General features: G+C 41.1%; 3 protein-coding genes across 4 annotated transcripts; 1 reads left to right on the top strand and 2 right to left on the bottom strand.

Moving 5' to 3' along the window:
• Window positions 1–1,857: 1,857 nt before the first annotated feature.
• ARL2BP (ARF like GTPase 2 binding protein) lies at window positions 1,858–8,543 on the bottom strand. 2 transcript variants are annotated; one of them, XM_082862158.1, is made up of 6 exons: window positions 8,188–8,543; window positions 7,389–7,450; window positions 5,556–5,662; window positions 4,463–4,548; window positions 4,155–4,251; window positions 1,858–3,531 (listed from the first exon to the last, which is right to left on the bottom strand). In XM_082862158.1, the coding sequence occupies exons 1-6, from the start codon at window positions 8,241–8,243 to the stop codon at window positions 3,430–3,432; spliced, it is 510 nt and encodes a 169-aa protein (XP_082718284.1). In that variant the 5' UTR covers window positions 8,244–8,543; the 3' UTR covers window positions 1,858–3,429. The 2 variants fall into 2 exon arrangements, with proteins under 2 accessions (XP_082718284.1, XP_082718285.1); XM_082862159.1 differs by lacking the exon at window positions 8,188–8,543 and adding an exon at window positions 7,765–8,172.
• Window positions 8,544–12,257: 3,714 nt separating this feature from the next.
• On the bottom strand, window positions 12,258–58,807 carry RSPRY1 (ring finger and SPRY domain containing 1). The gene is made up of 15 exons (XM_082862758.1): window positions 58,707–58,807; window positions 44,278–44,779; window positions 39,859–39,911; window positions 39,060–39,172; window positions 37,643–37,769; window positions 36,787–36,845; window positions 34,824–34,890; window positions 33,754–33,885; window positions 32,734–32,849; window positions 31,415–31,558; window positions 26,617–26,728; window positions 21,875–21,977; window positions 21,374–21,526; window positions 17,773–17,877; window positions 12,258–13,682 (listed from the first exon to the last, which is right to left on the bottom strand). Exons 2-15 carry the CDS (start codon window positions 44,622–44,624, stop codon window positions 13,586–13,588), a joined length of 1,728 nt encoding a protein of 575 aa, XP_082718884.1. The 5' UTR covers window positions 44,625–44,779; window positions 58,707–58,807; the 3' UTR covers window positions 12,258–13,585.
• Window positions 58,808–59,112: 305 nt separating this feature from the next.
• PSME3IP1 (proteasome activator subunit 3 interacting protein 1) lies at window positions 59,113–101,938 on the top strand. The gene is made up of 7 exons (XM_082861986.1): window positions 59,113–59,130; window positions 69,268–69,409; window positions 69,908–70,006; window positions 70,422–70,545; window positions 75,333–75,464; window positions 83,791–83,855; window positions 100,985–101,938. The coding sequence occupies exons 2-7, from the start codon at window positions 69,283–69,285 to the stop codon at window positions 101,200–101,202; spliced, it is 765 nt and encodes a 254-aa protein (XP_082718112.1). The 5' UTR covers window positions 59,113–59,130; window positions 69,268–69,282; the 3' UTR covers window positions 101,203–101,938.
• Window positions 101,939–106,498: the final 4,560 nt, after the last annotated feature.

Genomic DNA, 106,498 nt, shown 5'->3' on the forward strand with positions numbered 1-106,498 from the left:
GAAAAGCTAACATCAATGCCAACTGCCTCCTTGACACTGTTAATCAGGCACCTGGGACATGAGGGAGGGAGGGAGGGAGGTAAAGCAAGGCCTTGCTAGTGAGTTGTCCTGTACTTGGTGGCGACTTTGTTGTTTTTGTTTTTTTACAAAAATAAAGATGAAAGAACTTATTTGGAAAAGATGTTGGGGAATCACGGTTATAGATGCTTATAAACTCCAGGTAGCTGCAGCATAAGTCAGTACAGTCAGCCCTCCATATCCGTGGGTTTCACATCTGAGGATTCAACCAATCAGTTGATATGCAGGGTCAGCTGTATTCAAAATACTCGCCATTTTACATAAGGGACTTGAGCACAGATGCTCAAGTCCCTTAAGCATCTGTGGGTTTTGGTATCCCCAGCGGTCCTGGAACCAGTGCCCCACGGATACCGAGGGACAACCGTACAAAGGTTCCAAATGCCTATTTAAAGGCAGTTCCAGTCCTGGAGTCACTCAGCACCACCAGCCACTTCTTTGACCTGAGGTAGGATGACCAACTTCCTGCCTGCTTTGCTGGGACGGCCCCGTTTATGCCGCTTGTCATGGCATAAATTTAATAGCACCCCTTTTTATTCTGAAAAGGGTCTCAGTTTAACAGTAAATCATTTAGTCATCTTGATGAACTTAAGACTGCCATAATGTCACCTACCTTGACAGTTTGTGAAGTTCAGAGATCAGATAATCCAAGTGCCTGATGCGCAGAGCTGCTACAGACAGTAGAGAGGGGAGAGCAGCAAAGAGGGGGAGTCCTTCTGAACTTATTTTCCCACCACAGCGCAACATGCTCTGAATAATGAGCCACAGGCATTTCTGGGCACCCCTTGGTCCTGTCTTAAAAAACTGGGAACAATTAAAATGTAACTAGATTCAAACAGTTGCAGATGAGCTGCTCCATTGCGAAGGGTGGGGGGGGGGGGAGACTAAGTCTGATACCCATGTCCCATTTGGGTCCCAGGCCTAGTTTGTGCCTGTTGTCCTGGTGTGAGTTAATAGCATCCCTTTTTACTCTCCAGTGTCTCAGAGTTTGAATAACAAATTATAGTCATTCTAGAATTAAGCCATAAAAGGATAGTTTTAAGGAAGACCAACCGATTTTCTTTTGAGGCTTAAGAGAAAACCAAATCCTTGGCAAGTCTTACCAGGTTTCTGACACCCTAAAACACAGCCTATTTTGGTGGAGATGTTAACACTCTCTGTCAAACAACTACCTGTTGGTTCAGGCCAATGCATCCCCCAGTCCTTAGCCCCTGGCCCTGCAGTTTGGGTGAACAGTGCTTCCCATGGCTGAGGAGGCCTAAGCAATAGGAGGAGGCAAATGTCTCCTGAGGCTAGGTCTGCACGTGGGGCCTTCTCATCCCAACCATCCCTGAGCCCCTCTGAAGGTGGGACATGATGAGCTAAGTTCCTGAGCAGACCGGAGAGAGTTCTAGTTTGTTTTAAAAAAATCAGAAAGCCTGTTTTCTAATGTGAAGCTACAACAGACGTGCCTGCTTTTTTTCTGAGTGGAAAAGGATGAAAAAGAACCATATGCCTTTTTTGTTCACTTTTCATAATTTCATCTTTGTCCACCTGCCTTTTCTCAGCCAGACTGAATAGAGGGATTCTTCATCAAGTGCTTCCAACATGCCTGGCCTGCGATGGGCAGTCCCGTTTATAAAAAGAGCAAGAAGGGTAGGCAAGGCCAGGAGACGAAGTGTTTTAAAAAGACTTCGTCTTGAAAGACCAAAGTACTGATAACCTGATGGCAGCAGCAATAGTAAAGAAGGGATGACTCATTTAGAAAGATGGTTTTTGTTTTTTTCAAAACACCTGAAATTTTACTCATGGTACAAAAGTATTTAATAAGCGCCACGTTGGTACAGAAAAACGCACAGCCTACAGCTAGCTCATCCTTTAAAACCAGAACAGCCAAGTGAAAAGTCAGTAGAGAGTCTTATTTTTACTTTAAAAATAAAAAAAGCAACAAAAAAACAACTAAGGTATACATTGGGAATTGAACTACTATAGTTTTTCTTTCTAGAGAGGTGACATCCATGTTTTCTGGTCAGTAATGTTCTATCAAACATTGTACTAAACCAGTGTACTAAATCCAAGCAGATGACCAGTAAAGCTGTTTGCTGTCTCCTACTGAGCTAGACCAGTGGAACACTATCTTGGTAGGATTATTTTGACAGCAAGAAGGAAGTGCAGAGCCCCTACCCCAACAGAAAACCTAAGGAGCTGTTCTACATAGAAAGGGTTTTAAGCAAACCTGCACAAATACTAACATGCTCTAAGAAAAGGAAACCTTTTAGACCACTTCCAGCATACATTCATTGGTGCCCAGTAAAATAGGAACACCAACATGGAAAGCATTTTTGCTTTCATAGCACTAACAGCTAAAAAGCACACAGCAATATAATACTTTGATCTTGAAGTGGGTAATCATGGAAGTTCCAAGATTATATCCACTAGGTTAGCCTGAGTATTCATTTATAAAAATGTTTTCAAAAACACATAAATGAGAGTTATAGAAACAATGGGACTACATCAGGACCAGTAGAAGACAGTAAAGTGATACAAGGACTGTACGTGTAAGACTAGGAACTGATTTTCACAAGTACCTTTTGAGGTAAAGGACAACTCTCTAAGTCGATTCCTACCGCCAAGACTAGCTGTGATAGTAGGAGTTTCAGAAATCTTGAGATGGGTACCTAGCTTGAGTTAAACCCTAGATAAATACTCCCAGTCAAAAACCCCACTGAGGCTGCAGGACTGAAACTCTGACCCATATAAAAAGCTGTGAGTGCACAAAAAGCCTGGTGGGAGGGCTTCCCTGGTGGCGCAGTGGTTGAGAGTCCGCCTGCCGATGCAGGGGACACGGGTTCGTGCCCTGGTCCGGGAAGATCCCACATGCTGCGGAGCGGCTGGGCCCATGACCCATGGCCGCTGAGCCTGTGCGTCCGGAGCCTGGGCTCCGCAACGCGAGAGGCCACAGCAGTGAGAGGCCCACATACCGCAAAAAAAAAATGCCTGGTGGGACATGCAAGGCCTGCTGGGCCAAGAGAGTTGGTGATGGTGGGTTCTTCCAACAAGGACACACCAACACATATGCTGGGGAAGTGCCCCCCAGGTGGAATGCTGGACTTGGGCTTGGTGCAGGAGCCAGACTCAGAAGCTCCTGAAAGAGGTGTCTACTCAGGGAGGAGTACTAGGGTTACTGAAGACAAGCACGTGTCCCAGGAAGGTCGGGTCATTTTCTTCTGACCCATCAATACTTAACATTAACAAAGAGTTGCAGAACAGAGTCAGTGATTCCAAGATGTATTCTTCAGACAACATCAGCCAAAGCCTCTCCCAGTCTATTGGGCTGGTGATGTCTAGAAAGATCCCATTACCTGGAGGTGGGACCTAGGGCCGCAGATTGTTCTGGGAAGCTGTCATAGAAGATGATTTGCACAATGAAGTCACCACTAAACCGCTGCTTAAGTCCAGTCCCCGGCCTTCTTTTTCCTACATGAGAAGAGAGCAACTTTAAGAGGCAAGAGACAAAAAAAAGTCCTTTCTAGCTCATAACAGGGAAGGAAGTGTTCAGGGTGGGCCACCAGGGAGCACACAGGAAGAGCGAGTGATTTTGCATTTTTATTCAGAGCTGGTCACTCTTTAAAAATGCACCTCTTGGGGACTTCTCTGGCAGTCCAGTGGTTAAGACTCCACGCTTCCACTGCAGGGGGCACGGGTTCGATCCCTGGTCCCTTGGTTGGGGAACTAAGATCCCACATGCCACGAGGCGCAGCCAAAAAAACAAAAAAATGACCTCTCTTCACTGAAAAACATTTCTTTTTCCTATTAAGAACCTGTACTCCAAGAAAAGCAAGGCAATCAGACCTGTTTTTTGGCTTTGTCCTTTTGATTATTTAGGAACCCTATAAGGTGCCTGGGACCTGTTTCACCAAAACCATGAGAATGTAATTCCTTGTTAAGGGTCCCAGGCCCCGGCCAGCAGAGGACAGCAGCTTGCTCTGCTGATACTGGCCAGTCTTACAGAGAGGAGCACAGGGGGTGGTTTGTGCTCGACAGGTCTACTTGGAACTTTCTAAGCAGTTCACTGTGACTAAACAGACAGAGGAACTTACTGCTCTATAGTCCAGAAACATTTCTTTAAAAGCCAGAAAATCCGTAAACGTGAGCAGCATGTCGAAAATGTCACCGGCCACTTCATCTTTATGGTGCCTGCAAAAGAAAAGGGGCTGCTTCATGAATGAATGATGATACAGAGTGTCTCTTCGAGATTTCCCTCAAAGGTCTGGAGGGGCCTCCCACCCAGGACCTAACCAAGTGCTCTAAAGCTTGATATTTAAGCACTGAGGAAAACAAGGGGGAGGGTGTTCTTTCAGAGTTGAGGGTAAAAAGACGTAAGAAAGCAGAGTCAAGCTCAACTCACTGTAAAGTTGTAGTGAAAGCCGCCATGTTAAATCCAGGAATCCGCTCCAACAGCTGTTCTTCTATATACTTTTCTACCAAAGAAATCTAACAGTGGAAAGGATCTTGGTCAGACTGTGCTTTAAGAAAACAAAGCTTCTCTTCAGAAAGCCTGTCCTTCAGCCCTTTGAAAACATTTCCTAAGAGCCTATTCTGTGTGCCTGGCTCCCCGCGAGTGCTGGGAGAACCCAGAGAACCCAAACCCAAACCCAGCTCCTGTCCTCAGTGAGCACACCCCCTGTGCCCTGGCCCACCCGTGGGAGAGGCATTTGCAGGTAATTACGATGTAACGAGGAATGCTCCAAGGTGGGTAGGGATAGGGAGCAGAAGGGCTCCCACTCCCCACGGCGGGAAGGGAGGAGTGAAGTAAGTGGGGGCTTTTCTGCCTGGGTAGACCGAATCTGTGCGGAAAGAACATATAAAAAAGCACACAGTTGGAGGTAATCGCAGGTTCCTTAAAAGCTGAGGCTTGGCTTAAGAAACCTTCTTCGACTCTGCCACACTTCTATGTTAAGGGAAGAAAGTCCTGGAGGCTCAAACCTCTTCTCGGACCGATGAGATCATAACAGGAGGCTGCACGAGGCCTTGGCATAGGGCAAAGACCCAAGGGGTCAAGAGTCGAGGTTCCTGGGTTCTAGTCTTGGTTTTGCCACCAACTACTTAGTGATCTTGGTCTTGGTTTTCACTTTTATCAAACAGTCTTGCATACCTGACTGGATTATGTAGTAGGAAAAAATAGTGTGTGAAAGCCCAAAAGGTCAAAAGTATGTAAGTGCAAGGTATGGTGAATCCATATACTGTAACTGAAAGCAGGATTATGATAAAGCCAAACATGTTTTAAAACAGAAGACGAAGTCATTAAATATTTGGAAAACAGCCCCAAGAACTGTGCAGAGGAAAACAACAGGAGGTGAAGACTAAATCAGATTCTAATTAGGCTTCCCGGCAGGGTGCTGATGGCAGATTAAGTTGAGCAGATTTCAACATCATTTGATCCTAAATTCATAATTTAAAGAAATCCTAATCTCCAGTAAGAGAAACAGGAATCCACTTACATATTCATTAAAAATAGGTGTATAGGTGAGCTTATTCTCTTCTGTGTCTTCAAACTCCTGGTAGTACTTGTCCATGAAATTCCTCTGTAATAACTGGAACTCATCATCTGAACCGCAATAGGAAAAATGTACTCTTTTTAGTGGAGACTAAAAACCATTCTGATTTCTAAACAGGCAGGAAGAAATGTCAGCAGAACTGCTTTATGGATGGCCAGTCTCTAGGAGGGGAAAGCTGAAGGTGTTAACCGTACAGTTTCGCGGCATGAAGAGCCTTCACGCTGCTGTGCAACCACCACTATCCTCTAGTCCACTTTAACCAGGGTGGCTTGGGAACTCCACAAAGGGTTGTCTTAATATAATTTCAGCAGCAGTGGTGTAAACAGTGTAGTGATTAAATGCATGGGCTCTGATAGAGGCTAGACTACCTGGGTTCAAATCCCACCTCGGCCACTTACAACTGTGTGACCTTCGGCCTGTTACTTAATTTCTCTAAGCCCCAGTTTCTTCATTGGAAAAATGAGGATGATCAGAGTACCTATCCTGTAAGACTTGCTATGTGGAATTTAGATGAGAATTCATGTATAGAGATTGGTTCATAGCAAACATTAAGGTTTATGGTATTTAGGGTATTTTAACAACCAAACAGAATATAACTTCTAAAAATAAAAGGAAAGCTTCATAAATGACCTAGACTTTGGAATAAATACCCTGGGCTTTCCCACAGCACACAGGTTACTCATAGAGGCCAAAAGAAAGTATTCCTCAGCATTCCCCAGAAATCCTCAGATCCACATGGGATCTTAACAGTGAAACATTTGCATTTAGGAGTTAAGGGTATGAACCTTTACAGGACCCGAAGGTATAAAAACTTGGTCAATGATTTTTCACTAAACAAGGCTAAGAAATACAGCTAGTAACACCAAACAACAGTGTTCTTTTCCTAATTCTCAGAAAACTTAAAGTCAACAGACAAGATTTTCTCAAATTTTTCTCTCCCACATATTTGTCTTAAATGGTTGGTGCCTATTACTGCTTATTACTTAGCAGGACTTATGGATGCCAAAATGAATCCACAAATTCGAACTCAGAACCCAGCTGAAGTATGACATCTTGTTCCTCACGAACATGTGTGCTATGGCTATGGTATTTTTAAATTAATTAATTAATTTTTGGCTGCGCTGGGTCTTCGCTGCTGTGTGCAGGCTTTCTCTGGTTGTGGCGAGCTGGGGGCTACTCTTCCTTGAGGTGCGCAGGCTTCTCATCGCGGTGGCTTCTCTTGTTGCAGAGCACAGGCTCTAGGGCGCAGGCTTCAGTAGTTGTGGCTCGCGGGCTCAGCAGTTGTGACACACGGGCTTAGCTGCTCTGCGGCATGTGGGATCTTCTTGGACCAGGGCTCGAACCCGTGTTCCATGCACTGGTAGACAAACTTAACCACTGCGCCACCAGGTAAGTCCCAATGGCTATGGTATTACACTGTGATTTATATCACAAAATATTAAAACACAAGACTAAAAATTGATTTTACTCTCTGAAATAAACTAGGTTAATATTTTCTGAAGTTTTGCCAAGAGCCCCATAACTTCAAGGTGCCCCATTACCTGAGTAAGTCCCTTCAGGGGACTGAATCTATGGTTACTAGTTACTTAAAGGAGTAGGGGCTGTAGCCTGTAAAGCAAAGCACAATAAGGCTTACTTTGTATTACAGTACGTTACATTAAACATTACATGCAGCTTCATGTTTTCTCTCTTTTTGAAAATTAACTCTCCAAATGGATTTCAACGTCCTTAAAAGCAAGGGCCTAAAACCTAAAAAGCACAGGCAAGGAAGCTTACCCATGATAATGTCTTCTAAATATCCAACCACAGCATCAAATTCTGCATCAGAGGCGGAAGAGCTGAAAAATACGCCTGGATTAGGAGCTGTTTCAGATTAATTCCTCTTTTTTTCAAAATGTATTATGGACATTTTCAAATAAACTTCCCATCAACTAGCTTTAAAAATTAATAATGATTACTGTCTAATTCAGCAATGCCACACAGAAGAAAACACATTTGACACATCTGTGACATCAAAGTTGAATGCAATGGCTCCACTTTCATAAAACATGATACGACCCAAGGACTTACAACAGGGACAAATAAAAGGGGCAAAGGCTCACAGCGGACATCTTAAGGCTCCTCGCATTTATTTCGTTGGGGTCCTACTCACCGCATTTTCGCTATCCCCCCACACCAATCTGCTTGTGGGCGGGCGTAAACTTGGTGCGGTTAAGACACTGGCCGGGAAGGGGGGCAATTAGAGCCCCTGGGGGTAGTGGTGGTGGTCTTCTGACCCGTGGTCGGGCCTCTGCAGCTCAAACTCGCCAGGTTTTGCTGACGACCAAGGATTGGAGGCGGGGGGCATTGTGACAGAGGCGTGTATCATCGCATGACACCGCACTGCACTCCTGTCCTCCAGGGCTGAACCCCGCGGTCGCCGCGGCGGCAGAGTCGGCCGCGGGAACTGGGGCGGAGTCTTGTTGCTCTCCCACCCACACCGGGGATACTGGTTTCGCAGGGCGGAGGCAGAGGCCGAGGCCAAGCGGCGGCAGCCCCGACCTTCAGCCTCCCGGGCTCGTGCGGCGTCACTCACAAGGACAGCGCGAAGCTCTCTTCCTCTAGAGCGTCCATCGCCGCCGCCGCGTCCATCGCCAACGCCGCATCCACCGCGCGCGGGGCAGCGGGCCCGCCGGGCTTCTACCCCGCCCGAGGCCCGGGAGCAGCCTCCGCTCTGCTCCGCAGAGCCCCAACCGGCATCGGGAAGGCCTCGCAGCCGAGGCCTCGGCCGGTTCACGGCCCAACCGAGTAGCGCCTGCGCACGACACCCCGGCCTCAGGCTCCCTGGCTGCTGCCACGCGCTAGCCGGGCCGCACTTAACTCGCCGCTGCCGCCTAGGGGGTCCCGGCGTCCGTTACCGCGCCCACCCCGCCTTCACCAAGGCCTCCGCGACCCTTCCGCCGCCTCGCGGCTCTCAGCAGCCAATCACAGGCGTGCGTTGCCAAACGCCAGGGGCGGGGCAAAGATAGGGAGAGGAAGTGAGGGAAAGGGATGGAGGGTCGCGAACGGAAGTCGGACCTCTTTGAGCAGGTCAGGGGCTCTCTCACGTATACTCACTTTGTGGGGTGATTAAATCTGACGTCGTCCCCATTTTGAAGAGGAAGGAATCCAAGCCCAGAGAGAGCCTTCATTTCCTCACTTGCAACTTGGAATGAATTACAAGATTTAAGATGAAGCTTCAGGTCGTTTAAAGCGGGTTTTAAGAGCACTGTAAATCGAAAATCTCTTGAGAGCCAATCCCTTAGCTTTTGAGCCAGATAATGAAGACCTCTGATTTGCGAGACAGTTACTCCCTCTCGTGGAAGGATCGCCCCACCGCAAGAAGTGGAGGTATTGTAATTTACATCATAAGTATAATATTCACATCAAAAAGATTATTCGGCACTAACTGGTTTCTTGGGTAATTAGGCAAGATAAAAGTTGACAGAACCACTTTGAGCAACTACATCAGGTGACTTTGCTCCAGGAAAAGTACCCCTCCAAAACTGACGAATTTTGCAAAAGGATACCCTAGATCTGTTTTCTCCTGATTGGATCACTAGACATTGTGTCTCTTCGGTTGCATTTTATTTTTTGGCCAAATGTCTGGTACATGTCTAGAGGAATTTTAGGTATGGCTTAAGTTTGATCTGTGGGTCAGATGGCCAGTCTGAATAAATTGACATTTTTGAATGGACATAAAATAGATATCAGTGGGATGTGGAACTAAAAATGGTTACCATGACACAGTTGTATCCAGGGTGAGATCAGTTCTCAGAGGTACTACTTCTGCTTACCACCAAGTAGAAGGCAGGCATCCAGAAAGATTTGCTGAATAACTGGACGGAGTTCTGTAAGTCAAACACTGGTCACACAGCTCAAGGCAAACTCAGCAATTTCCTCATGACCTAATTTCTCTATAAACCACACTTACTTCTGCTGGACTAAATGAACTTGCCCACACGTTCTACTGCTAATACATATATGGGATCAGAGCAGAGGAGGAAACTTGATTTCATCTTTTCTGGTTATCTAATGCTGTTACAAGCCACCAGAAAACTTATTGGCTAAAAAAAACTCAATTATTTTGCTCTCTAGTCTGCAATTTGGACAGGACTTGGTAGGGACAGCTAGTCTCTGTTCCACTTGGCATCAGTTAGGGTAGCTGGAATGGGGCTAGAGAAGCCTCTTCCAAGAAGCTTACTCATGTGGCTGGCAAATCAGTATTGGCTAGGTAGCTCAGTTGTGGATGTTGAACAGAGGACCTGGGAGGTGGGAGGTGATCACCGTTCCTCTCCACATAGGTCTTCCCATGGATGCTTGGGTTTTCTCACACCATGGCAGCTAGGTCCAAGAGCAAATATTTCAAGAGACGGGACGTGGAAGCTGCCAGTCACTCAATGGCCTGGGACCAGAAACTGGCTCAGTATCCCTTCCACTGCATTCAGTTGTTCAAGCAAACATAGAGCCCACCCAGATTTAAGGGGAGGGGGCAGAAATTTCATTTATAGATGGGAGGAATGTCAAAGAATTTGTGGCCCTCTTTAGTCCACTTCACCATCTCTGGCTCTAAGAACAAGTGGGAATAAAGAATAATAGGTATACACCTATTCAGGCATGTGCCAGATACTGTGATACACATTTAAAAACACATTGTTTCCTTTTAAAATACTTGAAACCCTATGAGAAAACCCCCCAAAACTCTAAAAAGTATTATCTCCATTTTACATATTAGGAAACTAAGGCCTAGAAATTAAGTACTTGCATACAGGTAATAGGCGGCATAGCGGGGTTGGAACCTGGGTCTGCCCCACTCCTAAGAGCCTAACCATCAAGTTATGTATGGTCCCAATCCCCGAGTTGTCAAATAATATTCCTGGAAATCAGAACATGATGTTTTTCTGCTGAAAACAGAATGGCGGACTTTTTGTAGAAAAATAGAAAATTCACTTGTATATATGAAATATTTTCCATTAATAATACTTTCTTCATTCATTTTGGGTTGGCATTAAGAATTGTTTTATGTGACTAAATAGCAAGAAAATGGACAATCTTGGAAACTGCTGACCTTAGTTTTCTTGGTTACATAATCAAGATGGTTGAAATTCATGCAAAAGGCATTTTCTGCTAATGAAATTGTTTTGGTTTCTGTGATTGAATCATCATTCCCTGGCATTCTGCAAATGGCACCATGACTTTATCCTGCTCTATCAATATCATTCAAAAAACAAAGCAATTATTAAAATCTTTTTGGCTGGAACCCCGGGGTCATTTCCCCAATGACTCATTGCAGAAATTACTACAAATTACCTATTTTTCCATCTACTTTTTTCTCTCTCCACTGAATTTACAGACCACTTTTACCTCTCTGCTGGACTACTTAAAAGTCTCCCTACTGGTCATATTACTTCCATTTTTTGCTTGTTCTCTATACTGCCCCCCTTCCAACCCCACTCCAATTCCATTCTCCAAATAGAAGCCAGAGCCACCTTTAAAACTTATTTATCAAAGCATACTTACATGCTTAAACTCCTTTGTTTTCTATTGCACTTAGGATAAAATACAAAATCCTGAACATGGCCTTCACGAGCAGTTCCCTGACCTCTCCAACCCTGGAGCATGCTTTTCTACCCACTCAGTTCCTACCTTACTAGTTCAAGGGACTTCCATCTGATCCTGGGGCCTACTGAGCTCCTTTCCTCCTTAGTTAAGGCCTTTGCCTATAATGTGTTCACCTAGCTACCCAGTCCTAGAAGCCTGTCCTCAGTCTCTCTGCCTGGCTATATCCCTAGGTCCTACTTCCTCCTTTAAGTTTTTTTTTTTTGTAATGGATTTATGATTTCTTTTTATTTATTTATTTTTAATTAATTTATTTTTGGCTGCGTTGGGTCTTCCTTGCTGCGCACAGGCTTTCTCTAGTTGCAGCAAGCGGGGGCTACTCTTTGTTGCGGTGCGCGGGCTTCTCATTGCGGTGGCCTCTCTTGTTGTGGCGCAGGGGCTTAGTTGCTCCGTGGTATGTGGAATCTTCCCGGACCAGGGCTCGAACCCGTGTCCCCTGCACTGGCAGGCGGATTCTTAACCACTGTGACACCAGGGAAGTCCCTCCTCTAAGTTTTTACCAATATTACTCCTTCAGTGAGTTTTCTCCCTTTCCCCTCATCTAAATTAGGTTCCCCTTGTTCTTTCCCAAAGGCACCCTATTTTCTTTCAGGGCACCAAAAATTTATTACAATAAGGAAAAATATAGTTTTCTCCCCACTACCAGATGTCAGCTCCACGAACAGATCTGTTTTGTATACCGTATAGGTGCAGTGCCCAGAACATATTAGGTGTCCAATAAAGGTTTGCTGGATGAATAAGTGATTAACCTTATTTCTTAATTCTAATACTTGATTCTGTCCTACCCTGGAAAGTATAAACCTGAGAGTATAATATCTTGGAACCTTAGCAGCAGGCACCAATGAAAGTTGTGAAATCTTAGTCAAAAAAGGCAACAAATGTTTTATTTCTTCAATGCAAATTACTGTATTCACCACAAGCTAAAGAAGAGAATATATATATATATATATATATATATATATATATATATATATATATATATATTTATATATATTTTTGAATTTACGGAAGACTAAAGACATGGAAAAAATCCAGCACCCCAACAAGTACGGCCAGGAAGGAAATCAGGTCTGTAATAGGACAATTTAATGAACTACAAACAAGAAAGGGTGGCAAAGGAAGAAAAAAATGTGCATTGAATTTAAGACACTGTAAAACTCAGAAGACATATTTACTATTCAAGTATAAACTCAGTAAGGACTTGGCATAAATTGAAAGGCAGCTGCTGAGGTACACCATTATAAAATAAGTTCTATGAATTTACAATTCTACCTTCCAATTTTCTGGGAGAAAAAACCAAACTCTTGAAGGTCTTCACCAGAGACCCTGAGAGGGAATAACACTTTGGATGAAGACATAGTCAACAATCCATGATTGAATTTCCTATTCAAAAACATGTATTTATTTTAAACAATAGGAATACGTGCTCTCAGACTGACCTCTAAGAGTTTTTGAGACTACTGGTTCAAGAGTTGCAAAGTATATTACTTCCCAAAACAATACTGATTAAAAAAAATTTTTTTAAACAAAAAACAGAGAGACCTCATTTGATGGTAGCTTAAAAATACCCTAAATACCAAATTTTCTCCAGTCTAACATTGCGATTAATTTAAGAATTCCTCCTGCGTTGTTAAAACATTTTTTCCTCACAAAATGTGGGTACTGAAATTGGATAAAAACACCATGAATGTGAAAATACCACCAATTTTCTGCAGTTAAAAAAAACTAGAATGTTCTTTGGAATCACTGAAATATCAAAAATTTGGGTTTTTTCCTACAGTCTGTGCACCTTCTTTCAGGCCCTCCATGTTGCTTGTAGTATTGACCTGTGTGATTCTAGTTTCATAGCTTCAAGTCTTGCAATATCCATGCTTAACACACCGGTGGCTCTCTGACCAATGGGAAGTTATGCTTAACCCAGAAACGCTGTCATTTACTTCTCCATAATGACTTTTGCCCAAAATAAAAACTTTAGAATATGAGACAAAACATCCTGTGTTAAACAATCAAATGAACCTAACCTGGAGAAATCCGGTGTGGTTTCAACACTCAGGAGGGCATTGTCTCCTATTGTTTCTCATGGAAGTACTGCAGGCCTAGCTGTTAGCATTCAGCTCTCCTTGGTCTTAAAAGGAATTTCTCAGGGCTGGCAAGTTGGGTTAGATTCTAGGAGAATTTTGTCTTTGACAAACTATCGTTTTTTAGCATAAAATCTGGCCATGGCTATAAGTTTCAATGTGCGTACAACTGATTTGAGAAATTTTTTTTCTTTGTTTTTCTTTTCAACATTGGCTGGAATTGAGTAGAAGTAAGTCCATGATGCCTCTTCACGTGTGTCATGAAATATGAGAAATCTGTCTGACTCTAGACACTATTTCTTTACGACACAATGGGCAGGTCTCCAGTTGCAAGGCACAATCCATGCACAGGTCACTGAGGAGAAAGACATAAATGCCAGTTAGGTCAGTGCTTCAAAAGGTCAGACTGACAATCTGCTGACTCCACCTAAAATGTTAACAAGCATGTTAACTGAAAGGGTAATAATCGCACATGGCTAAAACAAAAAGTAAATATATAAACAGCAAGTCTCTCTTCCATTTCTGATCCTCAATCTTCCTCTTCTGAGGAATAAGTTAAAAGTTCATGTGCATTCTTCCAGAAAGTCTATATGTACATAGCCTATACATACAGATGTGTATATGTAGGTAGAGATACAATGCTATTTTTTCCCAGACAGCTAGCCATCTATCCCAATATCATTTGCTGAATAGTCCTTCTCTCACCACAGATTTGACATGATGCCTTTATCATACGTTAAATTTTTCTTTGTAGTCAGTTCTATTTCTGGGCTTCTGTTCCATTGTTGTGTCATTCTTTTCATATACTGGGGCAAAACTATTAACCTTTCTTTAAGTATAGTTGATTTACATTATTGTATTAGTTTCAGGCGTACAACATAGTGATTAAAATTTTTTATAAATTATACTCCAATTAAAGCTAGGGACTTCCCTGGTGGTCCAGCAGTTAAGAATCTGCCTTCCAGTGCAAGGGACGCAGGTTTGATCCCTGGTCGGGGAACTAAGATCCCACATGCCACGGGGCAACTAAGCCCTAGCGCCGCAACTACTGATCCTGCTCCCCACAACTAGAAAGCCCCTGTACACTGCAACCACAGAGCCCTCACACTCTGGAGTCCGCACGCCACAACTAGAGAGAAGCCTGTGCACCAAAACGAAAGATCCTGCGTGCCTCAATTAAGACCAGACGCAGCCAAAAATAAATAAATAAATACATAAAAAAAAAAGATATTGGCTATCGTCCCTGTGCTGGACAATATATCCTCATAGCTTATTTATTTTATACATAGTAGTTCGGACCTCTTAATCCCCTGCCCCTATCTAGCTCCCGCCCTCTTCCCACTGGTAACTGCTAGTTTGTTCTCTGTATCTGTAAGTCTGTTTCTGTTTTGTTATATTCACTCGTTTGTTTTATTTTAGATTCCACATATAAGTGATAATATACAGTATTTGTCTTTCTTTGTCTGACTTATTTCACTAAGCCTAATACCTTCCAGGTCCATCCATGTTGTTGCAAATTTAACATTTCTTTTAATATATTTTAAGATGTGGTAGGTAGGGTTGGTCCTCTCCATAACTCTTCTTTTTCAGAATTTTCTTGTCTTAGTATCATAAACTTTTAAGTTAGCATTTCTATTTCCAGAAAAATAAAAACCAACCCCGAAAACCCATGTTGTCCTTTTTTTTTTTTTTCTTCGGTACGCGGGCCTCTCACTGTTGTGGCCTCTCCCATTGCGGAGCATAGGCTCCGGACGTGCAGGCTCAGCGGCCATGGCTCACGGGCCCAGCCGCTCCGCGGCATGTGGGATCTTCCCAGATCGAGGCACGAACCCATGTCCCCTGCATTGGCAGGCGGACTCTCAACCAATGCGCCACCAGGGAAGCCCCATGTTGTCCTTTTTATATGGACCAAATTAAACTTAGAGTTTAGGGAAAACTGTCACGTTTACGACACTAAGAGGTCTTCCTATCCAAGACCAGATCCAGTTATTCAAGTCTTCTTTACATTCCTTGGTAGTTTAAAAGTTTTCTTCAGATAGGCACCATATATTTCTTGGAATGTATTCTTAAGCCTTTTTTTTGTCTATTGTAAAAGGGACCTTCAAATATTTGTTCTAATTAGTTGTTATTTATATATAGAAAGCTATTGTTTTAAGTTATTTTTTGTAACCAGCTAGCTTATTCAATTGTCACAATGATTCTAATAGGCTTTTAGTCAATTCTCCTGATATCTACCTATGTAATCTATTATCTCCAAATGATGATTTTGCTCCTTTTTCCAGTTTTAATCCCTTTTCTCTTTCTTGTCTAACTGTTTTAGCTTATACAGTGCAAGTCACAGTGGTGATAGCAGGCATCCTTGTCTTGTCTCCAGCATCTCTTGCAATGCTTCCAGTGTGACACCATTAAAAAGATGCTAGTGTTTGGCTGAGATATATACATCTTTTATATTGCTAAGGAAGTATCCATCCATTCTTATTTTATATGATTTTATTCCCTACATCCATTTCTGTTTTGCAGTATTCCATCCATTTGGGATGGATACTGAATTTTAACAAATACCTTTTCAGCATTTTTGGAGCAAGTGTTAATTCTTTGCTCCACTGTCCCTTGGCCTATTTGGGAAATTATATGAATTGATTTCCTATATTGTACTAACCTTGCATTCCTGAAATAAGCCCCCTTGGTTGTGTTGCTGGGTCCTATTTGGTAATAATTTATTTAGGATTTTTAGGTTTATATTCATAAGTTTTCTTTCCTTTTTTTTTAAGATTTTTTTTTTATGTGGACCATTTTTAAAGTCTTTATTGGATCTGTTACAATATTGCTTCTGTCTTACGTTTTGGTTTTTTGGCCGTGAGGCATGTGGGATCTTAGCTTCCAGACCAGGGATCGAACCCGCACCCCCTACATTGGAAGGCAAAGTCTTAACCACTGGACCACGAGGGAAGTCCCACATAAGTTTTCTTTTTTTGTGTGTTTTGTCAGCTTTTCATATGATTACGATGCAGGCTTTGTAAAAAGAATATCGTAGTTTTCCTATTATCTCTGTGGTCTGGAGAAGTTTAAATAGAATCTATCTATTCCCTGAAAGTTTGAAAGAATTCACCTGTGAAACCATCTGGGCTTAGTGCTTTTAGTGGCAGAGGCAAAGGTAGCTTTGATAATCATCTCAATTTCTTCTACGGTAACAGGAAGGCTTAGATTTTCAGTCTCTTCTAGGGGTTGGCTCATGTCATTCCATTTAGCCAGATTTCTCTTCTTAACCTCTACCCTTCTAAAATTGTTGTTGTTGCTGAAAGTGGAGCTAAATTTTCTTATAATTCTTTTATTTCCTCTTCCAACTCTGTTTTGGATATATCTAGTAAGGAGACTGGTCATACTTAAGATACCTGGTTCTAAGTTTTTAGATTTCAGCCCTCTTTCATGAGCCCTTATTGTGCACAAAACCACCAAGAAGGGCCAGAAAGCTCAGAGATGAATAAGCCCAGATCCTCAGGCACTCTGGGCTAGAGAGTTGATACAGAGGAATAATCACAGCTGGAGTCACGGTGCCTTTCTTTCAGAAGAGAGACTGGTATAGCTAGTGGTGAAATGAGATAAACTCACTGCATGTATGTCCCTTACCAGACGATTAGATAACAACCCATTTCATAAGATGGCAAATGCACAGAGGCAGAGTCAGGGGCTCAGGCTGAGTCAGACCTGGGGGAGACAAACTGGGGTCCATCACTCCAGGCTCTGGCCCCGTAGGCGACCTGCTAGCTAAAGCTATGTCAAGAATAAGAGCAAGGCAGGGTATGGGATGTGATGAATTACAGGGAGCTGGCCTGGAACACCAGCATAGGTATTGCTCATATACAATCAGCACACAAGCCCGGGCTAGGCCAAGGCCAGCACACTGCCCAACTCCTCTTCCCCTTTCTAACCTTAGTTGGGATGGCCTTTTTAGGGACTGTCTTACTTGCTGCTCTTGCTGATGTCTTAGACACTCTGTTCTATAGGATCCAGGCTGCCCTTGTCTCATACAACTGAAATTTGGTTAGATGGCAGGGAGGTGCTGCCATCTCAATGCTTAGGAGGGTGAATAATAAGTAAATGAGAAGGCTCTAAAACTAAAAGGGATTTCCCAAGAGGCTCATAATTAGCATTAAACCTTTTACATTTTGTGAATAAAAACTGTTTAAACTATAGTGTTGAGTAAATTAAGTAAAACAAAAACAGGCCTTCCATATCAAGCAGCTTCTTCTATTTCAGGTACTTTCTGGAAGACAGCCATGTACTACTTGGCAAACTCTAATTCCTCATTCAGCCCACTTTGGATATTATAAACCTTGATGAACAGCTATGGAACTGGTAACACTGTAAAAAGCAATTCAGGAACAGGATGAAACTTGGTCTAATATAATGTACAAAAGAGGAAATGACCAAACAAACCCTCTTACCTGTGTCCACATGGCTTCAATTGTGTGTCTGCTACCTCATCGCAACACAGGGAGCAGCAGTTTTCCCGGATACTAACTTGCTTCAACAGAGCAAGACGCCTGTGCCTGAGTAGAAAACACAGTTTGAAACTCATTTTGTCAACAAATAAATGGGGCCTGTTAGCAGTGATGCATACGAAGTGCCTTGAAAATGCTCTGCACATGTGAGTCTACCATGTATTCCCTAAGCTTTGTTCAGTAAAGTTTTCACACAAGACATCTCATTTCAATCTTTCAATGATTTTCTAAAATAGAGAATGAAGGAGGCATGGTCATTCCCATTTTACAAAGAAAAGGGCAGGAAATGATTTGCATAAGGTCACAGACAAGGAAATGATTTGTATGGGTCAGACACAGTAAACAGATTCAGGAATCAAATTTAAGTCTTTTGGTTCTAAGTCCAGTGCTTTTTTTATTTTACCAGCAAATTAAAAAAATTTTTTGTTTACCTATCTATCTATCATCTATCTATCTATCTTGTCTATCTCGGCTGTGCCGGGTCTTAGTTTCGGCACTCGGAATTCTTGGTTACACCATGCATGCAGGATCTAGTTCCCTGACCAGGGATCGAACCCTGCATTGGAAGTGCGGAATCTTACCCACTGGACCACCAGGGAAGTCCCTACCAGCAAATTTTAACATTTTAAGTCACACATTCTAAGAGTTTGAGGAAACGCATAGAGCGTTTCCCAAGAAAAATGCGCACACACAATTTTCAACGTGTTTATGACAGCTCATCATAGCCACCCTGGAAGTCCAGACACCTTGGGTTAGAAGCCTCGCATTATACTTTCACTCAGCTTGGAATGGAAAAGCAGACATGCAGAACTGCTCTGCTGAAGGTACAGCCTGATGGATGGCCAAGAGAAACAGGAAACATTCGTTCAATTCACATAAGGCCTTATTATGTGCCAGGCACTGTTCCAAGCTTTGGAGATTCAGCAGTGAAGAGAGGACTAAAAAAATATCCCTGCCTTCAGAGAGTTTACACTCCAGTGGGGGGAAACAGACAATAAATCAGATTAAAAAGTAAGATAGGCAGATTTTTAAATGCTAATGAGTAGTGTGAAGAAAAATAAAGCAGGGAGAAGAATAAGGAGTGTGTATGTGAGAGGCAGGGAGTTATAATTTTAAATACGGCAGCTAGGGAAAATCTCACTAAGATGACGTTTAAGTGAAGACATGAAGGGAGTGAGAGAGTGAGCTTGCGGGCATCTTGGAGAGAAATTGTGATTTATGATAAAAAATATATTTTGTTTACATCTGCATTCCTGGCACAGATTCCTAAAACCCTCGATGATTCATAAGTTAAGAGAGCTAGAAAGGTCTTTTGTTCTGTTAATGAGGCGGCTTTTAAAAAGCCCGCTAGGTACCTAAGGATGGGACTGGGAACCAACCAGGTGATTAGAAGGTTGGAACTTTTCAGTTCCCTCCTCTCTCCTCTGCCCCACCTCCTGGGATGGGAAGTGGGCTGGAGACTGAGTTCCATCATCAAAGGCCAATGATTTAATGAACCAGCCCTGTGTAATGAAGCCTCCCTACCAACCGAAAAGGACAAGGTTCAAAGAGTTTCAGGGCTGGTGAACAAGTGAGAGGCAGGGAGATTGGCATGCACAGATAGCCTGTTCCTGAGTTATATACTATTCTAATAAACCGGTAACCTAGTAAGAAGTAAACTGCTTTCCTGAGTTCTGTGGTGGCAGCTCTAGCAAATTAATCAAACCCAAGGAGGAGGTCATGGGAGCCTCCAATTTACAGCCACTTGGTCATAACCTGGACTTGTGACTGGCATCTAAAGTGGGAGAAAAGGGCAGTCTTTGCAGGACTGAGTCCTTCACCAGTGGGATCTGATGCTATCTCCAGTTAGACAGTGTCAGAATTGAGTTAACTGCTCAGTGGTCCTGGAAAACACACATCAGAACATTCTAGTGCAAAGGCCCTGGGGCTACAATAGTAGACCTGGTATGTTTCAGGAGCAGCAAGGAGGCCAGGATGGCTGAAAGAGCAGGAGCATATGGGAGAGGGTCGGAGGTCAGAGAAGTAATGGAGGAGAGGAGGGGACAAATCGTATAGAGGATTTAAGCTTTTACCTTAAGTGAGAGGAAGCCACTAGAGTCTTTTCAGCACAGAAGTGCATGATCTGATTTATGTTGTAACAAAAACATTCTGGAGGCTGTGCTGAATAGACCGAAGGGAGTTAAGGCAGGAACAGGGAGACTACAGTTTAAGGGCAGGGCAAGAACAATCCAGGTGGAAAATGATGGAGGCTTCAACCATGGTGGTAGCAGGGAGAGGGATAAGAAGTAGTTGGATTTGGGATATATTCTGAAGGCACAGCCCACAGGATTTGCTGAGGGATCTGTCGTGGAAATGGCAGAAAATCATTCCCTGCCTTGTCAAGGATACTCTAGGATTACGGCCAGGGAAACTGGAATGACAATGGAGCTATTAACAGAGATGAGGGAAAACTGTAAGAGAAGCAGGTGGTCATGAGTGGATGACTTCTGTAGCTGAGAGGTGGGTACATGGTGCTTTATTGTACTATTCTTTTTTTTCTTTTGTGTGTATCTGAAGTTTTCCATAATAAAAAGTTTAAGAAGAAAAAAAAAGAATGAATAGAAGAAGAGATAGAGACAGAGAGGATTTACAATATAGAACAATTTACAAAATGCCAGATAGAAACAGGACCATGATCTCCTACCCTGAAGTCAGAAAAGAATACTATTTCTATGAGTAAAAAAGGACCCCTTCGCATTAAGGAGGCCACTCAGTCTCCAACAACTCCTGTCTTGGTGTCACTGTCACAAAAGCAAAGTCTAGTGTATTATAGGACTGCCCGAGCTTGTAACTGCTGTTCTTATTCAAGGCAGGCTGCACTTTGGGCGCGAAAGTGATGTGGTACCAAGAGAAGCTGCCCATAAAAGACGACTTTCCGACAGTTGGCGCCTACTGCCATCTGACTTTTGGAAAGTTTAATTCTGCAGAGGTGGTTAACTAAATGCTGAAGCACTTTTAACCAAGGCCAGCCTCCAGGGGAACTCTTAGATGGATCGATTGTACCTTTCAGGGCGTGTGTGAGAAGGCAGACTTGTTTATGGGCCGCATCCAAGAAGACAGGCTACATAAAAAAAATGATGGGGCATGACAGATGAGAAAGGTGTTACTTCACACTTCCACTAAGAGGAATCTGAAGTTCAGAATCCCTGTCAGGCACCAAGACAAGGTGAAAGGAAGTTCTAAGAATGAACTTCAGATCTCTGAGCTGGGATACAAGTGGCCCTTCTGTTCCTGAGATATTATGGAGGCTCTGCCACTGCAGGGCTGTCATCACTGTGTGACATTTTCTAGTTCATCTGGAAACTGCTGACTGAGCCACTCTCAAGCCTTGGGACACTGAGTCCAAGGTGAAGTACACTGCAGAAGGGCTCGTTACAAACCTGCGTTTTGAGCCAGAACAGGAGCTAGGATTACAACATTATGTTACAGATACCTTTAAGACCATAAAGGCCCAACACTGGCTATGCCATGGCCAGTGTGGTCTCTTTGACTGCAGATTCCTTACCTAGGCAAAATGATTTTCTCTTCAGCTGTTAGGAAGGCGTAGTCATTAAAAGTGCTAAATTTCACAGATGGTGGATATTTGAATGGTTTTGCTCCAAAATTGAACTCACATTGTTGATATGACATGAAACTAGCTGCAGCAAAAAATCCAGATCTACAAATAAAAATAAACAGAGGTCAAGAGAATTCATAAAAACAAAGTAAAGCTCTTACACAAAGTGGTGTTCAGAAAATGGGAATAAGTCATACCCGAGCAGAAAGAAGGGTGACATTCTGTTTATTAACCTAGACAGGACTGTGAACCAGAGAACATCCTGCTCTTACTTTCCTATATCAAACTCTGGGAGGGTTTTAGGTAAGATCAAATGGGTCTCCAATTACTTGAAATACAGTGATTTCTCATCACAACTGACTACATAAATGGACAAAGTTTTTTTTGTTTTCTGGAGAAAAGTACATTCCATGCATCTGCTCAAATTTTTGACTGAGAGAAGGTACTTACACAGTAGATGAAAAGACTTGCTTCTCAGGAGGCAGCTGGTTGCCATTTAAAAAGAAAATCATTTGCTTTTCATTCAAATCTAACAGAAATCCTACTGTGTCTCCTAGAGGATAAAGTGAAACACTGTTTGTTAGGATATGGAGATTCTGCTGTCTCAGGGTTTTAATGTCACTGTATTAAGTCTGTTTTTATAGCCCTGTACTCAACATATTCATCATTTTTGCTTCTTCTGCAACTGATCTGACCCATTTACATCAATATTTGGATGTACCATTAACAGGAAAATGCTGCCAATTAATCTATGAAAAGTCATCAATTGTAAGATGCATCCCAATTTCAAAGATGTGAAAATGTGGGGAAAATATGCATTTGGGGATCAGTAAAATATGGTAAGATCAAAATCATGAACTTTTTTGCCTCTCTGGTGAGAGTTAAAACTCTCTGAGAGGGAATTCCCCAGCAGTCCAGTGGTTAGGACTCTGTGCTTTCACTGCCGAGGGCAAGGGTTCAATCCCTGGTCTGGGAACTAAGATCCTGCAAGCTGTGAGGCACAGCCAAAAAAACAAAACAAAACAAAACTGTCTGACATAACAACTGCCCCCAAACATGTTTTTTTTTTAAAGCTTCATATTCACTCATAAAGTTTTTGCTTTTTTTTTTTTTTTGCGGTACATGGGCCTCTCACTGTTGTGGCCTCTCCCGCCGCGGAGCACAGGCTCCGGACGCGCAGTCCCAGCGGCCATGGCTCACGGGCCCAGCCGCTCCGCGGCATGTAGGATCCTCCCGGACCACGGCACGAACCCATGTGCCCTGCATCGTCAGGCGGACTCTCAACCACTGCGCCACCAGGGAAGCCCAAGTTTTTGCTTTTTAAAATGTCAAAGGGACTTCCCTGGTGGCACAGTGGTTAAGAATCTGTCTGCCAACACAGGGGATATGGGTTTGATCCCTGGTTTGGGAACAGCCCACGTGCCACAACTACTGAAGCCTGTACGCCTAGAGCCTTTGCTCTGCAACAGGGAAGCCATCGCAATGAGAAGTGCACGCACCACAATGAAGAGTAGCTCCCGCTCACTGCAACTAGAGAAAGCCCGAACGCAACAAAAAAGACCCAATGCAGCCAAAAATAAATAAATAAAAAATAAATTTATAAAAATAAATAAATGGTCAAAGATAAATACATGAAATTATAAAGTAATGACAAGAAAAATTGACCCTCAGTGGTACTGGAGGAAAATCTGGCAATATATGGCAAAAGCCTTGAAATTCTATATACCCTTTGCCAGAGAAGATTCATTTCTAAGGATTTATCCTGAGAAAATCCAGAATGGTTTATAATTTTTTTATAATAATAATTTTAAAAGGCAAAAATGTAACTTCCAACCTTGAGGCATTGATTAATATAGTACTATTATATAATGGAATATTGAAAAGCCATTAAAAACAATGTTATTTAATAACCTGGAAAGCTGTTCAAGGCATAGTAAGTGTAACAACAAAAAATATACACCATACACAAAAATAAACTCAAAATGGATTAAAGACCTAAATGTAATGCCGGATACTATAAAACTCTTAGGGGAAAACATGGGCAGAACACTTTTTCACATAAATCGCAGCAAGATCTTTTTTGATCCACCTCCTAGAGTAATGAAAATAAAAACAAACAAATGGGACCTAATTAAACTTAAAAGCTCTTGCACAGCAAAGGAAACCATAAACAAAATGAAAAGACAACCCTCAGAATGGGAGAAAATATTTGCAAACAAAGCAACCAACAAGGGATTAATCTCCGAAATATACAAACAGCTCATGCAGCTCAATATCAAAAAAACAAAACAACCCAATTAAAAAATGGGTGGAAGATCTAAATCGACATTTCTCCAAAGAAGACATACACATGGCTAAAAAGCACATGAAAAGATGCTTTGGGCTTCCCTGGTGGCACAGTGGTTGAGAGTCCGCCTGCCGATACAGGGGACACGGGTTTCTGTCCCGGTCCAGGATGATCCCACATACCGCGGAGCGGCTGGGCCCGTTAGCCATGGCTGCTGAGCCTGCGCATCCGGAGCCTGTGCTCCGCAACGGGAGAGGCCACAACAGTGAGAGGCCCGCGTACCGCAAAAAAAAAAGCTCAACATCACTAATTATTAGAGAAATGCAAATCAAAACTACAATGAAGTAAGAACTCACACCAGTTAGAACGGCCATCATCAAAAAATATACAAACAATAAATGTTGGAGAGGGTGGGGAGAAAAGGGAATCTTCCTACACTTTTGGTGGGAATGTAAATTGGTACAGGCACTATGAAGAACGGTATGGAGGTTCCATAAAAAACTAAAAATAGAGCTACCATATGATCCAGCAATCCCACTCCTGGGCATATATCAGGAGAAAACCATAATTTGAGAAGATACATGCATCCCAATGTTCACTGCAGCTCTATTTACAGTAGTCAGGACATGGAAACAACCTAAATGTCCATCAACAGAGGAATGGATAAAAAGGATGTGGTGCATATATACAATGTAATATTATTCAGCCATAAAAAAGAATGAAATAATGCCATTTGCAGCAACATGGATGGACCTAGAGATTGTCATACTGAGTGATGTAAGTCAGACAGAGAAAGACAAATATCACACGATATCGCTTATATGTGGAGTCTAAAGTAAGGGTACAAATGAACTTATCTACAAAACAGAAATAGAGTTATAGATGTAGAAAACAAACTTATGGTTACCAGGGGGTAAGGGCAGGGGAGGGACAAATTGGGAGATTGGGATTGACACATACACACTACTATATATAAAATAGATAACTAATAAGGACCTACTGTATAGCACAGGGAACTCTACTCAGTACTCTCTAATGGCCTATATGGGAAAAGAATCTAAAAAAGAGTGGATATATGTATATGTATAACTGATTTGCTTTGCTGTACATCTGAAACTAACACAACATTGTAAATCAACTATACTCCAATAAAAATTTTAAAAAAATGTTAAAGGTAAATTAATAAAAAAAATACATATCTATATATACACACCAGATTGTGTTTTAAAGAAATCTCTGGATGGAGGAATTACATGAGATTTTGGTTTCATTTGCTTTTTACCCCTATTTTCCAAATTTTATAATAAACTTAAGAAATCTTTTAAAAAATCATTTAAAAAACAAACAAGACAGTCTTTGCAGACAGTACCTCTATCTTAATGCTTTGTTAAATGAAGAAGTGTTGGGACTTCCCTGGTGGCGCAGTGGTTAAGAATCCGCCTGCCAATGCAGGGGACATGGGTTCGATCTCTGGTCAGGGAAGATCCCACATGCTGCAGAGCAACTAAACCAGTGTGCCACAAACTACTGAGTCTGCGGTCTAGAGCCCGCAAGCCACAACTACTGAGCCCACGTGCCACAACTACTGAAGCCCATGTGCTTAGAGCCCGTGCTCCGCAACAAGAGGAGCCACCACAATGAGAAGGCTGCGCGCACTGCAATGAAGAGTAGCCCCCGCTCACCGCAACTAGAGAAAGCCTGTGCGCAGCAACGAAGACCCAACACAGACAAAAATAAATAAATTTATAACGATAACAAAAAAATATCAGAAAAGTATTTTTTAAAAAAATGAAGAAGTGTTATGTTCCTTTAACCTGCAAACCCTTAAAATGAGGGCTTATGTGGGCTTTGCAGGTTTTTTCCTTTCCACACTATTAGTTAATTGAGAAGCTGTCCCCTCACAGCAAGGGTCAAATTCCTGCTCTCTTAGCATGCCTGAAAATTCAGTTTACATCTATAATGCTGATTGTGGCAGGAAACAGAGAGAGGGCAGCTTGGAGAAGAAGCTGGGCTATATCCCCCATCTAGCTCCAATGCTGGGAATAAAATTTTTCCGGAGGTTCCATCCCCTACCATATGACTCTATATCTTCAGAACAAGGCAGTGCACCAGGAGGCCCCTTGAGAATACTACCCTCTGGTGCAGTGGTGCTGAAGCAGGGAAGCCCTGTTTTCACTGTATTTAGTTGGGGGTAAACACTCACCTTAAATTTTTTGGTATAAGTGTTTAACAAATCAACTGTGGCTCTAACTATGCTGTTTGAATCTTTCATTAATAAATGTTTTCATGGGTCTAGGGCATTTAATATTGCAAAGCAGTTGGGAAAAAAAACTGAATTGGGCAAAAATGATCATGCTGTTGATAAGATATATTCTTGCTAAAATCCTAGAGCCTTGATTGAGAGTCCTGGCCCTGCAGCATCCTGAGCCTGATGTCTGGAGAAATGAGGCTGGGCAGAAGTGTTTGAGGCTAACAGTACTCAAGTCATCTTTAAAAGCTGCCCTAGAGAGCCCCGGAATGTGTCCACTGAATAGTGCCAATTCTCTGAAAATAACCTTATTTTATTGGCATTACAATTTCAGTGTCCTCAATATCTCCATGGCTGCTTTGATTTAAGACATATACCCAGAGAGGAAACTAGAATTCATATTAATCTTAAAATGATCATTTCCCCACTAAATTAAGAATTTTATAGTCTGAAATGTGTTGCTAAAGGAAGGGCTCCATCAGAGGTGAATATCAGGAGTACGGTTCACATCTATGGTAGGGGATACAAAAGCTAATATCCCTTTTCACATTTACTCTTTTTCCATTAAAAGATTTTAAAGCCTAACATAATAAATGCCTCATCATAACCAGATGTCTTAACCTAATTAATAAATTCATGATGAAGAGGAATGAATACCTTCTTTCCAGCAGGGGTGTTGGTGAGGCTTACTTCTGGCGTTGTACCAAATCAGCTGCCTGCAGCCATCGTATGCACAGGAGTATTCGTCGTCCCCAATGCCGTAGCCTTCCTGGAGGGAGAGAGGGCCCAGAAGATTAGCAAGGTTCTGCCTGCTGTGTTCCATTAACCTGGTGGCTAGAATTCTAAGCTTTTTGGATGAAAGGAGAGAGGCTACAGTTCTTGGAAGATACCAAAATTCTGACATAGAGTCAGAATAGAGTGTGACTTCACCAACAAATTTTTCCCAAGTTTCACATCTGTTAGTTCATTTAATTCTCATGAACCACCTTAAGGCTGGTGGTATTATATTCCATCTTAAGAGGAAATAAGGCTCAGAGAAGTCAACCAGCTTGCCCAAGGACATGTTACTAAAAAAGTCAAGTTTGGACCCTGCAATTTTCTGATTCCAAGGCTGGTGTGGGCAAACACCTTTCTTTCATGTAGTACACTTCAAAACACCCACATGCTCAGAGATTTCAAAACTGGAGACAACAGAAGGTTATAGTGGGTAATCAGCTAACAGGTATTCTGAGATATCTGAACATCACACAGGTCCTTGGCAGCTTCTTTTATTAGTCCCTGCCTTTTAATTATTTCACAATTATTTTATTGTTAACATAAAAGGGGAGGTGGGATCTTAAGAAATTATTTTGAGCACTTATAAGAAGAAAATAGAAAATACAGAGGAAACATGCAGATCAGACAACTGCTATCTTTAAGGCTCAATGGTGAAAGATTATAGTGGAGAAAGGCATTGAAAATGTGGGCTGAATCCAAGTAAGATCTCAGATCCTGGTGATGGTCTGCTTATTCTATGCGACAATGCAGTGAGGAGATAGATTGGAAAAAGGGCTCCAAGATGCTTCTTGACTACTCGGACCACAACATACTGAATTCGGATGAGTGTTCTCCAAAGTGAGGCTTCTGAATTAGCTTCTGAATGCACTATTCAGACTACTCAAGAGTTAAATGAGCTTGCATAAGTTCTCAGCCTAAGGCCGAGAAGATATTCACCAGTCTATTAGAAAAAACACCTTGCTATTCCTTTCAAAGCCTGAACAAATAAGTAAAAACTTACTTTTTATTTGTGGAGTGTTGGGGCATAGGCAAAAGGCAAGCAATTCTTTTCTATCTTTCCTTTCTAATGTCCTAGGAAGTCCTCCACTGAACACTTGAAAGAAATTCCTAGAAGATTCCCAGCCACCAAGAATTGGTTAAGAGCAGACTTTACCATGCAATGTCTTCTATGCCTGGATGAATTTCACAGTAATGTGGCATTTGGAGACAGAGGGGGAACTCTAATCGTTTTAACCACAGATCAACTTCTACAGGCTAAGAAGTAGGTGCCTCTGCTAAGCAGAGATACACTTTAAAAAGCCCTTTGAGCTCACATACCAAAGAACAGTCCAGATGTACTACACCCTCTTTCAACGTGAAAACATTCCCAGTGGAACTATAACTATGGTCTCCATCAGCTGAGGCAGACAAATGAGAGAACAGTGTAGCTAGCTTGGTACTTGGGGTGATTATTTTGATCTGTATGTTCTGGTTACGTATACTTTAGTAATGGCAACATTAATAAAAACAAACAACAAAAAAGCATTTATCCACAGTTTGTTGTTTACAGAATATATTGACTCCTTCCCTATGTGGTGGACACCATCCTTTCTTCTGCTGTCCAGTATCCCTACTACTTCCTGCTATGGGAAATGTAATGAAGATACAATGTCCTGCCTCCTGCTCTGGAGATGGAGGGGTAAGATGTGACCTTGGCCAACCGGACCCTCCCATCAGACACCTAGTGTCTGTGACCCCACATGGAGGAATGGTTAGGACCTTTGTGGCAGCAGTGTTGGCATCCTAGTCCCTAAAACACTGGCTGTCGTACTTCCTGTGTCTTGGCCTCTGATGCTGCCTTGGAGCCTGTCTGGTTCTCAAACCCCTCAATAGTCTGGGAGCTCCCAATAGGCTTCCAAGTCATTCTTTTTCTGTTTAAGATAGCAGAGTCATTTTCTCCATGGCAAGAGGCTTCAACAGGGAAAGAAGCACGGGCTGCCTTGACCAGGGTTTGAATTCTTCGCCAGCAGTTGGAAGCTAGGTGACTTTGGGCAAGTTTCTAAATTAATTTCTTTGAACTTCATTCTCATCTCTAAATGGGAGAATAATACCTTCCCAAACTCTCAAAAAGATTAGAGATGAGTATGTGAAAGACCTGTCACATGGCAGATGCTCATGAAAAGGCAAAAGATATTTTAGATAAGTCAAAATGCACCCTTGGAGACTTGCTCCTCCCAAACCCCCATAAATATATACAAGATAACGATTCTCTAAGTGACCCGAACAAGAACTATCCTTTAGCTTCTCACATTAATGATCTATGTCCAAGCCCAACACTTTGACCATCTTTTCAAAACCGAAGCCCAAGCAGTAGGAGTTAAAATAAGTCTATGAACAGACTTCAAAGTTTTAGAAACTGCATGTATTCTAGGAATGACTTATTCCATAAAACCACACCCTATCTGTACAGGCAAAAGGATTCAGAATCACCAGAACAATGTCCATGTGAAGCAAAGTTGTAAGTATGGCAACATCATTAAAATCCTACATTTGGGGAAAGATACATCAGACTTCACCAACCAGTACTTGAATCAGGGAAAAATGTTTCATTTTTGTTTTTTAAAGAAAGAAATTAAGTCTATCAAGCAATCTGGAGGGTAGGAAGATAGTATGTTAAGCCTCTTAACTTGAGAAGCCAAAGTTTTTGCAACTATATGGCAGAAATTAGTTTCACCCATCAGATAAAATGATCCAGCTTCATTGGCCACTAAAAAAAAACAATCTGCAACATTCAGTCTCAAATATACTACACTCAGACCTGTAGTGTGCTGCCAAATTAGGAGAGGCACATTTTATATCGAAGCTTTCTCCCGAGAGGATTCCACATTTCTTCTAGTTCCCAAACAAATCTTTACTTCCAAATGAGACTAGCGACTTCTCTGAGACTCTCTCAATTTTCAAATGCAAAGAACACAACTATTGTAGAATAGGAAGGGGACTGAATTCTAGTCCTAGTTTCTTTTTGTCCCAGTCTTAGTCTCAGTTTTCTCATCTGTGAAATGGAAACTGTGACAGTAAAAACTGTTGTGGGAATCGGATGATAGGCTCTAAAATGAAGGTGCTCTGGAAATTAAGATTTTTTTTTAACTCCTAAAAAATCCTCTTGAGGACATCATTTGGGGCAGGCTGTCAGTGTAACTGATACTGTCTTCTTTAAATTAGTGCCCAAGTTGGGCACTAAAAGACTAACTGGCATCGTTCTCCAGACCCACTTACTTCTGACTACATGGTGTCACAAAAAAGCCCCATTCTTCCAGGTTTTAATTAAGGCCTAGAGGACTAGGAGGCGCCGCATCAGGGAAGGTTCCCAACAAAGCAATGGCAGACTGGGGTCCAGTTTTCCATCCTGGACAAAAATCCAGACCTGACCTCTCCCTGGGCCCTCTTCCTCCAATTTGTCTCTTTCCAGCAAGGAGTTTAGTAAAATGCCATGAACAATTCCAGGATGCTGTACAGCCTTGTTGAAAGGGCACTTTAGAAACTAGCTGTATGGGATGGGAGGCTATTATTTAGATTAACATAAAAAAAAAAATCTAAGGGACTTTTCCCAGCTCAAAGGGTAAAAATCATATGTCCACAAAATATTCCTGATCAAAACTGGATTAATTCCAAACAGCTTATAATATGACTATGAGAGGAAAGCCGATTGGGTTGGGCATTAGAAGGGTATAAAGTGACAAGAAATTAACATTCGTAGGAAAGCGAAGAACCCCAACCTCTCACACCCAGGTAGAGGCAGCCCAATTCTGCTTCCTCTAGTGGACTTAATTTTCCCTTATAAATTACAGCTTTGTCTAGCAAAAGATAAATACTGAATACTGAAAACAAATGTGCCTACTAATTATAAGGTAAAAGTAAGAGGAGTCAAGACAACATTTAGTATTTTATGAAAGGAACAGAAGTCCTACGAAGTTCCTAAAGCTTAAACGCAAGGTAAAAACCATCACTGGACCCAATATAAAAACTGAGCCAAACATGTGGCTGGGGCTGGAGCAGAGCCTAAAAAGAAAAAGAGGGGCTTCCCTGGTGGCACAGTGGTTAAGAATCCGCCTGCCAGTGCAGGGGACATGGGTTCAAGCCCTGGTCTGGGAAGATCCCACATGCCATGGAGCAACTAAGCCTGTGCACCACAGCTACTGAGCCTGCGCTCTACAGCCTGCGAGCCACAACTATTGAAGCCTGTGCGCCACAACTACTGAAGCCCGTGTGCCACAACTACTGAAGCCCACACACCTAGAGCCTGTGCTCCACAGCAAGAGGAGCCACCCCAACGAAGAGTAGCGCCCCCCCGCTGCAACTAGAGAAAAGCCCACGCGCAGCAACAAAGACCCAATGCAGCCAAAAACAAAATAAATTAATTAATTAAAAAAAAAAAGAGGAAAAAGAGCACATCTAAACTCTGGGTGGAAGATTAACATGAACTTAAAACTTGAGGGGAAAAAAACAGCTGACGGGCAATTTCACCTGTGTTTTCCTATTTCTAAATCAGTTTAGAAAACCACTGTTAGGGATTTGGCACCATGTGATTCAGCCCAAGGAACGATTATTGTGCAAAACTATCTGAAAAATGAGTATCCGCCACCCACTCGCCAAAAAAACTGCTGCTGCTCTCATCCACACAGGTCTCCAAGGTACTCACATGATTGAGAAACTTGCTGTCTCGTGTGGCCCAGCCGATCTGCATGACACCAGAAGTGACCACTGTTACTTCGTAGTACCACACCCCAGCATCCACACAAAAGGTGCAGCGCACACTTTCAAAAGAAGAGGCATCACAGCGAGCCTGGCAAAATCAAAGAGCATGGAAGTCCACCATCAATGCCTGAAGACCACCAGAGATAACCAACGGCTCAGAAGGTAGAATCTATTCTTCCTCATTAAAGCTCCTGGTGGACTACTGTCTTCTTCCCTGTGCATTCTCAGTGACAAAAAGTACAAAACCGAAGGAAGGACACTCTATTTTATAGTTTAATTTCCAGGGAGTTCCAGATTGAAAGGATTGGAAGATCTCAAAGTAAGAATTAGTGAAGGCTACTGGCTTCATTTTTAAGTACTTACAGAGCTTTGCTCTGATAGTAGAATCTTTTCCAAATGCATAAACATTGTACTTGTTAGGGAGGGAGATGAGGGAGAGAAGGATATTGAAGTGTATTAGATGGAGTACCTAAAAATAATCTGAAGCAGAAAACTACATAAAGCATTTGGCAAAAAGATGTAAGATCAAAGAACCTATTTGCAGCCATTCTTCAACGGCTCTTTAATCTTGACATGTCTAGTGCCTAACGGTACCTTCCTGTATATAAGCGGCTCTTTCATTAACCTTCACCCCCAAATCAGCAACATTTTCAACATAAAGGGAGAAGGTGAAGCTCTAGACTGAATACAATTGGTTATGCAGGGATTTAAAAAAAGGAAGGGCCGGGCTTCCCTGGTGGCACAGTGGTTGAGAGTTCGCCTGCCGATGCAGGGGACACGGGTTCGTGCCCCGGTCCGGGAAGATCCCACGTGCCACGGAGCGGCTGGGCCCGTGGGCCGTGGCCGCTGGGCCTGCGCGTCCGGAGCCTGTACTCCGCAACGGGAGAGGCCACAACAGTAAGAGGCCCGCATACTGCAAAAAAAAACAACAAAAAAAAACCAACAAAAAAAAAAGGAAGGGCCTCTTTTAGAAACACTAGTCTTTGTACCTTTAACTGCCTAAAATGGCAGAGATGAAAATCAGACATATTTAAACCAGTCAATAAACATTATAGCATGTACTATATGTATAGGACCATGTTAGATATGAAAGAGTAAATAATATCCCAAACACGCTCTCTCCCACCACTTCTACCTCTAAACACTCTTTGCGTATGTAGAAAATTTCCATCTATTTTGCAAGGATTGCTTTTGTTCAGAACCAGGGCAGGAAAATGAGGACAAGATTTTCTCCCCAGAATGGTCCATCTATGGAAGCTTTACCTCCAAGCCATGAGGCGAGATCTTCAGGTACTCACTGACATCGTTGCTATTTAGCATGGCCTTAATGCTATTCAAGTCCACTTTCTCATAGGTCAGCTGCCTACCTTCTTTTAAAACTGCAAAAGAAAAAGTGGGCACATTTCTAAGGCAGGCTGTTGTGGAGAAAAAAGCTACTGTCATCGCTAGTTGCCATTCTAGTTAAGAAGTGGAGGTGCTCATAAATGGCAGAATTGATAGACTTATAACCTTAACTTTGCTGCTACACTGCCATATGAAGATTAATTAAGCAAATGCTAGTAAAAGCAGCACTGCTAGGTTTATATTTCTGTTCCCTATAGTCATTATTTTGCATGCAGCAAAATCCAAATGGTACTTTTTCAGAATTATTCTTTAACTGGCACTACACAGGCTGGGCACTGAGCTACTCCCCATAATGCTGCAGTAGGAGCAGAGGGGTCACATGTCCAACTGTGCTTTCGCACAGTGCTACCTGTGGGAGGGGGAGTGAGGATAGAGCAGTAATATAGTTTTAGTTCTTGCAGCTCTTGGAGGAGAAAAAGAAAAGTTGGGAGCAACTCTCACGGTATAGGTAAGACATGACTTGAGTTTTGAAGAGCAAAGTTGGGACAAAGAGAAGAGTAAAGAGGGAATTCCAAGTGAGGGGAACATGCCCAGGGGTAGGAATGATTGGGAACTGCTTGTAGGACAGTGAGAAGAGTTTGTGTTGGAAAGAGTTGATTAGACAGTAGCATCTGATTAATGGCCTGGATGCAGGAGGAAACAGGGGACCAGTAAAAGTTTTCGAACAGGAGAGTGCTGCAATTAGAAGCATTCCATCTAATAGTCTGAAGAGTCCCTAGACTCTTTACTTTACTGCTAGAATATAGCCAACCCACCAGTAGAGGACCTTATATGGAAAAACTCACACTCACTGTCACAAAATAAAGACCTGTGATCCTATTTAAGAAGTGGATTTGGAAATGAAAACAGGCATTTTAATACAGGACAACTCCTACTTACAGAGATTGTCTAAGCTCCACTGGGCACAGAAACCAACTTGACGTTTCAGATAATCAGGATCATCAGCCCAGGACTCTAACGTGACAAGCCGGTCACTAATACTGGATTCAGATATAGTCAATTTATTTTCACCTGTTGGGAAGACATAAACCTTAAATTAACCATGAAAGAGTAGGATGATTTACTGGGTAGATTAATGGAGGGAAAGAGTGAGGAGAGACAATTAGAGAATCTGGAAACTATAATAATGACAAAGCCCAAGAGCTCTATTTTCTAGAAAGTAGCAATATGATCACTAAATTTTTAGCTATAAAAAGTGGGTAATCACGGTCACCAAGTTTTGATTCTTTATATATATATATATATATATATTTCTTTTTTAACATCTTTATTGGAGTATAATTGCTTTACAATGGTGTGTCAGTTTCTGCTGTATAACAAAGTGAATCAGCTATACGTATACATATATCCCCATATCCCCTCCCTCTTGCGTCTCCCTCCCACCCTCCCTATCCCACCCCTCTAGGTGGTCACAAAGCATCAAGCTGATCTCCCTGTGTTATGTGGCTGCTTCCCACTAGCTATCTGTTTTACATTTGGTAGTGTATATATGTCCATGCCACTCTCTCACTTCGTCCCAGCTTACCCTTCCCCCTCCCCGTGTCCTCAAGTCCATTCTCTACATCTGCGTCTTTATTCCTGTCCTGCCCCTAGGTTCTTCAGAACCATTAAGATTTGATTCTTTAGGTGAGAAAACTCTTGCCTTTGTCACTGTTACATCTTACTGGCTTTGAGATGTTTACCCAGACAAATCAGAATGTATGCATGCTTCTTATCTATTTATTTGGCTGTGCCACACGGCTTGAGGGATCTTAGTTCCCCAACCGGGGACTGAACCTGGGGCCACGGCAGTGAACGCCCAGAATCCTAACCACCAGGCCACCAGGGAATTCCCCAGAATGTATGCATGTTTGATGGGGTTCAAAAGCATCAGCTCATCCAGTAACTATGAAAAATAAGATTTTTAACAAGCGATATAGATCATTAATGTAAGAAGTCACTATACCTACTTGTCTGTGCAAACTTTTCCAGTGCGATAAGTGCAAAAAGCATGACTGTGGGGTGGGACTGTAATTTCTGAAAGACAACAAAAGGTAAAAAAAAAAAAAAAAAAATCATTGCCCTGCAGAGGTGGCAAGTTATCAATTTCCTCTTCTTACCCAATGTGTGCTAGATTTTTTTTTGGAGCAGTAGGAGAAGTTTTACTCATTCAAGTCCATGATTATCCATTTGCTAATATTGTTAGTAATAAACCAAGATAGAGTCTCTTAAAACTTATATTATTTTCTTGAAGTTACTGTGTTCATTTATAGATATGGAAATTTCAAAAGTATCTTATTAAATGTACTATGTTATTTTACTTAGTATCATTTATATATTAAAGCTTTGTTAAATAAAATCATGCTGATTCTTATATTCCTTTAAGCAAGCCAAACAGAAGCCCAGAAATATAGCTTAAAAATGGCTTTTTATTCAGAACCCTAAAAGGAGCCATTCATCACTACCAAGTTCCAAATTTATAAATAATGAAATTAACAACTTATGGCTTCATTTTCAACCTGTTCTCTGAAAGGAATTCTACAAATGCTGATGATAGGTGGGATAGAGCAACAAGTGAGCTCTTTCTGTTACATTTAAGTTCATGTCACATGTGTTCACATTTGAAGGAAGGTCTAACTGCTTAACATCATATCTTCTCACAGCCATCCTTCCCCACAGCTATGCTAGGTGCCTGCAAAACAGCTCTAGAACAACAGATGATTTCCACTCACTTTTCTGGTGCCCAACTGGGTTCTGCAGAGCTCATGTAACCATTGCCCTTCCCTGCTGCAAAGCCTGTTTAGCACCCTGCTTCTTGCCACATCCATCCTCATTCCCTCTGTCTGGTTTTTCAGGCCCTGAGCCCTCCCCACCTGGCTACTAAGTCTATGTCCTCCTGTCTCTGAACACTGTCTTCTGATCAGATAATTCTCTGTAATATGCTGGGAACATGGCCATTTCTGGCTCTGGGCTTCTGCCGGTGATGTGCCCTTAGCTAAGAAACCCATTTCTTCCTCCTGTGTGCACAAACAAATCCTAGCCCTGTGGTGTGACCCAGCTGAGGTCCCACCTTCATCAGGAAGTCTGCCTCCCATGACTCCCAGCCCCCTCCACCCGTTTCTCCCACCTCCCAACCACCTTCTCAGAACCCTTGGCACTTGGTCCGAAGGAAGCTATTTTGCCCTTGATCGTATCCTGTCATAAAATGGAGGCTAATTATCTTGTCTGAGTAGTTTTGTTCCCCTAACCAGGAAACTGCTTGAGGGCAAAGGACTGTTAGAGTACTTCTGTATCCCTACAGTGCTTACTTAGCATAGTGTTAAGTGTTTTAAGTACATATCATATAGGTCCTGAAAAAAAGGGTCTTTCAGATTTTGAAATAAGGCCAACGCACAGTAGGCCTGAAAAATAACTTTAAAAAACATAGACCAGTCAAGACTGCAGTCAAGCAGTGTGAGAGATCCGATAGCACAGCCTTGGCAAACCACAAGCTTCACAGACGATATATCAAATACTCAACAATAGTTTTAAGAGCAGTAATGGTGGGAGGGATGGAGGAACAGAGATTTATATACACTGGGAATCTGACCTCACAGTTTTCTGTTGGAATGCTGTGTAATTTTGTTTCCACTGCGGAGGTTCCTACTACCATTTGGCAGACTCTAAGGACGCACACAAAAAAAGCCAATCATAGCACCTATCTTATGACTAAATTTAAAACCAGACCAACTCAGCTGTTTTTGCTTGCAATAAATTCCTATCCTGCCCTTACTTTTTTTTAAACACAGGAAGGAATAGATAAACACTCAGGAAACACCTGCAAATAAAATTTATAGCTGATTCCATTCTCTGTGCCAGTGGCTAAGTGGGCAATTTTAGAAAAATGCACAATTCTAGATGACTAAGAATAACTAGCTTTGATGTCTCACTTACCAGACACTGTAGCAAATATTCCAGTATTCCTGGGCTAAGTAAACCTATACTTGCAGGACCTAGATGAATACAACAAACACTGGATATAATTAAATGTGTTACATTATTTTGAATTTGTAAGTAATACCAATAAAATTGTAGAGCTCTTTTACAAAGTACTCTCATGTGCATTATCTTATTCAAGCCTCCTGCTTAAGGCAGGGAATAGTACTATCCCCATTTCACAGTTGAGCAACTGAGCCCACTCCTGAGACACACTCCTGAAGTGACTTACTCCAGGGCACTTGGGGAGCACATGGTAGAGGTTGAACCAATACCCATGTTTTGATTTCTAATCCATTGTTTCTTCCACCATAAATGATGCAACTAGCTGGGTTATTCACCTATACTTTGATGTTAACTTTCGTAAAATGGGTAACATTCACAGACAAGTAAAAAATCTGCTTGTCTTCTCAGGAATTGCTCCAATTTAAAGTTCCTTTTCTTCTTCCCCTACCAAATATGTCTCTATTGCCTAGCTAAACTTTATAAAGTGTGTGTATATGTATATTACATATTACATATAATCTTTATCATATGAGCTTAGCCTTTTCTCTTATTTTTAATTTTAAAGCAAATAAGGAAAACTTTTTCTTTTAAATTTCCCTCTGAAAGTCCTCAAAGCTACATTAGTTTGCATTTACCTCTGTGGCCTTGAGTAATTTTTTTCCAGTTAGACCCTGTTGCTCAATTTTATTTTATTTTTTTAGAGACACGTCTTTGTGGTAAAGCAGGTTTGATCAAAGACCTGCAGTGCCATCTTCCCCTTGATGTTAAACAACTTAAGATCTTCCTTGATGGAGCTTCCCAGAGTTACCTGCTAGTTTCTCAGCCAAGCAGCCTAGGACTGCAGATGTGTTCCTGTGTTTGGCAGGATGACCTGAGTCCTGGCAAGCTACTTCTCCATTTAAGTTGAGAATTTCAGTCAATTTCTGGAGTGCATCCTAAAAACAAAAATGTACAAACGGATTTGATAAATGTATTACTTAAGTTTTTTTTCCTCAAGGTAATTCTTTGACACAAAAGCAATAACCACGTGTTAAATCAACTCAGAATGACCATACAAAAATGATATAAAATAGTCACAGGATACCATTATTTTTTTAATTTTTATTTTATTTAATTAATTAATTAATTTATTTTTGTTTTTTGCGGTACACGGGCCTCTCACTGTGTGGCCTCTCCTGTTGCGGAGCACAGGCTCCAGACACACAGGCTCCGCGGCCAAGGCTCACAGGCCCAGCCGCTCCGCGGTATGTGGGATCCTCCCAGACCGGGGCACGAACCTGTGTCCCCTGCATCGGCAGACGGACTCTCAACCACTGCGCCACCAGGGAAGCCCAGGATACCATTATTGATGAGAAATATTATTTGATCAACCTGAAAGTTTTCTTAAATGAATTGCTAGATTCCATTTCATTCAAAATGTACCAGTTGTATCAAATATATGCTATATACTCGAGTCGTTAAACAGACTAAGTCCACCCAAATGCCAGTATGATTGATAACAATAGGGCCTAGTGATACTAAAGTAAAAAGTTTCTTACAAAACTTTTTTTTTATCAATCAAGAACAAATATCACCAGAATTTTAAAGGCAAAGACTTTAAAAGACTAGGCAAAGGTCAATTCACCAGTGACAAGGCCAAAGACTTTTCCCTCTGTCCATGTTTTCCATGTTAGGCCCAAATGTCTGAGGCTTTAAACAAATGAAAGATGCCAGAATCCAAAATTTTAAAAAAAGGATTCCATAGACCATATGGAATAAGGCAATGAAAGTTAGATACTTTCAGTCTACATAAGGGATAATCAAAGTTATGCCGATATTTAATATGTTTAAGACTCAAAAGTACTTTTGGTATAACAGTGTTTTCTCTTAATAGAAAATGTTTAAAAAACTTTTGTTATGAGGAAATTGTTTGGAGAGAGATAAGAAAATCAGCTTAGCAACTGAACATTCTTTTCTAGTTTCAAAGATTGCCATTTCAGATATAAATGCTTCCAATTTTAACACTTTTAAAATTTTAAACTAAAGTTTTAGAGTAAGCTATTGACAGAAAGAGGATGTAGCAATTTATTAGTAATAAAAAACAAGTTTACATAATGAAATTAACATTAAATAAAACAGACCCAAAATATATAAAAAGAAATGCATTATATCAAATGTTCTTTGTGGTCATTCATCCTGTGTTTAAGCGGAGATGTCAGTTTCATAAAAGATAAGTATTAACTTACTTTAGTGGGCAATGGACATTCATCTAGTAATAATGTTATAACAGCTGGTCCCAGTGGATCTTCCAATGGAATAACTCTAATTAAAGACTGTACAACGTCCAGCCATCCTTCATCTAGGAGCAAATCAAGAAGATTATACGATGGAGCCATATTTTAAAAATGTGAATATATAACTTACAACACAAGATGACTTCACATTAAAATAGAAACACTCTTGGAAAACGGAAACATCCTATAGCTTTTAAGCAGCTAGTATTTGGCATGGACATGGTCATCAACTGCTAGTCATCACAGTAGAGACAAAGAATTCTAACTTACAGGAGTCTGGTGATTTGGGGGTATCTTTATTTGAACAACATTTAAGCTATGGTTCTGGGTTCTCAAATTATGATTAAATAGTTTCCAGCATCTTATTTATGACATAGGAGTTAACTGAGAAGATTAAGTATCTGAAACAGTTGGCTCTATTTTCAGAATGACATTTAGGAAATTGAGGGACAAAAAAATTATCCTCCCCATTCTAGAAGAGTTATAGTCGAAGATCTGTCAATGCCAAAAATAATTTTATTGTAATAATTTTAGTGAGATAAAACCATTACTGAAATATGCAGCATATACTCAGGATATAATACAGTGCTTATTAATTATTGTCCTTATACAAGAAAATTTCCATAGACTAGGGGTTTTTTTCTTCATCATATGTGTTAAGTATTTTTGAAGTCTTTTATTAAAAAAAAAAAGTGGCTACACTTCTTCATGATCATTAATTAGGAAGTATTTTAAAAAACTTTAAAAATACCTGTTTCTGCCATTTCGTGCAATGTAATCATTGAATAGGGAGGTTCCTGATCACTGAAAAACAAACATTCAAAACATTAAACTTGAAGAAATGAGAAATGACAATTTCAAATAAAAGTTCAAACTGGAAGTGTGGGGGTAGGAAGAGAAAGAAATGTACATTAGTGAGCGTAGAGAAAGAGATGGAGGAGACAACCAGAGCTATAATCTATAAGGACAAACGCACACCACGTGTGCTCATTTCCAAGGTTACTGTCTATGATGGCCCACAAATAAAATGGGCAAAAGGGCACATGAAAGGACCACCATGTAGCCTGAAGTCAAAGCATGGGACTAATACTGGAGCCCAGAGCCCACTTTCAGCTTTACCTCTAGTGGCCCAATGCCAATAGAGACAAGCCAGGGAGGACAACATCATCTTCCTCACATGTACCTCAAACAATCACCAGGAATGGAGATGACAATCCCAAATGAGGACTTACAGAAGCAAGGGCTTATGTAACATCTTCATTTTTAAGTGTTCTTCTGGTAAATATCACTATGTGCTTAAACTTCATAAAATGGTGTTAGAAGAAAAAGAAACCAAACTTAAGCTACTTAATCTTCTAGTCACTGCTCTAAAATGGCATTTTCCCCTTAAATCAGTGGACTTTCAAACTGTGATCTCAGGAATCCAAGGAGGTGCTTTAGGGGAACTTTTTTTTTTTTTGCTGTATGTGGGCCTCTCACTGTTGTGGCCTCTCCTATTGCAGAACACAGGCTCCGGACACGCAGGCTCAGCGGCCATGGCTAACGGGCCCAGCCGCTCCGCGGCATGTGGGATCTTCCCGGACCAGGGCACGAACCCGTGTCCCCTACATTGTCAGGCGGACTCTCATCCACTGCGCCACCAGGGACCCTAGGGGAACTTTTAATAATGAATGAAATATTTCCCATCAAACAATGATAATCTAATTATTTAAGGAGTATATTCACCGCTTATTTGTTTACATATTGTGGCTCTCTGTTTCACTGTGAAAAAACCCAAAAACTATTGTCTTCAATCTTTTAATCCTCAGAATAACCTTTCAATATGCGAATTACTAAATTCATTTCAGGTACTCATTAGGTGCCTGTGTTTGACACATCCTGTGCCTTTTCATAATAAGGGAAAATTCTTATTTAAAAGAATTGTCTTAAATGATATAACTAACGGATACAAACGTTGCTCTGGGGCAATCTGGCAATAATGAAATTAAGTATGCATATACTCAACAATGCTAGAGAAGTTATTACACAGGTGCATATGAGGTTATTTGCTGCAATGCTATTTGTAGGAACAAAAAATTTAGAAGTAGTGACCTAAGTGACTGTCACCAGATTATATGATAACAAAATATAGTACTTTTGAGCATACAAAGGAATACTCTGTAGCAGTCAGAAGCAGTTGTAGCTTTATATACAGCAACATAGGTCTCAAATATAATGTTGAGAGAAGTTAAAACCAAACAGACTTCTCTGTTATGTAAAATTTTAAAATCATACACAAAACAATATTTATAAACTTCCTATACAGACATAAACAAACATATGCCAGGCATATTGGAAGAACACACCTTAAATTCAGTAGAATGATTACCTACTGATATTTGGAGGTGGGTGGTAAAAAGGACAATGGGATTAGGGAAGAAGGGCAAACTAATAAAAATATGACAAGATCAGTGACCAACAACGAATATGAGCACCTGAATTCTATACAGACATACTTAAAGGACATACACATCCCTACACTCAAAAAAACAAGATAAAATTCTTTGTGGAACAGAAATAGAGCAGAAACTTCCGGTGGAAGACAAAAGCTAAAGTCATAAGACTACTGGGCTCTGGGTCAAGAACTAGACAGAGGTCACCAGGAGCTTTATGCCTGCAAGGCAGGTAATGGGGACCAAAACCCCACCTGTGCAAGTGATGGAGCAGACTCACCAAATAAAGTGGGAACAGGGTACTGCTCTCAGTGAAAGGAGTTGCAGAGCTCTGAATGATAATCTGAGCTGCAACCGGTATAAATCTGCAAGTCTCTGGTGACAGAAAAAGGCAGAGAAAGCCATGCAGCAGGACCTGGGCTTCTTACAGTAGGATAGGAACTCAGAACCACCACTTTTAGGTTCAGCTGTGGACTGAAGGTCCCTGAGACCCAGATGGAGACAACAAAGGTGACAGAGAGAAAGGGAGAAAAAGACAGGGAACACACACACACACACACACACACACACACACACACACAGAGTGAGGAAAAAAACTTCCATCAGGAGGAGCCTGCAAATTAAAATTCCAAAGTCATGTGAATAACATTAATACCATTAGCAATCTGAGGGTAAAGTTACTACCAAAAAAAAAAAAAGCAAATAATCAAACTTCAAAATGATTTTAAAATAAGTGTATTTCAAATAGCAGGTCTCTCACTATGCCATTAAGAACTGTACTGTCCTCTCAAATCAAGGTCATCCTCTCCTAAGTAACAACGAGAGAGGAGAACAATAAATATAGGTCATTTTATAATTGTGATATCTGCATACACCCTTTTACATATATTCTTACTAAGCCCATCTGTCCTGTCTTTTATGTTTAATTTTAATAGCCTTATAAACTTCGCAGGTTAAGAAATTCTTTTCTTTAGCAGTTTTAAAAAAATAAGCTATGTAACTATGTTTACAAACTGTCTGAACCCCGTTTTGCCATTATATTTTCCAACATGTCCCTTCATACTTGCTCTGCATCTGCCTAATTTTTCCATTCTCAGAAGAGTTTTAACTATAATTCAGTACAAACAGGTTTAAGGTTAAAGTTATTCAAGTGTACACTACTTGCCTCACATAAGTGGATTATGTGCTTTAGCAACAAGTTTTCTTATAATTTGTAATATTTTCCTGAAGCTTGGAATTAAAGCTCCTCCTGCTTTGCCCCCACACTCTCTTAATCACCCTTTTAAAAAATACAGCAAAGTCTATTCTGTACCTGTTTTTCCAATGGGCTTAAATAACACTGCTGTGGTTTACTTCCTTATTTGGGAAGGACAACTTTTCATTACAATTTCACAGCACGTTTTAAATGTCACTGTGAAGAAACTTTACATAACAGCTTCTAGACCCTTGCTTGAATTTAGAGGATGTAAATGGCATAGATGTATATTCAACAGATATTTCCCACAAACATATAAAGATTACATTAAATTAATTCAGGTACCAGAACTACTTCAAAGGCAGGTTTTAGTAAACTTAGGAAGGCCTTTCTGAATTGGTTATGGTGAATATTTGTGAGAACTACCTTCCCCCAGCATGCTCTATGGCAGATAGAAAAATATGCAAAATAAATTTATTTCTATGAGGAAAAAAAAATACCTCAGAATAATATGCACAGGTATACCTTCCTTTATGCTATACTTTCTCAGGAATAAACAAAACTGTGTTTTTATAAATGTGATTATCAAATATTTAGATACTTAAATATATACTAGCTGACCCTGAAGCAAAAAGAACCCAGATAGAACTTTTAAAAAAATACTGTCTTCTATTGAGCAATTGTTACATGCAAGGCACCGTACTAGATGCTTTATATATATTTTATCATGATAATCCTTGTAAGAAAGGTATTATTCTCCTTTTATAGACGAGGAATCTGAGGCTTAAAAGAAGTAATTTACTCAATGTCATGTAGCTAGTTAAGGGGCTGGCCTAGAATTTGAACCTTTGTCCACCATGGTTCTAAAACTTACTCCTAACTACTGTGCTATAGGGTTAAGTTAAAATATTTTTTTCAACTTGAACAATGCCCTTTAATTTCACTGTTATTCAATCTGGGATTTCGTACTTAGACAAAGCAGAGGGGAAAACAAAACAGGTACAGGTGTGTCCTGCAGTTTCTTTTAATTTACAAGCTTCCCAAATGGATCTAAGAGGGCCAACTAAGGGATAAAAAAGAGGGAGAAGGATGAAAACTCTCCTTGACTTAAGTCCTTCCATTGCCAACGGAAGTTGCATGCAGCTATGCTCTTGGTAAAACAACTCATCTTGAATCCCTGGTCAGTGGAGTAGATAGTCAAGCAAGATAAGAGTGAGTCTTCGTGAAACCATTACCTCTTGTAACTTCAACACAAACTCACTCCATACTGACTACGTTCCCTAATAAAGATCATAGCTTTAAATAGTGTTTTCTGCTACAGAAATGTTTACACATTTCCCGACAGGTGTACATGTTGGCAAGTAAAAACATCAAACCTTATAATTTACTCTGCCATCAGAGGAGAAATAAAATATTCTCCCCTTGCCCTATGAGCAACAAGGCTTGGTGAATATATCCTAATGAACGGAAGAAGTCCAAAAGTTATGGCTCCTGGCAGAAGGCTTTTCATTAGATAGGAGGTGACCGTGAGCCAGATACTTACTTATCTACAAGAGTCCGTATGACTGCCAGTGTGTCCAGCACTAGTCCGTCTACATTTTGTTTCTTTCTCCTTGGCTCGTGAGGTCCTCGGCCCCTCCTTGGTGGCCGAACAGGGTCCCGGGGTTGGCTCCTCATGTCAGCAGTGGGTACTGCACTGTCGGCCTGCTGCTGCTGGGTGTCAACGCTGTCTTCTGCTCCACTGTCGTCTCGGCAGATACAGGAATTACCCATGGTAGCAGTGGCACCTCTAGTCCCCAGGAAGCGGGCTATGTGCTCCTCAAGAGTCAACAGCAGACCCTGGCCAAGGCTTCTGCTCGCTAAGAACACAGCCCAACCAAAGATAATCATTTAGATAGTTTTCAGTTTTCCAAGTACTGTTGTCATAATCTGGATTTGAGGAACCTGCATCCTATTTGTTTTTAACAACTGAATGCTGAAGAAAGTTGCAGAGTTGATCTCCAACATTATCAATTACAAGGAATCCTGGTCATCCAGTGGCAGTTCTAAAAGAAAAAATGAAAAGGAAAATGAATAAAAGATTCTCGCCTACTCAATTACTCAAACTTTCCTAGTTTGATATTATAGATATTAGGATTACAGTGAAGAATCATCTTTGGTTTTTTTATAGGTTTCTGACGCAAAGAGGTGTCTTTATATAAGAATTAACAACCAGTGGTTCCTTTCTATCATTATAGTATAAAGATGATTGCTAAACTATATCCTTGTAAACCACAGGAGTTACCATAGATTAAAAAAAAAAAAATCTCTATCAATACAGAAATACAAGAGAAGAATGTGTTCAACTGTTTTAAGGGCTCCTTTTGTGGATTAAAAAAAATGTCTCCTTTCTTAATTTAAGCGTATGAGAAATTTTAATATGTTTCAAATAAAAATATCTAATTACAGATGTTTGTCTGTATGGGGAAGGATGGCTACATGTATATGTATGGCTGAGTCGCTTTGCTGTACACCTGAAACTGTAACAATGTTGTTGATCTGCTATACTCCAATATAAAATAAAGTTTAAAAAAAGGACAGAAAAAAAAAGTTATGATACCAACGTGATAGCACCCACTTTATAACAAGAATAATAAAAGGATAGAGTGTTCTGTTTTTTTTTTTTTTTGCGGTACACGGGCCTCTCACTGTTGTGGCCTCTCCCGTTGCGGAGCACAGGCTCCGGACACGCAGGCTCAGCGGCCATGGCTCACGGGCCCAGCCGCTCCGTGGCACGTGGGATCTTCCCGGACCGGGGCACAAACCCGTGTCCCCTGCATCGGCAGGCGGACTCTCAACCACTGTGCCACCAGGGAAGCCCAGAGTGTTCTGTTTAAATTGCCCAAACTGCATAGATTTCCCATTTGGAGACACTCTTGAGAATTTACAGAAATCATACAAGTAGTTACAAAGTTTTTCTGTTATGTAAGCAAGACTCTGTTTTGGGGAAGGTAAATATATATCACAAGGTTACATTTTCACAATGATAAGTTTGTTGCACACAACTGCTACAAAGTTAAGAACAGGGATGCACCAATGATCTTTGTCTGAGCACCTCATATCAGGCACCAGGCTGGCACTGGGAGAATAAAGATGAACAAGATACAGTCCCCACCCTCCAGGAATTTGTGGATGGCCATTCTCATCCCACACAGCATGTTTATCATAAAAAAAAAAAAAAGCCTAATGATAGAGCCAGCTCTTCATTAAGCTGAGGAAATCTGGTTACATGTAAAAAGAAGTAAAGATTTGGAAGCAGGAGACTAACGTGGGGCTGGTAGCAAAAAGTAAAAAATCATGCTGAGACCTGAAGACTAGGACCCATAAGGACACAAACAGACACATAAGGATTAGAGACTGGTAGTCTCTACTCAACATTTGGCTATTTATAATTACATCCTCATATCTTGAGCACTGGCTCAGAAATAGACATAAATAAAATAATTTAGTGGGATCAGAAGCAAGAGAAAACTTATTTCTGTTATTTTGGACAGATCTGCAGTAAATTCTTTTAAATATTTGCCCAGTCTAATTACTGCTCATAGGGGAAAAATGGAAGGGAAAAAATATATATATAATATTTAATCTAATCTAATATGTAGAGAGGGGGAGGGACAGGGTAAGGGAGGGAGGGAAGAAGAGGAGAGAGGAGAGGCAATGGATAGACATTATCTCCCTCCAGACTACCAAGACAGCAATGGCTGAGCCAAGCAATATGACAGATGTTCCTGGTTCTCCCAACATAGTCAGGCTGTGTTCAAAATTTGGAGGTTGTACTTTAAAGGATGTGACTGAAGTATAGGTAGGAATATGATGCAGGGATTCAGCTGAAAATAACCTTTTAAAAGAGAACACAGTGGAAATTCCCTGGTGGTCTAGTGGTTAGGATTCGGCGCTTTCACTGCTGTGGCCCAGGTTCAATCCCTGGTCCGGGTTCAATCCCTGGTTGGGGGACTGAGATCCTGCAAGCCGTGTGGCACAGCCAAAAATAAATTAAAAATAAATAAATAAATGAAAGAGAACACATTCTAAAACAGCAAAGAGTGGAAGTAATACCATACCATTCCCATCACTGCAGGGGCCAGGGTATATAATTCCCTCCAGAGGGTAGATAACCAAGAGATTTCAATGCTTAAAAGGAGACAGAAATCAGAAATAACTCTTTTAAAGGGTCCTTGGTATAAATTTCTGTTGATCTTATAAATTATGCTGGTTTCTGAGAAAGACCAAAAAGCAACATTTAAGAAGTGATGCTTTGGAACTTCCCTGGTGGTACAGTGGATAAGACTCCGTGCTCCCAATGCAAGGGGCTCGGGTTCAATCTCTGGTCAGGGAACTAGATCCCACATGCATGCTGCAACTAAGAGTTCGCATGCCACAACTAAGGAGCCTGAGAGCTGCAACTAAGACCCAGCACAACCAAATAAAATTAAAAAAAAAAAAAGTGGTAAAATCTCAGACAGCAAACATTAGGTTAAAAAAAAAAAGTGATGCGTTGGCCCTTCTCACAAGAAAGTTCACAGAGGAGGCACTGCTAGAACAATTTGGATGACAGGAGGTAAGAATCCAAGGTTTCTGGCAGGCCTGCCACTGGGCAGTAGCTTAGCTAATGTCACTTCCTTGAAATCTTAAATTATTAGATTAAAATTTTTCATCCATTGATTTTTTAAAATTAATTTTTATTGGAGTAGAGTTGCTTTACAACATCCATTGATTTTTTTTTAACATCTTTATTGGAGTATAATTGCTTTACAATGGTGTTAGTTTCTGCTTTATAACAAAGTGAATCAGCTATACATATACATATATATCCCCCTATCTCCTCCCTCTTGCGTCTCCCTCCCACCCTCCCTATCCCACCTCTAGGTGGTTACAAAGCACTTAGCTGATCTCCCTGTGCTATGTGGCTGCTTCCCACTAGCTATTTTACATTTGGTGATTTTTAAAAAATAAAAAGTGAGAGGGAATTCGCTGGTGGTCCAGTGGCTAAGACTCTGTGCTTCCACTGCAGGGGGCACAGGTTCAATCTCTGGTCAGCGAACTAAGACCCCACATGCCGAAATGCGGCCCAAACAAGTAAACAAAACCAAAAAACATAAAAAGTGAATACATGTTCGTTTTAAGACCTAAATGCTGCAAAGGTCTTTTGCTCTTTTCTGAAAGGCTTTCTTCATAGCCCATTCCCTTCCTGGAGGTAACCCCTGCTAAAAGCTTCATGAATCTGTTTCCACACCTATTATTGTGTACTTACGAATTGGCTTTAAAAAAATTAATTAGAACATCACCATATTTTCTATGATTTGCTTTTCCTCCCTTAACATCTTTCTATACCAGTATATATAAAACGACCTCATTCCGTTTAAGGCTGTACAGAAATCCATACTCTGGATTAACATAGTTTCTTAACCAATAGTCTATAAACGTCTGTGGCTAAGCCAGCTAATACTTTGCAGATGGCAGAATGTAGTAGTCCAAGATTTGATACAAGGGAACTCTACTTGGGAATGAACGCTCTATCTTCTGGGGAGGTGCTCTCAATGTTATCAGAGCAGGAGGGAATTCCACTGGCTTCTCTAAAGCTCCAGAACCTTTCCATGCAATCAGTATGGAAGTTGGGATGGACATGACATGCAAACAGTAGATTCAATCCAACATGACACATTAAATTGGAGAAGGCATACCTGAGGAAGGGAGACAAATCAGGTAGTAAAAATATCGGCAATGATTTGAGGATGTCAAGGTGAGATCAAGTCTCAGAAAACAAAGCCCTGAAGGGGAGAGAACAGGGGATCCTAAAAAGTTACAGTTTAATGCTAACACTTGTAGAGCTATTTAGAATAACTAACAAGAAACAATGTTGGGAGTGATTGTGAGGAAAACAGTGGGTTAAAAATAAGTTTACAGACATTGAAAAACCAGTGGAAAAGTGTGAGTCATGATATATACATGATCTGTTAGGATACAACTAACTATCCATGTAAGGGGAATGAGATTCCTATCATAAGCCATATTTGAAAATTCCAAATGGATGAAATTTTTTAATTAAAAAATAAATACATAAGAAAGAAAGAAAGGAAGGAAGGAAGGAAGTTTGTTGGATCTCAAATTCTTTTTTTTTAAACATCTTTATTGGAGTATAATTGCTTTACAATGGTATGTTAGTTTCTGCTGTATAACAAAGTAAATCAGCTATATGTGTACATATATCCCCGTATCTCCTCCCTCTTGCATCTCCCTCCCACCCATCCCTATCCCACCCCTCTAGGTGGTCACAAGGCACCGAGCTGATCTCCCTGTGCTATGCAGCTGCTTCCCACTAGCTATCTATTTTACACTTGGTAGTGTATATATGTCCATGCCACTCTCTCACTTCGTCCCAGCTTACCCTTCCCCCCTCCCCGTGTCCTCATCAAATTCTTAAACTTTATTCTATCCAAATATTTTTGCTAAGGCTTATTTAAACTGAATGTAGAATAATTAAATCCATGCAGATTTCCATTTAGTATATTTCAAAGCAAATGGAAGATATCCAATAATACAGGTATTTCTAAAAATCTGACTAATTTGGAGGTGAGGAGAATTAAATGTAGTGGGGGTTTGTTTTGTTTTGTTTTTGTTTTTTTTCTATTTCCAAACTGAACTCAAGTATAGTTCAGGTCAATTTTTTCCAAAAGAGTCATTTTCCTTAAATGACCTAGAAAATGATGTCAACTACAAAATTTGTCAGAGAAGGAAATGGAGTAAAAAAATACAAGTATTTTCAATATTTTAAAACCAAAGACTCTTTTGTAAGGACTATCGGTAAAGACCAGGTATAAATAAGTTAATTAGGGGGGAGAAGCCAGGAGGCATTTCAAAGCAAAGACTATGAAACATACAAGGAAAAAATAAGAGCTGTTATCTTTAATTTTTTTCTGAAATGAGCATACAGAGTACTCTTGAGGGTTACAGCCAAAAGCAGGACAAATAAGTGAACAAAGTGTATGATCTTTCAGATTTATTCAGCACTAAAAAATGTATAGCTTTTCATCTGGAAATGGCTGTCACTTATGACACTTCTCAGAGACTAAATTGTGAATACCTTAGGCAAAAGACTGGGCAGTGAAGCTAAACAATTACACTTTAGACAGCTTCATCTTATCTCATTCCAAAAAGCATTATGTGGCCCACTTTCCAAAGACCATTGTTTTAAGACAGGAACATTCAATGTACAGATCTTGTACAGGATGCCAGAGGCCACATACAGTACAAGGGCACTGGCTTTGCAGTCACACAGTTTGGGCACAGGTCTCAGCCCTGCATATTTCCAAATATGCATTCTAATTATCCTGACTACTGACACACTTTAAAACATGGAGGGCTTCCCTGGTGACGCAGTGGTTAAGAATCCGCCTGCCAACGCAGGGGACATGGGTTCGAGCCCTGGTCCACGAAGATCCCACATGCCGCGGAGCAACTAAGCCTATGCACCACAACTACTAAAGCCTGTGCACCTAGAGCCTGAGCTCTGCAACAAGCACTGCAATGCGAAGCCCACGCACCACAATGAAGAGCAGCCCCCGCTCACCACAACTAGAGAAAGCCCGCACACAGTAACGAAGACCCAACACATGCAAAAATAAATAAATTAATTAATTAAAAAAACAAAACAAAAAACATGGAGATAGTAATAGTTCTTACACCTCATAGTAGTTCTATGAGGATTAAATGAAATAGTATGTGTAAAATACATGGCACAGTGCCCAACATGTAAAATGGATCCCAAAATGCAATATATTATAAAATGAGCAGGTAGCTAATCAGAAGTAACCAGATAACCTGGGAGGTGGGGGCTCTGGAATCAGATCTGTCTTAATTAAGAGCACTAAGATAACTAACAAACTCATCTTTTATAGAACTCATCTACCCTGTATTGAAATAATTATTACTTATCTATACTTTTAGACAAAGAACCTTGGAAAAGATTGTAGCTTAATAATCCCAAAGGTGATGGGCATTAGAGTCACTTAGGTACTTCTTAAAATCCAAATTCCTCGTTCTACTCCAAATAGCCAGCATCTGAATTTCTAGGATGTGGCCCAAGCAAGTGTTTCCTTAAAAGCTCCCCAGGTGATTCTGATGGTGGCCAGGTCTGGAAATCACTGTGCTATAGAACCCAACACAGAAACTGGCACCGTAGGCAGGACTTCCTGACTGAACGAAGGGACAAATTGAAACACTAAAGGGTGATTCTTCTGGGGTCTAAAAAGTTAATCTCCTTTTCCAGAAAAATGAACTGAGACTATCTTTGAACATAGTCTTTTGGTGAGGTTAGCCAAAATAACCATTAGGAAACAGTTACATCCATTAGTGATCATGTACAGTACATACTAACACAATGAAACAGCTCCCTGTATTTCCCACCACATCCATCCTATGAAGCATCATACTGGACCTAGACAGTACCCTGCTTATGGGTAATGTTATCCAAGGGTTGACAGACTGATGGAATGGAAAATGAGTACGACTAGAGATTATGTAAAGGCAACACATTTGTAATACCTATATACTTCACCTTAAGTTTGAAGACTACTTAGCATTAGATGGTCAAGTCAGTTTTGAAACCAAAAAAAAAAGCTAGTCGCATAATTTAAATATATACAATTATCAGATTTGCAGCTGTGGCAATCATCAACTGATTTCATGATAGTGATACCACTGGATGCCATTGCTTAGTAGAAATATTTTTCTTGGGCTTCCCAGGTGGCACAGTGGTTAAGAATCCACCTGCCAATGCAGGGGACAAGGGTTCGAGCCCTGGTCCACGAAGATACCACATGCTACAGAGTAACTAAGCTCGTGCGCCACAACTACTGAGCCTGCGTTCTAGAGCCCGCGAGCCACAACTACTGAAGCCTGGGCGCCTAGAGCCTGTGCTCCTCAACAAGAAGCCGCGCCCCGCAACGAAGAGTAGCCCCTGCTTGCCGCAACTAGAGAAAGCCTGCAGGCAGCAACGAAGACCCAACACAGCCAAAAATAATAAATAAATAAAAATAAATAAATTTATTTTAAAAAAAGAAATACTTTTCTTACCATCTAAATGGTAATGCTTTTTAAATCATTACACTGTTCATGACTATTTTGCTAAAAGGGCATAATTACAAACATTTCCTTTGCAAATCTACTTCTCTGAAGTGCAGTAATATTTATTTTTATACTCCCCCTTTGAAAAAAGAAAGTAAAGACTATTCTTTCCATTTCTATATCATTTATGATTTATTAATTTTACATTTTATATGTTTTAAAGCCGCTCTGAGAGGGGGAAAAAACAAACTTGGGCTCTCAGTAAATTTAGTGTTAAAGGAGTGAGGTCTGGTTCAAAAAACACAGACCTCTACCATCATAAACAGCTCACCACAGAGACATCTGCCAAATGGCCTAACCCTCTCTAACAAATGGTCCAGGAATCAATGATTCATCTCTTCAAGTATTTGCTTGCATTCAACCATAATACAGCTCAGTGACTTTAAGAATACTTTCTTTTCTCTGAAAATAAGACTTCAGGATTGTGCTGCCAAGACAGGAGAGGCTGGTTAAATGAATGACCACAGGAAGAAAAACCAAACTTTGGGCATAAAATTACTATTGCTGTCATCTTTACCTCATTGTTCCAAAACAGTGGATGCAGGACTTTTTTCCAATCCACCACCCAAAGGCTAAACTGTATAGCATGAACAATAACAATATATAATACACTGGAAATATTAATGATTTTCTCTCCTTAGAAAATGTTTTGGATTTTTCCCCTAAGACAGTGAATGCATTACAAGTGATAGCTTCTAGTGTTCACTATGCCCCTCGGACATTTTATTATGAAAAATTTCAAACATATAGCAAAGGTAAATTTTACAGTGAACACCTATATACCCAGCACCTAGATTCTACCATTTACATTTTACTATACTTGCTTTATCACATCTCTACACATCTCTATCCATCATCAATCCACCTATTTTTTTTGATGCATTTCAAAGGTATCAGTATACTTCCCCCTAAAAAATTCAGTACGCATATCACTAACTGGACTTCAATATGTTTTGAGGTTACATTTATATGTAATGAAATGTACAGGTCTTAAGCATGTATGTGCTGAACTTTGTCTAGTGCATATACCTGTATAACTCAAACCCTATCAAGATAGGGAAACTTACCCAGAAATATATTTGCTTTTAAAATATCCTGCAGGATGCCCCAATGACCACAATTTTCTTGTATTTAAATGGGGAAAACTTGGAGGGCAACAAGATTCTTTGGTAGCAAAGTAGATAAGAAAGGTGTATTGTATATCAAGAGTACACTTGCCAGTTGAAACAGAAACCACCTAAAGACATTTTAACAAGAGTATTTTTTGTCTCTAGACTCTAAGGTATCTGATATTCAGGGGAAAGGGAAGTGAAAGATTGTGAAATATTTGGTTGGAACTTCACTTTTCCCCCAAAAGGAAAGGCAGCTCTGATAAGATATTTTTACATGTCATCCAGGTGTCCAAAACTGTCTGCAGTGGCACTGGGCACTTGAGGTTTAAGTCACATAGAGTATTCTTATCCCCTGCATTGTAACCTTCAAGTTGTCTGGGAAAAGCACTGAATGATTCTGATATTTCTCTTATGCACTGAGGTTGGTTTAAGAAAGTACATCTTTGAGGTAAAAGTAGATAATTTTTCTGGTTGAACTGTTAGAGGAGTATTTATGGCTAGGACAGAATAAGGGATTTCCAGAAGCAAATAACAGTAAAAAAGAGAGGGAAAAAAAAAAAAAAGAGAGAAATGAATAATCCCTGTCTGGTCTCAAAGTTTGAAAAATTTGCCTTGGACCCAAAAAGGAAATGCTAAGAAAGAACTGAGGTAAGTGCTAATGATGGCTACCACACAGAGGAGAAAAACAAATGTAATACTCCATGCTGTTTGGGATTTTCACCTCCAGGAGACCAAACAACAGGAAATAATATAGATGTGTCATTCAAACACATACATGATTAACAAATCTGAAGGAAAAGGACTTTTCTGTTATAGGAAACTCTTTGCTATTAAGAAAAGCAAACAAAATGTGTAAACAGTATGAATAGCAACACTTTCCTTAATGAGATCCACTTAAAGTGGTGTCTGAAAACACTCAATTGCACTCTCAACTGTATACCTACCAGAACCTAACAGGTATTCAATAAGCATTTTAAGTGAGTTTATTCTAAAATCTGTAAAGGGGATATATGTATATGTATAACTGATTCAGTCTGTTATAAAGCAGAAACTAACACACTGTTGTAAAGCAATTATACTCCAATAAAAATGTTAAAAAAAATCTGTAAAAAAATATTTATCTCTTTGAGAAGCTGAGACAACATCACTCAATAAATATGAATCTAATGCTTATATGCCAGGCACAGAGCAAAGATGAAAAAAGGTCCCTCGTGCTCTTCTTAAAGGGATGAAGGACAGACAACACAGAGTGCCCAACCCATAATATAGCACCTGCCACAGAAGCCCATGCATATAGTGTCAGGTTCACTAGCAGGAGGCCTCTCGCTCCCCCATTCTTCCAGTGGAAAAGGAACTTAGTAACATTCAAGTATCTCCACAGGAGCAAGTTTTTAGGTGACTGTATAAATCAGCATTAGCAAAAGAGGAATGAAGGATTTATATTTGCACTGCAACACATTCATGTCTTAAATAAGCCAAAATATTGTTGGTACAAATATCCCTGACCACACAGTGAAAAGTTAACCGACAGTCCATAAATTAAATTGATAAAGATGAAGCTAACAGTAACTCTAATGAAAAATAAAGAGGAAACACGATGAAAAACCGAGATCAATTTGAGACAATACTGATGATGCATCCCAAATAAGCATCATCCCTTCCTGAATATTGTAGGAATCCCCATTCTGCATATGACATGTAAGAAGCTTTGCATTGGTGCCAAGTTTCCCATGACAGTACTTCCTGGGAGAAAAAGGTATTAGAGATAACAGTAAACTCTAATGTTGTGCTAGTTTTAGTTTATGAATATTATGTTTTAGTAATCCTTAATAATTTACTTGGCAGGTTATTAATAAGTAGCCTTTAGGCATAGGTAGGTATGAACAACTATGAAGCAATAAGAATTGAAAAAAAGGAGAGGGGCCAGGTAGGAGCCATACTTTGAGAATCATTGCATTAAAGGAGCACAGATGAGGAAACTTAATTCTTCAGGAGGTAGAAGGGGTAAGAAAAAAAAACTAACACTGAAACATTAAGCTGAGGTAATAATAAACCTGCCAAGTAAGGTATTTCAAAACCTTCTACTTGATGTATATATACATACATGAAATTATGCTTGGAAAGTATAATTTCAAGCAATAAGAAAGCTACATACAGGGTTCATTCCTTAACAAACTTAAGGAGTGCATCAATCCTTTGCTGTCTCAAATGCATTCTTAGTTTATAAAAGCTTAGAGAGGGAGAAAGGGGAATATTCTCTAAGAGCTTATCACTATTTATTAGATAACTTTATCTCATTTAGCCTTGTATATATCATAGTTATCTACAGTTAAACATGCTTTTACATACTGAACCAGCAAGCATTCCCTTTTGGAATGGACACTGAGAGTAAAATATAACAAATATGTACTTTTTTTCTAATCATAAAGGTTGGCAAGAAAACTATATCAAAAGCCAACTTATTGAACAGATAAACCAAAGGGCACATATTCACTTTTTTGCATTCCTAAAAGTTGTGAAAGTCTCCTCTTAAGCTGGTGGCCCAAGTTATGGCATTTACTACTTCATAACTGTTCTGTTCTTTAATTTTCTAACTTGCATACCAGGAAAAAACTATCCAAATTCAATGGTAAATGCCTTGAAAAATGCCCAAACATTTGAAGAGAAGCTAAATAGATACTTTACTACCCACCCTTCCCCGGCCATAACTCTTTTGAAATAGATTACCGTTGTTCTACCGTGGTTCCTGTCTGTGATGCCTAATGACTTTTCACTTACTTTTGCAACCCTGTGACGGTCACATCCTACTTTACAAGAATCCCACCACAAACCAGAAAATTTCCAATTTAAAGTAGCGTAATAGTGAGACTTCCCTGGTGGTGCAGTGGTTAAGAATCCACCTGCGGATGCAGGGGACACAGGTTTGATCCCTGGTCCGGGAAGATCCCACATGCCGCGGAGCAACTAAGCCTGCGTGCCACAACTACTGAGCCTGTGCTCTAGAGCCCGCGTGCCACAACTACTGAAGCCCGCGTGCCTAGAGCCTGTGCTCCACAGCAAGAGAAGCCACCTCAATGAGAAGCCCACACCCTGCAACAAAGAGTAGCCCCCGCTTGCCGCAATTAAGAGAGAAAAGACTGCACGCAGCAACGAAAACCCAACACAGCCAAAGAAAACATATTAATTTAAAAAAACAGTAGCGTGATAGTGATTACCATCTCAAGAATTCCTAATAATTTTCAAACTATATGGGTACTAGATTGTCCAAGAGAGTTGTATTTTAAAGAATGCAAAATGACTTCTCATTTCATTATAACAAATTACTTCATTATTAGGAAAAGCATAGGCAATTCCTGATAGACTGAATTAAGCTCATGAGTTGAAACAGACTGTAATAAATTCACTTTAGGAACACACAATGATTTTTTTTTTATTATACTCTTGCCAAAACATACTTCAAAGTTGTTGTTTTCCCCTATTCACTACAGAATAACATACTACTACATAAAATGCTAAGTTTTTATTTTCTCTTGATTCTTGGCCAATTTACTAACTGGAAAGTTATTTTGCTGACAAAGCAGAAAAAGTCCACATAGAGTATGCTGGAACACTTCCTACAGTCAGTAACGTAAAAATAATCATGGAGCACAGAAATAATGAAAACAGCAAAAGCAGGACACAGACCTTAAGCAGTAGGTCTGGACGACATGTACCCTGGGAACCAGAAAGCTCACAAAATCACCACAGTGATTTTTTCAAAAAAGACTTATGGAACATAAGATTAGAAAAACAGGAAGTTCAAGTCGGCTTTTTGTTTTTAAAAAAAAAAAACTTCAAAAATCACAAATTACTAAATATTTGTTAAACCAGCTCTAACAAATGCAACTAAACAAAAATTAGGAAAATGTCAGACATGGCCACAGTACGTATACCCTCACAGAGGGAGCTATAAGGCAAGATGTTACCCCAGGAAATGCAAACTATATATGGTGAAAAGTAGAAAAAACCACTGTGGAAGAGAAATATAAAAGCAATAGCTAATGCGCCTCATAATCTATAGTTTGGGGCTACTACAGGAAGGCATAGTATTCATGGAAAAAAGAGGAGGTCTCATTTATAAAATCACAACTGAGGGAGGAAACATGATATTCACTACCTGTAGACATCCAAAGGCCACAAATACATATATATGGGGAAAGGGGAGGTAGTTTACAATATTGAGATCAAATTACCTACAAGAAAATTTCAGCTGTCAGAAAAAAAAATTCCCGAAGGAAAAGATTATATCATAGGGCTATCTTCTGCCAGTACCATCAGAAGTTCAAAGTAAATTAAAACTCTGGGAGCAAAACTGGAAATCCCTCTACCCCCATCTAAGCAGGGGTTGAAATCATGGGTTTAAAATTATATGACCTACAAAGCTGTAAACCTTGAAGCTTTCGGTACAATATGACTTCCAGCACTCCATAGGTGATCAACAAGTGTATTAAATGCTAATCCCTTACATCTACATACTGCTTTACAGTTTAGAAAGTGCCTTCACTTTCATTTCTCAACAGCAACCCCTTCGATGGTAGAATCACAATACTTTACTTCCACACAGCTTGTAGTCTGTAAAGTACTTTCACACACTGTGTTATTTTACAGAAGAGACCCAAGGAGGTTAAGGAGGAGGAGATGGTAGGTAAGGGGCCTGGACAACCAAGGGACTCTATTCAGTCAGTTAAATAGACACTTCTAACCTTTAGAAGTTCAAAGTACAACACTCCAGGGGGAGCAACCTCATTCAGACAGCTATACAGGATAGAACGCCAGAGTCTCAGTGGACCATTTCTGCCTCTACCTCCGCCCCCAAAGACAGGGAAACTGAGGTAGCAGGTAGAACAAAAGCCTGATCTAGAGTCACGCAGGGCGTGTTGGTGGGACGGACTTCCCCCACTCCACCTGCACTATACCCAGAAGCGACTGAATCCTGTGTTTGAGAGGAAAACGCTTGCCATTCCCGCTTCCCTCTCACTATTCCCCACCCAGGCTTTCCTATGGATGGTATTCTCTTCCCGGAATCGCGCAGCAAATCCCCTCTCTCCAGGCCCTTACCCATTTGTCACCTGGGGCCTCCGAGGTAGAACCCGCTAGCTCTGGCTCCCAACTCCTAGCCTCTCTCTCTGAGGCGTCTCTTGACCCTAAGGCACGTCTAAGCTTCCCCGGCTATGGTCTACCTCCCACTCGTGCCACCTAAACCTCAAACTCCACAAAAGGAAACCCTCCCCAAGCGTCCTCCCACCTACCTCCTCCACCCTGGGCACCCCTGAGGAGCACTCCTAAATATCAGCAGCCTCCCAGGAGCTACCTGCTTCTCACCTGGGCCCCTTTAGCCGCGGCCTCCTCAGAAAGGCGATCCCCAACAACCTCCTCGGTCAAGAACCCCCTAAAGGGGGAACACCCTCTTCCAGAAACCTCTCCGAGCGTCTTCAGCACGGGCCTCGCTGGAGGACCTCTGGGCTGTTTCCTGGGCTCTGCCCAACGCCACCCCCTCCCAGGCCCCTTCTCGGAACCTCCCCCAGCCCCAGTCCGGTCTCTCCGCCGCAGACTCGGGCGGCTGTTCCCCTCCCTCACGGACGTCTCCAGCCCTGGGATTCCCCCCGCTCCGCGTCCCCAGGGGCTTCCCGGAGCAGCGTGACTGGGCTGCGGCACTGACTTTCTCCAGCTCCCGGGCCCACCCGAGGGAGGAGGCGGCGGCGGCGACGGCGCAACTCCTTTGTGACAGGTCCGAGAGATCGGTAAAGATGGACGCGAGGCCAAGGCGCTGCCATTACGTGCTGGGCCCACCCCCGCTTCGTACCGCCCAGGCCCTCCCTCAGTCCCCTAGGAAACGCCCCTTCCTCGGTGGCAATCCCTCTTCCTGAAAGCCAATCAGCTTTCAGGTAATACGTCACGTGACATCACCGCTCGGCCCGCCCCCCTGGAGGGAGCTGGCCAATCCCCTTGCTGACGTGTGAATGGCCCAATCAAGTCTCTCCCGCTAGCTTTCTAAGGACCGGATTTCCATCTGTCTCCTGCGGAGGAGGAGAGGTGCGGATTGGGTTACGCTGCCGGAAGGGGGGCGGAGCTCTGTTGTGGCGGTGAGGAAAAGGAAGCTCGGCGGGGTCGAAAGAAATATAAAAGCAAAGACTGTTTTCGTTCTTTCTTTCTGTTTTTACTTTCTTTCTGTTTCTTTTTCCTGAAGAGCGAGCGGCCCTTGCGGTGGCGTTTTGGGGTGGGCGCCGCCGAGGTGAGGGGGTCTCGCCTCCCGCACGCTGGTAGGTGAGTGCGGCCTGGGCCCTGGCCAGGCAGCGAGACCTGGGCTCCGGCTTCCTCGCTCCGGAGGTGAGGGGCTGCGTTTGATGGGAGGTTTAGGGCCAGGTCTGCCCTCAGTCCGCTCTCTCGCCCAGTGTTCTGAGTAACCGGGGACTGGGGCTTGCGGGGCCCAGCCTGAGGGAAGCCGAGGGAGCCCGCGGGAATGCCTTCAGGTCCTGTGGAGGAGGATGCCGTCCCTTTCAAGGGGTCCTGGGACTTTGGGCCTCTAGTCGGCTCCCCTCTACCTTTTCTGTCAGGTGGGGCCACCCAGGCTCGAGGTGAGGAGCGGGCTCTATCCCAAACGTCTTGGAACGGCTCCAGGCTACTCGGGAGATGTGGGGGGTGCCTGGTTGGAAATGATTGAGTCACAGAATTAGTGCAGGAGGAGAAACATTTATTATGTACCATGTACCAGTAGATGTGCTCAGTGCGTTTTCTTCTAATGGAAAACAAACCGGTGTGCTCGTTTTGCAGAAAACTTAGGAAACTAAGACCGCGCGGGTTGAAGCGTCTTGTTTGAGAGTTGCTGGCCCAGGTGAATGTCAGTGCGCATGGCGGGAAAGGGGGAGTGCGCGTTCAGAGCACCGGTTCTTTAGTAGAAAACAAGAGCTTCTGCGGCCCTTTTAAAATGCATATTCTCGGACCCCACCCTAGACAGTCGGACTGCGGTGTTGGGTGGGACCCAGGAAGCCAAGTGCGGGTCTGGTGGTCAGAATTCCCAATGACCTATTGTGTACCAGCTGTTGGGTAAGATTTGTTGATAATTCATTCAGCTGTGCGCCTTATTGCTTTGTTAACAAGGACCGCGTTAAATGGTTTGGAAGGCACTGCTTTTGAAACACTTGAGAGGAATTAGTGTGTAGGCCCCTTTTTGATAACAAGCAATTGAGCTGAGGTAAAGGCAGCTTGTACAGTCTTTCAAATAGAGCTCGAGGTTAACAATTTGTAAGGGTCTGAAAGCAGAGGCTACCCAATTATCTTTCTCACCTGAGGTCTTGGTGCCTCAGGTGAGAAATTCTTCGTGGTTGTAAGAAAGGAAGAATTATGTCAATACCATTTACTTGGTTAACAGTGTTTAGCTTCTAAGAATCTTGCTGTTTTGGTTAGAATCAAGCTGCTGCTTCAGAAATTGAAAACCACGTATCTGGTAAATGAAGTAATTTAAGTGCATGGTTTAGCCATAGACTCAGTTGTGTGTAATTGTGTCTTCGTGGCAGCTAAATTAAACAATTTCAGTGTGCTCTGTTGATCACCTTTTGTACATGCTTTGTCTTAATTCTCAAATATGATCTGTGTCACTTTTTACTATAGGATGTGTTTTACAGATTATTTTGTCCTTGTCTTTGGTTTTCTGCATTTTCATTATGATGTATGCAACTATGGATTTGTTTTTGTTCAGTTTGGTGTTTATTACACTTACTAATTTGTGGATTGGTGTCTTTCATTAGTTCTGTAAAATTCTCAGCCATTTTATATTCATGTATTGCTTCTGCCCCGTTGTTTATCTTCCTTCTTTATTGATTTAACATAGACCTTTTCACTCTCTTCTTTATGCCTCTTACTCTTTTTATTTTTCTATACTATATTCTGGATAATTTCTTCTTTATTAATTCTTTCATAGGTTACTTCTAACCTGTTACTAAACTCATCTGTTGCAATCTTAAATTCAGTTATTGCATGTTTTAGTTACTGAAGTTTTATTTTTTTTTTTCCTTTTCAAATGTGCCATGCCACTGTCTTACAGTTTCTTATTCTCTGCTATTAATTTTGAGGCTTGGTTTTTATTTCTTTAAACATGGTAAGCATAGTTGTTTTGTAATCTATATGTGTTAATTCCTTTGGGAATGTGAATTTCCTTTGAGTCTGTTTCTGTTACCCATTATTCTTGCTTTTTTTCTTACCAGTTCACCTTTACCTTCATGGGGTACCAGATTAAGATGGAGAAAGAGGTGTTGGTTATCAGACTCCGCACACCCTGGTGGGCTCCCTGCTTTTGAGTTTTGCTTCGCAAGGGCACCAAAACAGTAACTTTCAATTTTCAAGATCAGAGAAATCCTTGGGATGAAAACCAGTTTGAATATTGGACTTAATCTGGTTTTTACCTTGTCTTGGGTTTTTGGCCAAGTTCTTTACCATCTTGTTAGCTTTTCTATTTGTTTAAAAATTATTTTAAAAAATTCTTCCAGTTTTACTAATCATAGAGGTAGGGGATTGGTCTCAATTACCTAGCCCACTATTTCTGGAAATGAAGGCCCCCTTTGATTTTGATTTTAGAGTGTGAAATATGTCATTTCAGGCAAACTTGAGTTAAAGATTATTTTTCTTAATATATGTAAAACTTCCACCACTTTTCACTGTGCAGTGTCATAGCTGCAAAATTAAGCTTCCCCTGTGCTTTTTTCCTAGTCTTCCTTATCTAACTTCCATTCTCTGAGAGCATTTAACCTCATTCTGTACTTCCTTAAATTGCTCATGTACCAACCTTCTTTTATTGAGTGCAAGTTCCTCACTTGCTAAAAAGTAGTGCCAGTTTACTACCTAGCACTGTGCCTTGCACATAATAGGTTCCCTGTAAAGATTTACTTCAAAAATACAGTTGAAGGAGTTAGTGGGCCTTGTATGATTGGTGTAATGTAAAACCTTTTTTTTTCTTTTTTAAATTTGGCCTTAGGAGATACATAAAGCCTGGAGGGTGGGGGTGGGAAGGAGTATGATTTAGTGTGGGTTAGGTTCCAGAGTTAGCCCAGATTGTAAAATAGTGTGTAATCAAAGCTATCCTCGAAAAACTTTTAGGGAGGCACCATGTTGGATGTAGGTATACCAGTGCAGCAAAATTCCAGCATGGCCAGATTTTCCTCCGGCTTTGAAACAGATGCTGTTTTTCTTCCTTTGAGTCCCAGATGAAGTAGTTGGTTTGCATTTAGGAATCACAATGTGTAAAAAAAATATAACTAATACTAGAATCACACATAGTGAGGGAAGTGTTTACACTCTGAGAGGCACACATGAATTGCGGAGCTGAGAATCAGCTAAGGGAACCAATATTTAAGTTCTCTCTTTTTTTCTTCCAGTGGATATAGATGAATTCAGGGTAAATGCACATATGATATTTTGTTCTTGTGCTGTGGAAAGATAAATGTATATTTAGGTTTTTTTTAAACTTTTAACTTCATGTGTTTTTTAGATGCCTAGACAACCAGAAGTTTACTTCAAATTGCTCTTTATAGTAAACATTCTAAATATGAATTACACTGCTTATGGTGTACCCTCATTTTGAGATTCTTTTGTCTCCTTTGCTAGTGGAGTAGGTTAAATAAGCCTCAGTGTTAGAAGAGTGACTAAGGATTACTTTGTCTAATAATAAGTGCTGACAAAGTGTTCTCTGTTAGTAGTTGTCATTCTCTGAAGTTTTATTTATTTATTTATTTATTTTTGGCTGAGTTGGGTCTTCGTTGCTGCCTGTGGGCTTTCTCTAGTTGCGGTGAGTGGGGGCTACTCTTGGTTGCGGTGCGCGGGCTTCTCATTGCTGTGGCTTCTCTGGTTGCAGAGCACGGGCTTTAGGCACGCAGGCTTCAGTAGTTGTGGCACGTGGGCTTAGTTGCTCCGTGGCATGTGGGATCTTCCCAGACCAGGGATAGAACCGTGTCCCCTGCCTTGGCAGGCGGATTCTTAACCACTGCGCCACCAGGGAAGTCCCTGAAGTTTTATAATACAGGGAAAGTTGGCTTGATCTAAACTGCTGTAGCTTGGTAGAAGTGTCTCCTGGCCAGAAAGCAGTCTTTATTTGGAATATTTTTGAGTTTGCCAGATGGCAAATTCCTCTTAGTTGCTGTCCTGCATTTTGAAATCCCGTGTGACTTGAACATCAGGATAAAAATTTTGGAAGAGCAGTACTTAAATATATTTACTGACAGAAAGAAAGTGGATAGGCCTATCGTTTTTGCTCCCCAAAGGGAAGCCTTAGAACACTGTAACACAGAGATCTGATCCTCCCTGGTGTATTTTTACACGTACAGTGTATCTAATGTTAGAAATTAGGAGGGTATGGTGGCTAGTGATGTAAACACTTAGGTAGTCTGCCATCACAAAATTCAGTTCCATAGGAAACCAGATCTCATTAATTTGTATCATGGCACGAGCTAAATGGAATAATTTTCAGGTCAGCAATGGCAATTATTTTGGGAGCAGCAATGTAAGTTTTGTTTTTTAAAACTTGTATAGCATGGTATGTATGAGTCCATTCTGTCCCACCAACCTGGAAATTAAATACTACAGTCTCCAGTACAAATACAGTAGTGCAGTGTTTAACATTTACTTCAGCTTGAAATATAAGAACTTTGTTTCTTTGGCTGTCAAGCAAATTTGAAAACTCTTTGCATCAGTTTGAAACTTTTAAGTTGGGACAAAGTGATTTTGGCATGGTTTTGGTTTTCCATGAATTCCCTATTTGAAGAACTTAAATAATCCTTTTAAAAATAATGTAATGTTTAATTTGATAATTAAACTTGAGTCACCATGCAGAAAAGCTATGTGAGTAAAGGAAAGTTGGCAGCATTTATTCTTTCTAAAATTAAACACAGTAAGGACAAAATAAGCATTCTCAATGTAAATCCTCTTCATCCCTAAATGAATTTTTATAATTAGATCCCCGGACCCCTGGGCTTTTGTTTGTTTGTGTTTTGTTTTAAATTATTTTAGCAAACAAAAGAGGAAAATAAGAGACTTGTGAAAATTTAGATAGGCTGTAGGAATTTGAAATAGACACTTTAATTTCTGGTTTCTCTGTCTACTTCCAGAAGAAGGTAAGTTGTGGGTACTCATCACCTTTCTAATGCAGAATAAACAGTCAGTGAATGTTGGACTCTTCAGAGAAAAATGCTTTGTGTGGGAAATATTTATTGCTTAGTGTGAGAGCATTTTTTTAGTCAGTTGTAATTAAAGGAAAGTAGCAAGAGTTGTTTTTTTTTTAAAAATAAATTATTTATTTTTGGCTGCGTTGGTTCGTCATCGCTGCGCACGGGCTTTCTGTAGTTGCAACGAGCAGGGGCTACTCTTCCTTGCGGTGCACGGGCTTCTCATTGTGGTGGCTTCTCTTGTTGAGGAGCACGGGCTCTAGGCACACGGGCTTCAGTAGTTGTGGCACGTGGGCTCAGTAGTTGTGGCTCGTGGGCTCTAGAATGCAGGCTGAGTAGTTGTGGTGTATGGACTTAGTTGCTTCGTGGCATGTGGGATCTTCCCAGATAAGGGCCCAAACCCATGTCCCCTGCATCGGCAGGCAGATTCTTAACCACTGCACCACCAGGGAAGTCCCACAAGAGTTATTCTTAAAGAAGACGTCAGTTATCTAATATAGTAACGTGATGTAATCTTTGGTCTTGTGTTTCCTATTGCACAAGTTGTATAGTGTTTGAATAGAATTCCCTATGGGACAAAGACGCTTTGGTGAATATTTGTTTAATGACTACCATTTTCTATAATTTACATTGGACAGTATCTAAGAATATTCATGTGAGAGCATTCCTCCCTGCTCAAATTCTTCAAATCCTCTCCATGGTTGGTTTATTCAATAAGTATGTCTTTATATTTCATGTATGGCAGACACTGTGCTAATAAGCACTGTGAGTAAAAAGAGCTGTTGGAATAGTCATAAATGGTAAAACACAATGGGTAAGTGCTATAGTAGAGTAGTAAATAGCTGGAATAGGGGCCAGAGGAGAAACAGGGAGACTAATGGAATGCTCTTGCAGTAGTTTATGCAAGATGAGGCCCTGAAAAGAAGAGATTAGAAAGGAAAGGACTCTTAAAGGAGAGGATGAATTAGAAAGAGATCATTATGAGGTAGAAATAACAGAACTTAGAGACTGGTGGCATGTAAGGGAAAAAGGAAAAAGGAGTCTAGATATATGCCCAGGTTTTCAGCCTGGGAAACTTGATTGATCCATATTTGTGCCCTTCATTACTGCCTCCTACCTGTACTGTTCACTTTGGTAATTCATTACATACACTATTGGTATTAACTAGTGCAAGAGTACTAACTCTTAAAAGTTTATTTTCTTTATCACCCCATAGAATTTGGCACAGTGCTGGACACAGTTCAGCATTCAGCACAATGTTGAGTTTATTTAAATTGAATTAATAATAAAACAGTAAAAGAGAGAACCACAGTAAAGGGGAAATATAGAATTACCAAATATGTATACATGTACATTTTCCCTAATTTCTGTTGTGGTCCCTTTCCCACTTCACATATCATGGTTGTTTATGTCACTGATTTATTTCTCCTGCACTCCTTGAGTGCAGACAGTATTTCTCTCACTCCCATAACCAGAGCTTAGCATAACACTTTGTAGTAATGGCAAACCTTTCAAAGCATTTTTAAGCAGGTGCCAAACACTGTGCTAAGTGCTTTACATGAATTCTCTTGTTATCCTCACAAAAGCTTTATAAGTTGTGCAGTACTATTTTAATCCCCATTGGTGAGTGCAATCTGTGGATTGGGAAACTAAGGCTCAGAGGAATTAAGTGACTTGTCCAGGATCATACAACTTGTAAGTGGCAGAACCGAGGTCTCTTGATCTCAGAGTCTATAGTCTTCATCATTACCTGTATCATTACCTCTTGTAAGGAGACTGCAACAGAAGGTATTTGTTATATATTGGTTGAATTAGATTAGGTTGTAGTGAAAGGTGTCTTGAAGTTAAGCTGACTTCTTGGCAATATTTATTGACAGTGAAGTTTTGAATTCTGAAAAGACAATATTTCTGGAGAAGAAATATTCTGAATATTATCCAGAATACTCAGGAGTATGACCACTTATTCATGAATATTTTCTGTACTTTAACCTCTCCTAATATAAAAATTAATTAGCCAGAGGGCCACTGGTGACATTGAAGGCAAGAAGGGAACAACAGTAGTTGAAGTGCCAGGAAATGAGGACCTACAGAAGATGTGCAAATTGAAGAAAGAGACGGATAAAGCAGTCTATGGTTTAGTCTTGGCCCTTTTAAACTCACAGAAATTTATTATAATTAGGTGTGTCCATCTAGTTTTATTTTGGGAATGAGGGAATGTCAGGATTATATTAGCTTTAAAGAATAGAGTTTTGGACTTCCCTGGTGGCGCAGTGGTTAAGAACCCGCCTGCCAATGCAGGGGACACCGGTTTGAGCCCTGGTCTGGGAAGATCCCACATGCCACGGAGCAGCTAAGCCTGTGCGCCACAACTATTGAGCCTGTGCTCTGGAGCCCACAAGCTACTAACTAACTAAATAAATTTATTTAAAAAACGAAATAAAGAACAGATTTTTTACAAGTGTTCATTAGTTTTTACTGTGTGAGTGTTTTCTCAGGAAGTCAACCCTTTGAGAGAAGTAGAGTTTCTCTGTCAAATTCTAAATCCATTGTCTTTAAATTTCCTTTTTTTGATGTGTTTCTGCCTTGTTTTCATTTTCATTAGCCAACGGTGATCCTTGATTTTGTCCTTATTTATGAAAGATGGGGAAATAGCACAGGCTAAACTCTTTGGGTAGAAATTGAATTCTAACACTTTTAAAAAAAATCTCTTTATTTATTTATTTATTGGTTGCGTTGGGTCTTTGTTGCTGTGCGCAGGCTTTCTTTAGTTGCGGTGAGCAGGGGCTACTCTTTGTTGAGGTGCGCGGGCTTCTCATTGCAGTGGCTTCTCTTGTTGTAGAGCACGGGCTCTAGGCGTGAGGACTTCAGTAGTTGTGGCATTTGGGCTCAGTAGTTATGGCACACGGACTTAGTTGCTCCATGGCAGGTGGGATCTTCCCGAACCAGGGATCGGACCCTTCTTTTTCCAAAAAGTTCTTCTTTTTCCAAAAAGTTCTTCTTTTTCCAAAAAGTCAACAGGCTATGAAAATTAAATGGTTTTACTTCCTTAATTTTACATTATAAGAATAATCTTAAGAGTCTCTGAATTCTTATTTAGATTGAAGCATGTAAGATTCTAGGTTTTTATTTTGGCCTTTTAGAAGAGTTCTTTCAGTATTAATATTTTCATTTTTTAAGTGTAACGAGAGTGAAGAGATGCATTTAGTGGCATACCAGTTGCGTTACCATATCCTAAAATTTATTTACCAGGTTTAAATCATATGCAATTCGTTAAGTTCACTGCTTTGAGACACTTTTTTCTCTATTTTATAAGATTAAAGGAACTAGAAATGTTTGACTTAGAAAAGCGACAAATTAGGAGGAAAATGGGAGTTGTCTTCAAACAACTGCAGCATTGTCATGTTGAGAAAGGGATTTGGCTCCTTTTGTGTAGTCCCAGTGGATTGAACCTGTGTGTGGAATTTATAGGGAGACAGATTTCAGTTCAGTTTAAGGAAGAACTATCCTACCAGTCAGATCTGCTCAGAGAGAGTCAGCTGCCTGGAAGGGAGTACAGTTTTAAAGTATGGGTTGGATGAAAATCTCCTGGGTATGGATGGTGGGTTCTGCTGTCAGATGGAGAATTGTTTGAGGTGGACTATAAGGACCCGTTGCACTCTGAATTATTTACCAGGAAATAAGGGTGAGAGGACAGCCAATTTAGGGTGAGAAAGGAGAGCTACAGCTAAGAAAGGGGACATTGAGGGCCCAATATGTCTCTCCCATCCATTAGAGTTCTACATAGTTGATGTTTTCTCTGCCAGAGAGATTTAAGAAAATGTTGGCTCTTGTTCCGTAAGAGGTCATTATGCAGAACTTGAGGAATTTTTGTCATGGTCACAGAGACAGAACAATTCTGTCTGTAATGCTAAATCAAATGCTAAGTAATGCTAAATCAAAAGTGTCCAGGTTGTGGGCTTTAGGTGGGAACAACAGCTTCTGTCAATTGATTTGGTTTTCTTTCTAGTAAATTTAAAAATTTTCTCATTGTTGTTTCGTTGAACTAAACTTCAACAGTAGGATTTAGGCAGAGACTATTCTTTTGTTCTGCATGTTTGGATTTATTTTCTCAGTTTCCATTTTCGTCTTTACTAGAGAAAAATGTTTCATGAACATTCTCAGCACTGGAATTTGATGTAGGAAGAAAGCTGAAATTGACATGTCCTTCTTCTCAAGGAGGATCCCTGGTTTCTGGGAAGGGGTATGGTGAAGTGGGTAAGAGTATGAATTTTTGCTCTCAGGCCTGGATTTGATTCTCAGCTCCACCATTCACCACCTTTATCACCTTAGACAAGTGACCTAACTTCTCTGGGCCTAAAGTGCGTAAAATGGTTGAGGTCATTGTGGGAATGAGAAAAAAGAAGGATGGAGGATAGAATCTTAAGTGGGGCAGGTTTGGAGTTTACAGGGAGGAAGGTCAGGAAGAGATGAAAGAGGAGTCATTTTAGTAGAGTACAGAGGACATGGAACCTGAAGTGGGGAGATCTGGATTCTTCTAGTCTTACTTTCTCCACTTGTGGTCTGTGTGCCTCTAGGCATATCACTTCTCTGCTGAACGGACTAGATTCATCTCTAAGGCTCCTTGAATATCCGAGTTTCTCCTTTTGGAATCTACTTGGAAATAAAAACAGGTGAATCAAGGTGGTGTAATATCCCTGAAACAGGAATTTCGAGAAGGAACAATGTCAGGGTGCCCAGGAGGCCAATTTGTCTATATTAGAGGGACAGAGACAAATCTGGAATGTAAGATTTACTGTGGCATATCATGAGAATTATTCCAGGTCCTCTGCTGAGTTTGTAGATAACATAGATGTTGATAAAACTACTTGATACATTAGGAAAATGTAATCATGTGCTTTCATCAATGACCTGTAAATTAAACTGCTTGAGGATTTCTCAGTTCAAGGTTGAAAGGAGTTTTGAGGTAGTCTATTGCTGGGGGAGACAGAGCTCAATCTTCTTGTTTCTCTTTAGAATTTTAATTGCAGTTCTCACTCGAAATGGTTTTTTGTTTTTTGGTTTTTTTTGTAGACTGATTGTTCCATTATGGATGGAGGGGATGATGGTAACCTTGTTATCAAAAAGAGGTTTGTGTCTGAGGCAGAATTAGATGAACGGCGCAAAAGGAGGCAAGAAGAATGGGAGAAAGTTCGAAAACCTGAAGATCCAGAAGGTATAGAGGCTTGTAGACCTTTAATCCTTACAGCCCTGCAAAGTGGGTATTAATGTCTTCGCTTTAGAATAGAGAAAATGAGGCTCAAGGGAGCTATGTAAGGCCTCCATAGCTGGGAGCAGAATCAGGGTCCTCACATCTTTGCCCTTTCCACTCTGCCACACTGTCTTCCAGGAGATTCTGCTAGTCTATTCCATCTATTCAGGTGGATCCGGGATCTGAACAGCTGAGAATGCTGCTACCATGCAGGGTTTGGGTGGATCCCTTCATCCAGTTAACTGTCTCAAGCCATGGGCCCTATTAACATTGATAGTTGGCTTTGAGAACTGCTGGTCCCTCTCTGAGGTCCAAAGGGAAGCTGTGGACTTTGTACTATTTTTGTGTTATCTTTGCCCTCAGATCATGCAGAGACTTGACTTTATCTTTAAAATCCTTTGTGATTCCAAAATAATATGAAAGGATTCTAAAGTATGTATTTTTCCCCTCCCTTTCTTTCAGAATGCCCAGAGGAGGTTTATGACCCTCGGTCTCTATATGAAAGGCTGCAGGAACAGAAAGATAGGAAGCAGCAGGAGTATGAAGAACAGTTCAAATTCAGTAAGCTTCAGAAAACACAGTGTCCAAGGGACTCTGCAGGGCCTTTTTGGTGCACTTTTGCCCTGTGAACACTTTTACTAACCAGCCATGAAATTGTCTTGATTATCTTTAGATAAAATTGTCTGTAGATGCTCATTTGGTGGAAAAGAGACAACTTTCTACCATCTAGACCACACTGAACATTTTTGTTTAGAACTCAAGATACCCATTTTAATTTATGCTAATATCTAGTAATGGGAGAGATGCCTTGATTTTATGTCATGTTATCTATCCAAAAGCTTTGGTGTTTACAAATTCTTTCTTCTAATCCCCTGAAGTATCTGCTATTTATTTAAAAATAGGACAAGGAAAATTCTTATTTGACTATATTTTTCCTTTAGCCTGTTAAGTGTTCCTTGTTTAATTATTTCCTCAGAAAACATGGTAAGAGGCTTAGACGAAGATGAGACCAACTTCCTTGATGAGGTTTCTCGGCAGCAGGAACTAATAGAAAAGCAGCGAAGAGAAGAAGAACTGAAAGAACTGAAGGAATACAGAATATCCTTTGTACTTTGTTAGGAATGTATAAGGTGTCAGTTTCTCATCAACATCTATGCATTTTAGTTTCTTCATAAGTAGAATGAGGGTCTTCTGCCTGGTGATCTCTAGTTCCCTTTCAACACTGATGTTCCTAGGACCCTGAATAACTGGTAGTGATATGTAGAGTTATGTTGCGTGCAGGAATCTGTTGCAATCAAAAGTCCAGATCCTTTAGGATTAACTAAAGGCCTAAATCCTAATAGTCAGTACCAGGTTATTCTTGCCTTGTGGTATTAGACTCTGAAACAGGTGGACGATGCAGTGAACCTCATCCAGGGGAGAAACTGGCTTCTACGTTTTAAAAGGAAATGTTTAGCAGCCCTCCTGTGTCCTTAGTAAGACCTTCCCTACAGATACAGCCTGGTTTGTCCCCATAGGTGGGTAGAGAAAGCATCCAAGAGAACTTTACTTTGGTTCACTATTACCTTTTTGGCATCCACTTGAATGTCTTAATAGACATACCAAATGTAACTTGGCTGAATCAAAATTCTCAATTCCGTGCCTCATTACCCCGACCCTCATCACACCACCTCCCTCCCCACCCCCCACCAACTCCTAATCTCTTCTTTTTCTGGTCTTCCCAATCTCAGTAATGGTACTCCTATACCCCCAGGTGCCTGGGCCAAAAACTACCTCCAAAATGTACTCCAAATCCTGCATTTCTTGCTTTCTCTGCTGCCACTGCAGTCGTCGTAGACCTTCTCTGGGCTACTGTGACCATCTAATTGTCTCTGCTCCCCCACAATCCATTCTCTAGACAATAGTCTGGGGAACTTTTGAAAACATACGTGGGATCATATCACTTTCCTGTTTGAAACACTAGTGGCTTCCTGTTGCATTTAGTCTTAAGTCTACATTCTTTACCAGGTCCTACAAGGCTCTGCATGATTTCGGCCAACCCACCACCCTGTTGTATCTTGAACTACTCTTCCTCCTGTTTACTATACTCCAGCCTACTGGCCTGCCTTATGTTCCTCTCATACTGAGCTCTGTGAGGCATTTGCTATTTCCTCAGCCTGGAATGCTCTGCCCTCAGAGTTTACAAGGCTGGCATTTCATGACACTTGGGTCTCAGCTCCATTACTCATAGAGCACCCCATCTAAAATTGTACCCACCCCCATCACTGACTATAATGTCATTTTTTTTGCGGTACGCGGGCCTCTCACTGTTGTGGCCTCTCCCGTTGCGGAGCACAGGCTCCGGATGCACAGGCTCAGCGGCCATGGCTCACGGGCCCAGCCGCTCCGCGGCATGTAAGATCTTCCCGGACCGGGACACGAACCCATGTCCCCTGCATCGGCAGGCGGACTCTCAACCACTGCGCCACCAGGGAAGCCCTATGATGTCATTTTTTTAATGATCTCTGTCACTACCTGAAAATCTTAATTTATATGCTTACTGGTTTGTGTTGTTCTTTATTGCTGGAATATAAAGTAAGCTCCATAAGAACAAGGACTTGATCACCACTGAATTCTCCAGTGCATGGCATATAATAAGTTCTTAGTATATATGTGAATATATTAATGAATGACTCATAGGAGAGGTTAAAAGGGCCACCTTAGCTTTTTCCTTCTGTGAGAAAGCTAATTTGAGTATTTCATGCTTGTATGTTGAATAACCTCACTAGTGTGACTGAGCAGGCTTTACCTCTAAGATTGATAATATGACTGTGTGTATGTGCTAATTGGTATTTGTTGCAGAGAGTGTGCAGTAGGTTCCATTAAAAAGTTATGTAGGAAAAAATGTGGACAGATTCCCAGGGATTTGGTTTAAGACAAATTTGGTTTAAGGTGACGGACGGTGATCGAGATAAGGTGGCAGCGCGGTGCCACAAAACCTGCTCTGAACTGGTAGCGAAAGACCTGGCTTCAAGTCCCAGTTCTTCTAGTGGAATTCTGGTATAACACTAAGTAAGATAGGAGTTGATGGAAAGTCACACCTCCATCCCAACTGTAGGATTGAGCTTGATTTTTCTGAAGCTTCCCTCCCGAACTCTGTTCCGTGGTGACCCCAGGATGATATTATGCATTGATATATCTGAGATGGGCAGATATATGTATTGCATTGTTTCAGGCACCTGGCTTTTTCCTCTAAAGAAAAATATATTAATTACACTCTCATTTGAATTATGTCTTGTTTCATGCGCTTAATTTGGTAGGCAAGCAAATAAGACAGAGTGTCTCCCAAAGCAGCATTTTGGAGAGTATTGTTGGTGTGGTATGAGTGTGAGAGGCCTTTCGGTTTTCAATTCAAAGAGAAGAATGAACAGGGCAGCCATGAGGCAAAAGATACTTTTCTGTCCTGGTAACATTACAGCACAATATTGAAGAGGCTTCAGGGGTATTAGCTTTTTTTATGTATGTATATAAATTTATTTTGTTTATTTTTATCTTTGGCTGTGTTGGGTCTTCGTTGCTGTGCGCGGGCTTTCTCTAGTTGCAGAGAGTGGGGGCTTCTCATCGCCATGGCTTCTCTTGTTGCGGAGCACGGGCTCTAGGTGCGCAGGCTCAGTAGTTGTGGCGCACGGGCTTAGTTGCTTCGCGGCATGTGGGATCTTCCCGGACCAGAACTCGAATCCATGTCCCCTGCATTGGCAGGCGAATTCTTAACCACTGAGCCACCAGGGAAGCCCAGGGTATTGGTTTTTATTGGAAACTTGGAACGTTCTGACTGTCTAGAAAAACTGAAGCAAAGCAAGCCTTCCAACCCACTGACGTGCTAATCCCAAGCATGCATGTAGCCAGAGTCACGTTGAAATAGGAGTTGAAGGATTAGACATTTGTTTATTGAAGCTCTAAATCAGGAGCTGGTTCTTGGCTTTGCTTGGTTGCTATAAAATGATACATTTTGTAATGTGATACTTGTGAATACGAATAAGCTATGGTTTGTGCCAGTACAAACAACAGAACTCTTGTTTCTTTCAGGTTAGAGCAGTATTTATTAATATTATGTGTGTTGTAAAACAATGTGATTTTAAAAAAATGCTCATCTAATGCATTCTATGAGGTTTTTGAGATGTGTTTGTGTATTTAAAGCATTTTAGGGGGAGAGGGACTCAGGGGAAAAAAGGGCTTATGCTTTGGATATGGATCAAAAATATAACTACCACTTCCCTTCCTGCCCACCAAAAAAGAAGAGGTTGAGGGCTTTTCTTCACTTCAAAAGAATAGAAAGTTAAGTGTTGGTTTTTGTCTTTGTCTTGGTATTATAAATGTGTGGTTTTGTTATATTTTTTCCATTTTTGTTTTATTTTTCAATATTTAATATTAATTTTCTTTGAGAGTTTCTATCCTTTAGTGATAGAGTTGTAGGTAACAATCACAGCATGTTCATTGTTTTTGGTATTCTGTACTAGAAAGATGAAATCTCTGTTTCTTTCATTTTTATTCTAAAAAATGAACATTTAGTATTAACATTATCAGTTTCCATGATGACCTTAAAAACATTAAATTGATGAAACTCAGAATAGTACTGAGCATTATGCATAATCTGTATTGAATATTAAAAATGTTTAAGATAACTGGTGCCCATAAGAATCGAGTTAGTGTCTGAAGAGTGATCAGAATTAGAATTTCCTAATTTCTGGTACCCAATTTCTCCATTATTCAAAGATACAGGAATAGCTTAGACCATATACCCCTACCCCCACCCCTTTGGGCTGATAATACATACTTCTTAGATATCTTGGGCACTAGATGTCACTATTGTTCCAGCAAGGCATTACTGCATCTTAAGATGTTCCAATACATGTTTCAGTACTTATCTGTTGATTGATATGTTGTGGGAGAGCATGAAAAGGAAGGAGGGGAGGGGGTTGGTGGAGAGAACAAAAGAAACTGGCAAAGCTTGAGGGCCAGAGATTGACATCAAGCATGAAAAAAGTATGTTACAAGTGAACTGGTTGCTTTATGCTTTTAAAACAACTTTTCATCCTGTGTTGTGTTGCATATGCACAGGGGGTTCTCATTAAATCACCTTGAGAGTGTTTAAAGCAGGTTCCTGGGCCTCTGGAGGTCCTTATTCAGTAGGTTTGGGACAGGGGAGGGACTCTGTCTTTTAATGAGCCTTAAGGTGATTCTGATGTTGTCTTGCACCAGCAGAGTAGGAGTGTCTTCATGATGTCTAAAATTGAATGCCACTGGTAGTCATAGGACACTCCGCAAAATTTGATTTTTACCCTTGGGGGAAAAAGCAAATATTTTTATGTTTTCAGGGAAGCTACATTTTTTCTGTTGCATTCTTCAAGATCTTTGTTTTCTCCAGCAAGCATGATATTGGCCATGTCTTTGGTAATAGCAGGTTTTCTGGCCGTACTCAGATTTTCATTGAGAATCTCAAGGAAAAAGTTTGCTTCTCTGTATTATTTTGGGCTTGATTTGCTGTTTTCCTCCTAGTCACCTTTATTTATTTTTAAAATATATATATATATTTTTGGCTGTGCCGGGTCTTAGTTGCGGCATGCAGGATCTGGTTCCCTGACGAGGGATCGAACCCGGGTCCCCTGCATTGGGAGTGCAGAGTCTTAACCACTGGACCATCAGGGAAGTCCCTTCATTTCTTTTTAAATCAGCTGGATTTGACTGGCAGAATAAGGAGGGGAGGGCATTTTTAAAATAAGTAGGTTGAACATTCCATGGCAGAGCTGAAGTGCTCACTGGTTATATCTGCCTTCCATCTCTTGATTTATCATTGTCCTGCTGTAGCTCTTCTTTTTGCTTAGTTTGACCCTTAACCTGTAACTCACAGTAATCTCAACAAGGTTGGAATTTCTCAAGAAAACAAGAAGGAAGTGGAGAAGAAAGTGGCTGTGAAACCCACAGAAACCAAGACCAAGTTCTCCCAGGCAAAGCTGTTGGCAGGAGCTGTGAAGCATAAGAGGTCAGCCCGAATTCACACAACTTTAATCTCCTTCTGACTGTGTGCTTTGAAATGCCAGATTAATGGTAGCCAGAACAAAAGGTTACCTAAGCATAGGTCTTGGTGAAGTTCCTTTGGTGGTCTTACCTCTCTCTCCCCTACCAGATTTGGTGTCTTCTATAGCCTTTGACCCTTGTCTCTCTGTTCATTAAACATAATAGCTACTCTTCATTGGATGCCTGCCATGTGCCAGGCATTGTGTTAAGTACTTTCCATACATGATTTCTTTTATTCCTCTCAACAACTCTGTGAAGTACAGGTTCTTACTATCAGATGAAGAGACTGAGAATCTCAGAGGTTGAGAACCTTTGTCCAAGGTCACAAAGTAGTAGGAGAGGTGGAGTTCAGTACTTGAGCATCTGTTTCTAGGCAAACAAGGTAGCAAGTTCTATGGAAGGATTTATATAGGGTGTACTTAGATCATGGAGGAGGAATAACTGCCTGGAGGTGGATATATGTGCTCATGTTGGGGAAGTTAAGGCCTTAGAAAGAAGAGATTGACTAGGTAAGACAACTAGGGCTTTGACGGGCAGACGGGGAGAGCAGAACATCCCAGGAAGAGAGAAGAGCTGGGGCAAGGGCACAGTGATCTATAAGAACATGGCAGCTGTGACAGGGTTACACACCTGGCTGGGGCTCTGCTTGTTTGGTGTGGGGTGGCAGCACTGCCTTGTTTGCTCCTCTCTTTTCAAGTCTTGAAATGGCACCAAAGTAATTAAATCTGGTCATTTCAATTTGACCAACTGTACCACAGGCAAAAGGATGTTAAGCTTAAGTGCAGACTATTAGGAAAATCAATATAGTATATTGGCAACCAGCCACATATTTTGAAGAAAGTGTGTTGATGCAGTTTTGTGGTTTGGCACACCTGTGTGCTGATGTTCCCAGGAACATTGCTAGGAATGTTGCTTACATGTAAAAATGTCGTCGTGGTATAGCAGCCAAGGGGAGGAATATCAGTAGCCTGAAAAGGGCCAGTTACCCCAGCCATGAATTATTCCTTTCAAGTTTTCATATAAGCTTTCTTGCTGGCCTAGTGTCTTTGAGGATTTGGATGTGGGTCAGTTGTACTGGGCTATACCAAGAAAGGGCTCTCTAGGCGGTCAGTTAGTTACCTCTCAGCAGTGTCTTGCTTCTAGCAGAATGTGTGTTGTAAGTAGCTCTCCTAGTCCTTAGATCAACTTTTATTAGATCATCCTTTATTGTTGTTTTGTGTAGCAAGGTGATAAATTAGTCTCCTGGGGCAGGAGTTCCTAATCTACCCAGCCTTGGGTTTATTAGAGTCACCTGGGAGTTTGTTAATACTGTAGATTGCGTCACACTAATTCTGTCTGGCTCAGTAAGTTTGGAGTGAGGTCTGGAAGTCTAATTTTTAAAGCTCCATGGATAATTCCGATGCTTGGTGAAAGTCTGATGCCTGATATATGTTATGAAGCATAGTAATAAAACAAGCCCCCCTGAACCCATCACCCAACTTAAGACCTAGAGCATTATCAACAATATGAGTCTGCCTCTGTGCTCCTCCCCATTCTGTCTCTGTGCCTTGACATCCTCACACCACTTTCCTATATCTAGTTTACCATTCTTTTGCCTCTCTCTTTTTTTTTTTTAAGACGATGTTGGGGGTAGGAGTTTATTAATTAATTTATTTATTTTTGCTGTGTTGGGTCTTCGTTTCTGTGCGAGGGCTTTCTCTAGTTGTGGCAGGCAGGGGCCACTCTTCATTGCGGTGTGTGGGCCTCTTTTGCTGCGGAACACAGGCTCCAGACGCTCAGGCTCAGTAGTTGTGGCTCACGGGCCTAGTTGCTCCGCGGCATGTGGGATCCTCCCAGACCAGGGCCCAAACGTGTGTCCCCTGCATTAGCAGGTAGATTCTCAACCACCGCGCCACCAAGGAAGCCCATCTTTCTTTACTGTTAGTAGTTTTGGGGTTTTTTTTTGTTTTTTGCTACCTATATAGGTACCCATAAATAATATAATAGCTTGCTTGTTTTGAACTTTATAAAAAATGATTTCATGGGCTTCCCTGGTGGCTCAGTGGTTGGGGATCTGCCTGCCGATGCAGGGGGCACAGGTTCATGTCCTGGTCCAGGGAGGATCCCGCGTGCCGCGGAGCGACTGGGCCTGTGAGCCATGGCCGCTGGGCCTGCGCATCCAGAGCCTGTGCTCCGCGACGGGAGGGGCCATAGCGGTGAGAGGCCCGCGTACCGCAAAAAAAAAAAAAAAAAAAAAAAAAAAGATTTCATTATATACACACCACCTTCTGTGAATTTGGTTTTTCAATCAAATTGTTTCTCTGATTGAAACAGTTTTGTGTGTGTGTATGTATGTGTATGTATAGCTATAATTCATTCACTTTCACTGCTGTATAATAGTGCATTATTTGAGATTCCAAAATTTGTTCATTCTCCTGTGAATGAATGTTTGAATTATGACAAACGGTGCTGACAGGTCAAGGACATGCTTTGTTACATATGTACATCTGTTTCTCTAGAGCTGTGTGTCCAATATGTTAGTCCCTGGGCACCTGTGGCTATCTAAATTAATGAAAACTAAATGAAATTTAAAATCCAGTTCCCTAGCCACACTAGTCACATTTTATTTATTTATTTATTTATATTATTTTTGGCTGTGTTGGGTCTTCGTTTCTGTTCGAGGGCTTTCTCCAGTTGCGGCGAGCGGGGGCCACTCTTCATCGCGGTGCGCGGGTCTCTCACTGTTGTGGCCTCTTTTGTTGCGGAGCACAGGCTCCAGACGCGCGCCTGCGCGTCAGTAGTTGAGGCTCACGGGTCTAGTTGCTCCGCGGCATGTGGGATCTTCCCAGACCAGGGCTCAAACCCATGTCCCCTGCATTGGCAGGCAGACTCTCAACCACTGCGCCACCAGGGAAGCCCCACACTAGTCACATTTTAAGTGTTAAATGGTTACATGTGGCTTGTTGCTGCCCTACTGGACAGCACAAATACAGCAATAAAGTGATTTATAAACTAGTATCTCCTTATGGTCTTAATTTGCATTCCCCTGTTAACAAATGTAGTTTACTTATCATATGTTGATTTGCCATTCATGTGTCCTGTTGTGTGGAAGGTCTGTTCATTTATATTGCCATTTTTCTACTGCGTTATTTGTATTCTTCTTATTGATTCATAGGTTTTGTTTTTTAAACGTAGTCTTGATATTTTTTTTCTCCAGTTTATAGCTTATCTTTTTACTTTAAAGTGGTCAAATATATTTAATTTTAAGGTGGTCAGTTTTTAAAAATTGAGATATAATTGACATATAACACATTAATTTCAAGTGTACAACATAATGATTTGATAATGGGATATATATATATATATATAGTGAAATGATCCCCATAGTAAGTCTAGTTGACATCCATCACCACACATAGTTACACATTTTTTTTCCTTGTGATGAGAACTTCTAAGATCTGTTTTCTTAGCAACTTTCAAATATACAATATAACATCATTAACTATAGTCACCATGATGTACACTACATCCTCAGTACTTATTTATTTTATAACTGGAAGTTTGTACCTTTTGAAGGTGGTCCATTTTAAGGTGGTCAAATCCATTAATATTTTCTTTTTATGGTTAGAGCCTTTTATATTTTGTTCAAGAAATTCTTTCTACTCTGAGGTCGTAATATATTTTTTCTTGTAAAAGTTTTAGAATTTTTGTCTTTCACATGTTAGTCTTTAAATCTGGAATTGATTTTTGTGAAGGGTATGAGGTAGGGATCACATTGCAATTTTTTCTTCAAATGAAAAGCCAGCTTTCTAGCAATTTACTAAATACTTCTGCCTTTCCTCAGTGATCTTCAGTGTCACCTCTGTCTTATAACAAGTTTCCATACCTATACGGGTTTGTCTGTGGATTCTTTTTTCTGTTCCTAGGATCTGTTGGACCAGTATCATTCTGTGTAGTTACTGTAGCTTTGTACAGATATTGATATCTGGTAGAGCAAGTCCCCTTACATTCTTCTCAGGGTGTCTTGTCTATTCTTGGCCACTTCATTCTTCCATATAAATTTTAGTTTTAGTTTAAATTCTTTAATAATCCCTTTTGGGATTTTTATTGGAATGTTATTAAATTGCTTGATAAATTTATGGAGAGAACAGATCTTTATGGATTTGAGTCTTTCTCTATCCATGGCATATATCTACATTTATTTGTTTCCTTTAATTAAAGTCATCCAATAAAGTTATAGAGTTTTGTTGTTTTTTTTCCCCAAAAAAGTTGTACATGTCTTTTGTTAGATTTATTCCTAGGTTTTTGTTTTGTTTTGTTTTGTTTGCGGTACGCGGGCCTCTCACTGTTGTGGCCTCTCCCATTGCGGAGCACAGGCTCCGGACGCGCAGGCTCAGCGGCCATGGCTCACGGGCCCAGCCGCTCTGCGGCATGTGGGATCTTCCCAGACCGGGGCACAAACCCGTGTCCCCTGCATTGGCAGGCAGACTCTCAACCACTGCGCCACCAGGGAAGCCCATATTCCTAGGTATTTTATATTTTTTTGGTTGCTGATATATAAAAGTGCAGTTGATTTGGCGATATTTACATCCAGCCACGCAATTCTTATTAACTTTAATAATAACTTATTAACTTTAACAATTTATCAGTGGATTCTTTGAAATTTCTATGTAGAGAGTCACTATTTGTGAATAATGACAGTTTTATTCTCTTCCTTAATACCTTTTAGTTCCTTTTTCTTACTGTGCTGGCTGGGACCACCAGTAAAATGTTAGAAAGAAACAATTATTGTGCACATCCTTGTTTTATTTCTAATTTTAAACAGAATGTTTAACTTTTTTACCACTAAGAATAATATTTATTGTTTTTGTTTTTTCAGATATCCTTTAAGACTAAGGAAGTTCTGTTCCTAGTTTCATAAGAGGTTTTTTGGTAGCCGTGAGTTGTTAAATTTTGTCAATTTTTTTGTGCTTTTGAATTGATAAAATAAATTTTTCTTTTTTACTGTTACAGTGAAAAAATAAAGATTTTTCTAATGTTTCATTCCTGGTGATAAACCCAACTTGTCGTGATGTATTTTCTTTTCTTTCTTTTTTTTTTTTAAACTCTGCTGGATTTGGTTTGCTAATGTTTTGTATAGGTTGTTGCATCTGGAATCATGATGGAGACTGGCCTGTATTTTTTTTTTCCCCTACTTTATCTGATTTTGATGTGTAGATTAAGCCTAGCTTCACAGAATGATTTAGGGAGTGTTCCTTCTTTTTCTGTTTTCTGGAGGAGTTTGTATAGGATAGTAGTGTTAATTTGTGGCAGTTTGGTAGAACTCTATAAAATCACTTTGGTCCCTGTTTTTTTTTTTGTTGTTGTTTTTTTTTTTTTTTTTTTTGCGGTACGCAGGCCTCTCACTGTTGTGGCCTCTCCTCTCCCGTTGCAGAGCACAGGCTCCGGACGCGCAGGCTCAGCGGCCATGGCTCACGGGCCCAGCCGCTCCGTGGCATGTGGGATCTTCCCGGACCAGGGCACGAACCCGTGTCCACTGCATCGGCAGGCGGACTCTCAACCACTGCGCCACCAGGGAAGCCCGGTCCCTGTTCTTTTAAGTTGTGATTATAGGAATATCTATGTTTTCCCATGTCTTTTTGAGTCAGTTTTATTTAGTTATATTTTCTGGGAATTTGCTCATTTTGTCTTTTTTCAAGTGTGTTAGGTAAATTGTCAGTATTCCTTAGTTTTCTGATTGCTGTTCTGTCTGTAATTGTCCTTTTTTCATCCCAAATATTGATGAATTATACTTTTATTCTTATTTTCACTATTTTCATGAGAGGGTAGTCTCAGTTTTATTAGTCTTTTCAAAGATCTTTTGGGTTGGGCTTCACTGGTGGCGCAGTGGTTGAGAGTTCACCTGCCGATGCAGGGAACACGGGTTCGTGCCCCGGTCCAGGAAGATCCCATATGCCGCGGAGTTGCTAGGCCCGTGAGCCATGGCCACTGAGCCTGTGCGTCCGGAGCCTGTGCTCCGCAACGGGAGAGGCCACAACAGTGAGAGGCCCGCATACCGCAAAAAAATAAAAATAAAATAAAATAAAAAAATAAAAGATCTTTTGGATTTACTTCTATTTTTCTGTTTTATTAATTTTTGCTCTTTAATATCTTCTGCCTTCTTTGGAATATTCTTTACTTTCTTCAAACTTATACTTTTATTATTTCTGTTATAAATAATTGTCAGATACCATGCTAATTAATTTTCAGCTCATTTCAGTTATAAGCATCTAAAGCTATAATTTTTCCTCAGCTTTCATTGTATACAATTTTGTATTTCCAACTAAGTACTTTTAAATATCCATTATGATTTCTTTGTTGACTCATGAATTAGAAACATTTTTTTAAATTTCCAAACATATTGAGGTAACTTAACCATATTTCACTGGTTCTAAGATGAACCTGTTTCTCCCTCAGATTTTAATACCTTATAATCAGTGGTGTCTTAGAGTCTATGAAATATAATCTTTATCTTTTGTTATCAATTTCTCCCTTAATTGCATTATGGTTTATATGTGCTGATTCTTTTGAAATTGCTTTAGACTAGGTTTGTGACCTATTCCTGAGATTAATTTTTGTGAATGTTCCAAGTTGAGGAAAATCTGTGTTTTGTAATTGTTCTGGGTTCTATGTAGGTACAACAAAACAAACTAATTGATTGTATTGTTCAAATCATCTGTTTCTTTACATATTTGTCTGCTTGTTCTATCAGTACTTGAGGGGAGTTTTTGAAATCTCCCACTATAGTAATGATTTCTTGATTTTTTTTCAGTCTGTTGAACATAGTATATTTTTAAGCTCTTTTAGAAGCATAGATGTTCAGGATTGTTCTTTCTTCATAGTGAATTAAACTTTGTTTCCTTATAAACTAACTTCCTTTATCCCTTATAATACTTTTGGTTTTAAAGTCTATTTCCTTAATATTAATATAGGTACCCCAGTCTTCTTTGGGTTAGTGTTTGCCGTGGTTAACTCTTTTTCCATTCCTTTACTTTCAGTCTTTCTGGGTCTTAAGTTGTTTGTTTTGCTTCTAAATTTTTAGGTGTGTCTCATGAATAGCTGATTTAAAATTTAGTCTGTTAAACTCTCTTTATAGGTAGGCTTGGATTTATTATACAATTTCTGCTATCGTTTTTTTAATTAATTAATTAATTTTTGGGCCATGCCACATGGCTTGCGGGATCTCAGTTCCCCAACCAAGGATTGAACCTGGGCCGTGGCAGTGAAAGCCTAGAATCCTAACCATTAGGTCACCAGGGGACTCCCCAGCTTCTACTATCTTAATGTTATTTGTCTTTTTACTTAAAAATTTTTTTCCATGTATTCCTTTTATAAAAATTGATTACAATTTTAAAATCTTTTATTCATTTTCTTTTCTTTCTACTTGTTTGGATTTTTGTATTCTATTTCTATTCGTTTGGTGGCTTACCTTGCAATTTATCAAGAATACTTAGTAAAACCTAAAGTAAATAGCTATCTTACTTCCCTGCAAAATTATCCATGGACCTTAGAACTTTTAGCTACAGTCACGTTCTTCCTTCCTTACATGCTGTCCAGGACTTTAGCATGGTCATGTTTAACACCACAAATTAGATGCTGTTTTTTAATATAGACTGTTTGTTTAGATTTGTATTTACAAGTTTCTTTGTTCACCATCCCTTCCTTCTGGGATTAAGGCCTTCCTCCTGGGACCATTTCCTTCCTCTTTGGAGTGCTTTCTTTTTTTTTTGACTGTCCTAAATTTTTTATTCGGTAAGAATTTACAAACATTACTTAATATTAGTGGTAACAGTGGAGCTGGAGAGCATTGCGTCTTCTAGCTGCATGGCGAGAGAAGTACATTCTCTAGATATTCTTTTAGTGAAGGTCTTTTGGGTGACTTTCAGAATCTCTAGCCTGTCACTAAAGATATTTCCTTCAATCTTTAATAACTTAACTAAATTTTTGTCATATATAAATATGTCCAGGTATTCTTGAAGTCCATCTGTGTTTCTAACCAAGATGAATGATGACAACAAAGAATCTGATGTTTTGGTGATGCTTGAAGCTGTAATGCTTCACCCCTTGAATTGGTCAGAGGTTTAAATTATATTTATAACAATAATATAGCTGGAAGGAGACTAAGAACCTGAAATGAAGACTTTTCATTTCAGATCATCTCAGCTCCTTGAGGCTGCCTAAGACCCATATAAATAGTCATTGGAGCTCCTGATTCCCAAAGTTTGATCCCCAAGATTGGACCTAGCTCAAATCACCATATTTTTTTGTTACAGCTCAGAGAGTGGCAACAGTGTGAAAAGACTGAAATCGGACTCTGACCCAGATGACAAGAATCAAGGTGGGTGGCAGCTTTCATTTCGTTCTTTACTCATCATATACGTGAACCATGGTAAAAGGCTGGAATGCATTGTATCTGTGGAGGAATGCATGCATCTCTAAGCAAACCTACCTAAACTTAACTTACCAAACCGTTTTAGGCTGTGCAGGATTTAAACCTAGCAATATGTCAGCTGCCCTGCAAAGTAATATGTTAGAAACCAGTGGAACTGATAAGTGACAATTGTGTTGTCCCAGGAGCGCTTACAAAGCCAAAGCCCTGGTCATATCACCTCTACTCACAAAGTTTTTCTCTGTCTCCCTTAAATGTCAAGTTTCTTCATTTCACCTGGCTGGCTACCAGTGAGAGGTAGAATGCCTGGCTCCTGCTGTTGGTTGGATTGGATTGAACCGAGAGGCTACTAAATACAGTTTCCAGGAGTACACTTTCTTTAGTGGTTCCTTTTATGTGATCAAATCTGCTACTGTATTAAGTGGCACAAAGTTATAAGTGAAAGTGAGTGTTACTCAGGACTGAATCAAGGATAAGAAATTCAAGAGTGTTTTCAGTTCTTCTACTCTGACTCCCTGTGGAATTGAGACTCTGAGCTGAACTCAAAGGGTCATCGATAAAACAGGGCTTACATTTATTTCTGTGTCACACAAAAAAATGGATATTTTAAAATATATTTTTTTCTTTCAAAAAAATGATTATTTAAAAAAGTATGTCCACTGAACTCCAGTAATGGTGAGTTGTTGCTGATATCTTTTTCTCTAGAATTTACTTTTGAAAAAGATATTAAGCAAAGAGCCTCCCTTCTACCTGTATGTCCTCTTCCATCCAATTCTCCTTCCCAGTGGGAAATAGTATTATATATTTTTAATGTATATATGTATATATCCAGAGCTATTCTATGTATGTATAAGCAATTACACATATTCTCTTTTTTTAAAGTGTTTTATTATAGATAACTTAAAACATATTCAAATATTGAGATGAAAGTATAATGAACCCCATCATGTACCTTCAACAGTTTTTTAAAAATTAATTTATTTATTTTTGGCTGTGTTGGATCTTTGTTGCTACGCACGGGCTTTCTCTAGTTGCGGTGAGCGGGGGATACTCTTCGTTGCAGTGCGTGGGCTTCTCATTGCGGTGGCTTCTCTTGCTGTGGAGCATGGGCTCTAGGCACACAGGCTTCAGTAACTGTGGCACACAGGCTCAGTAGTTGTGGTTCACGGGCTTAGTTGCTCCATGGCATGTGGGATCTTCCCAAACCAGGGCTCGAACCCTTGTCCCCTGCATTGGCAGATGGATTCTTAACCACTGCGCCACCAGGGAAGTCCCAACAATTTTAAACACATGTTCAATCTTCTTTTTTTTTAAAGAAAGTTTTATTTATTATTTATTATTATTATTATTTTTTGGCTGCGCTGCACGGCTTGCAGGTTCTTAGTTCCCCAACCAGGGATTGAACCCAGGCCACGGCAGTGAAAGTGCTGAGTCCTAACCACTGGACCACCAGGGAATTCCCCGTCCAATCCTATTTCATTTAAATCTCCCAACTGTAGTATTTTGAGGCAAATCTCAGACATCAGATTATTTCATCTATAATTCTTCTGTATGTATCCCTAAAAAAATAAGGATTCTTTGTTTTTTAACATAATTGCACTACTAGTATCACACCTGAAATAATTATAATAATTACTAAATGTTATCAAGTATCAGATTAGTATTCATTTTCCTCAGTTTTCCCATACATTTTTTTTCTTAACAGTTGATTTTTGTTTTTAAGATTCAAATGCAACACTGTGATCACTTAATTGTTTTTTAAATTGTATTGAAGTATAGTTGATTTTATAATATTGTGTTAATTTCTTCTGTACAGCAAAGTGACTCAGTTATACATATATATTTATCATATTCTTTTCCATTATGGTTGGTCACAGGATATTGAATATAGTTCCCTGTACTATATAATAGGACCTTGTTGTTTATCCATGCTACATATTAATAGTTTGCCTCTGCTAATCCCAAACTCCCAATCTGTCCCTCCCCTATCCCGCCTTACCCTTGGCAACCACAAATCTGTTCTCTATATCTGAGTCTGTTGTTTCATAGTTATGCTGATGTGTGCCATATCTTAGATTCCACATATAAGTAATATCATGTGGTGTTTGTCTTTCCCTTTCTGACTTACTTCACTTAGTACGATAATCTCTGGGTTCACCCATGTTGCTGCAAATGGCTTTATTTCATCTTTTTTTATGGCCAAGTAATATTCCATTGCGTGTGTGTGCGTGTGCAAACACACGCGCCACCATACTGTTTCCCATAGTGGCTGTACCAGTTTACATTCCCACCAACAGTGTAGGAAGGTTCCCTCTTCTCCACACCCTCTCCACCATTTGTTATTTGTAGACTTTTTTTTTTTTTTTTTTTTTGCAGTACGCGGGCCCCTCCCTGCTGTGGCCTCTCCCGTTGTGGAGCACAGGCTCTGGACGCGTAGGCTCAGCGGCCATGGCTCACGGGCCCAGCTGCTCCATGGCGTGTGAGATCTTCCCGGACCGGGGCATGATCTCGTGTCCCCTGCATCAGCAGGCAGACTCAACCACTGCGCCACCAGGGAAGCCCTGTTATTTGTAGACTTTTTAATGATGGCTACTCTGACCAGTGTGAGGTGGTACCTCATTGTAGGTTTGATTTGTATTTCTCTAATAATTAGTGCTGTTGAGCATCTTTTCATGTCTGTATGTCTTCTTTGGAGAAATGTCTGTTTAAGTCTTCTGCCCATTTTTGGATTGGGTTGTTTTGTTGTTTGGTTGTGTGAGCTGTTTGTATATTTTGGTAATTAAGCCCTTGTCCGTCACATCATTTGCAAATATTTTCTCCCAGTCCATAGGTTGTCTTTTCGTTTTATTTATGGTTTCCTTTGCTGTGCAAAAGCTTATAAGTTTGATTAGGTCCCATTTTTTAATTTTTGCTTTTATTTCTATTGCCTTGGGAGACCTAAGAAAACATTGGTACGATTTATGTCAGAGTGTTTTGCCTGTGTTTTCTTCTAAGAGCTTTATGGTGTCTTGTCTTATATTTAATTCTTTAAGCCATTTTGAGTTTGTGTATGGTGTGAGGGTGTGTTCTAACTTCGTTGGCTCTAGGCATGCGGGCTTCAGTAGTTGTGATGCACAGGCTCAGTAGTTGTGGCGTGTGGGTTTAGTTGCTCTGCAGCATGTGGGATCTTCCCGGACCAGGGCTCGAACCTGTGTCCCCTGCATTGGCAGGCGGATTCTCAACCACTACACCACCAGCGAAGTCCCACATACTGATTTGAGTATGTTGAACCATCCTTGTGACCCTGGGATGAATCCAACTTGGTCGTGGTGTATGACCTTTTTTATGTGTTTTTGGATTTGGTTTGCTAATATTTTGTTGAGAATTTTTGTGTCTATATTCATCAGAGATATTCGCCTGGGGGCTTCCCTGGTGGCGCAGTGGTTGAGAATCTGCCTGCTAATGCAGGGGACACGGGTTCGAGCCCTGGTCTGGGAGGATCCCACATGCTGCGGAGCAACTAAGCCCGTGAGCCACAGCTACTCAGCCTGCGCGTCTGGAGCCCGTGCTCCGCAAGAGGAGAGGCCGCGATAGTGAGAGGCCCGCGCACTGTGATGAAGAGTGGCCCCCACTTGCCACAACTGGAGAAAGCCCTCGCACAGAAATGAAGACCCAATACAGCCCCAAATAAATAAATAAATAAAATTTTTTTAAAAATCAGAGAGAACATTTCCAAAAAAAAAGATATTCGCCTGTAATTTTCTTTTCTTGTAGTGTCTTTGTCTGGTTTTGGTATCCAGGTGATGGTGGCTTCATAGAATGTCACCTCATTGGGAGTGTTCCTTCCTCTTCAGTTTTTTGGGAGAGTTTGAGAATGATTGCTATAAGTTCTTTGTATGTTTAGTAGAATTTCCCAGTGCAGCCATCTGGTCCTGGACTTTTGTTTGTAGGAATTTTTTCTTTATTACAGATTTTATTTCATTTCTAGTGACTGGTCTGCTCAAGTTATCTGTTTCTTCTTGATTCAGTTTTGGTGGCCTGTATGTTTGTAGGAAAGTTGAACATTTCTTCAAGGTTGTCAAATTTGTTGGCATATAATTGTTCACAGTATTCTCTTATGGTTTGTTGCACTTCTGTGATATCTGTTGTGATTTCTCTGCTTTCACTTCTTATTTTGTTTATTTGGGTCTTCTCTCTTTTCTTCTTGTCGAGCGTGACCAGAGGTTTGTCAATTTTGTTTACCCGTTCAAAGAACCAGCTCTTGGTTTTTTTAAGTTCTATTTTATTTATTTCCTCTCTGATCTTTCTTATCTCCTTCCTTCTGCTGACTTTAGGTTTTGTTTGTTCTTCTTTTTTTTCTAATTCTTTTAGGTGGTGGACTATGGTGTTTATTTGAGATTTTTCTTGTTTCTTAAAGAAGGCCCCTATATTGCTATGAACTTCCTTCTGAGAACTGCTTTTGCTGCATCCCATGGATTTTGTATGGTTGTGTTTTCATTGTCATTTGCCTCAAGGTATTGTTAAATTTCTTCTTTGCTTTCATTGTTGATCCATTGGTTTTTTTAGTAGCATGTTGTTTAGTCTCCACGTAATTGTTTTTTTGTTTTGTTTTGTTTCTTTTTCAGTGGTTGATTTTTGGTTTCATGCTATTGTGGTCAGAAAAGATGCTTGAAATAATTTCTGTACTCTTAAATTTGTTTAGGCTTGTTTTGTGCCCAAGTCAACCCTAGAGAATGTTCCATGTGCACTTCAAAAGAATGTGTGTTCTGCTTTTTTGGGATGTAATGTCCTGAATATATCAATTAAGTCTAACTGTTCTATCATTTAGGATCTCTGTTGTTTTATTGATTTTTTTGGTCTCGAAGATCTGTCCATTGATATGAGTGGGGTGTTAAAGTCTCCTACTATTGTTGTATTCCTGTCAGTTTCTCCCTTTACATCTGTTAGTATATGTATTTTGGTGCTCCTATGTTGGGTACATATATGTTGAAAAGTATAATATCCTCTCCTTTTATTGATCCTTTTATCATTATGTAGTGTCCTTCTTTATCTTTGTCTTAAAGTCTATTTTGTCTGAGTATTGTGACCCCCACTATCTCGTCATTTCTGTTTGCACAAAAGATGTTTTTCCATGCCCTCACTTTTAATCTGTGTGTGTCCTTTGCCCTGAAGTGTGTCCCTTGTAAGCAGCATATTGTAGGCTCTTGTTTTTTTATCCAATCTGCCACTCTGTGCCTTTTTAAAAAAATTTTTTAAATTTAATTTATATTTTTATACAGCAGGTTCTTATTAGTCATCAGTTTTATACACATCAGTATATACATGTCAGTCCCAATCACCCAATTCATCACACCACCATTCTGACCCCCCTGCGGCTTTCCCCCCTTGGTGTCCATATGTTTGTTCTCTACATCTGTGTCACAACTTCTGCCCTGCAAACCGGTTCATCTGTACCATTTTTCTAGGTTCCACATACATGCGTTAATATACGATATTTGTTTTTCTCTTTCTGACTTACTTCACTGTGTATGACAGTCTCCAGGTCCATCCACGTCTCAACAAATGACTCAAATTCGTTCCTTTTTATGGCTGAGTAATATTCCATTGTATATATGTGCCACATCTTCTTTATCCATTTGTCTGTTGATGGGCATTTAGGTTGCTTCCATGACCTGGCTATTGTAAATAGTGCTGCAATGAACATTGGGGTGCATGTATCTTTTTGAATTATAGTTTTCTCTGGGTATATGCCCAGTAGTGGGATTGCTGGATCATATGGTAATTCTATTTTTAGTTTTTTAAGGAACCTCCATACTGTTCTCCATAGTGGCTGTATCAATTTACATTCCCACCAACAGTGCAAGAGGGTTCCCTTTTCTCCACACCCTCTCCAGCATTTGTTGTTTGTAGATTTTCTGATGATACCCATTCTACCCATGCTTTTGCTGCATCCCATAGGTTTTGGATCGTCGTGTTTTCATTGTCATTTGTCTCTAGGTATTTTTTGATTTCCTCTTTGATTTCTACAGTGATCTCTTGGTTATTTAGTAACGTATTGTTTAGCCTCCATGTGTTTGTGTTTTTTATGGTTTTTTCCCTGTAATTCATTTCTAATCTCGTAGCGTTGTGGTCAGAAAAGATGGTTGATACGATTTCAATTTTCTTAAATTTACTGAGGCTTGATTTGTGACCCAAGATGTGATCTATCCTGGAGAATGTTCTGTGTGCACTTGAGAAGAAAGTGTAATCTGTTTTTGGATGGAATGTTCTATAAATATCAATTAAACCTATCTGGTCTATTGTGTCATTTAAAGCTTCTGTTTCCTTATTTTCATTTTGAATGATCTGTCCATTGGTATAAGTAAGGTGTTAAAAGTCCCCCACTGTTATTGTGTTACTGTTGATTTCCTCTTTTACAGCTGTTAGCAGTTGCCTTATATATTGAGGTGCTCCTATGTTGGGTGCATATACATTTATAATTGTTATATCTTCTTTTTGGATTGATCCCATGATCATTATGCAGTGTCCTTCCTTGTCTCTTGTAACATTCTTTATTTTAAAGTCTATTTTATCCGACGAGTATTGCTACTCCAGCTTTCTTTTGATTTCCATTTGCATGGAATATCTTTTTCCATCCCCTCACTTTCAGTCTGTATGTGTCCCTAGGTCTGAAGTAGGTCTCTTGTAGACAGCATATATATGGGTCTTGTTTTTGTATCCATTCAGCAAATCTGTCTTTTGGTGGGAGCATTTAATCCTTTCACGTTTAAGGGAATTATTGATATGTATGTTCCTATGACCATTTTCTTAATTGTTTTGGGGTGTGTGTGTGTGTGTGTGTGTGTGTGTGGTATGCGGGCCTTTCACTGTTGTGGCCTCTCCCACTGCAGAGCACAGGCTCCGGACACGCAGGCCCAGCGGCTATGGCTCATGGGCCCAGCCACTCCGTGGCACATGGGATCCTCCCAGACAGGGGCACGAACCCGCGTCCCCTGCATCGGCAGGCAGACTCTCAACCACCGCGCCACCAGGGAAGCGCCTTGGGTTAGTTTTGTAGGTCCTTTTCTTCTCTTGTGTTTCCCACTTACAGAAGTTTCTTTAGCATTTGTTGTAGAGCTGGTTTGGTGGTGCTGAATTCTCTTAACTTTTGCTTGTCTGTAAAGCTTTTGATTTCTCCATCGAATCTGAATGAGATCCTTGCTGGCTAGAGTAATCTTGGTTGTAGGTTCTTTCCTTTCATCACTTTAAGTATATCATGCCACTCCCTTCTGGCTTGTAGAGTTTCTGTTGAGAAATCACCCGTTAACGTTTTGGGAGTTCCCTTGTATGTTATTTGTCATTTTTCCCTAGCTGTTTTCAATAATTTTTCTTTGTCTTTAATTTTTGCCAATTTGATTACTGTGTGTCTCGGCATGTTTGTCCTTGGGTTTATTCTGTATGGGACTCGCTGCACTTCCTGGACTTGGGTGGCTATTTCCTTTCCCGTGTTAGGGAAGTTTTCGACTATAATCTCTTCAGATATTTTCTCAGGTCCTTTCTCTCTCTCTTCTCCTTCTGGGACCCCTGTAATGCGAATGTTGTTACGTTTAATGTTGTCCCAGAGGTCTCTTGGCTGTCTTCATTTCTTTTCATTCTTTTTTCTTTATTCTGTTCCGCAGCAGTGAATTCCACCATTCTGTCTTCCAGGTCACTTATCTGTTCTTCTGCCTCAGTTATTCTGCTATTGATTCCTTCTAGTGTAGTTTTCATTTCAGTTATTGTATTGTTCATCTCTGTTTGTTTGTTCTTTAATTCTTCTAGGTGTTTGTTAAACATTTCTTGCATCTTCTTGATCTTTGCCTCCATTGTTTTTCCGAGGTCCTGGATCATCTTCACTATCATTATTCTGAATTCTTTTTCTGGAAGGTTGCCTATCTCCACTTCATTTAGTTGTTTTCCTGGGGTTTTATCTTGTTCCTTCATCTGGTACATAGCCCTCTGCCTTTTCATCTTGTCTATCTTTCTGTGAATGTGGTTTTTGTTCCACAGGCTGCAGGATAGTAGTTCTTCTTGTTTCTGCTGTCTGCCCTCTGGTGGATGAGGCTATCTGAGAGGCTTGTGCAGGTTTCCTGATGGGAGGGACTGGTGGTGGGTAGAGCTGACTGTTGCTCTGGTGGGCAGAGCTCAGTAAAACTTTAATCTGCTTGACTGCTGATGGGTGGGACTGGGTTCCCTCCCTGTTGGTTGTTTGGCCTGAGGCAACCCAGCACTGGAGCCTACCTGGGCTCTTTGGTGGGGCTAATGGCCGACTCTGGGAGGGCTCACGCCAAGGAGTACTTCCCAGAACTTCTGCTGCCAGTATTCTTATCCCCGTGGTGAGCCACAGCCACCCCCCGCCTCTGCAGGAGACCCTCCAACACTAGCAGGTGGGTCTGGTTCATTCTCCCCTGGGTTCACTGCTCCTTCCCCTACTACTTTGTGTGTGCCCTCCAAGAGTGGAGTCTCTGTTTCCCCCAGTCGTGTCCGAGTCCTGCAATCAAATCCCACTGGCCTTCAAAGTCTGATTCTCTAGGAATTCCTTCTCCCGTTGCTGGCCCCCCAGGTTGGGAAGTCTGACGTGGGGCTCAGAACCTTCACTCCAGTGGGTGGACTTCTGTGGTATTAGTGTTCTCCAGTCTGTGAGTCACCCACCCAGCAGTTATGGGATTTGATTTTACTGGGATTGCGCCCCTCCTCCCATCTCATTGTGGCTTCTCCTTTGTATTTGGATGTGGGGTATCTTTTTTGGTGAGTTCCAGTGTCTTCCTGTCGATGATTGTCCAGCAGTTAGTTGTGATTCTGGTGTTCTCACAAGAGGGAGTGAGCGCATGTCCTTCTATTCTGCCAGCTTGGTTCAGGCTCCCTTATTTATTTTCAGTTTGATCACTATGTCTTTTGATTGGAGAATTTAGTCCATTGACATTTAAGATAATTAATGATAGATATGTATTCATTGCCATTTTAAACCTTGTCTTCCTGTTGATTTTATAATTCTTCTTTGTCTCTTTTTGTTTTTCCTTTTGTGGTTTGATGATTTTCTTTCGTATTATGCTTCTGTTCTTTTTGCTTTTTGTGAATCTATTGTATGTTTTTGATTTGTGGTTGCCCTGTTTTTCAAGTATGTTAACCCCTTCATATGTCTACTTGCTTTAGACCGGTAGATAGGCCCAAACACATTCTAGAAAAAAAAAAAAAATCTACATTTTCTTACTCTCCTCCCCCACATATTATGATTTTAATGTCCCCTTTTGCATCTTCATGTTCATCCTTTTGCTATTCATTGTGGTTATCATCACTTTCACAGAAATTTTTTGATTTTTTTTTTAATCTGTGTACTGTCTTATTTATGTGATTTACTTTCCAATTGTGATTTTCTCTTTCCTATAGATTCTTACTACTTTCTATTTAGAGAAGACCTTTCAATATTTCCTTTAGGATAATGTCAGTATTGCTGTATTCTTTTAGTTTTTACTTGTCTGGGAAATTCTTTGTCTCTCCCTCTGTTCTAAATGATAATCTTTCTGGGTAGAGTATCCTAGGTTGCAGATTTTTCCCTTTCAGGGCTTTGAATATATCTTGCCATTCCCTTCTGGCCTGCAATGTTTCTGTAGAGAAATCAGCTGGTACCCTTATGGGTGTTCCCTTGTGATTCTTTGTTTTTCTCTTGCTGCCTTTAGAATCATCTCTTTAACTTTTGCCATTTTTATTACAATACATCTTGGTGTAGGTCTGTTTGGGTTTACCTTGTTCAGGATCCTCTATGCTTTCTGTATCTGGATATCTGTTTCCTTCTTCAGGTTTGGGAAGTTTTCAGCTGTAATTTCTTCATTTTCAATCCCCTTTTCTGTTTCTTCTTCTTATGGGCTCCCTATTATGCATAGATTGACATGCTTTATATTATCCCATAGGTCTCTTATATTGCTTTCATTTTTTTTCATTTGGGTTTTTGTCTGCTGTTCTAATTAGGTGATTTCTGTTATTCTGTCTTCTAGATCACTTATTCGTTCTTCTGCATTATTCATTCTACTATTCATAGCCTTTCAGCTTTCATCTCTTCAAATGAATTCTCTGATTTTTCTTGGCTTCTCCTTATAGTTTCTAGTTCCTTTTTACAGTAATCTACATTTCTATTGATAGCCTTTCTTAATTCCTTCAGTATTTTCATTATCTTCTTTTTGAACTTGGTGTGTATTAGACTGAAGATGTCTGTTTAATTGTTTATTCTTTCATGGGAATTCTCTTGATCTTTTAATTGGGAGTGGTTCCCCTGCTTCTTCATTTTACTTATATTTCTCTTGCTCTATGAGTTTAGGAGAAACAATTATCTACTGTGGTCTTAGAGGGCTATTTTTAGGTGGGAACATCCCCGTATAGCCTCTGTGGGTTTAATATTTTTTGGTGTGAGGGCTGCTTTTAGTATGGATGCTTGCCACCTCTTTTCTCAGTGTATGCAGGCCATTATCCCCTTGCTAGGAGGTGTGACTGATGTTGTGGTAATTAGAGCCTGCACTGGCTATTGAGCGGGCCTCCTCTTTGCTCTGTGGTTGTCACTGCCCTGTCCAGGGTAGGGCCTGCTCCCTAGTTGTTGGAGTAGAAGCCCCCAGCTCCATTTCTGAGCTGTGTTTCTGATCTGTGGTGTGAGGTAGGCGGGATTGGAGTGCTTCCACTGGGAGAGGAGCCACTGAGTATTCCCCCGCTGGAGCCGTTCACCTGTGAGTGTGCTCTGTTTTGTCACCTTTCATCCGTTGTGTGGGCTCACAGAGTACACTGTTGTTGGCACTGCCCTAGGCCCCACCTCAGTTGTGGGTATGCCGGCAGTTGGCCCTGGTGCCTCTCAGACTTTGTTTTCACAAGACCACCAGTGCAGATCCACTGAAGTCGTGTCCCAGGACTGCAGTAGTTGCACGCCTTGACCTGCTGTGGGAGCTATGGAGGCAGCTCAGACCCCTGTGTGTACGCGCCCTCAAAGCTCATAGCTGCTAAGGCCAGACCTGTCCCAGCCACAGGAGCACCAGCTGTCCGTTCAGATGTTCCGCAGGCACTGAATTCACAAAGCCAGCAGTGTAGGTGTAAATCTGCGGTTTGCACGGCCGTGGGGAGAGATTTCAGCTCTGCTTCCTAAGTTGCACGACCCCTGGGGCTCAGCTGTAATTTCAGCCCCACCTCTGCATGTGGGCAACCCACTGGCATCTGTTCCCAAGACCACTGAGGCAGCGGCCGGAGCTTGCGAGCCTGATCTGGTGGGAGGGGGCCGGAGCAGCTTTAATGCATGAGCTGGCCTGGGGTGGGGCCCCGCATGGAGCCCAAGGAAGCAGGAGACGGCAGGTGGGGAAAGAGGCTGCAATGTTGGCCCCACCCCTTCCTTTTGCATGCCACATAACAATCGCGCTTCGCTTCTCTGGCAGCCCAGGGTTCTGCCACCAACACTCCTGGTTGCAACACCCCACACTCCAGCCCCTTCAGGCTGTCTCCACACAGCCAACAGCAGTCTTCTCCCCAGGTCTGTCCTCTAAACCCTGTGTTCCAGCACCCATACCAGTGGACATGCCTTTCAGGCTGGGGTGTGCAGAGTGGTGACACAGACTGTGTAGGTCTCTCTCTGTCCTGCCTGCCACTAACTAGTTGTTGCGCTCTCCTTCTGAGCCTCTGAAGCTTCTTTTTTGTCCCAGCTGATCTCCCCACTCATGAGGGGACTTCCCAGGGTGTGGGAACCTCTACTTTCCTTCAGCTCCCTCCCAGGGGTGCCAGACCCGTCGTACTTTCTCTCTCTCTCTTTTTTTTTCCTTTTGTCCTACCTGGTTACATGGAGATCTTTTTTGTCCTTTCAGGTGTTTGAGGTCTTCTGCTAGTGTTCAGTAGGTGATCTATGAGAATTGTTCCATTTGTAGATGTATTCTTGATATATTTGCAGAAAGAGCTTGAGTTCTACATCCTGCTACTCCACCATTTTTATTCCAATCCAACAATTGGTTTTTTTAAAAAGTAGTATCCAAGGAAGGATTAGACATTGTATTTGGCTTATATGGCTTAAAAAAAAAGATTGAGATATAATCCACATACCATAAAATTCACCCTTTTAAAGGATGCAGTTCAGTGGTTTTTAATATGTTCAGAAGAATGTGTATTTATCACCACTATCTAATTCCAGAACATTTTCATCACTGCAGAAAGAAGCTCCGTGACCATTAGCAGCTATTCCCCATTCTTCCCCATTCTTCCCTCTCCACAGCCACTAGCAACCACCAGTCAACTTCTGTCTCTATGGATTTGCCTTTTCTGGACATTTTTTATAAATGAAATCATGCAATATAGGGCCTTTTGTGTCTGACTTCTTTTCATGTAACATAATGTTTTCATAGTTCATGTTGTGGCATGTATCAGTGCTTTTTACAGCTGAATAATATCCCATTTTATGGTATGCTACCTTTTTGTCCACTCATCAGTTGATGAACATTTGGGTTGTTTCCACATTTGGGCTGTTACAAACCATGCTGCTGTGAACATTCATGTCCAAGTTTTTGTGTTAAAAACTGTTTTCAGTTCTCTTGGGTATATACCTAAGAGTGGAATTGCTGGGTCATACAGTAAATCTATGTTTAACTTTTTGAGGAACAGCCACACTGTTTTCCACTGTAGCTGCACCATTTTTATATTCTACCAGCAGTATATGAGGGTTTCAGTTTCTTTACATCCTTATCAACAGTTGTTACTGTGTTTTTTATATCCATCCATTGGGTGTGAAGTGATACTTTATTGTGGTTCTGATTGGGGTTTCCCTAATGACTAATGATGTTGGCATTGTGTACTTAATGGCCATTTTTTTTATCTTCTTTAGAGAAATATCTACTCATATCCTGAGCCTATTTTAAAATTGGGTTATTTGTCTTTTTAGTTTTGAGTTGTAAGTGTTCTTTATATGTTCTGGATGCTAGACACTTGTCAGATAGATGATTTATAAATATTGTCTCTCTGTGGGTTGTACTTTCACTTTCTTGATAGTGTTCTTTGGAGCACAAAAGTTTTACATTTTGATGACATCAATTTATTTTTTCTTTGGTTGCTTGTACTTTAAATGTCATATCTAAGAAACAGTTGCCTAATTCATGGTCATGAAGATTTACGCTTACATTTTTTTCAAAGAGTTTTATAGTTTTAACTCTTACATTTTGCTCTTTGACCCATTTGTGTTAATTTTTTGACTCAATAATTTGTTGAAAGGACTGTATTTTCTCCCACTGAATTGTCATGACACTTTGTTGAAAATCAGTTGAACAGCATGTTTGGGTTTATTTCTGGACTAACTTTTCTCTTCCATTGATTTGTATGTCTATCCTTATGCCATCACCACACAGTTTTGTTTTTGTTTTGTTTTATTTTTGGGCCATGCTGCACGGCTTGTGGGATCTTAGTTCCCTGACCAGAGATTGAACCCAGGCCCTGGGCAGTGAGAGCATGGAGTCCTAACCACGGGACTGCCAGGGAATTCCCTACCACACAGTTTTGATCATTCTAGCTTTGTAGTAAGTTTTGAAACCAGGAAGTATCAGTCCTCCAAGTTTGTTCTTTTTCAATATTGTTTTGCTATTTGAGGTCCCTTGCATTTCCATATGAATTTTGGGATGAACTTGTCAATTCAGGCAGCTGGGATTTTGATAGGGATTGCTTGAATCTGTAGATCAGTTTGGGAATATTGCCATTTTATGGCATCTTAACAGTAGGCTAATCTGCCTTTTCAGTCTCATCTAACCTATGGGTTCTTCCTCTTTCTTAATTTATTTTTTGTTTCATTTATATTTTACTTGTGAAGAAACTGGGCCTCTGCCCTGTGGAGTTTCCTGCAGTCTAGATTTTGCTAATTGCATCCCCATGGGATTCCTTTATATCCTGTGTTTCCTATAAAATGGTAATTAGGTCTAGAGCTTGGTCAATTCACATTGATTTTTTGGCAAGATTTACTTAATATGTTGTTTTGCATTTCCTATCATCATTTTTTTTTTTTTTTTTTTTTTTTTGCAGTACACAGGCCTCTCACTATTGTGGCCTCTCCCGTTGCGGAGCACAGGCTCCAGACACACAGGCTCAGCGGCCATGGCTCATGGGCCTAGCTGGTCCGTGGCATGTGGGATCTTCCCGGACCCGGGCATGAACCCGTGTCCCCTGCATCGGCAGGTGGACTCTCAACCGCTGCGCCACCATGGAAGCCCCATCATCATTATTTTAATTAACATACTCTTCTGTTCATTGCTTACTTACCTTGGGAATCATAGCATACCTGTGCATAAAGAGCTTCTTCATTCCTTTTTAAGGCTGTGTAGTAATCCATTGTATGGTTGTACCATAGTATATTTATTTTGTTTTTTATTGATGAACATTTAGATTGTTTCCATTCTTTCTCTATTATGATGTTTCATTAAATAACCCTGTACATGGATCATTGTTCACATTTGTAATATGTCAGGTTAAATACTTAGAAGGAGAATTATTGAGTCAGATATACATTTGTAACTTAGAAAAATATTGCCAAATTTGCCTCCTACACTGGAAGGCAAAGTCTTAACCACTGGACTGCCAGGGAAGTCCCAGTTAACTGCTTTTGGAATGAAATTTGTTTGAGTTGCAATCTCTTTTCTTTCTTGAAACTTCCTAGATAATTGGGAGATTTGGTCCTTTTGCTTAAACTCTGCTAATGCTCCTGTCGTCCAGATTCCTTGGGTTACATTTCTGTGGCTGGCTTCCATCCTTCCCTTAGGCCGGCTCTAGTCCTCCAGAGGTACTCAGAACTTGATCTTTCTTTTCTAAGATAGACCCTAAAATTCAATTCACCCTTGAAGTACTTAATAAAAGGACACATTTCACTGAGTAACTTCACATAAATTACTTTTCCGAGTAACTGATTCATACCCTTATGATATCAGGGGTTTTTTTGTTTTTTTTTTAAACAACCCGATTTTTCTCACAGAATACTGAAAGTATCCTTGTATGTGTGAAAATAGTAATACAATGAATGTTCAGGTAAATGAATGGTTTTTAATTTGATGTTATGTCCCAAATTTTCACATTTCCCCCACCCCCACTCCCACCCCCAAAATTTAGCCATTTGCAGTGAAACTCTGTTATGCATTTTCCTGCATTCTCACACATTGTGAATGTTGGCCTGCTCTGTGCCAGGCCGTCTGCTCTATGCCCAGGGGATGGGATAGAGAAGAAGGAGCCCTTGTCCTCCAGAGACTTATAGTCTGAGGAGAATATGGATAAGGAGAAGATAGCCATTAGGACTGTCAGTCTTCTACAGCCTTCCTGGCTATAATACAGGGATTACAGAGGTAAGAGGGGCTGGTCCTTCTGAATTGAATGTCCTAGGATACTCTTTGAATTGTGGCATTTGGCTTTCTTAACAGTTGTCTAAATAGGTAGTTATATGTACCTAATAGTAAATTGAAAAGGGACACAAGAGTGTGGAATAAAAAGTTAAGTTTTCCCTGGTCCTCAGCCACTCAGTTGCTCTCCCCAGAGCAGCCACTGTTACCAGTTTTTAATGTATTTTTTCATACATTATCATGCATATTTAATGTCCTCCCCCCCCAGATTATAACTTGTACTCACCCTTGCCTTTTTCATTTAACACGTGGTATCTTAGAGATCATTCAATACCATTACACACAGAGATGCTTTATTCTTCTTAATGGCTGAATACTAGTCCATTACACTGGTCCTCTATTAATGAACCTTTTGGTTTCTACTGTCAACAGTGCTGCATGAACATCATTTAAGTGTGAAGGACTTAGCTGAATTATCCTACGTTCCCTCAGCAACATATATAGATGCCTACTCCTCCTTATATTGTTTATTCTTCTATGTTTAAAAGTCATTTGTTTCTTTTTCTGTGAACTATTCGTGTCTTCTGTCTACTTTTCTGTTCAGTTGTTGGTTTGTTATTGGTTTTGGAAGAACTCTTTATATCATAAAGAAATTAGCTTTTGTGGTACTTATTGTAAATATTTGCCTGTTTTCTTGTAGCCTTGTTACCTCTTGTAGCCTCTGCAATCATTGTGAGCTCTCACTTTCCTACATCTCCATGTTTTCACATTACTTATCTATAGCAGCTTCCTTCCCTTATTAGTACTTCCTGTATAAGCAAATGAACTATGTATACTGGCTGTTGGAGATCTCTCTTTGCTTCTCAGTGATATTTTTTGCTTACTCCTGATCCTGATTTCATATACTTGGAACCATGTATCCTTTTCACATTTACATGAAGTGTTAGGGGTTTGTTAAGGCAAAACCCTAGAAGGTAATATGCTTGTCAGCCTGATACAGTGTTTGAACTCCAACCCTTACTCTGTGGTGAGCTCTGGGATCATTTTAATACATTATCTTTTGATTCAAATTTAGTTTAATGTTTTCTACTCTAAGTGGCCTTTAACCTTAGCTGGGTTTTGGACCTCCCTCATCAGCAAAATGGGGGATATCTATATACCAGGTTGTTGTAGTGATTAAATGAGGCTGGAAACAGGGAAGAAAAAGGGGTGGAGGAGAGTTCTTAACTTTTCCTCTAACCTTCAAGTCCTGTGTTTTCTAGGTTGAGGCTTTCTGCATGGAGGTGCTGCTGTGACTCTGGGTTTCCTGGGGCAAAAAGAGCCCCAGCTACTTGGTGATATCCTGCATGGTCTTAAAATGTTCTCTGCTGTGGCTTCAGTTTTCTCAGTTGTAAACGAGGAACATTAAGATGAGGATGGCAGGGCTTCCCTGATGGCACAGTGGTTGAGAGTCCGCCTGCCCATGCAGGGGACACGGGTTCGTGCCCCGGTCTGGGAAGATCCCACGTGCCGCGGAGCGGCTGGGCCCGTGAGCCATGGCCGCTGAGCCTGCGCGTCCGGAGCCTGTGCTCTGCAACGGGAGAGGCCACGGCAGTGAGAGGCCCGCGTACCGCAAAAAAAAAAAAAAAAAAATGAGGATGGCGATAGTGTTGACTACATAGGGTTGTTTTGAGGCTTCCAACATAAAGCCCTCTACACGTGGAAAGCACACCATCACCTTTGGAAAAGGGTGATGAAGTAACAGTCCTGCCTCCTTTTTTGCAGAAGCCCCTTCCTGCGTGTCTCTTGGAAGCACATCTCTGAGTGGTCCCTCCATCCACTGCCCCTCCGCTGCCGTCTGTATCGGCATCCTCCCAGGTTTGGGTGCCTACTCTGGGAGCAGCGACTCTGAGTCCAGCTCAGACAGCGAAGGCACCATCAACGCCACTGGCAAGATCGTCTCCTCCATCTTCCGAACCAACACCTTCCTCGAGGCCCCCTAGTTCCTCTGTTCTTACCGCAGGGAGCTCCTCCCCAAGAATAGACTGGACAGTTTATTCTGCCTACAGGCATTACCTCCCACAGAAAAGTCCTTTGCCTGCTCCCTGTGCACACCGTGACATTTTTAACCTCATCTAAAAATGTGCCAGAATCCACTTGTGGCCCGACTTGTGTTTGTTTTCTCTTTCTACTCCAGTATGGATGCCCAAACCTGTCCCACAGCCTCTGTCCTCACTGTTGTAGTAGGGCAGAGGTCAGGGCCCAGCAGAAATTCCACTAAGAATGCCCTGGGAAGATAGGTACCAAGCGGCTTGCAAAGGGTTTGGGTTCTGTTGCTTTCTTGTTTTTTGTTTCTTTTTTTTTTCCTTTCCCAACGCCACAAAGAAGCAAGGACAGTTATTGAACAGGTATCATTTAAAACATTCTATTCTAGACGAAGGCGCCGTTTGACTATACTGTGTTGTGGAGTGCAGGGGGGAGAGAAGGTCCCAGGTGATGGAATGGCGCACTGCCCTGGAACTAACCTATTCTTGATGTTGTGTGACTAAGTAAAGGTTCTAAACTACATCTGCAGGGGGTGTCACTTAACACTCATGTTTCATTGTGAAGTTTTCCCTTACCCTTGGCTATTCCATCTCCCTCCACCTAATCCCATTTAAGACTCTAAACCTTAGAGAAACAAACATAGGCCTTATTTTGTTGTAGCCAGAGATCAGAAGTGCTGGTAGGTGTGTGGATGAGGTGACTTATTTCTGGCAGCTCCTGGAATTCTAATATGGCAAGCCAGGGGGACCCACCTGCATATTCTGGCTCTAACCTGTTGAGGCCCCTCTCTGTTGGCTACATTTCTAGTTGTGGCCTCTAACTATGGAAGCTGTTTCTAGACTAAAGGTGCTACGCTTGTCCTTTCCTCTGCTTTGACCTGCTGCCCTTCCTGCTCTTCCCTTCCCGTACAGAGCAGCCAAGACCCAGACATGCTGCTCCACCTCCATCCCCTAAAGGGAGGCAGGGAAGGGCAGGGGGAGACAAGGTGTGGAGGCCCTGAGGACAGAGGTAGGCCATGAGCTTTTACCAACAACAACAAAAAGCTGTAGGCTCCCCTGCTTCAGAAGAGTGAGCCTGTACGGTTCTTTCTTCCCCTGGGTTCCTACGTCAATTGTTTCTACTTCCTTGGGTGTGAGACGGAGAGACACACACAGAATGTGTTGACACTGTGATGCTGGCAGGCAGAGAAGCTACTCAGTTTTAACGTGGGCACAGAGGCCCCTGGATCTCCTCCAAACCCACTCCTTTTCCCTCCCAAAGCAGTGACACTCTGGTGCCCGCTGGCAGATGGTGACTTCCCTTCACCCATAACCGATGGCTTGTGAATTCTTTTTCCTTTTCAGAGCTACTCTGTGCTAATTGTTCCTGACTGTCAGTACAGGCACATCAGCTCCATCCTTACAAACAAGACGTTGAGGTAAAACTGTGTAGGCACCTTCTGCTCCTCTGCTTCGTTGTTCTGCAATTGTGCTGTTGCTATTACAGCCCGTACCCAGAGCAACGTCAGATCATTTCAGGAGGCAGACCGAGGAACCAAAGTCACCATCTTTATGTGGTTTGACTTTTGGGTTTCTTTTGGCTGCACCATACAGCATGCGGGATCTTAGTTCCCTGACCCCAGGGATCGAACTCATGCCCCCTGCAGTGGGAGCGCAGAGTCTTAACAACTGGGCCGCCAGGGAAGTCGCTGGTTTGACTTTTAAGAGGCCATTACTATACCTCATTGCCTCTGTCGATGTTGGGAGAAGTTGACAAAGGGTTGCAGGGATTAAAAACCTATATTAATTTGAAAGCTAATAAACCTGTCAGAGAATAAGATCTTGCTTTTCTTATACGGGATCTTGTGCTCCCACCTCCGTCCCCATCTACTGTAACAGCTAGATTGTGTCAAGGAGGTTGAGACTCATCAGACTGAGATTTCTGCTCTTGGTATCTCAGAAAAAGTTGAGAATCACCAGTGATCATTTCATCTTTCGCTGTACCTGTTAGCAGAGAGCCCTAGAGCTGAGGCACAGGTTCTGTAGAAACCATGAACAGCAAAGCAGGTCTCCCAGTGGAGGAAGTCTGGTCTCCCAGTAGAAGAAGTCACCTTGGAAAACATCTAGTGTAGACTGTGTGTTTCAAACCTAAAGAAGAATAGGAAAACCTGGGATGGAAGGAAACACTGCTTTAAATCACAAGATGCAGCTCTCCTGCCTTAATAGATAATTGGGATTTTATAACTAGGTAATAAGGGATAAAAACAAGGTTTGGGGTGGTTTCTTAAAACCTGCTTGCGTTGTCCTGAGTGGTAGTCTTCTTACAACTTTGAACCATGTGAGGGAGAAAGCTTGTCTCTGAGGAATCCTATTGCCAGCTCTATCTGGATTATCTAGCTTGTGTCATACCACGGCCTCTCTCTCAAGCACTTCCTGCTAGCATCTACCTTTGGCCCTGTCACCCACCTGGGTGGGGAGGAAGGGAGCATGAAATCCACAGCATCTGTTTTTCCATCTATAAAAAGCAGGGAGGGCAATGTGACTGGACCCACAGAGCTGGCTGGTGACCTGTTTATGTCTGCCTTCCCTGGGCCCAGACCCAGGAGGAGAGAAAGCTGGCTTCTCAAACACAGAGTTGGGAAGGCATTCTAGACTTTTTCAGGAGCATTCTAGACTGAAAGCCCCTAACTAGGAGTGGTTTAGGCTAGTCTCTTGGGTCCTCATTTCTTTCTATCTCGTGGGTTCTTCCCTTCTGGCTACCTCTCAGGAATCTCAACTCGGTTCCCCCTTCTGTGGCTACACCACAGTGGCTATGAGCTTGGAGCCAGACATTTACTAGCTGGATCACTTGGGCAAAGTCCTTAACCTCTCCAGGCCTCTGTTTCCTCCTCAGTAGATAGGAATCAGGACACCAACTTCCTAGTGAGGGTGAAAGAGGATCTATAAGAGCTACTTGATGTGGTATCTGATGCTCAGAAAATGGTAGCCATCCTCATTAGTACTGTTACCCTCAGCCTCCCCCATTTCTGGGTAGATCGTCTAGAGCTTCTGTGGTGTTTATGGCAGGTTTATCCATCCTACTGGCATTTCTCAGTTGCAGGTAGAACACTGACATGATGACGGGTTGGATCTGGTCATCAGAGCTCCAACCACCAGCTTCTGCTGTGTGCTTCCCTCTTAGCTAAATGTTAATTGCTCAGGCACACCCAGTTCCTTGGCTCGGGTGTCCTAACCGTGGGTATGTAGCTCAGCTGTCGTCTTAAGCCCCTCCAGAAAAACAGAAAGGAGAGAGAGCTCAGCGGCAGTGCACCATCACTTGGACTTGGATCTTTCTTGATTTCTTGGCGTGCCCAGCCCACTTACACGCAACAGTATGGAATGCAAGTTCTGCTTGGTGGGAGGCTAGATCTTGGCAACACTTTTATAGTGTTGAACACAAGAAGCCAGTTGCCCATTTATGCCTTAGTGATGCTGGCAAGGGCTGATATTTTGCTCCCTTACCTGCTGGAGCAATGGTTTAGGGAAAGAGGGAGCGTCATAGCCCTAATAGGCAGAAGGTGGCCCAGCATCAGAGTTTCACAGAGCCGTGGGCAGCACAACCCAGAGACAACCTCCACTGTGAGCTTTAGCCATCAGCTGGGCATCTACCTCACTGTTTCAGACATGGTCATGCACATCATTATCCCTTATGTCGGTTTGTTTATCGGTGAGCATTTACTGAGGGCCCACTATGGACGAGCCAGGCACTGTTTGAGATGTTTGCAGACTGTAGTGTCTTTCATCCTGAAAAAAAGTCCTGTGAAACAGCCCTTCTCTACATTTTATAGAGGAAACCGAAATTCACAGTGATTCACTGACTTGCCCAAGGTCACACAGGTAAGTATCAGAACCAGAATTTTAATTTGAGCCTTTATTTCTAAGTCGGGTTTTCTGTGGTTTCAATGAAACTTTAAAACAAATGCCGGTGCCCACGCCTCAGTGGAGGTGATTCACGGGTAAAGGAGCCTTTTAGTCAGATTTCCAAGTTCACTTTTCATCCTACTGTCCATGTGCAAGAACCAAATAGCAGCACCAAGGCTTGGTTTGTTTTTATTGAAATACAGTTGACATATAACGTTAGTTTCAGGTGTACAATGTAATTATTAAATAATTGTATATATTGTGAAATGATCCATCACCACACATAGTTACCAAAACATATTTTTCTTATGAAAATTTTTGAGATCTACTCAGCAACTTTCAAATATACAATCTGCTATTATTAACTATAGTCACCATGCTGCACATTACATCCCCAGGATTTAACTTATCTTGGTTTGTTTTTTAAGTGGTGGTTTGCCTGGTCAGGAGTTCAGGACATTCCTTTCCCTGGTGAACTCAAACCAGCTGGGAGTAGAAGGCTTGTTTGACTGATCCACCCAACCTCAGGCAGAGAAGGGGGAAGAAAGATGGCTGGGTCTGCTCCCTCATGCAGCTGTGAAGTGGGGGCTGCCGGCACCACACTGAGGTAGGTGGTCCATAGGAGTTGGAGCATTTATGATGGGCCCTGATGCAAGGCAGGGAGTCTACCTTAACCCGGCCCAGTAGATGTCAGTCTCCATAGCTTCACCAATCTCGTAAATTATTCCCATGGGGGGGTGTAAGGGAGAGGTCTGCATCAGGTGTCGCCCCAATACACCCATCCCCTGAGGGGCTAAGGAGGGGATGTGGGGCTGGGAGGAGAAGGCTGTTCCACTATAGAGGCCTCTGGTCGATCAGAACTTGACAGATTCCCCCAGGCTGAGTTGGATACAAACTTCCCTGGATCTGACATCCAGCTAGACACTTCAGCTACGAAACGGGAGGGTAAAGGAAGCAGTCACGTGGTGTTATTTCAACCATCACGCAGTCTTGCAGCTATCCTGAGCAAGGGCTGGGTGTGAACCAGAGGAGGCAGACGCGCTGGTCCTGGGTTTCTACCCATAGTGCCGAGCTGGCCTCTGGGCTTCTGTGCTGTGATTTCCCAAAGGTCCCTGAGGAAATCATGGCTCCCTGCAGTCCTGCAGCCCTCTCAGGAGAAGTGAAGGTGTCCCTCGAGGATATTTCAGCTGGCTTTTGGTGGCCACGGAATCAGAAGAGGATTGGAAGCCTAGGATACAGATGTCCCTCGCTTGCTCCCACCAGATAAACACCGACTCCTGAGCTTACCAGGCACCTGGAGCTAGGAACTTCCCTGGCGCACCAGCCAGGTCTAGCAGACCACTGGTAAGAATTGCTGACCTGGGAGAGTAGGTCG

The sequence above is a fragment of the Leucopleurus acutus genome, assembly GCF_964270905.1.
Source record: "Leucopleurus acutus genome assembly, chromosome: 20".
In the NCBI taxonomy this organism is placed as follows: Eukaryota; Metazoa; Chordata; class Mammalia; order Artiodactyla; family Delphinidae; genus Leucopleurus; species Leucopleurus acutus.

Excerpts from the sequence above, each read along its gene's own strand:
- ARL2BP (XM_082862158.1), bottom strand. The coding sequence starts at position 8,243 with ATGGACGCGGCGGCGGCGATGGACGCTCTAGAGGAAGAGAGCTTCGCG. Across the intron at positions 4,252-4,462 it reads GCTTTCACTACAACTTTACA|GCACCATAAAGATGAAGTGG; the intron begins GTGAGTTGAGCT and ends TTTCTTTTGCAG. Across the intron at positions 3,532-4,154 it reads TGTTTCTGGACTATAGAGCA|GAAAAAGAAGGCCGGGGACT; the intron begins GTAAGTTCCTCT and ends CTTCTCATGTAG.
- RSPRY1 (XM_082862758.1), bottom strand. The coding sequence starts at position 44,624 with ATGATTATCTTTGGTTGGGCTGTGTTCTTAGCGAGCAGAAGCCTTGGC. Across the intron at positions 37,770-39,059 it reads AATGTCCATTGCCCACTAAA|GATGCACTCCAGAAATTGAC; the intron begins GTAAGTTAATAC and ends TTTTGTTTTTAG. Across the intron at positions 26,729-31,414 it reads ACAGCAAGTTTCTCAATCAT|GAAGGCTACGGCATTGGGGA; the intron begins GTGAGTACCTTG and ends CTCTCCCTCCAG.
- PSME3IP1 (XM_082861986.1), top strand. The coding sequence starts at position 69,283 with ATGGATGGAGGGGATGATGGTAACCTTGTTATCAAAAAGAGGTTTGTG. Across the intron at positions 70,007-70,421 it reads TGAAGAACAGTTCAAATTCA|AAAACATGGTAAGAGGCTTA; the intron begins GTAAGCTTCAGA and ends TTATTTCCTCAG. Across the intron at positions 83,856-100,984 it reads CCCAGATGACAAGAATCAAG|AAGCCCCTTCCTGCGTGTCT; the intron begins GTGGGTGGCAGC and ends CCTTTTTTGCAG.